Genomic DNA, 144,179 nt, shown 5'->3' with positions numbered 1-144,179 from the left:
CCACTCCTCTCCACTCCTCTCCACTCCTCTCCTATCCACTTCCCTCCACTCCTCTCCTATCCACTTCCCCCCACTCCTCTCCTATCCACTTCCCCCCACTCCTCTCCTATCCACTTCCCTCCACTCCTCTCCTATCCACTTCCCCCCACTCCTCTCCACTCCTCTCCACTCCTCTCCTCTCCACTCCTCTCCTATCCACTTCCCTCCACTCCTCTCCACTCCTCTACACTCCTCTCCTATCCACTTCCCCCCACTCCTCTCCACTCCTCTCCACTCCTCTCCTCTCCACTCCTCTCCTATCCACTTCCCTCCACTCCTCTCCTCTCCTCTCCACTCCTCTCCTATCCACTTCCCTCCACTCCTCTCCATTCCTCTCCACTCCTCTCCTATCCACTTCCCCCCACTCCTCTCCACTCCACTCCTCTCCACTCCTCTCCTCTCCTCTCCACTCCTCTCCTATCCACTTCCCTCCACTCCTCTCCACTCCTCTCCTCTCCACTCCTCTCCTATCCACTTCCCTCCACTCCTCTCCACTCCTCTCCACTCCTCTCCTATCCACTTCCCTCCACTCCTCTCCAATTCCCCCCACTCCTCTCCACTCCTCTCCACTCCTCTCCTATCCACTTCCCTCCACTCCTCTCCACTCCTCTCCTATCCACTTCCCTCCACTCCTCTCCACTTCCCCCACTCCTCTCCACTCCTCTCCACTCCTCTCCTATCCACTTCCCTCCACTCCTCTCCACTTCCCCCCACTCCTCTCCACTCCTCTCCTATCCACTTCCCTCCACTCCTCTCCACTTCCCCCCACTCCTCTCCACTCCTCTCCACTCCTCTCCTATCCACTTCCCTCCACTCCTCTCCACTCCTCTCCACTCCTCTCCTATCCACTTCCCCCCACTCCTCTCCACTCCTCTCCACTCCTCTCCTCTCCACTTCCCTCCACTCCTCTCCACTCCTCTCCACTCCTCTCCTATCCACTTCCCTCCACTCCTCTCCACTTCCCCCCACTTCCCTCCACTCCTCTCCACTCCTCTCCACTCCTCTCCTATCCACTTCCCCCCACTCCTCTCCACTCCACTCCTCTCCACTCCTCTCCTCTCCTCTCCACTCCTCTCCTATCCACTTCCCTCCACTCCTCTCCACTCCTCTCCACTCCTCTCCTATCCACTTCCCTCCACTCCTCTCCAATTCCCCCCACTCCTCTCCACTCCTCTCCACTCCTCTCCACTCCTCTCCTATCCACTTCCCTCCACTCCTCTCCACTCCTCTCCTATCCACTTCCCTCCACTCCTCTCCACTTCCCCCACTCCTCTCCACTCCTCTCCACTCCTCTCCTATCCACTTCCCTCCACTCCTCTCCACTTCCCCCCACTCCTCTCCACTCCTCTCCTATCCACTTCCCTCCACTCCTCTCCACTTCCCCCCACTCCTCTCCACTCCACTCCTCTCCACTCCTCTCCTATCCACTTCCCTCCACTCCTCTCCACTCCTCTACACTCCTCTCCTATCCACTTCCCCCCACTCCTCTCCACTCCTCTCCACTCCTCTCCTCTCCACTCCTCTCCTATCCACTTCCCTCCACTCCTCTCCTCTCCTCTCCACTCCTCTCCTATCCACTTCCCTCCACTCCTCTCCATTCCTCTCCACTCCTCTCCTATCCACTTCCCCCCACTCCTCTCCACTCCACTCCTCTCCACTCCTCTCCTCTCCTCTCCACTCCTCTCCTATCCACTTCCCTCCACTCCTCTCCTATCCACTTCCCCCCACTCCTCTCCACTCCTCTCCACTCCTCTCCTCTCCACTCCTCTCCTATCCACTTCCCTCCACTCCTCTCCACTCCTCTACACTCCTCTCCTATCCACTCCTCTCCACTCCTCTCCACTCCTCTCCTATCCACTTCCCTCCACTCCTCTCCTATCCACTTCCCCCCACTCCTCTCCTATCCACTTCCCCCCACTCCTCTCCTATCCACTTCCCTCCACTCCTCTCCTATCCACTTCCCCCCACTCCTCTCCACTCCTCTCCACTCCTCTCCACTCCTCTCCTCTCCACTCCTCTCCTATCCACTTCCCTCCACTCCTCTCCACTCCTCTACACTCCTCTCCTATCCACTTCCCCCCACTCCTCTCCACTCCTCTCCACTCCTCTCCTCTCCACTCCTCTCCTATCCACTTCCCTCCACTCCTCTCCTCTCCTCTCCACTCCTCTCCTATCCACTTCCCTCCACTCCTCTCCATTCCTCTCCACTCCTCTCCTATCCACTTCCCCCCACTCCTCTCCACTCCACTCCTCTCCACTCCTCTCCTCTCCTCTCCACTCCTCTCCTATCCACTTCCCTCCACTCCTCTCCACTCCTCTCCTCTCCACTCCTCTCCTATCCACTTCCCTCCACTCCTCTCCACTCCTCTCCACTCCTCTCCTATCCACTTCCCTCCACTCCTCTCCAATTCCCCCCACTCCTCTCCACTCCTCTCCACTCCTCTCCTATCCACTTCCCTCCACTCCTCTCCACTCCTCTCCTATCCACTTCCCTCCACTCCTCTCCACTTCCCCCACTCCTCTCCACTCCTCTCCACTCCTCTCCTATCCACTTCCCTCCACTCCTCTCCACTTCCCCCCACTCCTCTCCACTCCTCTCCTATCCACTTCCCTCCACTCCTCTCCACTTCCCCCCACTCCTCTCCACTCCTCTCCACTCCTCTCCTATCCACTTCCCTCCACTCCTCTCCACTCCTCTCCACTCCTCTCCTATCCACTTCCCCCCACTCCTCTCCACTCCTCTCCACTCCTCTCCTCTCCACTTCCCTCCACTCCTCTCCACTCCTCTCCACTCCTCTCCTATCCACTTCCCTCCACTCCTCTCCACTTCCCCCCACTTCCCTCCACTCCTCTCCACTCCTCTCCACTCCTCTCCTATCCACTTCCCCCCACTCCTCTCCACTCCACTCCTCTCCACTCCTCTCCTCTCCTCTCCACTCCTCTCCTATCCACTTCCCTCCACTCCTCTCCACTCCTCTCCACTCCTCTCCTATCCACTTCCCTCCACTCCTCTCCAATTCCCCCCACTCCTCTCCACTCCTCTCCACTCCTCTCCACTCCTCTCCTATCCACTTCCCTCCACTCCTCTCCACTCCTCTCCTATCCACTTCCCTCCACTCCTCTCCACTTCCCCCACTCCTCTCCACTCCTCTCCACTCCTCTCCTATCCACTTCCCTCCACTCCTCTCCACTTCCCCCCACTCCTCTCCACTCCTCTCCTATCCACTTCCCTCCACTCCTCTCCACTTCCCCCCACTCCTCTCCACTCCACTCCTCTCCACTCCTCTCCTATCCACTTCCCTCCACTCCTCTCCACTCCTCTCCACTCCTCTCCTATCCACTTCCCCCCACTCCTCTCCACTCCTCTCCTCTCCACTTCCCTCCACTCCTCTCCACTCCTCTCCACTCCTCTCCTATCCACTTCCCTCCACTCCTCTCCACTTCCCCCCACTCCTCTCCACTCCTCTCCACTCCTCTCCTATCCACTTCCCTCCACTCTTCTCCACTTCCCCCCACTCCTCTCCACTCCTCTCCACTCCTCTCCTATCCACTTCCCTCCACTCCTATCCACTTCCCTCCACTCCTCGCCTATCCACTTCCCTCCACTCCTCTCTACTCTGACCACATCTGCTACACTATAACCTGACCTGAAGTAATACATAACAGCCTTTAATACAGCTCAAAGCTACTTTTTGAACGAAGGGAAGTTGTGTGCAGGTGTATTCATGGGTTATTACTGAGTTTGGTGGTGTACTTTAGCTCACCTGAGTACCTGCCTTCAAGCCAGTAGCAGGAGAGCTCAGGTCACTGAGTTGAAACAAAAAGGATCTTACAATCTAAATTGAATAAACAATGTAGCTTCCAATACCCATAGGCCCTGTAGTTCTGTGTTGTGATGGAGACAGAAGGAAGAGAAAAGTACTACTCTTTTAGGGAAGATGTGTTGCTGAAACAAGAGAGTGAAATAAAGAAGTACTACTCTTTTAGGGAAGATGTGTTGCTGAAACAAGAGAGTGAGGAGAATTGGAAAATATATTTGCTTTCTTTCAGAGGTTGTTTGTGTGAACGTCTGGGGGATTCAATGAAAGTGAATGGACACTACTGTGTTGTAAGGATTCGTAGGTATTTCTCTCCTGCTAGCCAGATATATCAATACAGACTGAAGGGATGAGATGGAGAGAAGGGGGTAAGGAAAGGAGGAGTGTGGTGCTGTTGGTGATCAACATAGCTGAGCCGTCTCTCTCTCTCTCTCTTCTCTCTCTCTCTCTCTCTTTCTTTCTTTTTTTTCTCTCTCTCGCTCTTTCTCTCTGTGATAATATGAAGACAAATGAAGAATTGGGAGGAGAATAAGAGAAAGTAATATCAGTTTGGACAGAAAAGAGCACCACGATTGATACCTCACTCCCCTCAACTCCACGAAAAAACAAAGCTCTGGTAAAATCTAAAAGGAAAGGAGCGAGGGGGAGAGGGGGGAGAGGGGAGAGAGGGGAGAGAGGGGGGAGAGAGGGGAGAGAGGGGGGAGAGGAGAGAGAGGGGAGAGGGGGGAGAGGGGAGAGGGGAGAGAGGGGGGAGAGAGAGGAGAGAGGGGGGAGAGGGGAGAGAGGGGAGAGAGGGTGGAGAGGGGAGAGAGGGGGGAGAGGGTGGAGAGGGGAGAGAGGGGGGAGAGGGAGAGGGGGGAGAGGGGAGAGAGGGTGGAGAGGGGGGAGAGGGGAGAGAGGGGAGAGAGAGGAGAGAGGGGGGAGAGAGGGGAGAGAGGGTGGAGAGGGGGGAGAGAGGGGGGGAGAGAGAGGGTGGGAGAGGGGGGAGAGGGGAGAGAGAGGGGAGAGAGGGGAGAGAGAGGGGAGAGGGGGGGTGGAGAGGGGGGAGAGGGTGGAGAGGGGGGAGAGGGGGGAGAGGGGAGAGAGGGGAGAGAGGGGGGAGAGGGTGGAGAGGAGAGAGGGGGGAGAGGGGAGAGAGGGGGGAGAGAGGGGAGAGAGGGTGGAGAGGGGGGAGAGTGGGGGGAGAGGGGGGAGAGGGTGGAGAGTGGACATCCTTTGTTAAACCCTGGGCAACTCTCTGACTGCTCAGCTCACACAAACAACCTCCTTCATCAATAACGACTCTCTGACTGCTCAGCTCACACAAACAACCTCCTTCATCAATAACGACTCTCTGACTGCTCAGCTCACACAAACAACCTCCTTCATCAATAACGACTCTCTGACTCCTCAGCTCACACAAACAACCTCCTACATCAATAACAATTTGATTTGTTACCTCTATAAGACATTGAATAGAATTACCTAGCATGCTGCGCCCACTGTGCAATCTCTTCTAGTTCCTGTTGTAAGAGCCATGCAGGTTCTAGTGATGAATTATACTGCTAAACATATAGGTGCTTTGCGGTTCCATGTAGATCCCGTTTGAGAGCCATGTTTATAAAGAGAGTCATCGATTGAACCCTTTTTGGTTCAATATAGTACCATCTCTTCTAGCAGTGTCATGTGTCCTAATGTGTTGGTCCTTATGTCTTAGAGCAGGGGTGGGCAGCTCCAGTCCTCCAGGCCCTGATTGGTCACACACTTTTTCTCCATCCCTAGCAAACACAGCTGATTAATCACCTGGCATTCTAAACTGAAGATCATGATCAGGTGATTATTAGAGTCAGGTGTGTTAGCTGGGGCTGGAGAGAAAACTGTGACACCAATCAGGCCCTGGAGGACTGGAGCTGCCCACCCCTGTCTTAGAGCAGGGGCATCTAGCTACCTCACAGTGTTCCATGTATCTAACTACCAGTGTTAACGTTGATACAGTATAACTGACTACGAGTAAGATAATATGCGGCTGTCAACAATTACAATGTAACTACCAAGTGAATGTACTTAATCTACTGTGTCTAGACCACGTTTCCCAAACTCGGTCCTGGGGACCCCAAGGGGTGCATGTTTTGGTTTATGCCCTAGTACTACTCAGCTAATTCAAATAGGGAAAACACCAAAACGTGCACCCGTTAGGGTCCCCAGGACCCAGTTTGGGAAACGCTGGTCTAGGCTAATCGTATTCATCATATTAAGTATCACTCAGAATTCAACTGACCTGTTTCTATTGCTTCAATGGTTTTCCCTGTTTGATTTGATATGCTTCAATGTCCTGTCTGGTTTATTTGATATGCTTCAATGTCCTGTCTGGTTTATTTAATATGCTTCAATATCCTGTCTGGTTTATTTGATATGCTTCAATGTCCTGTCTGGTTTATTTGATATGCTTCAATATCCTGTCTGGTTTATTTGATATGCTTCAATGTCCTGTCTGGTTTATTTGATATGCTTCAATGTCCTGTCTGGTTTATTTGATATGCTTCAATATCCTGTCTGGTTTATTTGATATGCTTCAATGTCCTGTCTGGTTTATTTGATATGCTTCAATATCCTGTCTGGTTTATTTGATATGCTTCAATATCCTGTCTGGTTTATTTGATATGCTTCAATATCCTGTCTGGTTTATTTGATATGCTTCAATGTCCTGTCTGGTTTATTTGATATGCTTCAATGTCCTGTCTGGTTTATTTGATGTGCTTCAATGTCCTGTCTGGTTTATTTGATGTGCTTCAATGTCCTGTCTGGTTTATTTGATATGCTTCAATGTCCTGTCTGGTTTATTTGATGTGCTTCAATGTCCTGTCTGGTTTATTTGATGTGCTTCAATGCATCAAAGTGGTTCTAATCAAAATGCAGCTTCTTCTTTACAAATAATTATTTGTTGGGAAAATCAAGAGGAAAATGTTTGTCTCTTGGGGTAAATCGCAAAGAAATTCAACAAGTTTTTAATTCTGCCGTTGTTGACTTGTGCCTCCTCTACTCCACGCGGCTGGGGAGAGAGAAGGAGAGAGAGAGAGAGAGAGAGAGAAGGAGAGAGAGAGAGAAGGGGAGAGAGAGAGAGAGAGAGAGCGGTACAGAGGGAGGGAGAGAGAGGGTGAGAGGGAGGGAGGGAGGGAGGGAGGGAGGGAGGGAGGGAGGGAGGGAGAGAGAGAGAGAGAGAGAGAGAGAGAGAGAGAGAGAGAGAGAGAGAGAGAGAGAGAGAGAGAGAGAGAGAGAGAGAGAGAGAGAGAGAGAGAGAGAGAGAGAGAGAGAGAGAGAGAGAGAGAGAGAGAGAGAGAGAGAGAGAGAGAGAGAGAGAGAGAGAGAGAGAGAGAGAGAGAGAGAGAGAGAGAGAGAGAGAGAGAGAGAGAGAGAGAGAGAGTGGGAGAGGGGGAGAGAGTGAGTTTTGGTTAATATTTTCTCATTATGTCTGTCATCCTCCACTGGAGAGCATCTCTCCTCTGGAATATCCAATTTGACTTCCTCTCCAATGTGCCAAAATGAAGAGTTTATGAAGAAAAATAACCTCTCTGCTGGATCCACCCTCTCTTCTTGACTCATGGTTGTGATATGACTTGGGGCCGTGATCTGTCAAACTATTGAAGTACATCCATAGACATAGATCCATGGATACAGTCTCCAAATGATGTTAATTGTAGCGATGGGGGATTAGGGGGTTTGTAGATGTTCTTACCTAACTTTCTCACTGTTTGATGTTATTGGGTCATCTTTGCCATTTTTTTCACATTTTTTGACTTATGTCACAATTTTTATTGACCTCTGTCACTGCGTTTTTAAATTTGATTGTATTTTATAAGACATTATTGGCTTTCTTCCCGTACACATGTACCATGTTGAAGATTTATAAATCCATTATGTTTTACGTTGATATTTCTTTGGCCGTTTTGCCATTTTCCAATTGTGTATTACACCTTGCCATACATCTTGGGTTTGTTCATTGTTTTGTTTTGTTTTATCTAATATATTCGATGCACTAAGCATTTGCACCTGCTATTTCAGAGAGAGTAAAAAACACATAAAAGCTAATAAAATGAATACAGTCAGTAGCCAGCAGGTATGAATGCATTGATTATATTGTAAAGCCATGAGGCAGGTGTGGATGCTTAGTGAATCAGCCACTAAGTACAATCTACAGTTCCCTTTCCAACATCCAGGCAGTTTGTTAATCACTGTCATTTACACAGCAGTGTCCCCCTGGCTCTCTGTGCTGCTTTCTGTTGGTCAATGAAGCTGGGAAACACAATGCTGCTTGTCAATGTATCTGTAGGATGTCGGTCCCCTCAGTGGATCAATATGTCATATCCTCTTCATCCCCATGGGCCCATGCAGTGGTTTGTTGTTTTAAAGGTGAAATCTGGGATTTGTACAGCAATTATTTTTTTTCAATTTTCAATTAATAATTTATAGCCATTGATTCCTAAAGAATATAAGTTATGAATGCCTCATGAGCTTAGTAGAACTGTCTTACACCGTCAGTGTAATTGTAAACAAACACTGTGTAGCTTCAGAATGTGGTTAAACTATCATTTTGATCTCCTGGATGGTCAGTTCTTGCATCCATAGCTCCGAGTGGTTACATTTATTCAGACACATCTTTCAGCTGTATACCATCAAAGTGGCGGGGCTGGAGCATCTGCTTGGTTGTTGTTTGAATGACGGACTACAGCTTTAAGGTACAGTGCTATTCTTTCCCATGGAATGCTACAGTATGCCGGCTCCCTGAGTGAGGGCTGGAGGCGCCGTGAGTGTTTGAAAGGAGACTCATGATAGTCTGCTCTGTGTGGAATGTCTCTCTCCAGGAATGCATTTCGGGGCATTTTACAAGCCTTTTCTCTCTGAGATGTTCTCTGTCTTGTAAATAGCAGCAGCAGAGCATTTCACAGTTTCCCCTTTGGGCTTGGCTGGACAGCAGTGAAAAACACTGCTTGATACTTCTCTCAGTCAGAGTTTCTGATGGTTTCCCAACCAGCTCTCTGGACCTGAGACTCAGTTACTTTAAGGTGCATTTTGGGAGGAAATTGCCTGCGTCCCAAATGGCATCCTATTCCCTATATAGTGCACCACTTTTGACCAGAGCCCTATCAAAAGTAGTTCACTATATAGGGAATATGGGTGACATTTTGGAGGCAGACCTTGTCTCCCTCCCTCCAAGCAACCAACCAACCAGCTCTCTGGTTATGGGGCTCAGAACTAAACCAGTCCTCCAGTTCCAAATCTACATTTGCTATTGCAGTGCTGTTCTATCGGCTAGTTCTCCTATTCTCGCCAGTGCTTGTCATATTATCAACCTGTCTGCATGGAGACATGACAGTTGCATGAGTGTACTGTATGTGTTTGTGAATTTCAATGAGAAAAGAGTACAAAAGGATACTAACTCACTTGCCAGACTCTGAAAATGCTTTAATTTCTCTGGCCTGCTTGACCAGCCTCTGAATATGCTTTAATTTCTCTGGCCTGCTTGACCAGCCTCTGAATATGCTTTAATTTCTCTGGCCTGCTTGACCAGCCTCTGAATATGCTTTAATTTCTCTGGCCTGCTTGACCAGCCTCTGTCGTGATGCATAATGTGCATGAGCTTTCACTGTGTTAGGAACCGTCTGTTCAGAGTTGAAAGTGTAATCATGTATGCAGTATATGTGTAGTTACTCGTTCCCCATCCCTATGAAAGGATCTGAAGTAGACACTGTTTCAGGGTGTAAATGGTTGGATGGCTTTTAGTTGGTTAAGGAGTTACAATTGCTTGTTCAATTCATTACATTTTGGGTTCTACCTTTATAAAGTGTGATGTGAAATTCCAGGCAGTGGAAGAAGCTACAGTACCACTTCTAGAGGCAGTTACAGTACCACTTCTAGAGGCAGTTACAGTACCACTTCTAGAGGCAGTTACAGTACCACTTCTAGAGGCAGTTACAGTACCACTTCTAGAGGCAGTTACAGTACCACTTCTAGAGGCAGTTACAGTACCACTTCTAGAGGCAGTTACACTACCACTTCTAGAGGCAGTTACACTACCACTTCTAGAGGCAGTTACAGTACCACTTCTAGAGGCAGTTACACTACCACTTCTAGAGGCAGTTACACTACCACTTCTAGAGGCAGTTACAGTACCACTTCTAGAGGCAGTTACACTACCACTTCTAGAGGCAGTTACACTACCACTTCTAGAGGCAGTTACACTACCACTTCTAGGGGCAGTTACACTACCACTTCTAGAGACAGTTACAGTACCACTTCTAGAGGCAGTTACAGTACCACTTCTAGAGGCAGTTACAGTACCACTTCTAGAGGCAGTTACAGTACCACTTCTAGAGGCAGTTACAGTACCACTTCTAGAGGCAGTTACAGTACCACTTCTAGAGGCAGTTACAGTACCACTTCTAGAGGCAGTTACAGTACCACTTCTAGAGGCAGTTACACTACCACTTCTAGAGGCAGTTACAGTACCACTTCTAGAGGCAGTTACACTACCACTTCTAGAGACAGTTACACTACCACTTCTAGAGGCAGTTACAGTACCACTTCTAGAGGCAGTTACACTACCACTTCTAGGGGCAGTTACAGTACCACTTCTAGAGGCAGTTACAGTACCACTTCTAGAGGCAGTTACACTACCACTTCTAGAGACAGTTACACTACCACTTCTAGAGGCAGTTACAGTACCACTTCTAGAGGCAGTTACTGTACCACTTCTAGAGGCAGTTACTGTACCACTTCTAGAGGCAGTTACTGTACCACTTCTAGAGGCAGTTACAGTACCACTTCTAGAGGCAGTTACAGTATCACTTCTTCTAAACGGACCAACCGGTTTTCATGAAATATTGACAGAAGGTTCAGGAAGTCAACTTCATTCCTTTCAGTAAGGTTTCATGCTGATGCTTCTCAGAGCAGGCTTCTTCATCAGAGCATTTGCCATCAGTTTGTTGATTAAATGATTGTTTCTCTCTTCCTATTTCTCCATTGAGAACGTCATTGATCACACAGTGAACACCTTCTGTTGTTGATCCTCCTTCAGGAGAATCTCTGTTTGACTCCTGACTTTGACCCTCTTTGATTAAAACAGCGTCTGCATTCCAAATGGCATCCTATTCCTTTTATAGTGCACTACTGTTGGCCACAGGGCTCTGGTCAAAACTAGTGCACTACTGTTGGCCATAGGGCTCAGGTCAAAACTAGTGCACTATTGTTGGCCATAGGGCTCAGGTCAAAACTAGTGGACTACTGTTGGCCATAGGGCTCAGGTCAAAACTAGTGCACTACTGTTGGCCATAGGGCTCAGGTCAAACCTAGTGGACTACTGTTGGCCATAGGGCTCAGGTCAAAACTAGTGCACTACTGTTGGCCATAGGGATCAGGTCAAAACTAGTGCACTACTGTTGGCCATAGGGCTCAGGTCAAAACTAGTGCACTATTGTTGGCCATAGGGCTCAGGTCAAAACTAGTGCACTACTGTTGGCCATAGGGCTCAGGTCAAAACTAGTGCACTACTGTTGGCCATAGGGCTCAGGTCAAAACTAGTGCACTACTGTTGGCCATAGGGCTCAGGTCAAAACTAGTGCACTACTGTTGGCCATAGGGCTCAGGTCAAAACTAGTGCACTACTGTTGGCCATAGGGCTCAGGTCAAAACTAGTGCACTACTGTTGGCCATAGGGCTCAGGTCAAAACTAGTGTTCTACTGTTGGCCATAGGGCTCAGGTCAAAACTAGTGCACTACTGTTGGCCACAGGGCTCTGGTCAAAACTAGTGTTCTACTGTTGGCCATAGGGCTCAGGTCAAAACTAGTGCACTACTGTTGGCCACAGGGCTCTGGTCAAAACTAGTGTTCTACTGTTGGCCATAGGGCTCAGGTCAAAACTAGTGTACTACTGTTGGCCACAGGGCTCTGGTCAAAACTAGTGCACTACTGTTGGCCATAGGGCTCAGGTCAAAACTAGTGCACTATTGTTGGCCATAGGGCTCAGGTCAAAACTAGTGCACTACTGTTGGCCATAGGGCTCAGGTCAAAACTAGTGCACTACTGTTGGCCATAGGGCTCAGGTCAAAACTAGTGCACTACTGTTGGCCATAGGGCTCAGGTCAAAACTAGTGCACTACTGTTGGTCATAGGGCTCTGGTCAAAACTAGTGCACTACTGTTGGCCACAGGGCTCTGGTCAAAACTAGTGCACTACTGTTGGCCATAGGGCTCTGGTCAAAACTAGTGCACTACTGTTGGCCACAGGGCTCTGGTCAAAACTAGTGCACTACTGTTGGCCATAGGGCTCTGGTCAAAACTAGTGTTCTACTGTTGGCCATAGGGCTCTGGTCAAAACTAGTGCACTACTGTTGGCCATAGGGCTGTGGTCAAAACTAGTGTTCTACTGTTGGCCATAGGGCTGTGGTCAAAACTAGTGTTCTACTGTTGGCCATAGGGCTGTGGTCAAAACTAGTGCACTACTGTTGGCCATAGGGCTGTGGTCAAAACTTGTGTTCTACTGTTGGCCATAGGGCTGTGGTCAAAACTAGTGCACTACTGTTGGCCATAGGTCTCTGATCAAAACTAGTGTTCTACTGTTGGCCATAGGGCTGTGGTCAAAACTAGTGCACTACTGTTGGCCATAGGGCTGTGGTCAAAACTAGTGTTCTACTGTTGGCCATAGGGCTGTGGTCAAAACTAGTGCACTACTGTTGGCCATAGGGCTCTGGTCAAAACTAGTGTTCTACTTCTGGGAATACGGTGCCATCTGGGATGCAGACAGCATCTTTGCTCTGTTTTTAATTCTTCAGAGACTCTCGCTTGCAGTCAGGCAGGCAGCTCTCTTGCTGTCAGGAAGAGCCATGTCACCCCATGACACCACACACTTCCAACACACACAAACACACACACATCCAACACACACACACTTCCAACACACACACACACATCCAACACAGCCGCCGTTGGCTCGGTGTGATGATGCCTGTTTTGACAGCATGCCAGAAGACAAAGGCTGCATCTCAAATGGCAACCAATTCACTATATAGTGCACTACTTTTGACCAGGATTCATAGGGCTCTCGTCAGAAGTAGTGCACTATGTAGGAGAATAGGGTGCATTTGGGATACAGGGAGTGTATTATTATTTAATGACCTGGGATTTCTTTCTGAGCAACATATTTCTACATAAGCTGCAACTACTGTAGTAGTGGATACGCCTCACATGAACAGTTACAGTAACTACTGTAGTAGTGATACACCTCACAGGAACAGTTACAGTAACTACTGTAGTACTGATACACCTCACATGAACAGTTACAGTAACTACTGTAGTACTGATACACCTCACAGGAACAGTTACAGTAACTACTGTAGTAGTGATACACCTCACATGAACAGTTACAGTAACTACTGTAGTACTGATACACCTCACAGGAACAGTTACAGTAACTACTGTAGTACTGATACACCTCACATGAACAGTTACAGTAACTACTGTAGTAGTGATACACCTCACATGAACAGTTACAGTAACTACTGTAGTAGTGGAGACACCTCACATGAACAGTTAAGGTACTCAGATCTCCTGACATCAGTTGCCATGATGAAATAGGCCATCGGGCTTCCTGGAAACCACATAGAGAGGAGTTGAAGGCCGTCCACAGTGTTGAGACTTTTGTGTTGCTGTGATGTTGACAGGGACAGTCCAGTATTGAGAGAGAGAAGCAGCACTGTTGGTACCAGATGTACACTATTCAGGCTGCGTAGAGCGGACATGAGATGACTTATTCCTCACCTCATCATAAACCACTCATCACAAACTCTTTATGTATAAACACGTTGGGATTCATCTACCTCTGGTCCTGTTCTCCAAAACCCTGGTCCCAGATCTGTCCATCTCGTTGTATAGCCAACTGGCGTGGTGCTATGTTTGGCATGACAATGACCATAACAGTTGGCAAGGCAACATAAACTGATCTGGAACCAGGCTACCTGTTGCCCTCCTATGGCTGGGAGTCCAGTCCAGTCTGCTGTCTTTGGCTGGGAGTCCAGTCCAGTCTGTTGTCTTAGGCTGGGAGTCCAGTCCAGTCTGTTGTCTTAGGCTGGGAGTCCAGTCCAGTCTGTTGTCTTTGGCTGGGAGTCCAGTCAAGTCTGTTGTCTTAGGCTGGGAGTCCAGTCCAGTCTGCTGTCTTAGGCTGGGAGTCCAGTCAAGTCTGTTGTCTTAGGCTGGGAGTCCAGTCCAGGCTGTTGTCTTAGGCTGGGAGTCCAGTCCAGTCTGTTGTCTTAGGCTGGGAGTCCAGTCCAGTCTGTTGTCTTAGGCTGGGAGTCCAGTCCAGTCTGTTGTCTTAGACTTGGAGTCCAGTCCAGTCTGTTGTCTTAGGCTGGGAGTCCAGTCCAGTCTGGTCATTGTCTTGTGTTTCTTTCTAGGGTACAGAGGTCAGAAAGGAGAGAGGGGTCAGCTAGGTCTGGGGATACCAGGACCTCCAGGTCTGGCAGGACCACCAGGTAACAGCTAGACACCACACACACACACACACACACACATACACACACACACAGACTGTGGTGAAATTATGCTAAGCCCTATAGCCATTGAAGCACAAGAAGGAAAATGTAATGTAAACTTGGAGCAACCATTACATCATTGTGTTTCGTATGAAGTTATTTCATATTTACACTTGAAACTGATGCTTTATGAAAGGGGGGAAATACCAGTATACCATCAATGTACGGCTGTAGTTGTAGAATCCTACACTTACGTTGGGTAAAACTTTATATCTTGAACCCTCCGTTATAAACTTGTTGTCCTCAGGGCACCATCGAAAATGACACCCTGGTCTCAATGGGCTCCCCTGATTAAATACAAGTCAAACATTCATTCAAATTAAAAGATGACATCAGTGTCATGACTGTTTATAAACTCTGTTATGTCATGTTTATGACAGTGTTATGTCATGGTTATGACAGTTATGTCATGGTTATGACAGTGTCATGTAGCCATTATGAAGGAGGGTTCAAGTAAAGTGTAACCACCAACTCTAACATGGACAACAGTTCATCCTGAGGTCGTTTGATGTTTTCAGTTTAAAAACACTAGTAATTAGTAAGCCAACAGAACTAATGAGCAGAGCTACTCATAATGACTCTCTCTTACGCTGAGGTACCAAGCTGACACGAAACAATTAGTATATCATCACTGATAGGGCGGATATAAAAGAAACATACACTTAAATCTCTTATTTCCATTTGATCAACTCTCTCACTTTTCAGCATGAACTCAGAGAGATTCTTCTCTGCCGGGAGCGAAGCAGGAAAATCTTTCATTCTGATCTTTTTGTGCAGAACATTAACTTTTTATTCTGATCTGTATTGAGGGGGGGTTGTGTGTAAAGTATGCATGAGAGTGGGTGTTTTCATCTCCTTTTTAAGAGTTGCAGTTTGGCACATGAAAGCAGTTTTGTTAGCTGACTAGATAATACTGTTCCCAGTAATACTGCTCCTCTGATAACATCCTGTTTTCCTTCATGGTTTATTTGATTGATTAAACAATCACCCAATGGTTGCGTCCCAATCATCTCTACTTCCTCCTGAAGTTCACTACTCCCCACAAATGTGAAAGTGTTTTTGTCTGCAGGTGAACCTGGAAGCAGTATCCAGGGGCCATCAGGCCCTTCAGGTCCCCAGGGACCTCATGGTAAATGTGATCCCAGTGACTGTCCCCATCCATCCTCTCACTCCAGACGGAACGGCTAGGACCCCCCCTCAACTGATAGGGGACCCTTCAATGAATAAGGGCCCTCTCAATGGCTAGGGCCAAGGGGCCCCCTCCACCCATCCAGCCTCCATCTCTCTATAGCAGTCAACCATAGGCACAGGAGCCGGGCGTGTGGAGCCTGATCACTCAGTCAGCCCATATCAGACAGACAGTATCGTCCTTGTGGTCAGTTTTACATTGAAAACACACATCCTCTGTTTCTCCTTTACATGGGAAAGACTCAACCAGAAATAGATACAACATGTATCTCAACACAATAGTGTAGGATGAAATTGCAAATAGATGCTGATCTTGGGTCAGTTTTGCATTTTCCCCACTAATTGTTAAGGTCAGGATTGGGGGAGGGGAAGCTGATCCTAGATCTGTACCTTTCGGTTTTCTTATGACCATAGAAGCATTGAAATGCAATTATTTGTTGCTTTACGTTGATGGTTATTCTGTTCATTAGAAATGTGTTACAGTCCATTATTATTGTCATTGTTGCTATGATGATCATATGAAGTACTGTTTCATTTATTTCTTGTTTTCACACAACTCCCCTGCTGTGACCTGATGCATTCCATATTCATTCACATGAAGTCTTTCGAGGCCGTAAATTCATTTGTTTCTTTAAATAATACTGTAGGGAGAAAGCATTTTCTCATATGATTTAATAATGCTTGTTTATGGGGATAGCTATGCACACGTTTGGTCTCATTTGATGTTTTCGTTGTGTGTGTGTGAGCTGGTAAACAGGCAGAAATGTGTGTGTTTGTGTATGACTAATCAATATTCTTTGTGTGAACTGTTTATGCAAAGTGAAGGAGGATCATATAACACGAAATATAGTTCTGAATATATATTTCATATATTAATATATATTTCCTCAATGAATGGGATATTTGTGAAACGTGTCAGAAGGAAGCTAGCTACATGATTTGATCCATTTACATAACATAATGAATATCTTGTAGTGTAATTCATTACTAGAGCTTTGTTTATGAATTTTATGTTTTGAGAATGCTAAATATTCTGTGTTTCAAACACTACCAGTCAGATATATTGCATGATACTGTTGTAATTGTAAAGGGATGGTCTTGTATCAAAACAGAATACTGGGTTCCTCTCTCGTCACCCTACACTCTAGGTACTTTATGTGAGGCGTTACTCAGTGAGATCTCTCCACATACTATACACCTCAACATGTAGTGTTCATAACAGACTAATTGAGTAGCCTGCTAGATTGGGTTCTGAGTTCTGATATTATTCAACAGGTAACATTGCCTGACTGTTGCCATATCTCAAGACAACCAGCACAACGTGATGAAGGGTTAAACACTAGCTTAATGCCAACTGAATGTAGTTTGTGACGGCTTGGTCAAGTTGACATTTCTTCCATGTACAGTTTGTGTGTAAGTGTGTATATTATGCTAATGTCGTATCACCTCACGTTCACGTGAAGTTAGCCGCGAAGACTTCAATGTAGATTTCTTGCAGTCATACATGAAGTAGGAAGTAGGACAGTTTCCCTTTATCCTTGGTCTCGTCTCCAAAGAGGGCAAACAAATACATGTCAAATACTACAGTGATTGATTGAAGTTGCCCAGTACAATGAAACCAATAGAATATGGTAGGATCGGAGATGTTGTTACATCGCTGCTCTTTTGGCAACATGGTCTCATTAGAAAATGTCAAAACAATAGTGCCATTTAACCACATAGGTATATGTCACTTCTGTGGACGTATTACTGATATGTCACTAAATTAGACGTCACTTATAATGACATATTAGCTACTTATATGTCACTATAACGTCTGCTTATGTGGTCAGATTCATTATGTGAGTCATCTTTTATTGTTTACATGGAGAGTATACAGCTGATTCCTCCATCAGAACTGTGTACATCAGTCTACATGGAGAGTATACAGCTGATTCCTCCATCAGAACTGTGTGTACATCAGTCTACATGGAGAGTATACAGCTGATTCCTCCATCAGAACTGTGTACATCAGTCTACATGGAGAGTATACAGCTGATTCCTCTATCAGAACTGTGTACATCAGTCTACATGGAGAGTATACAGCTGATTCCTCCATCAGAACTGTGTACATCAGTCTACATGGAGAGTATACAGCTGATTCCTCCATCAGAACTGTGTACATCAGTCTACATGGAGAGTATACAGCTGATTCCTCCATCAGAACTGTGTACATCAGTCTACATGGAGAGTATACAGCTGATTCCTCCATCAGAACTGTGTACATCAGTCTACATGGAGAGTATACAGCTGATTCCTCCATCAGAACTGTGTACATCAGTCTACATGGAGAGTATACAGCTGATTCCTCCATCAGAACTGTGTACATCAGTCTACATGGAGAGTATACAGCTGATTCCTCCATCAGAACTGTGTACATCAGTCTACATGGAGAGTATACAGCTGATTCCTCTATCAGAACTGTGTGTACATCAGTCTACATGGAGAGTATACAGCTGATTCCTCTATCAGAACTGTGTGTACATCAGTCTACATGGAGAGTATACAGCTGATTCCTCCATCAGAACTGTGTACATCAGTCTACATGGAGAGTATACAGCTGATTCCTCCATCAGAACTGTGTACATCAGTCTACATGGAGAGTATACAGCTGATTCCTCCATCAGAACTGTGTGTACATCAGTCTACATGGAGAGTATACAGCTGATTCCTCTATCAGAACTGTGTGTACATCAGTCTACATGGAGAGTATACAGCTGATTCCTCTATCAGAACTGTGTACATCAGTCTACATGGAGAGTATACAGCTGATTCCTCCATCAGAACTGTGTACATCAGTCTACATGGAGAGTATACAGCTGATTCCTCCATCAGAACTGTGTACATCAGTCTACATGGAGAGTATACAGCTGATTCCTCCATCAGAACTGTGTACATCAGTCTACATGGAGAGTATACAGCTGATTCCTCTATCAGAACTGTGTACATCAGTCTACATGGAGAGTATACAGCTGATTCCTCCATCAGAACTGTGTACATCAGTCTACATGGAGAGTATACAGCTGATTCCTCTATCAGAACTGTGTACATCAGTCTACATGGAGAGTATACAGCTGATTCCTCCATCAGAACTGTGTACATCAGTCTACATGGAGAGTATACAGCTGATTCCTCTATCAGAACTGTGTACATCAGTCTACATGGAGAGTATACAGCTGATTCCTCCATCAGAACTGTGTACATCAGTCTACATGGAGAGTATACAGCTGATTCCTCCATCAGAACTGTGTACATCAGTCTACATGGAGAGTATACAGCTGATTCCTCTATCAGAACTGTGTACATCAGTCTACATGGAGAGTATACAGCTGATTCCTCCATCAGAACTGTGTACATCAGTCTACATGGAGAGTATACAGCTGATTCCTCCATCAGAACTGTGTGTACATCAGTCTACATGGAGAGTATACAGCAGATTCCTCCATCAGAACTGTGTACATCAGTCTACATGGAGAGTATACAGCTGATTCCTCCATCAGAACTGTGTACATCAGTCTACATGGAGAGTATACAGCTGATTCCTCCATCAGAACTGTGTACATCAGTCTACATGGAGAGTATACAGCTGATTCCTCTATCAGAACTGTGTACATCAGTCTACATGGAGAGTATACAGCTGATTCCTCCATCAGAACTGTGTACATCAGTCTACATGGGTGCTATGTCTATATTTAGATTTTGAAGCCATAAGATGTGATCTTTCTTATCTAATAACAACACTGCAATATTTTACTTCTGAGTTTTCTTTCTTTGTTTACTTGGTGGGTCTTTACTTGAACTCTTATTTTCTGAAAGTGTTTTTATGTTTTATTTTGACAATATCTGTACATTACGGCTCAGATACATATTTCTCCCTCAACTGTTTGACCATGTAGCATTGTTTGTCACTGTATACATATATATTATGTTGGTGTGTTTTAAGACTGGAGTTATTTAGTTATTTATTTGTTGTGTTTCTGATTGGAAAGTAATAAGCTAAGAATCAAGGACATTAATTAAATATCTCTGTACTTCTCCAATGTTATCAGAGTGCTCTCTCTGTCACTCAGGCCTCAATTCAAACAAACATGCCCTTAGGTGTTTCATTTTGACCCAATGACCTAAAACCCGGTAAAAACACCCGGTAGACTGTCGTCATAGAGATCGATAAGTGTGTTTCCAGACATATTCAGTAGTTAAACAAAGGTACTATACAATAACTATATTATTGTCGTCTCCTTAAACCGACCCTAGGTAGTACTGGATACATTGTGGGAGGCAAACCGTCTGCCTTGGGAGACTAATACTAATGTAGGTTTGATTAGATCTGGACCCTCAAAGGCAATTATTTAAGTTGGAGAAAGTACATGGGTGGAGCTGACACTTTGTGATGTTTAAATTGTCTCTTTTGCCTTCTTTTATCGGTCTAAGGCACTGCTTCACAGTGCTTGATGCGTCACTACAGACCCGGGTTTGATCCCAGACTGTGTCACAGCCGGCCGTGACCGGAAGACCCCTGGCTTCCGGGTTAAGCGAGCCGTGTGTCAAGAAGCAGTGCAGCTTGGCAGGGTTGTGTTTCGGAGGACGCGTGGCTCTAGACCTTCACCTCTCCCGAGTCCATACCGGAGTTGCAGTGAAGTGATGGGACAAGCCTGTAACTACCAATTGGATATGACGAAATTGGGGTTAAAAAGAGGTCAAAAATGTAAAACAATGTCACACTCCTGCGATCCCATTTCTTTGAGTTGGAGATTTTCTCTTAGTATTTCAGAGCATCAAATTGATTGAGGGTCTTTGAAGATAGCTTGGTGACAGTGGAGGCTGCTGAGGGGAAAACGGCTCTTAATAATGTCTGGAATGGAACAAATGGAATGGCATCAAACACATGGAAACCATGGAAACCATGTGTTTGATGTATTTGACACCATTCCGCTCCAGCCATTACTATGAGACCGTCCTCCCCAATTAAGTTGCCACTGACCTCCTGTGCTTGGTGATATGTATGGCTCAGGTCATTATATGTCAATGAGGTAACTGCATATTCAACCCTTTGACTTTTACAGAAGACATTAGCTAATTGGTTAACAACATTGAGGCATTTCTTTATTTCCATGTCACACTGGTACTGCTTGCGCGTTTTGTTGGCATCTCAACGGGAACATTTTACGTGGCTAAATGATACTGCCGGAAGTAAGACACAAAGGATGCGTTTACTCAGGAAGTACAATTCTGATTCTTTTGCCCAATTATTGGCAAAATATCTTATTGGTCAAAATACCAATATTACAGCAAAATATCAGAATTGTCTGCCTGTGTAAACACAGCCATAGGCAGAATGACACAGAATATGGTGAGCTGTGTCTCGTGTCCTTACTTCATTTGTAAGTGGACAGGGCCCTCTAGTGTTCATTAGAAGATTGTTTGCTATACTGATTAACATTTTATTTCAAATAATGAATCCTCTGATGTGTATTAACTTGTGCTAATTTCCACATTCCAACACCCGTCCTTAGATGAATGATGATGGCTTGATGTGGTTAGTCTGTTAGCCTTGAAACCAAGCTGAGTCATGAATGGTGTTTGACTGCAGTAGGCCTTTACTTCATAGTCATGAATGGTGTTTGACTGCAGTAGGCCTTTACTTCATAGTCATGAATGGTGTTTGACTGCAGTAGGCCTTTACTTCATAGTCATGAATGGTGTTTGACTGCAGTGGGCCTTTACTTCATAGTCATGAATGGTTTTTGACTGCAGTAGGCCTTTAAGTCATAGTCATGAATGGTGTTTGACTGCAGTAGGCCTTTAAGTCATAGTCATTAATGGTGTTTGACTGCATTAGGCCTTTACTTCATAGTCATGAATGGTGTTTGACTGCAGTAGGCCTTTAAGTCATAGTCATGAATGGTGTTTGACTGCAGTAGGCCTTTACTTCATAGTCATGAATGGTGTTTGACTGCAGTAGGCCTTTACTTCATAGTCATAATTGGTGTTTGACTGCAGTGGGCCTTTAAGTCATAGTCATGAATGGTTTTTTCCTCTTGTTATGTTGAGTTGCAGAAGCATGTTGTAACAGATGTTGTCATTTGAAAAAGACATCAGCTTCAATGTTTATCCATTGAAGTAGATTGGTCAAGACAGTCATGAATGTTGTTTTTGCTCTTGTAACATCAAGATGACTGCCTTCGTATTGAAGCTGAAGTATCAGTACATTGTTGTACACTTTAAAAGCAGCTTCCAGTCTCAATACAAGTCCATTTATACTCTGAACGGTTACCATGAGTTGTAGGTTCACCTGATTGTCTGCTTCACTATGGGTTCACTTGATTTATTCTCAGTTTTCTCTGCTATTTGTCCATGGTATTCCCTGAACAATCTGTCCATACTGTAACGACCCTGGGTTTATGAGCGCGGACATCGACTCTGCAGCACAGCACAGCACGGGCTAGAAGGTCGAGGGTTCGAGACCTGCTCCCTGCCTTGTTTCATTACATTGGTGTCACACATCCCACTTCTGACACCAATGTAATGAAACAGGCAGGGAGCAGGTCTCGAACCCTCGACCTTCTAGCCCGAAGTCCAGCGCGCTATCGACTGTGCTGCAGAGTCGATATCCGTGCTTCTAAACCCAGGGTCGTTACTACCATAGTAGTAAGGCAAGGGGCCCTAGTTACCATGGCTGCTGCTGTGTAGCAGGGCTTATGAAAGGGATAGAAACAGAACAGCTCTACTAGCACTACCTACCTGGGTTGGTGTCAACTCCATGACAATGCTCTCATTTCAGGAAGTAAACTGAGATGGATTTCATTGACAATACATTTTATTTGTTTACTTCCTGAACTGGGTGAATTTAAATGGGATTAGCCCCAACCCTGCTACCTAACCTTGTTGTCGTCGGGAAAACACCTCTACTGTGTCCATATTAGGACAGCCTCGGTCTCGTCAGGTGTGTCTGTCCTAATATGGACACCGTACAAACACTTCAAAAGCTTCATACAGAGAAGTTTGTTCAACTCAACAACCGATTCGTTCTCACTGTTCTATTATGGCCATGGTTTTCTACACTTGTCAGTCGCCCCTCTGTGGAGAAGAAGACCTCTCTGTGTATTTAGTATTTTCTTTTAACAGCGTGTTTTTATCTCATTATCTTGGTCATTTATGTACTTTGTTATTTGTGTTTGAGAGTGATAATTGTTATTTTAATTGGATGGTCTACCTCATCTGAGGCATACGGCTATACTGTACACACACTAGTTTAGTCAGCGTGATGTTACACTCTAGCCTTACCACTATCCTACTACACTGCTACTTTAAAGCTAACGGTTTAGATTTACCTCAAGACTAAAATGCTAAACGTAATGGATAGAAAATGGTGTTAACTATAAGGCCTGTTGAGTTGGTGCCAAGCTTGTCATCTTTTGTTGATCATTTATGAAAGCCTATACTGTTTGACCATATAATGGAGGTTGTACAGCAAGATGAATATGTATGAAGGGTAATGTTTTTCCAACAAATCTTTTGACTTTACAGCATTCTATGAAAACACTGTTGATTTTACACTCTGATTACCGATACCTGCCTTAAATCTGTACAACAATCATTTCTTACATTTCATGTGTTTTATTTGCTTTGTAATGACCTACTCAGATTACACATTGGTGTGTCACTATCGAAATGTGAATACAATACGATATCTTGCTGATGTGAAGTTTCTAAATGAGAATATCTGCTTTCTTGGTGCTCCTTATGCATTATCGATAAAGAGACGGACAAAAGTATAATTGGTGATTTGGATGATATTGTCATCACATATTTCTAGAAAGGTAGAATTGACTGAATGTTTCTATGCGTGGTCAATTCCTTAATTAACTGTCACATGTTTGGATTATATGAAACTGTGTTTTGAATACCAGATTGTCTATTATTTATGTCAATAAACTGTTTCAAGAGCTTTTTAAGATATCTTTTTTTATATTCACTTCATCGAGGTTATGTTTTCTGAGAAGATATTGCTTATTCTGAGTATTCCCGCAGTACATTTGAGTACAATGTTTAAAAAGTTGGAAATATATTTTAAAACTGAACACTGCATTGCTTTATTTGGAGTGAAAAAGTCACCGGAAAAAAAACATGAGAATTTATTTGAAATTTCTAGATCCTCCTCATAGATGTGTGATGTCACCCTCAAATAGTATCATCATCATCATCATATAATAAAATAGAAACAACTGACTTACTTTTCTCCATCTCTCCAAACCCTGAGAGTATTTCACATAGAAATAGAATCGCATTGGAATTGCCGTTCTAGTGACATCATTTCTATGGGTGGTGACATGGTACTCAACAGTGAACAGAATACTGTGAAGGGAATATTCCATTTATTTTCAAAATAATCATCTCTCAGAATCCTCCTCACACTGTACAATGAGAACAAACCTCACATTCAATCATTAGGATAGTTATTTTTTTGTAGGAAATATAATTAACCACAATTGAAAACAATTTACAGAGATGTACAGCGCATATGGAAGGTCCGTCAGTCAGTGTGGCTTGGTGTCAGTCCTATCTTCTATCTCTTTATTTAGATTTCTGGGAGGAAAGCAGGGGGGCTGGAAATACCCCAGGTACTTTCTGTACAAACTGATATCCCTGTTTTTCACCAGGTCTTATCTTTGGTATATGATACTTCAATATAGAACATGATGCAGTACATTACAAATAGAAAAAAATACACTTTGGGCTAAAGGCAATCCTGGTATTGCTTTATGGTTTTACTTTATTGGGGAGGATTTAGCGTGATTTGATGTGGATGGAGCCGCTGCTGAAATCAACATGTTGGTTACAGTATACAGCTGTTTCAGTGAGAGGAGAGGAGGAAAGGGAACATACAAAATACAGCCAGGTGGTTAATAAGGACAGGTGAATGTCTGGTGGTTATTAAGGACAGGTGCTTGTCTGGTGGTTATTAAGGACAGGAGCTTGTCTGGTGGTTATTAAGGACAGGTGGTTTGTCTGGTGGTTATTAAGGACAGGTGCTTGTCTGGTGGTTATTAAGGACAGGTGAATTGTCTGGTGGTTATTAAGGACAGGAGATTGTCTGGTGGTTATTAAGGACAGGTGGTTTGTCTGGTGGTTATTAAGGACAGGTGCTTGTTTGGTGGTTATTAAGGACAGGTGAATTGTCTGGTGGTTATTAAGGACAGGTTATTGTCTGGTGGTTATTAAGGACAGGTCATTTGTCTGGTGGTTATTAAGGACAGGTATTTGTCTGGTGGTTAATAAGGACAGGAGAATGTCTGGTGGTTATTAAGGACAGGTGCTTGTCTGGTGGTTATTAAGGACAGGAGCTTGTCTGGTGGTTATTAAGGACAGGTGGTTTGTCTGGTGGTTATTAAGGACAGGTGCTTGTTTGGTGGTTATTAAGGACAGGTGAATTGTCTGGTGGTTATTAAGGACAGGTTATTGTCTGGTGGTTATTAAGGACAGGTGTTGTCTGGTGGTTATTAAGGACAGGTTATTGTCTGGTGGTTATTAAGGACAGGTTATTGTCTGATGGTTATTAAGGACAGGTGATTGTCTGGTGGTTATTAAGGACAGGTTATTGTCTGGTGGTTATTAAGGACAGGTGATTGTCTGGTGGTTATTAAGGACAGGAGATTGTCTGGTGGTTATTAAGGACAGGTGATTGTCTGGTGGTTATTAAGGACAGGTTATTGTCTGGTGGTTATTAAGGACAGGTGATTGTCTGGTGGTTATTAAGGACAGGTGATTGTCTGGTGGTTATTAAGGACATCTAGGTTTACAGGGACGGTGGAATAAAAACAAATATAGTCTTCAAAACATGAATATCTTAAAATAGAGCCCCATCTCTGAAAACAACAAAAGAAAAAGAGAATCCATCATGTAAAAAACTGTTACACGTCCAAACAGGTTCAGGATTATTATTGTTTTGCAACAAAATACTTAGTTTTGTTTCGCATTTGTGGAAGTGGAAGACTCCTTCATATCCGATAGAGATCTGGCTAGCACAGAACACTCTCACAAAACACTGCAGATACGTTAGAATGGACCACTTTACAGCAACAGCCTTCAGAGTAGAGAGGCTGTGAGGATGTTGTGTGCTCCCAGGGTTGGGATGGGGGAGCTGTCCATCTGCCATCTTAGTCTCTGTCTCTGTCTCTACCCCTTTCTGGGTGTTGGGCAGTGGAAGCTGGTGAAGGGGGGATGGGTCATAGTGATGGCTCTAATGGAATAAATGGAACAGAATCCAAGGTGTTTGAAACTTTTCCATTCATTCCATTACAGCCATTAGATCCAGTCCTCAGATTTAAAGTGACACCAGCCTCCACTGGGTGGTGGCTCTAGTTTCTAGTTCCCTCCGGGCCCTTGATGCTGGTGTCAATGTCCCCCGGTCTGAGGTTGCAGGACGATGGGTCGCAGTAGCCGTTGGGACCAGCATTACCAGGAGGCCCAGGTACACCAGCCTGGCCAGGAACACCTGGAGGTCCTCTCTCGCCGTCACGTCCCTCCTGGCCGTAACCAGGCTTTCCGGGCTCACCTGTGGAGTTAGAGTTAGAGAAGAGTTAGCTAAACCATCTTACACAAAAGTAGAACATCCAGAACCTCAAAGACTCAAGACTAGAACCTCAAAGACTCAAGACTAGAACATTCTAGAGACACTACGTCCCAAAGGCGAGATCAATAAGGCTTCTGTTTGTGGCAAACATGTTACCAGAGTAACAATTACAGTCGAATGACTTGAATGAACATTCCAAAATGTTACGGTGAAACATCAAACAGCTACTTTTTAAAAGGATTACTGCGACTTTTTAGCTACAATATTCTAACTGAAATTACTTAGCTATTCCTACTAAATATTGTATAAAGTCTACATGGCCACTTGATTATTTTTAGAAATCAGTTTAGACCTAAAACAGACACTTATGTTCTCAGACCTTTTGCTAATGATAACGAACGGTTGCGGCCAAACACAAAACCAAATGGAATACAGTATGTTAGCAAACTCCTTCCTTGTTCAACTGTCCTTGTTCAACCAAGACTAGACAATCTACAACCTCCAAGACCAAGACTAAAATATCTACAACCAAGACTAGAATATCTAAAACCAAGACCAAGACTAGAAAATCTACAACCTCCAAGACCAAGATTTGAATATCTACAACCAAGACCAAGACTAGAATATCTACAACCAAGACCAAGACTACAATATCTACAACCAAGACCAAGACTAGAATATCTACAACCAAGACCAAGAATATCTACAACCAAGACCAATACTAGAATATCTACAACCAAGACCAGAAAATCTACAACCTCCAAGACCAAGACTAGAATATCTACAACCAAGACCAAGACTAGAATATCTACAACCAAGACCAAGACTAGAATATCTACAACCAAGACCAAGACTAGGATTAGAACATAAAGAAAAAGTAAGCTACTGATGGTTCGCTTCTCCATGGCGATCAAGGTCGATGTCACTCACCTGGTAGACCGGGAGGTCCTGGCTGGCCCTTGGCCCCTCGCACCGTGGGACCTCGGTCTCCTCTGTCGCCCAATTCACCTGCGCCACACAGCATGTTAATTACAAGGGTTATTCTAAAACGACTTTGGGTACATGAGCTGAATTTTGCTTTCACATTTTCAAATAACAGTAACATTACAAATCCTCTCCCCACCTTTGGGTCCTTTGAGTCCTAGGAGTCCTGGAGGTCCTTTGAGTCCAGGCAGTCCTCTTGCGCCAGCCTGCCCAGGGAAGCCACTGTCCCCTGGGGGTCCGGCAGGACCAGGAGGCCCTGGCTTACCAGGCAGGCCCGCTGCTCCAGACTCCGGCCTCCTTAGACTGGCAGCCAACTGGGCTAGCTGCTCTGTTGGAGCAAGAGGAAAGGGAATGATGAGCAAACAATTCATCAATCAAATGTATTAAAGGCCCAGTGCAGTCCAAAATGTGATTTTCCTTTGTTTTATATATATTTCCACACTTTAATGTTGGAATAATACTGTGAAATTGTGAAAATTTGAATAATTCCCTTTTAGTAGAGGGGCTGTTTGAAAAGACCGCCTAAGATTTCTGCCTCTTTTGGTGGGATGGAGTTTTGGCCTGCCTGGTGACATTACCAGGTGGTAAATCAGTTAATACACCAATAAGAGAGAGAGTTCCAAACCTCTTTGCCATAACAGCTAGTTTTCAGTTTTACCCTCCCCACTTAGACCACTCCCAGACAGTGTTAGCAAAATTATTGCTTGAGAAATGTCTCTTTGCTAAATAGCTATTTTTGTTTATTTTTGACCATTTCAATTTTAAAAAATCACAATAAGGTACTCAATTGTTTTCCCAGAAATGATTTGATATTGAGATGAAAATGGAACTTTAATGAAGGCCTTTTTATAAATGTTATAAAAATTGTAGTCCTCCTTATTCTTACACATTCAAGTCTGCCTCAGTAAATTGAGCAGAGTGAAAATACTTATTGGAAAACATTAAACTCCACGGGATTGGTGTCCCTAAACCGTGACAGTTGTTGCTCAATATGTGATAATGTGACTAGAAAACATTGTATACAACAGCCAACTTTCCGGGACAAAGACATGTCTTATACGGGCAGAAAGCTTAAATTATTGTTAACTAACTGCAGTGTCCAATTTACAGTAGCTATTACACACAAAACATACCATGCTATTGTTTGAGGATAGTGCACAACAACACACTTTTATCACGGCAAGTGGTTTGATACATTCACCTCTGAAGGTAAATAATGTACATAGTAATCTTGCTCTGATTTGTCATACTGAGGGTCCCAGAGATAAAATGTAGTGTCATTTTTTAAATATTTAAATGTAGGAACTGGGTTCTATAGTTTGACCCCACTGCTGTCTCTGGCTCCACACCCACCCCGCTTGGCCATCTAGATCCATCATGATCTAGATCCACCATGTTCTCTATAGTTATGTACTTGAAAATGTATAAATTGACCAATTTGGCACATTTGGGCAAACTCCTGGCAGACTTGATGCAAAATATTGTGTAGTGAGGTAATTGTTCTCTGGATCAGACTGAAACTTTGCACACACACTGCTGCCATCTTGTGGACAGAATCTAAATTACACCTAGGATCCTACCTTAATGTATGGGCTTTTTCTTGCATTTCAAAGATGATGGAACACAAAAATAAATAGAAAATGCATGTTTTTTTTATTATATTATCTTTTACCAGATCTAATGTTTTATATTCTCCTACATTAATTTCACATTTCCACACACTTCAAAGTGTTACCTTTCAAATGTTATCAAGAATATGCATATCCTTGCTTCAGGTCCTGAGCTACAGGCAGTTAGATTTGGGTCATTTGAGGCGAACATTTAAAAAAAGGGTACGATCCTTAAGAAACTGAAAAATATATATGTGTATTTATGGTGCCAAGAGTTCAACATAAAAGTCCTAAGGCTTTTGGCTTGGTATTTTACACTCCAAATTCCAGTCTTTGCTTTTCTGCTTTTAGCAAAAGTGCAGGTCCTTTGGAGGTGAAATACATTTTTCAACACATTTGGGTATAAAAAAGTAATGAGTTTAGGAGGAGAGTAGTGGTAGTGGGAGGAGGGGGTGGGATACTGTAAGAGGGCCCAGGGAGAGAGACAAAAAAAACAGGCTGCCACTTCAGCCTTTCTGGGGTTCAGGAGTCTGTTATCCATCAAACTAACAAAGGTTGAAGCGTATTTATGATGGGTTTTTTCTGCTTCACTCTCTTCAAACTGCCAAGCCAGATAGGCTATATCCCCCAAACTCAACTCTGGACCTCGAAGCCAGTTCTACTGCATTTCTTCATTGTTCCCCTCTAATCCGGGATTGATTTAGACCTGGGACACTGGCTGTGTGCAATTCATTATTAGGTAGGAAAGAAAAGCAGCAGGCTCCGGACCTCATAGGGCCAGACTTGACTACCCCTGGTCTATAGTATAAACAATGAGGTTGGGGATATTACAGAGTGTTTATACTTAAAGGTAGAGTGGGATACATTGATTTTAAAGACACTGAAGGAATGACAGTGTGCAATATTCTTACCTTGCATAACTCTCATGCAGACTTGTCTGATGTGTTGATCGCTTGGTTCTTTACCCTGAAGGATAACACAACAAAAGGTTTCTGATGAGACAACAGCTTTAATAAACATAGATTTAGCTTCTGAAATGCATTATGTAAGCCCTAGTTGTGTTATGCTGGACACACTGGAAAACTGTTGTCCATGGCCTAAGGTCCAGGAGGGAAAGGCCCAGCAGTAAGTTAGTACATTTGTTAGTAAGTATGTAGGTTAGTAACTAAGTATGTAGGTAGGTATGTATGTAAATAAGTTAGTAAGTATGTAGGTTAGTAACTAAGTATGTAAGTAGGTATGAAAGTATGTAAGTAAGTAGATATGTATGTAAATAAGTAAGTAAGTAAGTAAGTACTATGTAAGTGAGTTTGTAGGTATATAAGTAAGCACGTAAGTTAATTAGTAAGTAAGTATGTAAGTAAGTATGTAAGTAAGTAAGTTCAGGTGTATAGTCTTCAAAGTTTTGGGTGGAGGTGGTTTGGGGGTACCTACCGCCGGTCCCTGTGACCCCCTGATTCCTGGTGCGCCCCTGTTGCCCTGCATGCCACGGGGTCCAGAAGTACCAGCTGGGCCCTCGATGCCAGGCTGCCCTCTGCTACCCTCTGGCCCTCTGTTACCAGGCTCTCCTGGGTTTCCAACCTGGAGACAGAGATGGGAGAGACAACTGGATCAGAACAACATTACATGGGTGGTACTGAGCATGCTCAATGAAGACTTCTGAGTTCCGGGGGTGCTGGTGAGCAAGCCATGGAATAAACTAATATCTGCTTTTATCAGGAACAAGAAAAACCCGGAAGATCGTATTGCAGAGATCTCATCTCGTTTTGGATGACAGAAACCCCTGATGTTACAGGCCTGAAATGGATGACCTTGGAGATCTCGTCCTGTGGCCCGACCTCCTTAAGCTGTCTTACTCTGCTCAAAACCTGCATTAGCTGAGACTGTTTCCAAATACACTTCAGGCTTCATTCATTAGCTGAGCCTGTTTCCAAATACACTTCAGGCTTCATTCATTAGCTGAGCCTGTTTCCAAATACACTTCAGGCTTCATTCATTAGCTGAGCCTGTTTCCAAATACACTTCAGGCTTCATTCATTAGCTGAGCCTGTTTCCAAATACACTTCAGGCTTCATTCATTAGCTGAGCCTGTTTCCAAATACACTTCAGGCTTCATTCATTAGCTGAGCCTGTTTCCAAATACACTTCAGGCTTCATTCATTAGCTGAGCCTGTTTCCAAATACACTTCAGGCTTCATTCATTAGCTGAGCCTGTTTCCAAATACACTTCAGGCTTCATTCATTAGCTGAGCCTGTTTCCAAATACACTTCAGGCTTCATTCATTAGCTGAGCCTGTTTCCAAATACACTTCAGGCTTCATTCATTAGCTGAGCCTGTTTCCAAATACACTTCAGGCTTCATTCATTAGCTGAGCCTGTTTCCAAATACACTTCAGGCTTCATTCATTAGCTGAGCCTGTTTCCAAATACAGTTCAGGCTTCATTCATTAGCTGAGCCTGTTTCCAAATACACTTCAGGCTCCATTCATTAGCTGAGCCTGTTTCCAAATACACTTCAGGCTCCATTCATTAGCTGAGCCTGTTTCCAAATACAGTTCAGGCTTCATTCATTAGCTGAGCCTGTTTCCAAATATACTTCAGGCTTCATTCATTAGCTGAGCCTGTTTCCAAATACACTTCAGGCTCCATTCATTAGCTGAGCCTGTTTCCAAATACACTTCAGGCTCCATTCATTAGCTGAGCCTGTTTCCAAATACACTTCAGGCTCCATTCATTAGCTGAGCCTGTTTCCAAATACACTTCAGGCTCCATTCATTAGCTGAGCCTGTTTCCAAATACACTTCAGGCTCTGATTTATCTCTACAGAAACTGCACATGGAGCTCGAACGAAATGGAATTCAAATAATTGAAACAACATCAGTCAATTAGTTCATTTTTTTTAAATGTTAAAAAAAAAACTAAATGTTGGTTAACCACTTAGCACTACTACTAACACTCTATGGGTGCAGATAAACTGTCTCAACGTTATATTCCTGGTTTGAGACATGGAACTGCTTCTAGAAGAGTACAGAACTCACCACTCCTTTGGGTCCAGCTTCCCCTTGGTCACCCTATTATACAAATGAGAGAAACACAGAGGATTAGTACAGGTGGAGTTAAAACATGTTGTTTAAAAGGCTCCAATGTGAGGTTGGGTTGGATGCAATGAATCCTTGCTTGAGTGATAACTTACAACATCTCCTTTGTCTCCAGAGGTTCCCTCAGAACCTTGTCCCCCCTACAAACACACACACACACACACACACACACACACACACACACACACACACACACACACACACACACACACACACACACACACACACACACACACACACACACACACACACACACACACACACACACAAACAAACACAACAAACCAATATAAATTATTTGGGGGTAAAATCACTCTTTTGGATATAACAAATGCCAAGGGTAAGTTAGAAACACACACACACACACACACATATACATTCATGCTACACACACATCTCAACAGCTGCTACCAGATTCTTATTGTGATTGCTAAATAATGCACAATTTAACCACTTGCCCACCAAAACCTGTGTAAATATTGGACTATAAATTGTTATTCTACTATGTTGGACTATAAATCTACTGAACCATTTATTTTATGATGGTATTCTTATCTTTTATTATTTCTTATTGTTGTTGCGTTGTCCAGAAGGAACCTGCCAGTAAACATTTGTTCGGACAGTGTCTACCATGTGTTTCCTGCACATATGACTAATAAAACGTGAAACTGGAAAGGGCCCATCCACACTCTGCTGCTGGAGTATCACATTGACCTTCAGATGCAGCCAGATATTGTTGTGAGAGATAAACAGACATTTTAAAAGATGGATTTCTTACCTGCTCCCCTTTAGGTCCTCCCTCACCAGCTTCTCCCTGAAGTTGAGGAGAAACCAGTTCACTATTGAAAATCTTTAAACTACAGTACAGTTAAACAATTATACTACTATGTAAAGTTATACAGTACATATATACAGTTAGACAACAACACTAGTTATACTACTATGTAAAGTTATACAGTACATATATACAGTTAGACAACAACACTAGTTATACTACTATGTAAAGTTATACAGTACATATATACAGTTAGACAACAACACTAGTTATACTACTATGTAAAGTTATACAGTACATATATACAGTTAGACAACAACACTAGTTATACTACTATGTAAAGTTATACAGTACATATATACAGTTAGACAACAACACTAGTTATACTACTATGTAAAGTTATACAGTACATATATACAGTTAGACAACAACACTAGTTATACTACTATGTAAAGTTATACAGTAGATTTATACAGTTAGACAACAACACTAGTTATACTACTATGTAAAGTTATACAGTAGATTTATACAGTTAGACAACAACACTAGTTATACTACTATGTAAAGTTATACAGTACATATATACAGTTAGACAACAACACTAGTTATACTACTATGTAAAGTTATACAGTAGATTTATACAGTTAGACAACAACACTAGTTATACTACTATGTAAAGTTATACAGTAGATTTATACAGTTAGACAACAACACTAGTTATACTACTATGTAAAGTTATACAGTACATTTATACAGTTAGACAACAACACTAGTTATACTACTATGTAAAGTTATACAGTAGATTTATACAGTTAGACAACCACTAGTTATACTACTATGTAAAGTTATACAGTAGATTTATACAGTTAGACAACAACACTAGTTATACTACTATGTAAAGTTATACAGTAGATTTATACAGTCAGACAACAACACTAGTTATACTACTATGTAAAGTTATACAGTAGATTTATACAGTTAGACAACAACACTAGTTATACTACTATGTAAAGTTATACAGTAGATTTATACAGTTAGACAACAACACTAGTTATACTACTATGTAAAGTTATACAGTAGATTTATACAGTTAGACAACAACACTAGTTATACTACTATGTAAAGTTATACAGTACATATATACAGTTAGACAACAACACTAGTTATACTACTATGTAAAGTTATACAGTAGATTTATACAGTTAGACAACAACACTAGTTATACTACTATGTAAAGTTATACAGTAGATTTATACAGTTAGACAACAACACTAGTTATACTACTATGTAAAGTTATACAGTAGATTTATACAGTTAGACAACAACACTAGTTATACTACTATGTAAAGTTATACAGTAGATTTATACAGTTAGACAACAACACTAGTTATACTACTATGGAAAGCAACAGCAAGACTAGTCTTATAAATGCATGATTGAACTTGTAACACTAGAGGGGGTCAAAAGGATGTATTTCACAAAGTGTGTGTCCTTGTCAGGTGAATATGGTAAGAATTTGACTTTCTATTAGCTAGCAATTGAGGCTAAATTGCTGTCTTCATGATTGTACAGAACAGTGGAAAGTCCAATCAAAACTGGTGGTTTCATGAAAATGGAAAATTGTCATAAGAAGCCTGTGGAACCTGAAATGACTAAACACAAGCCACAGTGCTCTTCAGTTGAGCTTCTTCTCTATCTTTTCATCAAATATCAGGCCTCCAGAACGTAAACGGTCCAGGGAGCCTTAATCCAATGAGTAGTAGTTTAGTTGTATAATATCAGTAGTTTAGTTGTATAATATCAGTAGTTTAGTTGTATAATATCAGCAGTATGTTTAGTTGTATAATATCAGTAGTTTAGTTGTATAATATCAGTAGTTTAGTTGTATAATATCAGTAGTTTAGTTGTATAATATCAGTAGTTTAGTTGTATAATATCAGTAGTATGTTTAGTTGTATAATATCAGTAGTTTAGTTGTATAATATCAGTAGTTTAGTTGTATAATATCAGTAGTTTAGTTGTATAATATCAGTAGTTTAGTTGTATAATATCAGTAGTATGTTTAGTTGTATAATATCAGTAGTTTAGTTGTATAATATCAGCAGTATGTTTAGTTGTATAATATCAGTAGTTTGTTTAGTTGTATAATATCAGTAGTTTAGTTGTATAATATCAGTAGTTTAGTTGTATAATATCAGTAGTTTAGTTGTATAATATCAGTAGTTTAGTTGTATAATATCAGTGTTTGTTTCCCCATCGGACAGCAGGTCTCTACAGAGGGGATAAATACCAGTCAGAATAGAACATCCTCTTATCTTACCCTCTCTCCCTTCACTCCGGGGAGGCCTGGGGGTCCGGGAACACCAGGAAGACCAAGATCTCCTTTAGGTCCCTACAAAACAAAGGTAGAGCGACAACAATGAGGTCAGAGGTCAACACCACACTACTGTATGTCCTTAGAGCGAGGTGCTTGCGGTGCCAGGATGGTGGGTTAGATTCCTGGGACAGTCCATATGTAACATGTATGTACGCATGACTGTAGGAATACAAGCCTCTCCTGAATGGAATACTGTATGTAAATACCTAAACCTACAGAACACGACAGCAGAAAGTAGTGGAAACCTCAGATAAGACAGCAGAGTATGGAGAAACTAACCACAAGCTCTTCAGTCATTAGGGCAACATACACTGGTGAATTAACTGTTCATGAGACGGCTATATCAAAACGTGCACAAAAGAAAGAGAATTTCTAAAAACCTGGCTGCAATGTTTATTTTGCATGTTTATGTGTGTGTGTCTCTTTGTTCTCTGTGCTGGGCACAACTTTGATTGCTGACCGTGTGTGTGAGGAATTCCAAAGGAGCAGAAGGCTCTTTCAGCCAGCTGGCCCTGGCCCTCATTCTCTCCTTACTGTGAAAATAGCCTCTGTGTGAGATCCTGAGATCCCGTTCAGAACTATTCTCTAGGGAATTTCTGTGTAACCACAGCCAGGTCCCCACTCTCTGTGACCACAGCCAGGTCCCCACTCTCTGTAACCACAGCCAGGTCCCCTCTCTCTGTGACCACAGCCAGGTCCCCACTCTCTGTAACCACAGCCAGGTCCCCTCTCTCTGTAACCACAGCCAGGTCCCCTCTCTCTGTGACCACAGCCAGGTCCACACTCTCTGTAACCACAGCCAGGTCCAAACTCTCTGTAACCACAGCCAGGTCAACACTCTCTGTAACCACAGCCAGGTCCCCACTCTCTGTGACCACAGCCAGGTCCCCACTCTCTGTGACCACAGCCAGGTCCCCACTCTCTGTAACCACAGCCAGGTCCCCACTCTGTAACCACAGCTAGGTCAACACTCTCTGTGACCACAGCCAGGTCCATACTCTCTGTAACCACAGCCAGGTCCGCCCTCTCTGTAATCACAGCCAGGTCCCCTCTCTCTGTAACCACAGCCAGGTCCCCACTCTCTGTAACCACAGCCAGGTCCCCACTCTGTAACCACAGCCAGGTCCACACTCTCTGGTAACCACAGCCAGGTCCACACTCTCTGTAATCACAGCCAGGTCCACACTCTCTGTAACCACAGCCAGGTCCACACTCTCTGTAAGCACAGCCAGGTCCACACTCTCTGTAACCACAGCCAGGTCCCCACTCTCTGTAACCACAGCCAGGTCCCCACTCTGTAACCACAGCTAGGTCAACACTCTCTGTGACCACAGCCAGGTCCATACTCTCTGTAACCACAGCCAGGTCCCCCCTCTCTGTAATCACAGCCAGGTCCCCTCTCTCTGTAACCACAGCCAGGTCCCCACTCTCTGTAACCACAGCCAGGTCCCCACTCTGTAACCACAGCCAGGTCCACACTCTCTGTAACCACAGCCAGGTCCACACTCTCTGTAACCACAGCCAGGTCCCCACTCTCTGTGACCACAGCCAGGTCCCCACTCTCTGTAACCACAGCCAGGTCCCCACTCTGTAACCACAGCTAGGTCAACACTCTCTGTGACCACAGCCAGGTCCATACTCTCTGTAACCACAGCCAGGTCCGCCCTCTCTGTAATCACAGCCAGGTCCCCTCTCTCTGTAACCACAGCCAGGTCCCCACTCTCTGTAACCACAGCCAGGTCCCCACTCTGTAACCACAGCCAGGTCCACACTCTCTGTGACCACAGCCAGGTCCCCACTCTCTGTAACCACAGCCAGGTCCCCTCTCTCTGTAACTACAGCCAGGTCCCCTCTCTCTGTGACCACAGCCAGGTCCACACTCTCTGTAACCACAGCCAGGTCCAAACTCTCTGTAACCACAGCCAGGTCAACACTCTCTGTAACCACAGCCAGGTCCCCACTCTCTGTGACCACAGCCAGGTCCCCACTCTCTGTGACCACAGCCAGGTCCCCACTCTCTGTAACCACAGCCAGGTCCCCACTCTGTAACCACAGCTAGGTCAACACTCTCTGTGACCACAGCCAGGTCCATACTCTCTGTAACCACAGCCAGGTCCGCCCTCTCTGTAATCACAGCCAGGTCCCCTCTCTCTGTAACCACAGCCAGGTCCCCACTCTCTGTAACCACAGCCAGGTCCCCACTCTGTAACCACAGCCAGGTCCACACTCTCTGGTAACCACAGCCAGGTCCACACTCTCTGTAATCACAGCCAGGTCCACACTCTCTGTAACCACAGCCAGGTCCACACTCTCTGTAAGCACAGCCAGGTCCACACTCTCTGTAACCACAGCCAGGTCCCCACTCTCTGTAACCACAGCCAGGTCCCCACTCTGTAACCACAGCTAGGTCAACACTCTCTGTGACCACAGCCAGGTCCATACTCTCTGTAACCACAGCCAGGTCCCCCCTCTCTGTAATCACAGCCAGGTCCCCTCTCTCTGTAACCACAGCCAGGTCCCCACTCTCTGTAACCACAGCCAGGTCCCCACTCTGTAACCACAGCCAGGTCCACACTCTCTGTAACCACAGCCAGGTCCACACACTCTGTAACCACAGCCAGGTCCACACTCTCTGTAATCACAGCCAGGTCCCCTCTCTCTGTAACCACAGCCAGGTCCCCACTCTCTGTAACCACAGCCAGGTCCCCACTCTGTAACCACAGCCAGGTCCACACTCTCTGTAACCACAGCCAGGTCCACACACTCTGTAACCACAGCCAGGTCCACACTCTCTGTAACCACAGCCAGGTCCACACTCTCTGTAACCACAGCCAGGTCCACACTCTCTGTAAGCACAGCCAGGTCCACACTCTCTGTAACCACAGCCAGGTCCACACTCTCTGTAACCACAGCCAGGTCCACACTCTCTGTAACCACAGCCAGGTCCACACTCTCTGTAACCACAGCCAGGTCCCCACTCTCTGTAACCACAGCCAGGTCCACACTCTCTGTGACCACAGCCAGGTCCCCCCTCTCTGTAACCACAGCCAGGTCCCTGCTCTCTCTCTCTCTCTCTCTCTCTCTCTCTCTCTCTCTCTCCCCCCCCTCTCTCTCTCTCTCTCTCTCTCTCTCTCTCCCCCCCCCTCTCTCTCTCTCTCTCTCTCTCTCTCTCTCTCTCCCTCTCTCTCTCACCCCCCTCTCTCTCTCATTCTCTCTCTCTCTCTCTCTCTCTCTCTGTGAAGCATCTTGGTGTTCCAGCCTAACTCTGTCATCATTGAGTCGTTGTTACAAAGTATGTTTCCTTTCATTAATCCTTATATTATACCTGACACGAAGACACACAGCATCACACAGCAACCAGACAACAACAACAACTCACCCTGGCCCCTGGTTTGCCCGGTGGACCGGCTGGTCCTTGTACTCCGCTGTCTCCCTAGAGAGGTGTCAAAGGGAATTACAAGAGAGAAGAAGAGGTTTGTTTTATTACACATTAATGCACGATAAAGGACATTAAAACTGTTCGCATTGACATCACCGACATCATTGTAACCCAATTACTACCAGTTGTAATCTGGTTGTGATGGCGTCATAAAAACAGCTTTGCCTGCTGGGAAATATAATAAATGACAGGATACTCACCGGTCCACCAATTGGTCCAATGGGTCCTAGACCTCCTACTTTGCCTTGCTCTCCCTACACAGAGACATCACAGTGAACAGGTTGTTACTGGATGGACAACTTGAAATGCATTTTAAATCAACTTGAATTTGATTTGGACTTACTGTTTTACCAGCAGATCCTATTGTTCCAAGAAGACCTGCCTCTCCAGAGCTACCCTGAAGTAGAGCAACAGAAACAGAGTTTAGTGTCATAATCTCTCGTGGACAGATACACGTACCATAGGATGGTATCGTAGTGTCTGTCAACAGACTGGGATGTCACAACTAACAAGGAACTTTGTCCAATGTGCAGATTTTTCCATCACTGATTTTGGACATTTGGCCTGTAGACTTGCCCGAAACTTACAGAGAGCAGGGGGTGGAGCTACCACCCTGATTCCATCCCCATTGTAGAATCTTTTCAAACACATTTCCTCCCACAACTTAGTTATGTGTGTCTGAGATGAAGTATATCAGGTCAGGTCAGTGTCAGGACAGTCAGGTCAGGTCAGTGTCAGGACAGTCAGGTCAATGTCAGAACAGTCAGGTCAGTGTCAGGACAGTCAGGTCAGTGTCAGGACAGTCAGGTCAGTGTCAGGACAGTCAGTTCAGTGTCAGAACAGTCAGGTCAGTGTCAGGACAGTCAGGTCAGTGTCAGGACAGTCAGGTCTGTGTCAGGACAGTCAGGTCAGTGTCAGGACAGTCAGGTCAGTGTCAGGACAGTCAGGTCAGTGTCAGGACAGTCAGGTCAGTGTCAGGACAGTCAGGTCAATGTCAGAACAGTCAGATCAGTGTCAGGACAGTCACGTCAGTGTCAGTGTCAGGACAGTCAGGTCAATGTCAGAACAGTCAGGTCAGTGTCAGGACAGTCAGGTCAGTGTCAGGAAAGTCAGGTCAGTGTCAGGACAGTCAGGTCAATGTCAGAACAGTCAGGTCAGTGTCAGGACAGTCACGTCAGTGTCAGTGTCAGGACAGTCAGGTCAGTGTCAGGACAGTCAGGTCAGGTCAGTGTCAGGACAGTCAGGTCTGTGTCAGAACAGTCAGGTCAGTGTCAGGACAGTGAGGTCAATGTCAGAACAGTCAGGTCAGTGTCAGGACAGTCAGGTCAGTGTCAGGACAGTCAGGTCAGTGTCAGTGTCAGGACAGTCAGGTCAGTGTCAGAACAGTCAGGTCAGTGTCAGGACAGTCAGGTCAGGTCAGGTCAGTGTCAAGACAGTCAGGTCAGTGTCAGGACAGTCAGGTCAGGGTCAGAACAGTCAGGTCAGGTCAGGTCAGTGTCAGTGTCAGGACAGTCAGGTCAGGTCAGTGTCAGAACAGTCAGGTCAGGTCAGTGTCAGGACAGTCAGGTCAGTGTCAGAAAAGTCAGGTCAGGTCAGTGTCAGGACAGTCAGGTCAGGTCAGGTCAGTGTCAGGACAGTCAGGTCAGTGTCAGTGTCAGGACAGTCAGTGTCAGTGTCAGGACAGTCAGGTCAATGTCAGGACAGTCAGGTCAGTGTCAGGACAGTCAGGTCTGTGTCAGGACAGTCAGGTCAGGTCAGTGTCAGGACAGTCAGGTCAGGTCAGGTCAGTGTCAGGACAGTCAGGTCAGTGTCAGTGTCAGGACAGTCAGTGTCAGTGTCAGGACAGTCAGGTCAATGTCAGGACAGTCAGGTCAGTGTCAGGACAGTGTCAGGACAGTCAGGTCTGTGTCAAGACAGTCAGGTCAGTGTCAGGACAGTCAGGTCAGTGTCAGGACAGTCAGGTCAGGTCAGTGTCAGGACAGTCAGGTCAGGTCAGTGTCAGGACAGTCAGGTCAGTGTCAGGACAGTCAGGTCAGTGTCAATGTCAAGACAGTCAGGTCAGGTCAGTGTCAAGACAGTCAGGTCAGTGTCAGGACAGTCAGGTCTGGTCATTGTCAGAACAGTCATGTCAGGTCAGTGTCAGTGTCAGGACAGTCAGGTCAGGTCAGTGTCAGAACAGTCAGGTCAGTGTCAGGACAGTCAGGTCAGTGTCAGGACAGTCAGGTCAGTGTCAGGACAGTCAGGTCAGTGTCAGGACAGTCAGGTCAGTGTCAGGACCTTCAGGTCAGTGTCAGAACAGTCAGGTCAGTGTCAGGACAGTCAGGTCAGTGTCAGGACAGTCAGGTCAGGTCAGTGTCCGAACAGGCAGGTCAGGTCAGTGTCAGGACAGTCAGGTCAGGTCAGTGTCAAGACAGTCAGGTCAGGTCAGTGTCAGGTCAGGTCAGTGTCAGGACAGTCAGGTCAGTGTCAGGACAGTCAGGTCAGGTCAGGTCAGTGTCAGGACAGTGTCAGGACAGTCAGGTCAGTGTCAGGACAGTCAGGTCAGTGTCAGAACAGTCAGGTCAGTGTCAGGACAGTCAGGTCAGTGTCAGGACAGTCAGGTCAGTGTCAGGACAGTCAGGTCAGTGTCAGAACAGTTACAGTGAGGGGGAAAAGTATTTGATCCCCTGCTGATTTTGTACATTTCCCCACTGACAAAGAAATGATCAGTCTATAATTGTAATGGTAGGTTTATTTGAACAGTGAGAGACAGAATAACAACAACAAAATCCAGAAAAACACATGTCAAAAATGTTATAAATTGATTTGCATTTTAATGAGGGAAATAAGTATTTTCCCCTCACTGTAGGTCAGTACCCATGCTCTTATCCAGCTGCAGCTCCTCAGTGACATAGATTAGCTCTATTTGTCAAAAGGGTTGAGTTTATGGCACAGAGTAATTAATGCCCATTGGCTGTAGATGAATTGATGTAAGTGGTGCATTGTGGGTGAATTAGGAATTAGAATACTATTTTAATAGGATCTCTATGATGCCTACCTTCTCTCCACCAGTTCCTTTAGAGCCAGGAGAACCAGGTAATCCCTAGAGAGGAAACACAACATTGTCAATCAAAATCAATCTACAGTAACAATAATTATCATGTAAATACCTAGAATACATCTGACCAAACCACTCATCCATGTATTATCCATTTCAAAGATGTTGTTGAAAACAGGAAAATCTCAAATGTTTGTAAAGCAAAAGAACCAACACAATGGTGGTTGTCAATCAGAAACAATTATCTCCTGTTATTATTATTATGTTATTTCACATCAGGATTAGAATCTGGGAGGCTGAGGAGGATTACACAGGCGCAACCAATCAGAACACCTGTTAGTGTGAGGTCAAAGGTCATACTTACAGGAAGTCCCTGAAGCCCCACCTCCCCTGGGGACCCAGCCTTGCCAATGGTGCCCTGTGGAGAAAGAGAGTTATGTGAGTTAAGATGCATTTTTGACATCACAGTTATAATCCTAACTTGATTTGACAACTCCTGCTGATTCCTCCGTTCAAACAGTATGAATCCCATTTTATAGTAGACTTTTCAGAATGCTGTGATCTCCATTGCCAAGCCAATAGAAATCGCTGCAGAAAAGAATCACTGTAGACCTATGAGAGGGCACAGCAAAACTAGAACGATGCATCTAAACATCTTACAGTAGATCCTGTCCATACCTTTCCACCTGGCAATCCAGGAATACCTTCACGGCCATCCACTCCTGACAAACCCTAGACATGAAAAAAGAACCACGACAATTATTCCATGACAAGTGTTAATATTCCAAGAAGGTTCTATGGTTCTATGAATGGTTCTGTGGCTTAAATGATTCTAAGAGTCTATGAATACACAACAGACTGGATATGCTTACATTTTGCACCGCCAAGACTGATTGTTAATGCTGTGATACAATAGTCACAGTAATACTTACACCCTTTCCCTTGGGCCCAGGAAGACCTGTGATTCCTCTTCCACCTTGAGATCCCTAGATTACAACACAATAGGATAAGGAACCAATCAGGGCATCAGCATTACACCATCACCACCACCCCAGACAGTGACTAAAGACAAGAATCAATTTGTCCATGTGAAACCATGGTAGGTGTATTTTTTACTCTGAAACCCACCTCATCACCTTTAGGACCAAACTCGCCCATCACGCCCCTCTGACCTTGGTCACCCTAACAAGAGACAGCATCAACATATTGTAAGACAAAACCTTTTTACAGATGTTTAATCAGGTCCTTCATTGAGAACACAACACATGTGAACAGTGCTGTATTCCTGAAACACTCACCTTTCCAGAGGTCTAACATTAGTGAAATCATAATGAACAGGAGAAGGGGATTATGGGAGAATACTTACAGTGGCTCCTTCAACACCCTGGGGACCTGGATCTCCATCATGTCCTCGTGCTCCCTGTCACAACACCAGGGGTAAATTAGCATTAAGATGACAGAGAGGATGAAATACAGTTAACTTCAAAGAGTGACTCTTACCAGTCCACCTTTGGGCCCCATCATTCCAGTGGAGCCTCTGATTCCCTGAGGACCCTGGAATCACACAACAGCAGAAAGACAAACTGTCACTAACTGTCACCATAGACAGTCTGTTCTATTATCACTACAGACAGTCTGTTATATGATCACTACAGACAGTCTGTTATATTATCACTACAGACAGTCTGTTATATTATCACTACAGACAGTCTGTTATATTATCACTACAGACAGTCTGTTATATTATCACAACAGACAGTCTGTTATATTATCACAACAGACAGTCTGTTATATTATCACTACAGACAGTCTGTTATAGTATCACTACAGACAGTCTGTTATATTATCACAACAGACAGTCTGTTCTATTATCACAACAGACAGTCTGTTATATGATCACTACAGACAGTCTGTTATATTATCACTACAGACAGTCTGTTATATTATCACAACAGACAGTCTGTTATATTATCACTACAGACAGTCTGTTATATTACCACTACAGACAGTCTGTTATATTATCACCACCAGTCTATTATCACTACAGACAGTCTGTTCTATTATCACTACAGACAGTCTGTTCTATTATCACTACAGACAGTCTGTTCTATTATCACTACAGACAGTCTGTTCTATTACCACTACAGACAGTCTGTTCTATTATCACTACAGACAGTCTGTTCTATTATCACTACAGACAGTCTGTTCTATTATCACTACAGACAGTCTGTTCTATTACCACTACAGACAGTCTGTTCTATTATCACTACAGACAGTCTGTTCTATTATCACTACAGACAGTCTGTTCTATTATCACTACAGACAGTCTGTTCTATTACCACTACAGACAGTCTGTTCTATGATCACTACAGACAGTCTGTTCTATTATCACTACAGACAGTCTGTTCTATTACCACTACAGACAGTCTGTTCTATGATCACTACAGACAGTCTGTTCTATTATCACTACAGACAGTCTGTTATATTATCACTACAGACAGTCTGTTCTATGATCACTACAGACAGTCTGTTCTATTATCACAACAGACAGTCTTTTATATTACCACCACAGACAGTCTGTTATAGTATCACTATAGACAGTCTGTTCTATTATCACTACAGACAGTCTGTTATAGTATCACTACAGACAGTCTGTTATATGATCACTACAGACAGTCTGTTATATGATCACTACAGACAGTCTTTTATATTATCACTACAGACAGTCTGTTATATGATCACTACAGACAGTCTGTTATATGATCACTACAGTCTGTTATATTATCACTACAGACAGTCTGTTATATTATCACCACAGACAGTCTGTTATAGTATCACTACAGACAGTCTGTTCTATTATCACTACAGACAGTCTGTTCTATTATCACTACAGACAGTCTGTTATATTATCACTACAGACAGTCTGTTATAGTATCACTACAGACAGTCTGTTATATTATCACTACAGACAGTCTGTTATATTATCACCACAGACAGTCTGTTATAGTATCACTACAGACAGTCTGTTATATTATCTGTTAAAGGTTAATGAGAGTATCAAACCGTCGGGCCCTGGGATCCGAGGTCCCCTGTGGTTCCCTGGTCACCCTCTTCACCCTAGAGGGAGAGAGATAACATGCAGACATCAGTAAGATGAACAGCTGCGTATGACAGAGACATTAAAACATAAGTAGGTACATTTATAGGAGGATAGAAAGATGGATTTCAAATGTAAGCTGTTTAAAAACAACTTTAATGGCCGCAAAACAACTCCCATGGACTTTAAATCAATGTTCCTACAGCCTCGTTGACTCAGATACATGACACACGTTTCAATGAAATGGACTCTACCGCTGAACACATTGCCAAAGGTGTGAGTGCTGTCAGCTGTCAGAGACTACACGCTTTGACTTGTGAGTGAAAAGCATGCATGTTCTACACCAGACACCCTTCAATAGAGCCACTAAGCAAGGCTGAATTCTATACATGGAGAAAGTCATTTACAGTCCATGGATACATGGAGTCTTGAATCCAGACAGACAGACAGACAGTGAATGGAGTTATAGGCCACTAGGTGATGAAGTGACTTGGGTATAGAACTGAACATATTTCCTTATATATGGATGTATGGAACCATTACAGGGCTGAGTGTGGATGTGTTAGCATGGCATTCCATATCAACCATAACCCCTGCATCACTAACATGGTCTGCGTCCCAAATCACACCCTAATCCCTATAAAGTGGTCTACTTTTGACCAGGGCCCATAGGGCTGTGTTCATGTGTAGAGCACTATGTAGGGAATGAGGTTTCATTGGGGACGCAGACATGGAAATAGTTTACTTTCAGGCAACATATCACTCACAGCCTTTCTAAATTAAATGAGGCAAAAATATGAAAAGGTGTGAGGTTTATGTTGTGCAGAGATCCTATAGCAGGTAGAGATCCTATAGCAGATAGAGATCCTATAGCAGGCAGAGATCCTATAGCAGGCAGAGATCCTATAGCAGGTAGAGATCCTATAGCAGGTAGAGATCCTATAGCAGGTAGAGATCCTATAGCAGGTAGAGATCCTATAGCAGGCAGAGATCCTATAGCAGGTAGAGATCCTATAGCAGGCAGAGATCCTATAGCAGGTAGAGATCCTATAGCAGGTAGAGATCCTATAGCAGGTAGAGATCCTATAGCAGGCAGAGATCCTATAGCAGGCAGAGATCCTATAGCAGGCAGAGATCCTATAGCAGGCAGAGATCCTATAGCAGGTAGAGATAATATAGCATGTAGAGATCCTATAGCAGGTAGAGATCCTATAGCAGGTAGAGATCCTATAGCAGGCAGAGATCCTATAGCAGGTAGAGATCCTATAGCAGGTAGAGATCCTATAGCAGGTAGAGATCCTATAGCAGGCAGAGATCCTATAGCAGGCAGAGATCCTATAGCAGGTAGAGATAATATAGCATGTAGAGATCCTATAGCAGGTAGAGATCCTATAGCAGGTAGAGATAATATAGCATGTAGAGATCCTATAGCAGGTAGAGATACTATAGAAAGTAGAGATACTATAGCAGGTAGAGATCCTATAGCAGGCAGAGATCCTATAGCAGGTAGAGATCCTATAGCAGGTAGAGATCCTGACTGCATGGATCACAGGCCCTGACCGCATAGATCTCAGGCCCTGACCACATGGATCTCAGGCCCTGACCACATAGATCTCAGGCCCTGACCGCATGGATCTCAGGCCCTGACCGCATGGATCTCAGGCCCTGACCACATGGATCTCAGGCCCTGACCACTTGGATCTCAGGCCGACTGCATGGATCTCAGGCCCTGACTGCATGGATCTCAGGCCCTGACTGCATGGATCACAGGCCCTGACCACATGGATCTCAGGCCCTGACCGCATGGATCTCAGGCCCTGACCACATGGATCACAGGCTGGACGCATACTGACAGCTAAGAAGTAGCAGTGAGAGTATTTCTTGTAATGTCTAATCTGAATATCTTGGTCAGTCAAGATGTAAAGCTGATCTTATGACGCATCACATGAAGCAATGAGACCCGAGGAGCTACAAAGCTCCAAGCTTATTTTATCTCATGGAAACATCTGGTCTGGTTTTCCAAGAAACAGACTAAACCTAGTTCTGGACCAAGTCATTTTAATGCCCTGTAGGTTTTTGTTCAGTTCTCTGAATGTGTCTAAAATGTAAGCCCTTACCTTGTGCCCTTGTTTCCCAGGCTCTCCTCCTTCCCCTTTTACTCCTTTGTGACCCTAGAAAACAGAGGAACATGAAGTTTAAACACCCTCCCCAATCTCTATCACATATCACTGTTAGACTATCATATAACTAACTGTGAAGACAATAGAATAGATTTAAACCAATGACTTCTGTGAGGCTGTAGGTTGAAGCAGCTATGGTTACCATTAGCACAATATAGGATAACTTATGAGACCAAGCTATCAATACATCACTGGCTATGTTCCAATGCCCTTCCTAGCACACCACTGAGAACGTTTATCCATTACATAACTTCATATGATACACTAGTGAGGGCATGCACTCTCCTTGGCCCCTGACCCTTGACCCTTGACTCACCTTCATGCCAGGGAGGCCGGGATGACCAGGTGTCCCAGGTGGACAGGCACCAGGGCACTAGACAGCAGCAGGATAAATCAACAGGGTCAGATTATCACTCATACGTGTAATGCCAGGCACTGAGTTGTGTGAACTTGAACGAACAAAGTCTTACCAGCTCTGCACTCAAATCCTGCATCCCTGCTGCACCCTGAAAAACACATCATTTTGAGAATTGTTAATCAGTTGATTAGGAAGAGTAGATGACTGTTCAAAGTGACACACAAACAGCTCACGACATTCTCTGGATGTGCTTGTCAACGTAACATCAACTAGGGACGTAACACAGTGACAGTGATCCACAGATGTACTACTCACTCTAGGCCCTACTGATCCACAGATGTACTACTCACTCTAGGCCCTACTGATCCACAGATGTACTACTCACTCTAGGCCCTACTGATCCACAGATGTACTACTCACTCTAGGCCCTACTGATCCACAGATGTACTACTCACTCTAGGCCCTACTGATCCACAGATGTACTACTCACTCTAGGCCCTAATGATCCACAGATGTACTACTCACTCTAGGCCCTAATGATCCACAGATGTACTACTCACTCTAGGCCCTACTGATCCACAGATGTACTACTCACTCTAGGCCCTGCTGATCCACAGATGTACTACTCACTCTAGGCCCTACTGATCCACAGATGTACTACTCACTCTAGGCCCTACTGATCCACAGATGTACTACTCACTCTAGGCCCTAATGATCCACAGATGTATTACTCACTCTAGGCCCTAATGATCCACAGATGTACTACTCACTCTAGGCCCTGCTGATCCACAGATGTACTACTCACTCTAGGCCCTACTGATCCACAGATGTACTACTCACTCTAGGCCCTGCTGATCCACAGATGTACCACTCACTCTAGGCCCTAATGATCCACAGATGTACTACTCATTCTAGGCCCTGCTGATCCACAGATGTACCACTCACTCTAGGCCCTGCTGATCCACAGATGTACTACTCACTCTAGGCCCTGCTGATCCACAGATGTACTACTCACTCTAGGCCCTGCTGATCCACAGATGTACTACTCACTCTAGGCCCTACTGATCCACAGATGTACTACTCACTCTAGGCCCTGCTGATCCACAGATGTACCACTCACTCTAGGCCCTGCTGATCCACAGATGTACTACTCACTCTAGGCCCTGCTGATCCACAGATGTACTACTCACTCTAGGCCCTGCTGATCCACAGATGTACTACTCACTCTAGGCCCTACTGATCCACAGATGTACCACTCACTCTAGGCCCTGCTGATCCACAGATGTACCACTCACTCTAGGCCCTGCTGATCCACAGATGTACTACTCATTCTAGGCCCTGCTGATCCACAGATGTACCACTCACTCTAGGCCCTGCTGATCCACAGATGTACTACTCACTCTAGGCCCTGCTGATCCACAGATGTACTACTCATTCTAGGCCCTGCTGATCCACAGATGTACTACTCACTCTAGGCCCTACTGATCCACAGATGTACTACTCACTCTAGGCCCTGCTGATCCACAGATGTACCACTCACTCTAGGCCCTGCTGATCCACAGATGTACTACTCACTCTAGGCCCTGCTGATCCACAGATGTACCACTCACTCTAGGCCCTGCTGATCCACAGATGTACTACTCACTCTAGGCCCTGCTGATCCACAGATGTACTACTCACTCTAGGCCCTGCTGATCCACAGATGTACTACTCACTCTAGGCCCTACTGATCCACAGATGTACCACTCACTCTAGGCCCTGCTGATCCACAGATGTACCACTCACTCTAGGCCCTGCTGATCCACAGATGTACTACTCATTCTAGGCCCTGCTGATCCACAGATGTACCACTCACTCTAGGCCCTGCTGATCCACAGATGTACTACTCACTCTAGGCCCTGCTGATCCACAGATGTACTACTCATTCTAGGCCCTGCTGATCCACAGATGTACTACTCACTCTAGGCCCTACTGATCCACAGATGTACTACTCACTCTAGGCCCTGCTGATCCACAGATGTACCACTCACTCTAGGCCCTGCTGATCCACAGATGTACTACTCACTCTAGGCCCTGCTGATCCACAGATGTACTACTCACTCTAGGCCCTGCTGATCCACAGATGTACTACTCACTCTAGGCCCTACTGATCCACAGATGTACTACTCACTCTAGGCCCTGCTGATCCACAGATGTACCACTCACTCTAGGCCCTGCTGATCCACAGATGTACTACTCATTCTAGGCCCTGCTGATCCACAGATGTACTACTCACTCTAGGCCCTACTGATCCACAGATGTACTACTCACTCTAGGCCCTAATGATCCACAGATGTACCACTCACTCTAGGCCCTGCTGATCCACAGATGTACTACTCACTCTAGGCCCTGCTGATCCACAGATGTACTACTCACTCTAGGCCCTGCTGATCCACAGATGTACCACTCACTCTAGGCCCTACTGATCCACAGATGTACTACTCACTCTAGGCCCTGCTGATCCACAGATGTACTACTCACTCTAGGCCCTACTGATCCACAGATGTACTACTCACTCTAGGCCCTGCTGATCCACAGATGTACTACTCACTCTAGGCCCTGCTGATCCACAGATGTACCACTCACTCTAGGCCCTGCTGATCCACAGATGTACTACTCATTCTAGGCCCTGCTGATCCACAGATGTACCACTCACTCTAGGCCCTGCTGATCCACAGATGTACTACTGATTCTAGGCCCTAATGATCCACAGATGTACTACTCATTCTAGGCCCTGCTGATCCACAGATGTACCACTCACTCTAGGCCCTACTGATCCACAGATGTACTACTCACTCTAGGCCCTGCTGATCCACAGATGTACTACTCACTCTAGGCCCTACTGATCCACAGATGTACTACTCACTCTAGGCCCTGCTGATCCACAGATGTACTACTCACTCTAGGCCCTGCTGATCCACAGATGTACCACTCACTCTAGGCCCTGCTGATCCACAGATGTACCACTCACTCTAGGCCCTGCTGATCCACAGATGTACTACTGATTCTAGGCCCTGCTGATCCACAGATGTACTACTGATTCTAGGCCCTGCTGATCCACAGATGTACTACTCACTCTCGGCCCTACTGATCCACAGATGTACTACTCACTCTCAGCCCTGCTGATCCACAGATGTACTACTCACTCTCAGCCCTACTGATCCACAGATGTACTACTCACTCTCGGCCCTACTGATCCACCAGGTCCTGTTGGTCCTCTCACTCCCATAGCACCCTGTGGTAACGGACATAGAAAGCAGATCAAACAAACATGGTCCATTTTCATTCACCTTTTGATTGACGTTCCTGACAGAGGAGGTACTGTACATCACAGGAAGTTGGTGGCACCTTAATTGGGGAGGACGGGCTGGAGCGGTATTAGTGGAACGGTATCAAATACATCAAACACATGGTTTCCATGGTTTCCAGGCGTTTGATGCCATTCCATTCGCTCCGTTCCAGCCGTTATTATGAGGCATCCTCCCCTCAGCAGCCTCTTATGCTGTACATCCAATCAGCCATATTTGGCCGTAAGACTCCAGCTCCAAAACGATCTACATGCAGTGGACTGAAGTGGACTGAAATAGGAGCTGGTACTCAGGATTTTAGGGTCCAGTACTGTTTATTTTCACCTGTCGGAAATCAAGCAGGAGAAAAGCACCGGTCTGTTCCGGCCCAATTCAAGCTCTGTCCACATAGGGAATCACTATGTGAGGATCTATATGTCCTGAGGATCGTTAGGTCATGAGGAGTGTGAGGTGATGAGGAGTGTGAGGTGATGAGGAGTGTGAGGTGATGAGGATCGTTAGGTCATGAGGATCGTTAGATGATGAGGCTCGTTAGGTGATGAGGAGTGTGAGGTGATGAGGACCGTTAGGTGATGAGGATTGTTAGGTGATGAGGATTGTTAGGTCATGAAGAGTGTGAGGTGACGAGGATCGTTTAGGTATTTGTATTTATTAAGGATCCCCATTAGCTGCTGATCGTTAGGTGATGAGGATCGTTAGGTCATGAGGATCGTTAGTTCATGGGGATCGTTAAGTCAAGGGGATTGTTAGGTGATGAGGATCATTATGTCATGAGGATCGTTAGGTGATGAGGATCATTATGTCATGAGGATCGTTAGGTGATGATGATCGTTTAGGTATTTGTATTTATTAAGGATCCCCATTAGCTGCTGATCGTTAGGTGATGAGGATCGTTAGGTCATGAGGATTATTAAGGCATTAAGGCAAGGGGATTGTTAGGTGATGAGGATCGTTGTTAGGTGATGAGGATCATTAGGTTCTGGGTCTGTAACTGATACTCACAGGGGGTCCACCTTTGCCCAAATCACCTGGAAGTCCTCCTGGCCCCGGGGGTCCCTGTTCAGAGAAACACGTATTAATTCACTGAAAATTATGACTTGTACTAATTTATCATATACTTTTTGTTGTTGTTGCATTTTTCATAGTTTTGAAAGTTTTTCAACAATATGTCTTCCGAATGCATCAAAGGTATCTTACCATGACTAATGTGAACGTTATCCGACATTTTACTAGATACTGTACTATAAAGATGTAATACATGTGTCATGTGTGAATGTGTAATTAATAATAGTGTAAAATACTAACAGGGGGTCCATCGTCTCCAACGCCCTATGGAGGAAAACAGAAGCACCAGACGAGTCAATGACATAAGATACTACAGCATCTTTATAGGCTCTATGAAGGCTCTATGAAGGATTTATTAATAAGCCTTAGAAGCTATGTTTCAAGTGATGTGAGAAAGCTGAATGCTCTATAGCTGGGTCATCAGTCATCAGTATGGACTGATTCCACTAACGAATGAGTGGTTCATAGAGAATCATGTAACTCACAGCTAGTCCACGAGGCCCTGGTTTCCCGGGTTCACCCTGAAACAAAGTAAAATAGCATGTCACTTTGAAAACACAGTGAACATGAGACAACAGTAAAGAGAATATCTAATATATACTGTGAGTTAATCATCCCCCATCCAGCACCCAAAGCAAACTATGCATGTAGAAGACATACAAGTATTTTCTCCATGAAGACATGTTTTTAGCTTGTCATGTAAACACAAACAGAATTCAGTATCCTTTCCTATTTCCACCAGGACCACAGACACATACTAAAGATCTAAGATGCTTTGGATAAAAGCCTCTGTTGCATGTATTCACACGACTTGTATTCTTATACTGTCATAGTCTAGCAACTGTTCCAAATCATTAGACATTGTCAAACACACACCAAACACACACCAAACATACACTAAACATACATCAAACACACACTAAAACACACACCAAACACACACTAAACACACAACAAACACACACCAAACACACACCAAACACACACTAAAACACACACTAAAACACACACCAAACACACACTAAACACACACCAAACATACACTAAACACACACCAAACACACACTAAAACACACACCAAACACACACTAAACACACACTAAAACACACACCAAACACACACTAAACACACACCAAACATACACTAAACACACAACAAACACACACTAAAACACACACCAAACACACACCAAACACTCACTAAAACACACACCAAACACACACTAAAACACACACCAAACACACACTAAACACACACTAAACACACACTAAACACACACTAAAACACACACTAAAACACACACCAAACACACACCAAACACACACTAAAACACACACCAAACACACACTAAAACACACACCAAACACACACTAAAACACACACCAAACACACACTAAAACACACACCAACTAAATTCTGCAGGTGTTTGGTTCCTGTGCTGTAATATTCTCAACAATTTATTTTCCTTCTTAGACAAATGAAGCCATCTGAGTAAAATCATTACCTAGAGACTCAACAAACTATGTGGAAAACATCAAAGTATTTCTCCATAAAGACATGCTTTCATCTCATCAGAAACACAGACCAACAGGATCCTACTCCGTATCCTTTTGACACTTCCACCGAATATTCTGGACAATTTCCTTTCTTAGACAAATGAAGCCGTCTGAGTAATTACTTAACTAGAGACTTCACAGACTGAATTAACATTCTTTCAGTTTAATCCTGTGACTGAGAACCTGAGCCATGCAGGGTGCACTTGGCCCAGCAAATGTTCCCCCAAGGCTTGGGTCCTGTTCATTATGCGCCAAAATGAAGGGAAAAAATTGGGAGGGACTTAGTGAACTCGTCCAATAAGAAACTCTCATTTTGTTCTCCGTTGCAAAACGTTTTAAAAATGTTTTCCTTGCTTTTCCTAATGAACACGACTATGATGCTTGGGCCTGGTTCCCCACGGAGATTACCCAGAACTCTGGCAGGGAGGGATCAGGGATCAGGGATCAGGGATTAAAGCTCATTTGTCATGAGGAATTGCTTTACGCGTTGTAACTGTAATTCCTGCTGTCTTGTCTGCCAACACAGTGGGCGAATGGACGGTCAGCAGCTTGGCTCAGTCACCCGGCTGAGAGTTACCCTGGTCCCAGATCTGATTGTACTGTCTGGTGTGACAATGACCAAAGGAATTGACAAGACAACACCAACACACCTGGGACCAGACTGTCTGAGAGTCTATGAAGCAGAAACACCTGGGACCAGACTGTCTGAGAGTCTATGAAGCAGAAACAGTAAAGGGCTCATTAGTGATTAGTTACTCACTTTCTGTCCAAGGGGACCATCGGGACCTTCGTCTCCAGTAGGACCAGTCAAACCCTGCAGAGACAGGAAGAGAGGAGAGAGAGACCAGGCTTCACTAATCCATCACAACAAAGACAGAAATGTTGTCCAATGTCAGTAGGAGATCAGCTGTACGCTAGAAAACCATAAAAGTTAGTTACCTTTTCATAAGCGATCATAACAAAATACCTTTCTCTAAGAAATGTTTTTGCAACTTTACCAACTTTAAGGTGTGCTTTAAGTCTTCCTAATCTCATCAGAATTCCAGCTGTATACGTACATGATGTCACAAAAAAGTTGCGTATGTCACACAGCTAGTGGAGTGGGAGGAGCTCAGAAGTAGTCGTGTGTACGTGGGCAGGGCTAAACGATGCCCCACCTACAATGAATGAATCTGTAAATACTATGCATTAGCAGAAATGTGTATCCAGGACTTTTCAGCACAGCTTGACAGAATGGCAAAGCTCTGAAATACATGCTCTTTTCCATTCTCTGACTGAGGTTGGAATTTTCAAAATAGTTTCAACAAACGCTTCCTTGGATTATATTGATTTAAGAGAGATCATGTTTAGTTTGAATAGATGATGGCATCTAGTCTGGAATAGGAATTATCTCCACAGACACCATGGTCAGGACACTACCGAGCATCTGAGACAAACTGAGACATCTCTCTGAGACAGTTACTGGGAGAGTGGTTAACCCTAACCCACATTCCTCTGGTCCAACTCAAACAAGCCCCATTGACAGGTACCATTCCACAGCAGCCTGAGGATCCAACTGGGACTGGAGACACCCACAGTAAAAACACTGCTGGGTACTGTTTCACTAAGGCTTTATGGGCGCGAGAAAAAATATTGCCAAAATAATAAAAAACACTTCACAGCAATCATTTTCTGGACAAAAACAACAATATCCATGTACACTGAGTATAAAAACATGAAGAACACCTGCTCTTTCTATTTCATAGACTGACCAGCTGAATCCAGGTGAAAGATACAATCCTTTATTGATGTCACTTGTTAAATCCACTTCAATCAGTGTAGATGAAGGAGAGGAGACAGGTTAAAGAAGGATTTTTAAGCCTTGAGACAATTGAAACATGGATTGTGTATGTATGTCATTCAGAGGGTGAACGGGCAAGACGACATATTGAAGTGCCTTTGAACAGGGTCTGGTAGTAGGTGCCAGGCGCACCGGTTTGTGTCAAGAACTGCAACACTGCTGGCTTTGTCACTCTCAACAGTTTCCTGTGTGTATCAAGAATGGTCCACCACCTAAAGGACATCTAGCCAACTTGAAACAACTGTGGGAAGCATTGGAGTCAACCCTGTGGAACACTTTGGACATCTTGTAGAGTCCTTTGCCCTGACAAGTTGAGGCGGTACTGGCAAAAGGGGGGAACTCCATATTAGGAAGGTGTTCCTAATGTTTGATATCTCATCCGTATGCCTTTGTTCACCCTCTATAAACCTACTACAGTCACTTTGTTCACCCTCTATAAACCTACTACAGTCACTTTGTGAACCTACAGCAGAAGTGTGACTGAAATGCAAACTGCGTACAAAGTGATACATGGATCATGTACACTTAATAGTATGCTTTAGGATATCAGTACAAACTAATATCCTACGAGTGTTTTCCTAACCCTCTTTTCTCCCTCCAATTTGGATGGAAGCTACAGTTAATTAAGTGCAGGCCTTCTCTCTGCCTGAACAAAGAGACTGTTGTGTTACAAAGGAAACTGTCAGATTCTTAGCCTTTTCTTTGCTCCCGAGTGGCGCAGCGGTCTGAGGCACTGCATCTCAGTGCTAGAGGCATCTCTACAGACACCCTGGTTCAGCGGTCTGAGGCACTGCATCTCAGTGCTAGAGGCATCTCTACAGACACCCTGGTTCAGCGGTCTGAGGCACTGCATCTCAGTGCTAGAGGCATCTCTACAGACACCCTGGTTCAGCGGTCTGAGGCACTGCATCTCAGTGCTAGAGGCATCTCTACAGACACCCTGGTTCAGCGGTCTGAGGCACTGCATCTCAGTGCTAGAGGCATCACTACAGACACCCTGGTTTGAATCCAGGCTGTATCACCACCGGCCGTGATTGGGAGTCCCATAGGGCCACGCACAATTGGCCCAGCGTCGTCCAGGTTTGGCTGGTGTAGGCCGTCATTGTACGTAATAATTTATTCTTAACTGACTTGCCTAGTTAAATAAAGGTTACTAGAAAGGTTAATATATATATATTTGGCCTGCTTGAAAATTCTTCAAATTTTTCTCTGATTGGCTTCTCTCTTGGGTAAAGATTGATTGGCTCCTCTCTTGGGTAAAGATTGATTGGCTCTTCTCTTAGGTAAAGATTGATTGGCTCTTCTCTTGGGTAAAGATTGATTGGCTCTTCTCTTGGGTAAAGATTGATTGGCTCTTCTCTTGGGTAAAGATTGATTGGCTCTTCTCTTGGGTAAAGATTGATTGGCTCTTCTCTTGGGAAAAGATTGATTGGCTCTTCTCTTGGGTAAAGATTGATTGGCTCTTCTCTTGGGTAAAGATTGATTGGCTCTTCTCTTGGGTAAAGAAGGGGTCATTACCACCACCTCAACACGTTGATGAAGCAAGAACATAATTTTAAGGGTAGAAGGTACACATATTGAGAAGTTCCAACCCCTAGCTACTGTACTGCTGCTATAACCTGAGTATGACAGTTATCATGACTAGTTCACTATTACTATCATCAAAGATGACAAAAAAGGCGCCAATGTCAACAAACAGGAAATTGAAGGCAAAAAGGATGAATGATTTGAAACAGGATACTCACATCAGCCCCGGGCACACCTGGCAACCCGGCTGAGCCTAGTTTACCTGCATCTCCATCAGGACCCTAACGACACAACCACAATAGAAAGCAGAACAACAACAACATACTGACAGTCAAATACATCAGAATTACTAGATGATAATAACATAGTATTGTGTTAACAATAGAAAATAAAAATAAAAGTTTATAATTACAGCAGGGCCATCCTCTCCGTCGTCTCCCCTCCCACCCTGAAATAGAAAAAGGCCTACATGTGAAATGCATAGATTAAAAATATATATATATCTATATATGTTCACAAATGTATACATATGTGTTTATCCATAATTGGTCTAATTCCAACTCTTCAGCTTGCAGCTGGTTATGGTTGTAAAAAGGGTTGTGCTCGTCCACCATTCAAATCACATAATCGCATAATTATGAACATGAGTTGTGATAATGTATAATTATGAACATGAGTTGTGATAATGTATAATTATGAACATGAGTTGTGATAATGTATAATTATGAACATGAGTTGTGATAATGTTCTTTATCGTTTGGAAGATAATCCAAGTTAATAGAGGAGAGAACTTACAGCGACGCCATCAATTCCTGGGACACCTGCGGGTCCTGGAGGGCCGACGGGGCCCGAGGCCCTCTGGACAAAGAGACGGTCAAACAATGCAATCAGCTATGGATATTATTGCTATACATAATGAACTGTATGGGACATACTGTATGTCTGAAAATGAAGGAGAAGCAGAAGTCTCCGTTAGGTTTAGCCAATAATAATTCATTCAAAGAATAACAGGTGCATAACTGCCATAGCAAAGCAAACATAAGACACCAACACAACTGAAGCAAATACCCTTTGTTCTGAGAAATGTGTTCCATCCATGTGATAGTAGCTACCCACTGGGCAGACATCAATTCAACATCTATTACATTTAGGTTCCAACGTCATTTCATTGAAATGATGTGGAAACAGCGTTGATTCAACTAGTGTGTACCCAGTGAGTACATGATGTAAATAAATACTGTATGCTCAGTCACAGTCACCCAGCTACAAAAATGAAATGATCATCCTTTGATTTGTTTCAGTATTTCTTATAGAACAAATTAACTTGCATGACTAGACCAACTAGAATCTGGACATTCTGCTAGTTGATTCCACAACAATAAATCCATGAGAATAACATAATGTAGATACACTCACCTGAAGTACTATTTCATCAACCTGAAAACAGAGGTACACTGAGAAGGACTTACTTGTGTGGAGCAAATAAGGACAATCTGCACCAAAAGTACCCAAAAAAGTTGCCCGTGAGCCATGGTCTCTCCTGCTCTTCCCTCTCCCGGACAGCAAGAACGGGTACAAATGTTTTCCTTTTTCTTGGATGAGTTGGGTTGACGGACCCCGACAAAAAAAGTCGCCCAACTGAATCCGTTTCTACCAACTGAACCGCCAGAGGTACCATAGGCATCAAAGCCTTATGCATATTCATGACCTGCATAGTTATAGGAAGTGATTGGCAGAATTCACGGACTGCGCCCGAACAGACTGGGAGGGTTTATTATGGGTGCAGAGGGCAAATGGAAAATTGAAAATAATTGCGGGCGATTTAAATGGCTTGTGATTTATTGGCTTCGGATTTATTGTTCATCTTTCATGTTGTTTATTTACAATGGTTGAAGTCTGTTTTGTCAATGGTTCTTACCGACGTCCTGGCTGGTAGGTCATTGCCCCACATCACAATCAATGTGCATCGATTGGAGTTCAAACTGAAAAATAAATACAATAATAATAATCACTCGGACATAAGTCACATTCACAACCTATATATATATTATAATTGGCAAAATAGTGATAGTTAAATCATTAGGTATCGTCACCAATCCTCAATCGGCTAAATCATCGTGTAGGCCTAGTCCTCACATCACATTACATCACACCACATTACATGCTTGATTCTCAACTAATCATACTAATTTGACCCTAGCAGTAAGATTGTAATGTTATTAATATCTCTTTACTGTGACCACGAATAGAGTGAACCTGCCTGATGATAAATATATATTTTTTAAAAACATCCCAAACCACTTGGACAAGTATTATCAAAGGGCATTTAAGCGCGATATTACGCGGACTTTTACTCTGTGATTTAGCTTTGGGACTATATTACAAACATCTCCCTATAATATTGCGCTGCCATCATAGAAACTTTGACTGATCTTCCCTAGACACAGCCAGGTCATCTTCTGGACTAGAACCTCTGTGTTACAATTCCCACTTATTTGTAGAAATTGACATGGCGGAGCGCCACGCATTCCACATAGGCCGCATTCAGCTAAAAGTCACTCTCGGTGTAGGTCATTTACAGTAAAACTCTGCAATGTAGGCTAGAGTGTATGCCGAAAAACTAGGTTTGAATATTTGGATTGGCCCTGCCGATACTTAACAAGTGCAGTCACTTTGTGCCTTAAAGTCCCAAACCTCTTGTACTTGCCATAGGACTAGCCTTATGAAATGAGGCTAAGCACAAGTTTACAAAACAATCAACTTACTGGCACTGCTAAAACGGGGTTATCCTTCAGCTTTCCAATCAACGTGTATCCATCCAGGTTGACTATACCTCTCTGGGGTGTGTTTTGAGAGTCCACCATAACGCAATCCACGAACAGAGTTACAGAATGCTTGTTGACGTTCAGTAAGATATTGTCCCTTTGAGAGTTGAAGAGGAACGGTAGGAAAGGGAAAACGGCCGTCTCTCGTGTTTTATTCAATGTTGTGAAGGTGAATTCAAGAGACAGCGATTCTGCGTTCAGTCTAACGGCAAGCTGCTCTTCGCCGTTCAATCTCGCGTTTGCCAAATATTCCTGTTCTTGGTTACCGTACTGCCGTTCATTCGTTAAACTGTCACAAACGCAAATTCAACCGGTAGTCCAAGAGGATACGCTGATCTGAAACATGGGAGAGAAATAGTCACCTAATCTTGTACATATTAGCCTTTGATAAGATGGCAAACATCGCCATGCATAGTAAGCCTATATGTTAAGGCCTAGTTGTCTCTTCATCTACATGCTTTTTTACAAAAAAAAGCGCATCTAATTGTAGTTCAATTATACACAAGTGATGCTATGGCTAAAACAATGTATAATTCTCCTAAAGTGAGCAGTGGCCCTTCATGTGGCCTATTAGCGCGGGAGGTAGCCCAGCGGTTAAGAGCTTTGGGCCAGTAACTGAAAGGTCGCTGGTTCGAGCCAACTGGGTGAAACATGTGTCGATGTGCCCTTGAGCAAGGCACTTAACCCTAATTGCTCTTGTTAGTTGCTCTAGATAAGATACTGCAATGTGCTGTGATTTACCCAGATTCAGCACCATGGACAGGGACAGTACCAAACATGACCAGTAGATGGCGGTGTTCACCAATACTGCAGCTCTTTGGCCAAATATTGCAGAACCGTTAACCAACAGTATATATTTAATTTGACTATCGTTTCTGGTGTTATCCCTAAGATCTGGAAAGTGGCACATGTCCTCCCCCTACCAAAAGGAGGAGATCCTTCTGACTTAGATAACTACCATCCAATCTCCAAATGATCTTGCTTTTCCAAACTTTTAGAATCCCTGACCAACTGACAGATAAGAACTTCTCGTTCTATTCTTAATGTGAATTGAGTTTCAGACCTGGTCATACAGTAGCACCGTTTCAGCTGCTATGCTCCTTTTAGATAAAGCGTTAAGTTGCTTGGATCATAAAAATCATTGTGCTGCCTTATTTATAGAGCTTTCCAAGGACTTTGACACTGTTGACCATCACACTCTCAGTCAAAGGTTGACTGAAATAGGCCTGAATCAGGCTTCTTGCAAGTGGTTTGAGAATGATCTGTCAGACAGGGTACAGTGTGTGATTTGTGATGGTGTCAAGTCTAGGTTCCTGGATATTAGGAAAGGTGTACCACAGGGGTCGGTACTGAGATCTGTTCTCTTCACTATTTCTATACATAATATTGGTCTATTTGTTCAAACTTGTAATATTCATCTGTATGCAGATGATCCTGTTATGTCTGCCATTGTCCCAACTGTTGACCAGGTGTTGTTAGAGCTGCAATCTGACTTTGGTGCCTTACAGAATGCCCTGTTTTTAAAAAAAAGTTGGACTTAATGTGGGCAACACTAAATATATGTTTTTCTCTAATTCTCACACTTTTTTCTCCAATGGACTATATATTTATTAATTGAATTGTTCTCCCATTGATCAGGTTCCTGCCTATGAATATCTGGGCTTTTGGATTGACAAGGATTTATCATTTAAAAAACATACTGTGGCTGGTAGCCTAGTGGTTAGAGGCAGGTAGCCTAGTGGTTAGAGGCAGGTAGCCTAGTGGTTAGAGGCAGGTAGCCTAGTGGTTAGAGACAGGTAGCCTAGTGGTTAGCGGCAGGTAGCCTAGTGGTTAGAGGCAGGTAGCCTAGTGGTTAGAGGCAGGTAGCCTAGTGGTTAGAGGCAGGTAGCCTAGTGGTTAGAGGCAGGTAGCCTAGTGGTTAGTGGCAGGTAGCCTAGTGGTTAGAGGCAGGTAGCCTAGTGGTTAGAGGCAGATAGCCTAGTGGTTAGAGGCAGGTAGCCTAGTGGTTAGAGGCAGGTAGCCTAGTGGTTAGAGACAGGTAGCCTAGTGGTTAGAGACAGGTAGCCTAGTGGTTAGAGGCAGGTAGCCTAGTGTTTAGAGGCAGGTAGCCTAGTGGTTAGAGGCAGGTAGCCTAGTGGTTAGAGGCAGGTAGCCTAGTGGTTAGAGCGTTGGACTAGTAACTGAAAGGTTGCAAGTTTGAATCCCCGATCTGACAAGGTAAAAATCTGTCGTTCTGCCCCTGAACAAGGCAGTTAACCCACTGTACCTAGGCTGTCTTTTAAAATGAGAATTTGTTCTTAACTGACTTGCCTAGTTAAATTAAAATAAACTTGTTAAAAAGCTCAGATTTAAAGTGGGCTTATTTAAAAAAAATAGATCTTGCCTCTCCCTAAACAGCAGGAAACAGATTGTACAGTCAACTTTCCTGACAGTTCTTAACTATGGTGACACAATACCCAGAATACAACAAGCAGCCACTAACTAAATCAAATCAAATCAAATCAAATGTATTTATATAGCCCTTCGTACATCAGCTGATATCTTAAAGTGCTGTACAGAAACCCAGCCTAAAACCCCAAACAGCAAGCAATGCAGGTGTAGAAGCACGAACTACTTTTAACCCTTAGGATGCTGTCTACCATAGAGCCCTTCACTTTATCACAGGTGACAGTTTTAATACTCACAACTGCATCCTGTATCAAAAGGTTGGCTGGTTCTCATTGAAGGCCCGTAGATCAATTCATTACTCCCTGTTTGTTTACCAAGCTTGTTTACAATGAGATGTTCTGGGGCCGCTCGGGATTGGTTGTTGTTTTGTTTGACATTGGATTGGTTGTTGTATTGCTGTGATCAGGGCACCCTTGGGATTCAGACCATGGTCTCAATGGGTTTTCCCTGAATAAATAAAGAATCATCTAATATAATAATCCATTACATCTACAGCGCTAGCCACCACTGGACCAGTGTTATTTACCTTGTGTTAATTCTGAAGTTGAATGCTGGCCCTATTTTGTAGGCAACATGCTGAGAGGTTGATCCAGGTCCCTTTTGAACGGTTCCTCTTCTGGCTCAGCAATGTGAAACTGGGACATGATATACAAACCTGTTGGTAGGTTACAGTACATCAGGGATACTTGTTGACGCGGATAGTTTTAATTCGTACACCCCTGCAAAGAGGAAGAGACAGACTGACTTGTCTTGGCTGAAGTAGGATAGGTGTGTGTGCGTGTGTGTGCGTGTGTGTGTGTGTGTGTGCGTGCGTGTGTGTGTGCGTACGCACATCCAAGTGCCACCTTCTTCCTAGCCTGCACCAGTGCTGATTGCCTTGTAGCCTGACCTTCACCCTGAAAGAAGCTGCCACTGCAGTGATTACAGTACGTGGACAGACAGACATCCAATCACCCAGTGTTTGGAAAGCTGCTGCACTGCTGTACGTAGCCCTGCTGTGAGCACTGAATAAATATTATCTCTGAGTGTCGGTTGTTTCCTCTTAAGCCTAACACCCTGGCTCGAGACTTGACATCTTGGCTCACTGATGCAGTCATACCTAGCTGCACCTTTGTATCAATCAGTTTCTTACCATCATGAAATGTTGAAATTAGATTACCATCATGATCATCATTATCGTCATCCTCAGCATCCCTCATTCCTGACCTCACATCTTTAGTAACATCTCCTAAGGCAGCAGTGTAAAGCCATACATTTCTATAAGAACTGTTCACATCATCATACATTGGGAATTCACATCGCTTATACATTAAGCTTTTGCCAGAGTTTAAGAAGATAATTAAATGTACTACCCTACTGTTTGTATGTCTTCTACAGAGTATTAAACAATACTTACTCTGTGAGTGAAGGCCTGTGCTGAGGCATTGTGGGATCACATGGCATAACAAGTAGAGGAGGACCTCCCTAAAATACAAATGTCATGTCATCACAAATGTTAGGAACCCAGATTTTAGGAACCCAGATGTTAGGTACGCATATTTTAGGAACACAGATGTTAGGAACGCAGATGTTAGGGACACAGGTGTTAGGAACGCAGATGTTAGGGACACAGATGTTAGGAACGCAGATGTTAGGAACGCTGATGTTAGGAACACAGATGTTAGGAACACAGATGTTAGGAACACAGCTGTTGGAACACACATGTTAGGAACCCAGATGTTAGGAGCACAGATGTTAGGAACGCAGATGTTAGGAACCCAGATGTTAGGAACACAGATGTTAGGAACACAGATATTAGGAACACTGATGTTAGGAACGCTGATGTTAGGAACCCAGATGTTAGGAATGCAGATATTAGGAACACATATGTTGGAACCCAGATGTTAGGAACACAAATGTTAGGAACACAGATATTAGGAACACAGATGTTAGGAACGCTGATGTTAGGAACGCTGATGTTAGGAACACAGATGTTAGGAACACAGATATTAGGAACACAGATGTTAGGAACACAGATGTTGGGAACACAGATGTTAGGAACACAGATATTAGGAATACAGATGTTAGGAATACAGATGTTAGGAACCCAGATTTTAGGAACCCAGATGTTAGGAATGCAGAGGTTAGGAACACAGATGTTAGGAACGCTGGTGTTAGGAACACAGATGTTAGGATCCCAGATGTTAGGAACACAGATATTAGGAACACAGATGTTAGGAACACTGATTTTAGGAACACAGATGTTAGGAACCCAGATGTTAGGAACCCAGATGTTAGGAACCCAGATGTTAGGAACGCTGATGTTAGGAACACTGATGTTGGAACACAGATGTTTGGAACACAGATGTTGGAACACAGATGTTAGGAACACAGATATTAGGAACACAGATGTTAGGAACACTGATTTTAGGAACACAGATGTTAGGAACACAGATGTTAGGAACACAGATGTTAGGAACACAGATGTTGGAACACAGATGTTGGAACACAGATGTTAGGAACCCAGATGTTGGAACACAGATGTTAGGAACACAGATTTTAGGAACGCTGATATTAGGAACACAGATGTTGGAACACAGATGTTAGGAACACTGATTTTAGGAACCCAGATGTCAGGAACACTGATGTTAGGAACACAGATGCTAGGAACACAGATGTTAGGTTAGGAACACAGATGTTAGGAATACAGATGTTAGGAACACAGATGTTAGGTTAGGAATACAGATGTTAGGTTAGGAACACAGATGTTAAGTTAGGAACACATATGTTTGGTTAGGAACACAAATGTTAGGAATACAGATGTTAGGTTAGGAAAACAGATGTTAGGAACACAGATGTTAGGTTAGGAACACGGATGTTAGGTTAGGAACACTGATGTTAGGAACACAGATGTTAGGTTAGGAACACAGATGTTAGGTTAGGAACACAGATGTTAGGAACACAGATGTTAGGTTAGGAACACAGATGTTAGGTTAGGAACACAAATGTTAGGAATACAGATGTTAGCAGATGAATAAGCCCTCTTTGTACCAAAAACAGAATCCTATATATAGAATCCTATATCATCAACAGCAGAGCTCTGCAACCCTCTTCCTGGTGAGCTACCGTCCTGCACGTTTTAACTTCCAACCCTAATCTAGTGCACCTGGTTTGAATCATTAGCTGGTTGATAAAATGAATCAGGTTAGTTACAACAGGAGCTGGTGCAAAAGCCTACAGTAGGGGAGCTCTCCAGGAACAAGGTCGGAGACCCAAGATCTACAGATTTGCAGTTCAGTTCAAAATGTATAGCTTAGTCTGTGAACTTTAATACATGAATGACTGTGTAATAGCAGCATGATAATGCAAAGCAATACCTCCATACATCAATCAATAAATGAATGTATACCTTTTGAATCCACCCATTCAGTAGGCCTTTAGCAGGTTTTCTGTGGTTGGTAAAGTCAGTCCACAGGTCCCAGCTGTGTGAGGAACAAGAACAACCTACAAAATAACACCTCTGGTAAGACTAGCAAACTGAGGAGGTTTTCTTTGAGGCGTGACTTAGACTGTTCTCCGGGGGTGGGGAGTGGGTCCGGTGGTTAAACACTGTACTAGGGTTAGTTTCCCATTTCAAATCAAATTGTATTCGTCATATACACAGTTTACAGCGGGTATAAAGGTGCTCCTTCCACAGTGCAGTACAATATCAATATAATAATCTAAAGGCAAGAAGTAGTAAGAAGGTATTATGCATAGTAATCAAACAGTTATGTACACAATCAGATATACAGTCTAAATGATGAATGTACTATGTCAAGTATGACTGTTTTTATAATTATAAAGTGGATAGTGTCTTGGTCACACAGGTGAATAAATAGTGTGTAAATAGAACAACAGCTTTGACTGTGTGTGTAAATGTCCTGCTTTATGTAAATGTCCTGGAGGGCAGCAAGCTCACCCCCAGTGATGTATTGGGCAGTCCACACCACCCTCTTTAGAGCCTTGCAGTTTCCATACCAGGTGGGGATGCAGACAAGATGCTGTCAACGGTGCATCTATAGAAGTTCCTGAGGGGCCATGCCAAATATGATGTACATGTTTATCTCCTAGGGGTTATAACACAAGTGTCCCGTGCTCCATCCCTGATGAGAAAGAACCTGTGTGTCTTAATGTTTCCACGTTTGGTGTTATGGTATGACGGACAAGCCCCACCCACACCACCCTCACCCCTATCTGGTGACCTATTTGAACAGTCAGTGTTCCCAATATTTCTGTCCTCTTCATTCTCTGTGATCTGTTCCCATACAAGCCTGACTGAAAGATTTCCACACAGTTCACACCATAGCTTCACACTTAGGACACCAACAAAACTGTTGTTTGGTGAAGGTAATGTGAAGAAAGACTCTTCAACAAGCACTCAGTTTTGAAGGTCAGGAAGAGCTAATAAGGGTTAACAATGTTATATGTTTCTATAGCCCATGGTTGTGTCCCATATGGCACCCTATTCTCTTTATAGTGCCCATAGGGTGTCCCATAGGGTATCCCATAGGGTATCCATAGGGTTTCCATAGGGTATCCCATAGGGTTTCCATAGGGTATCCATAGAGTATCCATAGGGTATCCATAGGGTTTCCATAGGGTATCCATAGAGTATCCATAGGGTATCCATAGGGTATCCCATAGGGTTTCCATAGGGTATCCATAGGGTATCCCTTAGGGTTTCCATAGGGTATCCATAGAGTATCCATAGGGTATCCATAGGGTATCCATAGGGTATTTTACCTCTTGGGGATGTTATTCGAAAACATAATGTTAACTTTCACTGCTATGCGGATGACACACAGCTGTACATTTCAATGAAACATGGTGAAGCCCCAAAATTGCCCTTGCTAGAAGCATGTGTTTCAGACATAAGGAAGTGGATGGCTGCAAACTTTCTACTTTTAAACTCGGACAAAACAGAGATGCTTGTTCCAGGTCCCAAGAAACAAAGAGATCTTCTGTTGAATCTGACAATTAATCTTAATAGTTGTACAGTCGTCTCAAATAAAACTGTGAAGGACCTCGGCATTACTCTGGACCCTGATCTCTCTTTTGAAGAACACATCAAGACCATTTCAAGGACAGCTTTTTTCCATCTACGTAACATTGCACAAATCAGAAACTTTCTGTCCAAAAATTATGCAGAAAAATTAATCCATGCTTTTGTCACTTCTAGGTTAGACTACTGCAATGCTCTACTTTCCGGCTACCCGGATAAAGCACTAAATAAACTTCAGTTGGTTCTAAATACGGCTGCTAGAATCCTGACTAGAACGAAAAAATTTGATCATATTACTCCAGTGCTAGCCTCCCTAGACTGCCTTCCTGTTAAGGCAAGGGCTGATTTCAAGGTTTTACTGCTAACCTACAAAGCATTACATGGGCTTGCTCCTACCTATCTCTCTGATTTGGTCCTGCCGTACATACCTACACGTACGCTACGGTCACAAGACGCAGGCCTCCTAATTGTCCCTAGAATTTCTAAGCAAACAGCTGGAGGCAGGGCTTTCTCCTATAGAGCTCCATTGTTATGGAACGGTCTGCCTACCCATGTCAGAGACGCAAACTCGGTCTCAACCTTTAAGTCTTTACTGAAGACTCATCTCTTCAGTGGGTCATATGATTGAGTGTAGTCTGGCCCAGGAGTGGGAAGGTGAACGGAAAGGCTCTGGAGCAACGAACCGCCCTTGCTGTCTCTGCCTGGCCGGTTCCCCTCTTTCCACTGGGATTCTCTGCCTCTAACCCTATTACAGGGGCTGAGTCACTGGCTTACTGGGGCTCTCTCATGCCGTCCCTGGAAGGGGTGTGTCACCTGAGTGGGTTGATTCACTGATGTGGCCATCCTGTCTGGGTTGGCGCCCCCCCCTTGGGTTGTGCCATGGCGGAGATCTTTGTGGGCTATACTCGGCCCTGTCTCAGGATGGTAAGTTGGTGGTTGAAGATATCCCTCTACTGGTGTGGGGGCTGTGCTTTGGCAAAGTGGGTGGGGTTATATCCTTCCTGTTTGGCCCTGTCCGGGGGTGTCCTCGGATGGGTCCTCAGTGTCTCCTGACCCCTCCTGTCTCAGCCTCCAGTATTTATGCTGCAGTAGTTTATGTGTCGGGGGGCTAGGGTCAGTTTGTTATATCTGGAGTACTTCTCCTGTCCTATTCGGTGTCCTGTGTGAATCTAAGTGTGCGTTCTCTAATTCTCTCCTTCTCTCTTTCTTTCTCTCTCTCGGAGGACCTGAGCCCTAGGACCATGCCCCAGGATTACCTGACATGATGACTCCTTGCTGTCCCCAGTCCACCTGGCCGTGCTGCTGCTCCAGTTTCAACTGTTCTGCCTTCTTATTATTCGAACATGCTGGTCATTTATGAACATTTGAACATCTTGGCCATGTTCTGTTATAATCTCCACCCGGCACAGCCAGAAGAGGACTGGCCACCCCACATATGCTCTCTCTAATTCTCTCTTTTTTTCTCTCTCTCGGAGGACCTGAGCCCTAGGACCATGCCCCAGGACTACCTGACATGATGACTCCTTGCTGTCCCCAGTCCATCTGACCGTGCTGCTGCTCCAGTTTCAACTGTTCTGCCTTATTATTATACGACCATGCTGGTCATTTATGAACATTTGAACATCTTGGCCATGTTCTGTTATAATCTCCACCCGGCACAGCCAGAAGAGGACTGGCCACCCCACATAGCCTGGTTCCTCTCTAGGTTTCTTCCTAGGTTTTGGCCTTTCTAGGGAGTTTTTCCTAGCCACCGTGCTTCTACACCCGCATTGCTTGCTGTTTGGGGTTTTAGGCTGGGTTTCTGTACAGCACTTTGAGATATCAGCTGATGTACGAAGGGCTATATAAATAAATTTTATTTGATTTGATCCATAGGGTGGCCCATAGAGCATCCCATAGGGTATCCATAGGTTATCCAATAGAGCATCCCATAGGGTATCCATAGGTTATCCCATAGAGCATCCCATAGGGTATCCATAGGTTATCCCATAGAGCATCCCATAGGATATCCATAGGTTATCCCATAGAGCATCCCATAGGGTATCCATTGGTTATCCCATAGAGCATCCCATAGGGTATCCATTGGTTATCCCATAGAGCATCCCATAGGGTATCCATAGGTTATCCCATAGAGCATCCCATAGGATATCCATAGGTTATCCCATAGAGCATCCCATAGGATATCCATAGGTTATCCCATTGGGCTCTGGTCAAAATAAATGCACAATAGGGTGCCATCTGGGACACACTCCATGTGTTTATCAAATGCATTACCGTGTACATACAAGTCAGAGATCAAATTAAAGCAGGAAGTAAATAGATTATTGGCTCCCAATATGATATTTTAATTTGTAGCCTATAGCCTGCCACCTGCATTAATGTGTAATACATAGCCTACATCAGGGGTAGACATCCCTGTACCTGGTGTGCCACAGGTACTGCAGGATTCTATCCCAACTAGGCAGCACACTGAGCAACTTAGTTAAAAATGTATCAGTTCAGTGATTGCCTAAATTCAACACACTTGGTCTTCCAGGTCGGTTAAATCAAAAACATTAAGTTTCTGTGGCCCTCCAGGACCAGGGTTACCTACCCCTGGTTTACACTATACCATTACAGATATCTTTGGGAGTTGCATCATTCCCTTTTCACAGTATCCAATAGGTGCCAGAGATCACATGTCAACAGAAAGTTAACAGAGTAGTCTAAAGACTACTGCACATCTGCAAAGAGGCCAGGGCTTTTATGGCACAGGTGGTCTCCACCCTACAGGGTCACTGGTTCAAACCCTGTTCTGCCAGTTCCCCCTCAACCACTATAATAGATAGTAGTTACAAAAGATGATTTCACATTTACCCTGGCATGCCTCATCTCCAACCATATCCAGATGGGATATGGACCAAGCAACCCATCTAAACTCAATCACTGAGGAATCTGGATCTGTCATATCAGTTGTAACAATTACCACTCATAGAGAATGATAGAGGACTCTTCTTTGTATCTGTCCCATTATGGAGTCTGTGAGCGAGCCATTGAGGCCATCTCCATTTTGAAGTAGTCCATTTTCTATGAGTTGAAAAACAAACTGAAAGTGTGCATACTACCACCTGGAGTGTGTTTGAACAGCTATAAAGGCAAGGTTGGGGACTTACTGCCACCTGCAGGTATGGCATATTTGCTCACAGGTATAATTCATTGGCTGATCCCTCCTGCTGACCTGGATGGCATTGTGTGATCCCTCCTCGACACATAGGAATTCCCACCCAGTAAACGACTTAAATGTTGAAAGTCCTCACTGACCCTGCCCATGCTAAAACAGGCTTATGGGCACTAGAGTCCTCTATCATTCTCTATGGTACCTGAAAGAGAGCGACTCTCCATTTGGGCTAATCTTTAACCTGCTAGCACCTCCCCAGGTAAGAGGGGAATAAGGCAACCTCAGAGTTGCACACAAGGATACTTTATTGACACACACACACACACACGGATGAAATGTACATGGAAAGGTAGTGGAATGGTAGTAGTTCTGTCCTGGACAGAAAACAGGGGTAATGAATACATTGTACATACTGTATGATAGCACGAGAGCAATGATAATTGTAATAAAGGTCTGTATAAATGGATATGCTACCAACGATATACACAGAGGCAGAATGCAATAGGCAATAGTAAAAACTATAAAGAACAACAAGCAATAATTATATACATGTTACACACTCACTCTGTGCAAGCACACCATCCCACATGTCCAAAGAGATATGAGGGAGTCCAGCTGTTGTTGTGCAGGTCAGAGATGAGCTTGCTGGTCTCTCTGTGTCTGCTTGAAGGAGACTGAGAGAGAGGCAGGATCTGGGGATCTGGAACCAAAGATGTGATTGGCTGACCCCACTGTGTGATAAGGCCCCTGGCAACCATGAGCCCTAGCAACCAATCGGTTTGGCTATGGCTAGAGGTGTGAAGGGCAAGTTCATGATTTGACCTCGGTTATTTGAGTTCTCAGTTGTCTTGAAAGCACCAAAAGAGTCACCGGCAAGGACGTCAGAGGACCACTTGACAGGATCTGCGCAGCAACTGCGCAGTTTTTATGTTCGACAACGTGCGTGGTCGCTTCCACTGTTTTCCAGCGGATCGTCGCTAGCCTTGTCAGGCTGCGGAGGCTGTGTGCAAAATCAAGGGACTGGATTGACTACCCATGTCGTTGTCCCGTTTGGTTTTGAAGTCGGCTTAATGCTGTTTTGTTATAGTATTTCGTCTGTTAACTATCAGGAGAAGTGATCTGTCGACACAGAATCTGGTGAGTACTGAGTAGATCAACGCGCCAACGAGCTAGCTAGCTACTAGATAACAGCAACGTCAGATCCGATGTGTGAAAATAAAGCCATTGGCTGCTGCTTTAGTACTTGAAAGATTAGCTAGTTAACTTTAAACTCGTAGCTAGCTATCGTGCTGGCTAGCTAAGTAAGGACGGCTAGCTAGTTACTGCAAAACTAGCAATGTAACGTTAGCTAACAGTAGTTAGCTAACGTTATGTGGTGAGACTGGCAGCTGATTTAACTAACGTTAACTACTGTTAACTACTGTAGCCAACACATTATCTATATAACTACTGTGCGTTGTTGACTCAACTATTTGTATGTTTCTTCTGAAGAAACCCCAGCTAGTTAGTTAGTTGACAAAATTCCCAGTTAACTAGTTATCTTGCTATGACGTTTTGATGGTAGAAGCTGGCTAGGTAAGTAACTACACTTGCGAGACAGATGTTGTGTGGTGATTCATTCTGTCCTTGTTTGCAGTAGGGGATGGTCACAGAATATTTCAACATCTGAGAGTGATCCTGGGAAACTTTTGAGGAAATAGTAGGCCTATGTAAGTTGCTCAATCAACAGGACCTATATAGACGAAGTGTTTCTGCATGTGTTACATAGCTAACTAACTACTGAACCAGAACCCTTAATTAGTATGTTCCTAGACCCTGGGATATAAATGTTACTCTCCCCTGAACTGTCATACGGACAGTCAAGGTAACTAGTTAACGTTAGCTAACTAGCTATACCATGTTGTTGTATGTCTTCTCAGATATGACTTGGGCTATTTCTTCTCAGTAAGTTGTCAAAATGTTATTTCTGTTCAGTTGCGTAACTAGCTAGCTTGCAAGCTACCTACACAATGTTGAAGTATCCTCATAGACTCACTGTCAAGAGTGTGACTAGGTTGGAAAAATAGGCAGGCAGACTACAGGTATGATTGTTAAAGACACTCAGAGCATTCACAGACACAGGTAGCAAAGTTGTTTTGCTTGGCAAAGATCAATAAACTGAAACTGTCATGAATGGAGCTTACTGTTTCTCCACAATCATTTAACTTCCAGGAGTAGCACTGGCTTCAAAAGACCAGGAGTAGCACTGGCTTCAAAAGACCAGGAGTAGCACTGGCTTCAAAAGACCAGGGAGTGGAGTGTGAATTCCATAGATTATTATAAGGTACATTATTAATCAGACAGCACACATAGCTGCACTCAGGAAGGAAACGGGTTGGCACCACACTACACAGTTGATTAGAAAAGCACATGCATACTAGCTAAGTATACTGTACTATACTGTAACCTAAATGTGTTGTAGTCTGCATCATGCTGAGTTATGAGGGAAGAACAATAAGGGTGACTCCGGTTTATCTTAAGTAGGCTACATTCCCCTGTTTCCTCATCAGTACAATCTGTAATGTTGTCTTCGATCTAGACTGTATTGTTTTGCATCATTCTGTCAGTTCAGTTGTAAATTGTGATTGTGTTGCTAAATCTCAGTCATTTGACTATTTGTTTGTTCAGTTAGTAAATGGGTAGCTGGCCATGCAAACAGTAGCCTAAACCAGCATGCACACACTGCTATGCAAAGCAAATACCCTGCTGGTAGACATAACTCAGTGGATCTAGGCTTTGTAACTGTACTTAGAGCAGCTCACCACCACAATGTTTTCAAACTATTACCAACTTAAAGGAACCCGTTTGATCACTCAAACGGAAACGTTGCACTCAGTTGAGAAATATGACACTTGTTCTAATTAAAGTTGGCTTGGCACCACTATCTCTGGCCCTGTTTCAGATAGCCATGCCATCTCTGTTTGAATGCACTTTGCTTTGTGAAGCGTGCAGATGCAGGTACTGGTGTTGTCCCATATAAGAGAAATGTGCAACAGGTTTTAACATGCCCTGCTCCCAGCACATCCACTTTATGACATGGCTATGGAAACTATGGAAACCCAGAGACAGTGTTCTCATGCAACACAGTGTTCTCATTTGCAGCCTGTCTATGGATGATGCTACTGTTAGTTAGACAGGGATATTCTTGTCTATCCTATAATTTATATGCCTGTATTAATAAGTAAAGCATTGCCTAGAGGAGGAGTGCTGATCTAGGATCAGGTCCTCCCTGTCCATTCATTATAATCTAAAATGCGTAACTGTTCCCAGATCAGCACTCCTACTCTGAGGAGAAGCTTTATGAATACGGTGTTGAAATGATTAAAGTAAATTCCCTGCGTTTTCACTCAATAATTTACAGCATTCCTTGCTGTAAGATGGAGAGCTTGTTATGTATGGTGGCTTGCCTTGGTTGTTTATGAATACATAAGAGTCTCTGGTTATCTGCCTGAGAAAACCATGCCAGGCTTGTTGTTTGTCTCCCTCCTTCATCTCTGAGTGAAAGAGTGGGGGCAGGGGGATAGAGAGAGAGGAAAACGAGAGAAGGGAAGAGAGAAACTGACAGAGGGCCAGAGAGAGCGGTCGAGGCGGAGAGGGAGAGTCAGAGATCAGAGAGACAGAACATGACAGACTTGGTGGGAGAAAGAGAGTGTTAGGGAGAGATCTAAACAGTCTGTATTCAAGGCTTCCTCTGCATTAGATATCATAACAACCCTGCTAGCTGTACCCTCTCTGCCCTACTTGGCCTCTTTCCTGTGTGTTTTCTAAACAACCCAGCCCAGGTCTCTTTAGTTCAGTCACATCTAAGCCATCTATCTCCTTCAAATCTGCAGCCGGCCATATTGTCTTCCCCCTCCAACTCATCTGCTTTCATTGCCAGGAACATGGCACCATTAGCCCTACAAGACTGTTAGTTATTCATTCCTCACATGAGTCATTTACAGGGCTTCTGGGTGATTTTGCTATGCCAATTTCTCTCAGCTCCATTGAGCCGAATCTGCCCTCTGGGTCTTCGTCCCACCTGTGTGTTTCAGACTAGGTTAAATTCTTCTCTGTCCCTAAGACTTGGCTTGACTAAGTTGAGAGCAATTTTTTTTAAATTTAAGACCTGTAGGAGAACTACCTGTAAGGAGGCCTGTAGGAGACCTACCTGTAAGGAGGCCTGTAGGAGACCTACCTGTAAGGAGGCCTGTAGGAGACCTACCTGTAAGGAGACCTGTAGGAGACCGGCCTGTAGGAGACCGGCCTGTAGGAGACCGGCCTGTAGGAGACCGGCCTGTAGGAGACCGGCCTGTAGGAGGCCTGCCTGTAGGAGGCCTGCCTGTAGGAGGCCTGCCTGTAGGAGGCCTGCCTGTAGGAGGCCTGCCTGTAGGAGGCCTGCCTGTAGGAGGCCTGCCTGTAGGAGGCCTGCCTGTAGGAGGCCTGCCTGTAGGAGGCCTGCCTGTAGGAGGCCTGCCTGTAGGAGGCCTGCCTGTAGGAGGCCTGCCTGTAGGAGGCCTGCCTGTAGACACGTACTTGGTGTATTTCTAGTATTGTCCAGTAGTTGATATAGTATTTCAGGACTATTTTAGCGTGTGATTCATAGCTGTTCCTTCCCTCCCCCATCCCTCTCCCTCTCTCTCTCCCCACCTTCTCTCTCTGTTTGGCTGAGCTGCCAGCCAATTAGGAAAGACATGTTATTTACATCTGAAGCAGAGAACCCAGCAGGCAGCAGCCCTCATGGGTCTGTTTGGATTGGGTGTTCGGTGCTTGTTATTGGAAACAGCTGAGCCAAGTACGACTGTTTGTTTGCTGTTGACTAGGGGGGTGTGTGTGTGTGTGTGTGTGTGTGTGTGTGTGCCTGCGTGATTTGTACTTTCGCTGTGTGTGTGTGTGTGTGTGTGTAGGTGAGTGCCTGACCGCCTGAGGGTGTGTGTGAGATGAGAACACATGCTCCACTGTAGTTCTCTACTAGTGTGAGGAGAGAAAGACCTCGAGGTTGTTCCTGTATTTGTGTCCAGTGTGATGATAACTCCTCTTCACATCAGTTCAGGTAACTCACATGGATGCTCTCCTCCTTCCACAGGGGTCATAATGTCCCAGGTGATGTAAGCCTTCTGTCTGCCTCTGAAGCCAAACATGAGTGAGGTGCAGGCCACGGTGGAGTTCTCTGTTGAGCTCCACAAGTTCTACAATGTGGACCTGTTCCAAAGAGGGTGAGTGACTGTGTCTCTTCTTCACTGCTCTGCAGACTGACTGTCAGCCCACTGTGGTGCTTCTTCTAGGCTGCCCTGTTTATCAAACACACCAAGGCTTTCTGGGGAAATTCCACGGGCCTCGATTTTCAAGTTTCTGAATAAGTTTACATTTAGTGTTATACTGTTGTTATTGCTTGAAGTTACAGAGACTGAAAATGTCATCCTCACTTAGCCCTCAGTCCCTATTTTGTAAATGAAAGGAAGCGTGATTGTGAAGATTTTGATGTCAATATAGATGTCACACGCCCTGTTCTAATGGATATGATTAAGATATGGTGGCAATGCCAGGTAGCTTGTGGCGGGACACTTTTCCTCAGCCGAACGATAATGATGTTACCAGGAGGATTATTGAAATCTGTTTCAAGGCAAAGCGTTTGAATTGAGACACGTTGGTCAGTGATAATAATAAGCCCATGTCCTCCAAGTAGACTGCTCTCTCTGCATCTGAACAAACTGATAGTGACATTCTTCCATCTCATAATTGTGTTAAAATGATGTCCATCTCTTCAGACACGCTATTGATCATTTATTCAAATGGCCGTTTCTATTGATTTGTGTGTGTAAAAGTCCTCCACCTTCTAATGCAGTCTGAGTAGAAAGCCCCCGCCTGGGGTCGTTGAGTTGACCTCCACCTTCTAATGCAGTCTGAGTAGAAAGCCCCCGCCTGGGGTCGTTGAGTTGACCTCCACCTTCTAATGCAGTCTGAGTAGAAAGCCCCCGCCTGGGGTCGTTGAGTTGACCTCCACCTTCTAATGCAGTCTGAGTAGAAAGCCCCCGCCTGGGGTCGTTGAGTTGACCAGCAAGTAAACACTGTCTCACCTCAAGAGGCCTGACTGACTTTATTTAAAGGGACACTATTTGTAGACATTTTGAGCAGAGGGACTCTGTCATATCTATGTTAAGCGAGACTACCGCACGCTTCCAGGCTACCACTGTCGCTATAGGCTATTAGTCCCGTTTGTAGATGCACTCGTTTGACTGCCAGTTCTTATTTTCATCCACCATCGATGCCCTGCTTCATGCTACGATGGTTCCTGTACATGGTGTCAGAAACCTGTCACCCAAGTCATCAGGTCTGAGTAGTGAAACACATATCCATTATGTCTGATCTCTTGATTATGGTCTGGGTTGTGTTCAATAAGACGCACAGAGATAAACAAAATGAAAATGAGTGTTTCTTATTGGATAAGTTCAGGTAGTCCCTCCTTGTTTCAATCTGTTTCCTTCCATTTAATACCTAATGAACACAACCCTGATGGTGGAGCAGGATGTGATAATGGCCTTGGAACCCCATGGTAACTGGCATAAATGTAGTGCAGAGACCAAAAGTAGCAGTCTTCCTCAGCCAAGTAGAAAAACTGTATTTTTCCAGGTCCAAGGGTTTGTGTATATTAACACAGGACCTGACGACCATTGTCTTGACAAGGACAGGTCACATGACTTGCCATTGTTGTGGTGCTTCATTCAGTGTTAGAATGCAGAGTTCCCTTCTCTTCCCTTATTGCTTCACAGTGGCTGTGTAGCTGTGCTGTGATAGCTAGGTGTTGGTTTGTGTTAACAGTGGCTGTGTAGCTGTGCTGTGATAGCTAGGTGTTGGTTTGTGTTAACAGTGGCTGTGTAGCTGTGCTGTGATAGCTAGGTGTTGGTTTGTGTTAACAGTGGCTGTGTAGCTGTGCTGTGATAGCTAGGTGTTGGTTTGTGTTAACAGTGGCTGTGGGTCAAACCTTTACAATGAGAGCCTTGGCCTTTCCAGCTTTCACAAAACTATTTGGGGTTTATGGATGGACATTTTAAGCTGCAATGATAAACATGAATTTATTGGTGATTTGGGCTCTTCTCCACACATCATTCTACAATGAACTCATTAGAAAGCCTATCTAGCCTCTCCTCTTGTACACATTGACACCTTTGTAATGTTTACAACCTTAAGGCCATATGTGCTTCCTGCAGCAAGACAAGACCACTGAGAGACTGACATGCCTTCAGATCTTTATCTCCACACTGTACACTGATGTTAATCACGCAGATTGTCCTACTGTAACGTTGACTCTTCACGGTCCCTGAGGCCTGGAAGCTGACATTCCAGTGTAGCGTGACACTCGGCTACACTAAGTGAACAATGTGTCTGTAGCCATCAGAACGCAGTCTGGCTGAGTGTCTGGTTGTAGTGGACTCAGCTGTGGAGCAGAGCAGGAAGCCGGCTGCGGCCTAGATATCCCCCCAACAGAGTTCCCATGACGTCGGCTTCAGAGAGGATGGAAAGCTCTCTTTGCTTCCTGCTTCACAGTGGCCTCTACCCACCGTTGTATTGCAGGGATATTTCTTCCATTGTAATCATTGGGCAGGCAGCCTAAACTGTTCGCCTAACTCCAAACTGTTTGTATTTTATCAATTTTGGTGATGGAAAAACAATGAAATCGTAAACTTAAATGACTAAAACCAGATATATAATATGTAGAAAAAATACTGGACCTATATACATTGAGTGGACAAAACATTCTGAATACCTACTGTTTCCATGACACAGACTGAACAGGTGAAAGATATGATCCCTTGTTGATGTCACTAAATCCACTTCAGTCAGTGTAGATGGAGGGGAGGAGACGGATTTAAAGAAGGATTTTCAAGCCTTGAGACATGCATTGTGTATGTGTGTTATTCAGAGGATGAATGAGCAAGACAACATATTGAAGTGCCTTTTGAACAGGTTATGGTAGTAGGTGCCAGGAGCACCAGTTTGTGTCAGGAACTGCAACGCTGCTGGGTTTTCATGTTCAACAGTTTTCCTGTGTGTATCAAGAATGATCCACCACCCAAAGGACATCCAGCCAACTTGAGACAACTGTGGGATGCATTGGAGTCAACATGGGCCAGCCTCCCTGTGGAACGCTTTTACTTTCTAAAACTAATTGAGCCTGTAATGAGGGCAAAAGGGGGTGCAACTAAATATTAGGAAGGTGTTCCTAATGTTCTGTACACTCAGTGTATATTTGAAATAATATCATCTTTAAGAACTAACCATCGCCAAAATAAAGCTTCACATTCAGGGAGAATAAAATATTCCAAAACAATGAATTTAGCCGTATTAATTTAGTTATTATGTTTGAGAAAAAGAACACAGCCTTAGCCATGGCAAAATGTGTAGAATAGAAGGAAACTATAGCATTAAAACTGCGTCATTTTCTCTCGGCTCCATGGCAGAATATGTAGAATCGCAGAAAATTTGCTTTAAAACGGCAAAATGTTGTATCTACAGAGCCAAGATGGGGGGCCTTTAAAATGTTCTCTAAGATGTAGCCACGCTGAGACGTGCTCATTGCCACGCCCTCTGCCACACCCCCTGCCACGCCCTCTGCCACACCCCCTGCCACGCCCAGCACCTAAGCCCCTTTTTGAGCCAGAAAAAAAACTGTACAGTTTCCATAGCAACGTTCCCTCTCATTTTCAGGTCTGCTGAGTGCAAACTTGAAAGTTGTGAAAATTCTGTGCAACTTCCAGGGTGTGTTTACTGTGAACACTGAGGCTGTACCTGCTTTAAGTTACAGTTTCAGACAATGGTCAGGTAGGCAACTGTGGCTATTTGATCATAATTTAGAGTGGCCTACCATCAAAAACAATGGAGAAAATGCCTCCCATAACATTCTAACATGGAAATAGCTGTTCTATCATTCAACCTACAGTAGCAGCCAATGTGTGGTGTTTAATGTAGGTCTACGTTCCTTGAGACTTTTGACTTGACATTAACATGTTAATCCACTTGTCCTTCAGACAAGGAGGTGACTGAAAATGTTGTTGAATGCAAGAAACCACTTTACAAAATAAAATGCATTATTATACCCACACCATTATTACAGAGAATCAGACACATTATGCTACCACATGCCTATTGGCTACTTAGATTATTCAAGCCGGTCTTCTAATACAACACTTCCCCTTTTAAGACAAAAAAAGTGCTCTTTACCAGACTCACTTTTCAAAGATGTCTAGACATGTAGGAAGCAAGCACTCTCCTATTGTTGACTACTAATGATCTATAACTGGACTAATAACTCACTAACTAGTAATCACTCCCCTACTGCCGACTACTAATGATCTATAACTGGACTAATAACTCACTAACAAAGGATATGAACAGAATGTGCACACGTGGCTGCATGCAGCTCTTGCTTTGATCTCAAAACAAGCACATCCTGGTGCAGAGTACACTGAGTCCTGCCTGCCAATACAATGAATTCCGATGCGTTCTGCCTACAACAAAACCTCTTGCAGTTAGTTATGCATACTAACAAGTCTTGCATAGTTCGTTTTGTTTCGATATGTTACATTGAAAGTGGCTAATATTGCATTGATTCGATCACAATTCCCACAGTAGAGCGAAGCGTTGATAGTTTTAATTAAAGGGGGAAACTCTAAAATTGAATGAAATTCAATCTCCTGCTTCTCTGCGAAGGCTGATGTTTCTTCTGTTTGGCAGTCCCAGTGAGCTACGCACGAGCGCAGCTTAGAGGGAACATTGATCTGTAGTGATCTCAACAGCACCTCATATGCAGAGTCCTGTGTCTGCTACGTAGGTGTGATATAAGACTAGTCCACATCCAGTGTATTTTGGTCTGTGTCCGGCTGTCTGCCTTCCTTCCATTGGAAACATATGGCGAGTCAGGAAACAAACATGGGATGTGGTTCAGACGGACACAACAGTGGAATAGGCTGTTCCTTTCTGGTGCTGCATCACAATGTAACAACACCACACACACACTAAGCTTTGAGTCAACCTAGCATTCAGGTTATACCAGCCACGGCTCTGAATCAGCCTAGTGGTCAGGTTATACCAGCCACGGCTTCGAGTCAGCCTAGTGGTCAGGTTATACCAGCCACGGCTCTGAATCAGCCTAGTAGTCAGGTTATACCAGCCACGGCTCTGAATCAGCCTAGTAGTCAGGTTATACCAGCCACGGCTTCAAGTCAGCCTAGTGGTCAGGTTATAGCAGCCACGGCTTCAAGTCAGCCTAGTGGTCAGTTTATACCAGCCACGGCTTCAAGTCAGCCTAGTAGTCAGGTTATACCAGCCACGGCTCTGAATCAGCCTAGTAGTCAGGTTATACCAGCCACGGCTTTGAATCAGCCTAGTGGTCAGGTTATACCAGCCACGGCTTTGAATCAGCCTAGTGGTCAGGTTATACCAGCCACGGCTTCAAGTCAGCCTAGTAGTCAGGTTATACCAGCCACGGCTCTGAATCAGCCTAGTGGTCAGGTTATACCAGCCACGGCTCTGAATCAGCCTAGTAGTCAGGTTATACCAGCCACGGCTCTGAAACAGCCTAGTAGTCAGGTTATACCAGCCACGGCTCTGAATCAGCCTAGTAGTCAGGTTATACCAGCCACGGCTTTGAATCAGCCTAGTGGTCAGGTTATACCAGCCACGGCTTCAAGTCAGCCTAGTAGTCAGGTTATACCAGCCACGGCTTCAAGTCAGCCTAGTAGTCAGGTTATACCAGCCACAGCTCTGAATCAGCCTAGTAGTCAGGTTATACCAGCCACGGCTCTGAAACAGCCTAGTGGTCAGGTTATACCAGCCACGGCTCTGAAACAGCCTAGTGGTCAGGTTATACCAGCCACGGCTCTGAATCAGCCTAGTGGTCAGGTTATACCAGCCACGGCTCTGAATCAGCCTAGTAGTCAGGTTATACCAGCCACGGCTTCAAGTCAGCCTAGTAGTCAGGTTATACCAGCCACGGCTCTGAAACAGCCTAGTGGTCAGGTTATACCAGCCACGGCTCTGAAACAGCCTAGTGGTCAGGTTATACCAGCCACGGCTCTGAAACAGCCTAGTAGTCAGGTTATACCAGCCACGGCTCTGAAACAGCCTAGTAGTCAGGTTATACCAGCCACGGCTCTGAAACAGCCTAGTGGTCAGGTTATACCAGCCACGGCTCTGAAACAGCCTAGTAGTCAGGTTATACCAGCCACGGCTCTGAAACAGCCTAGTAGTCAGGTTATACCAGCCACAGCTCTGAAACGGCCTAGTAGTCAGGTTATACCAGCCACGGCTCTGAATCAGCCTAGTAGTCAGGTTATACCAGCCACGGCTCTGAATCAGCCTAGTGGTCAGGTTATACCAGCCACGGCTCTGAATCAGCCTAGCGGTCCAGTTATACCAGCCAAACATCTCTTACACATCTCGGAAATGTACATTGAAAAGGAGACAGCATGTTGTAATCCTGTCCTGAGCAGAGCACTGACCAGCAGACAGTCTCAGAGTAGGACTGCTGTTCTAGGATCAGGTCCACCCAGGCTGTCGTGTAATCTTATTCATTATGATCGTAAAGAGAGAACTGATCCCAGATCAGTACATGTTTGTGAGAAAATGGGCCCTGGTCTTTCTTTACTCATCAATACTTTAAATGTGAGTTTAACACACGAGTGAGTGTTAAAGAAAGTGCTCATTATTCATTCATGAAAAGTTAAAGCTCGTTTTACTTGCCTTTAGTAAACCTACACCGACTGTTCTCTTCTTACGAGGCTGTCTGTCCCCTGTCTCCGCTCTGAACTACAGGCCTATAGGTGACCCCAACAGAGCCAGACTCTTTCTATACTCTGTCTTCACAACGTATTCATACCTCCTGACCTATTCCACATGTTGTTACAGCCTGGATTCAACATGGATGAAATACATTTGTTTCTCATCCATCTACACACACAACCTCGTGACAAAATGGATGAAATGCATGTGTTTCTCACCCATCTACACACACAACCTCATGACAAAATGGATGAAATACATGTTTCTCATCCATCTACACACACAACCTCATGACAAAATGGATGAAATACATGCTTCTCACCCATCTACACACACAACCTCATGACAAAATGGATGAAATACATGTGTTTCTCACCCATCTACACACACAACCTCATGACAAAATGGATGAAATACATATGTTTCTCACCCATCTACACATACAACCTCATGACAAAATGGATGAAATGCGTGTTTCTCACCCATCTACACACACAACCTCATGACAAAATGGATGAAATACATTTGTTTCTCATCCATCTACACACACAACCTCATGACAAAATGGATGAAATGCGTGTTTCTCACCCATCTACACACACAACCTCATGACAAAATGGATGAAATACATTTGTTTCTCATCCATCTACACACACAACCTCATGACAAAATGGATGAAATACATGTTTCTCACCCATCTACACACACAACCTCATGACAAAATGGATGAAATACATGTGTTTATACATCATGATCAAAAGGATATTCAATGTCTTCTTTTTTATTTGTACCCATCTACCAATAGGTGCCCTTCTTTGCAAGGCATTGGAAAACCTCCCTGGTCTTTGTGGTTGAATCTGTGTTTGAAATTCACTGCTTGACTGAGGGATCTTACAGATAATTGTATGTGTGGGGTACAGAGATGAGGTAGTCACTCAACTCATGTTAAACACTGTTGCACACAGAGTCCATGCAACTTATTATGTGACTTGTTAAGCACATTTTTCCTCCTGAACTTCTTTCGGTTTGTCCTAACAAAGGGGTTGAATACTTATTGATTTAAGACATTTCAGCTTTTCATTTTTTATGAATCTGTCAAAAAAATCTAAAAACATGTTCCACTTTGTAATTATGGTTTGTAGGCCAGTGACAAACTACATTTAATCATTTTAAATTCAGGCTGTAACACACCAGAATGTGGAAAAGGTCAAGGGGTGTGAATACCTTCTGAAGGCTCTGTAGGCTAGAGATTTTTAATAGGCCAATTGTTCTAATTTCAGTTGGGTTAAAGCTACAGTATGTCCCATCAAATGAGTTCTGTGCTTAGAATTGCTACATTCTGTAGCGACCTTGGACTAGAACATGCAGTGTCTACCTTCGTCATCAAGATGTTGGAGTGACAGCTGTAAGAGCCTGGGTTCCAGTCCTGGAAGAACACTATGTCCTCCCTGTTGTTTTCATTACTAACGGTTTGTCTCCCAGGTTCTACCAGATCCGTGCCAGTATGAAAGTGCCATCACGAGTCCCTCACAAAGTAGAGGCCAGTCTACTCCACCCACCAGGTCAGTTAACACACACACACATTTGCTTTCTCTCTCTCTCTCTATAATGCTTTAGTTGTGTGTGTTCAACCATAAAGAAATCGCCTTCTTTTGTATTATTAATAATTATTATTTGCGTGTCTGTTTTCGGGAAACTTGTCTTGCATCTCAACAAATCACAGCACAGTAGGGATTAGTTGTTGTTATTATTATTATTATTATTAATTTATTCAATTGACTTCTACTGGTGGGAATAGCTGATTTCTGGGCTCTGGGGTTTTTGTAAAGATTGAGTCAGTATCTGCGGCCTGATGGTAGGAGCTGTACTCCTGGTTGAGTGGGTGTGTCAGGTCAGTGGCAATTCTCACTCCTGCCCTCGCTACTGTCTCCAAGAACAGCGCTTCTATGTTCTTCAGAATAACTTGCAGCTGTTTTTAATAGTGATGGATAACTGTTAGTACCAGGCTTGGAAACACAATGTGGTTGTTTTTAATAGAGATGGATAACTGTTAGTACCAGGCTTGGAAACACAATGTGGTTGTTTTAATAGAGATGGATAACTGTTAGTACTAGGCTTGGAAACACAATGTGGTTGTTTTAATAGAGATGGATAACTGTTAGTACCAGGCTTGGAAACACAATGTGGTTGTTTTTAATAGAGATGGATAACTGTTAGTACCAGGCTTGGAAACACAATGTGGTTGTTTTTAATAGAGATGGATAACTGTTAGTACCAGGCTTGGAAACACAATGTGGTTGTTTTAATAGAGATGGATAACTGTTAGTACCAGGCTTGGAAACACAATGTGGTTGTTTTTAATAGAGATGGATAACTGTTAGTACCAGGCTTGGAAACACAATGTGGTTGTTTTAATAGAGATGGATAACTGTTAGTACTAGGCTTGGAAACACAATGTGGTTGTTTTTAATAGAGATGGATAACTGTTAGTACCAGGCTTGGAAACACAATGTGGTTGTTTTAATAGAGATGGATAACTGTTAGTACCAGGCTTGGAAACACAATGTGGTTGTTTTTAATAGAGATGGATAACTGTTAGTACCAGGCTTGGAAACACAATGTGGTTGTTTTTAATAGAGATGGATAACTGTTAGTACCAGGCTTGGAAACACAATGTGGTTGTTTTTAATAGAGATGGATAACTGTTAGTACCAGGCTTGGAAACACAATGTGGTTGTTTTTAATAGAGATGGATAACTGTTAGTACCAGGCTTGGAAACACAATGTGGTTGTTTTAATAGAGATGGATAACTGTTAGTACCAGGCTTGGAAACACAATGTGGTTGTTTTTAATAGAGATGGATAACTGTTAGTACCAGGCTTGGAAACACAATGTGGTTGTTTTTAATAGAGATGGATAACTGTTAGTACTAGGCTTGGAAACACAATGTGGTTGTTTTAATAGAGATGGATAACTGTTAGTACTAGGCTTGGAAACACAATGTGGTTGTTTTAATAGAGATGGATAACTGTTAGTACCAGGCTTGGAAACACAATGTGGTTGTTTTTAATAGAGATGGATAACTGTTAGTACCAGGCTTGGAAACACAATGTGGTTGTTTTAATAGAGATGGATAACTGTTAGTACCAGGCTTGGAAACACAATGTGGTTGTTTTTAATAGAGATGGATAACTGTTAGTACCAGGCTTGGAAACACAATGTGGTTGTTTTTAATAGAGATGGATAACTGTTAGTACCAGGCTTGGAAACACAATGTGGTTGTTTTTAATAGAGATGGATAACTGTTAGTACCAGGCTTGGAAACACAATGTGGTTGTTTTAATAGAGATGGATAACTGTTAGTACTAGGCTTGGAAACACAATGTGGTTGTTTTAATAGAGATGGATAACTGTTAGTACCAGGCTTGGAAACACAATGTGGTTGTTTTTAATAGAGATGGATAACTGTTAGTACCAGGCTTGGAAACACAATGTGGTTGTTTTAATAGAGATGGATAACTGTTAGTACCAGGCTTGGAAACACAATGTGGTTGTTTTAATAGAGATGGATAACTGTTAGTACCAGGCTTGGAAACACAATGTGGTTGTTTTTAATAGAGATGGATAACTGTTAGTACCAGGCTTGGAAACACAATGTGGTTGTTTTTAATAGAGATGGATAACTGTTAGTACTAGGCTTGGAAACACAATGTGGTTGTTTTAATAGAGATGGATAACTGTTAGTACTAGGCTTGGAAACACAATGTGGTTGTTTTAATAGAGATGGATAACTGTTAGTACCAGGCTTGGAAACACAATGTGGTTGTTTTTAATAGAGATGGATAACTGTTAGTACCAGGCTTGGAAACACAATGTGGTTGTTTTAATAGAGATGGATAACTGTTAGTACCAGGCTTGGAAACACAATGTGGTTGTTTTTAATAGAGATGGATAACTGTTAGTACCAGGCTTGGAAACACAATGTGGTTGTTTTTAATAGAGATGGATAACTGTTAGTACCAGGCTTGGAAACACAATGTGGTTGTTTTTAATAGAGATGGATAACTGTTAGTACCAGGCTTGGAAACACAATGTGGTTGTTTTAATAGAGATGGATAACTGTTAGTACTAGGCTTGGAAACACAATGTGGTTGTTTTAATAGAGATGGATAACTGTTAGTACCAGGCTTGGAAACACAATGTGGTTGTTTTTAATAGAGATGGATAACTGTTAGTACCAGGCTTGGAAACACAATGTGGTTGTTTTAATAGAGATGGATAACTGTTAGTACCAGGCTTGGAAACACAATGTGGTTGTTTTAATAGAGATGGATAACTGTTAGTACCAGGCTTGGAAACACAATGTGGTTGTTTTTAATAGAGATGGATAACTGTTAGTACTAGGCTTGGAAACACAATGTGGTTGTTTTAATAGAGATGGATAACTGTTAGTACTAGGCTTGGAAACACAATGTGGTTGTTTTAATAGAGATGGATAACTGTTAGTACCAGGCTTGGAAACACAATGTGGTTGTTTTAATAGAGATGGATAACTGTTAGTACCAGGCTTGGAAACACAATGTGGTTGTTTTAATAGAGATGGATAACTGTTAGTACTAGGCTTGGAAACACAATGTGGTTGTTTTAATAGAGATGGATAACTGTTAGTACCAGGCTTGGAAACACAATGTGGTTGTTTTTAATAGAGATGGATAACTGTTAGTACCAGGCTTGGAAACACAATGTGGTTGTTTTAATAGAGATGGATAACTGTTAGTACCAGGCTTGGAAACACAATGTGGTTGTTTTAATAGAGATGGATAACTGTTAGTACCAGGCTTGGAAACACAATGTGGTTGTTTTTAATAGAGATGGATAACTGTTAGTACTAGGCTTGGAAACACAATGTGGTTGTTTTAATAGAGATGGATAACTGTTAGTACTAGGCTTGGAAACACAATGTGGTTGTTTTAATAGAGATGGATAACTGTTAGTACTAGGCTTGGAAACACAATGTGGTTGTTTTAATAGAGATGGATAACTGTTAGTACCAGGCTTGGAAACACAATGTGGTTGTTTTTAATAGAGATGGATAACTGTTAGTACCAGGCTTGGAAACACAATGTGGTTGTTTTAATAGAGATGGATAACTGTTAGTACCAGGCTTGGAAACACAATGTGGTTGTTTTAATAGAGATGGATAACTGTTAGTACCAGGCTTGGAAACACAATGTGGTTGTTTTAATAGAGATGGATAACTGTTAGTACCAGGCTTGGAAACACAATGTGGTTGTTTTAATAGAGATGGATAACTGTTAGTACCAGGCTTGGAAACACAATGTGGTTGTTTTTTATTGACCTGATATTTCTTTAATCTCCTTATGAAATATAGTCCTTGTTGTATATCTGTTGTGTTTGAGTCCAGGAGATTTGAGTCTATTATAGTTCCAAGATATTTGTGCTCAACTGATTCTATTTGAAGTCGATGTGGATGGGCCCGGTATCATCTTTTATATTTCTGAGGTTTGTCATTTACTTTGTTTTCCCCCTTTTAACAATGTGTTTTCCTTATTTCTGTCCTGTAGTCATCCTGGACACCTCTATTAAACCAACACCTTGCTGTATCATCTGCATACTTTACTGTTGCACCTTCTGGTGTTATTTGGGTGCAAACGTTAGTGTAGAGGGTGAACCGAACCAGCAAAAGGACACTGCTCTGGGGTACCCTTATATTGGCGGTTAGTGGGTTCTGATGTATTCACACTGAACCTCACTCTTCTGACCCGACTGGTGAGAGAACACCTGATACAGTTGATGAGACGTGTGTTGATGCCCATGGTCGCAAGTTTGTTCACCAGAATATCAGGATGTAATGTGTCGAGATCATGTAGATTTGATGAAGGAGGAAGGCCGGTGCATCTTCAGCTCCACGGCCTGGTTTATATGCCAGCTGGAACGGGTCCAGTAGGCTCTCTGTGTGCAGGAGAAGGTGTCCCAGGACAATGGGGTCCAAACATTAGATCATCACAGAGGTCAAGCAGATGGGATGACCGTCATTCAGGGATTTGGATGATTCACTTTGTGAATGGGCACGATAGTTTCACTTTTCCAGATTTGGGTGCTTCTGCTGCTGTCCAATGACATTTGAAAAAGTATTCTGTACATGTTACACAGCCACTTACACTCCCTGATAACATCCCACTTAGACAATCACAGCCTTTTGCTTTCTGAGGATGGAGTTTGGAGAAGACCTGAAAGGCAACCTTTTCAGAGACGACTCTGGGACGCTGGGATGATTCTGGGACTGCCATCCCATGTATTGTTCTTTTCAAGTATGTTTTCCATTTTGAGTTTGTAATCCAAGTAGTTCTTCAACTCTGTTTAATGTTTCTTTGAATGGATTTCATCAGAGTTGTATCCACCCCTGGACTTTTCCCACATTTTGTTACATCCTTATTCTAAAATGGATGACATTTTTGCACATAAAAAAAATCTCATTTACATAGGTATTCAGACCCTTTACTCATAATGGGTTCTGAGTTCTAAACTTGAAATATTGTTAATCATGAGGAAATGAGGAGTGCCACAGTCTGGTTTCTACACCAGAAGTGAATGGGTATCCGTAGGAGGAATGTATATGTTTGGGTCAATTAAGGGTGGATATGAGCCAGAGGCTTGGAATGTACTGAGTAAAGGAAAAGACCATCACATGTTTGCAGTCACTGATAAGGGTGGAGAGATGTGGATTAGTGGGGAATGGGGGCTGAGGTCAGGTCACATTAAGGGAGAAGGAACAGTACCTTTGGCAGCGATTACAGCCTCAAGTCTTCTTGGTTATGATGCTATAAGCTCGGCACACCTGTGTTTGGGGAGTTTCTCCCATTCTTCTCTGAAGATTCTCTCAAGCTCTGTCAGGTTGGATGGGGAGCGTTGCTGCACAGCTATTTTCAGGTCTCCAGAGATGTTTGATCAGTGGCTGGGCCACTCAACGACATTCAGAGACTAGTCCCGAAGCCACTCCTGCGTTGTCTTGGCTGTGTGCTTAGGGTCGTTGTCCTGTTGGAAGGTGAACCTTCGCCCCAGTCTGAAGTCCTGAGTGTTCTGGAACATGTTTTCATCAATGATCTCTGTACTTTGCTCCGTTCATCTTTCCTTCGATCCTGACTAGTCTTTCAGTCCCTGCTGCTGAAAAATATCCCCACAGCATGATGCTGCCACCACCATGCTTCACTGTAGGGATGGTGCCAGGTTTCCTCCAGACTTGACGCTTGGCATTCAACTCTGGAGCTCTGGAGTTACCATCGTGTTCTTGGTCTCTTCCCTGACCAAAGCCCTTCTCCCCCGATTGCTGCAGACATTGTTTGATACCCTTTCACAGATCTGTGCCTCGACACAATCCTGTCTCGGAGCTCTACGGACAATTCCTTCGACCTCATGGCTTGGTTTTTCCTCTGACATGCACTGTCAACTGTGGGACCATTTATATAGACAGCTGTGTGGCTTTCAAAATCATGTCCAATCAATTTAATTTATAACAGGTGGACTACAATCAAGTTATAGAAACATCCTCAAGGATGATCAATGGAAACAGGATGCACCTGAGCTCATTTTTGAGTCCCATAGCAAATGGTCTGAATAGTTATGTAAGTCAGGTATTTCTTCTTTTTTTGTGGGGGGGGGGGGGGATTTCTAGAAACCTGTTTTCGCTTTGTTATTATGGGGTATTATGTGTAGATTGATGATTTTTTAAAATCAATTTTAGAATAAGGCTGAAACATAACATGTAAAAAATGTCAAGGGTGTCTGAGTAGTTTCAGAACACACTGTATGTAGTCAGTAATGGTCCCATTCAGTTCCTCAGTGTTTTTGTTTGTGTCACATAATACCCCCCAAATGATACAGTCAAAGCAGCCTTTTAACATGTCCATATTAATTTCAGACCAATCCTTCACCTACGTTATCCAAGGTTTTCCAGATGTAATGTTCTGTTTGTAACGATGTGAGAGCAAGATGGAATTATGATCTGAGTCCAAGTTGTGCTGTGTGCTTTCTAACCATTCGTTATGCTTCATTAACAGAGATGTTTTCTGATTGCGTGTGTAGCATGTTCCATATTGTTCATCATTTGGGAGGGTTTTGTTTAAGTTCTTGGTTCTCCTTCAACATCTTTTACTATGAAAGGAATGATTAGGCCAGACGTTAACCTTTCTAGCGCATGGGTTCCGCTAGCGGAACACCTCAACAACATTCTGCTGAGAAGGCAGCGCACGAAATTCAAAAATATATTTTTAGAAATATGTAACTTTCACACATTAACAAGTCCAATACAGCAAATGAAAGATAAACATCTTGTTAATCTACCCATCGTGTCTGATTTCAAAAATGCTTTACAGCTAAAGCACAACATATGATTATGTTAGATCACCGCCAAGTCGAAAAAACACAGCCATTTTTCCAGCCAAAGATAGGAGTCACAAAAAGCAGAAATATAGATAAAATTAATCACTAACCTTTTGATGATCTTCATCAGATGACACTCATAGGACATCATGTTTTTTTTTGTTTTTTTTATTTCACCTTTATTTAACCAGGTAGGCTAGTTGAGAACACCTTTATTTAACCAGGTAGGCTAGTTGAGAACAAGTTCTCATTTGCAACTGCGACCTGGCCAAGATAAAGCATAGCAGTGTGAGCAGACAACAAAGAGTTACACATGGAGTAAACAATTAACAAGTCAATAACACAGTAGAAAACAAAGGGGGGGTCTATATACAATGTGTGCAAAAGGCATGAGGAGGTAGGCAAATAATTACAATTTTGCAGATTAACACTGGAGTGATAAAAGATCAGATGGTCATGTACAGGTAGAGATATTGGTGTGCAGAAAAGTAAATAAATAAAAACAGTATGGGGATGAGGTAGGTGAAAAGGGTGGGCTATTTACCAATAGACTATGTACAGCTGCAGCGATCGGTTAGCTGCTCAGATAGCTGATGTTTGAAGTTGGTGAGGGAGATAAAAGTCTCCAACTTCAGCGATTTTTGCAATTCGTTCCAGTCACAGGCAGCAGAGTACTGGAACGAAAGGCGGCCAAATGAGGTGTTGGCTTTAGGGATGATCAGTGAGATACACCTGCTGGAGCGCGTGCTACGGATGGGTGTTGCCATCGTGACCAGTGAGCTGAGATAAGGCGGAGCTTTACCTAGCATAGACTTGTAGATGACCTGGAGCCAGTGGGTCTGGCGACGAATATGTAGCGAGGGCCAGCCGACTAGAGCATACAAGTCGCAGTGGTGGGTGGTATAAGGTGCTTTAGTGACAAAACGGATGGCACTGTGATAGACTGCATCCAGTTTGCTGAGTAGAGTGTTGGGAGCCATTTTGTAGATGACATCGCCGAAGTCGAGGATCGGTAGGATAGTCAGTTTTACTAGGGTAAGCTTGGCGGCTTGAGTGAAGGAGGCTTTGTTGCGGAATAGAAAGCCGACTCTTGATTTGATTTTCGATTGGAGATGTTTGATATGAGTCTGGAAGGAGAGTTTGCAGTCTAGCCAGACACCTAGGTACTTATAGACGTCCACATATTCTAGGTCGGAACCATCCAGGGTGGTGATGCTAGTCGGGCATGCAGGTGCAGGCAGCGACCGGTTGAAAAGCATGCATTTGGTTTTACTAGCGTTTAAGAGCAGTTGGAGGCCACGGAAGGAGTGTTGTATGGCATTGAAGCTTGTTTGGAGGTTAGATAGCACAGTGTCCAAATGTATTACACAATACATGTAAGTTTTGTTCGATAATGTGCATATTTATATCCAAAAATCTCAGTTTACATTGGCGCCTTACGTGCAGTAATGTTTTGATTCCAAAACATCCGGTGATTTTGCAGAAATACTAATAATAAACATTGATAAAAGATACTAGTGTCATTCACAGAATTAAAGATAGACTTCTCCTTAATGCAACCGCTGTGTCGGATTTCAAAAAAACTTTACGGAAAAAGCATAATCTGAGAACGGCGCTCAGAACCCAAAACAGCCAGAGGAATATCCGCCATTTTGGAATCAACAAAGTTAGAAACAACACCATAAATATTCACTTACCTTTGATCTTCATCAGAAGGCAGTCCCAGGAATCCCAGTTCGACAATAAATTACTGATTTGTTCCATTGTTTATGTCCAAATAGCCACTTGTTGTTAGCGTGTTCAGCCCAGTATTCAATCTTCATAAGGTGCGAGCATTTCATCCAGACAAAAACTTGAAAAGTTCCATTACAGTCCTTTAGAAACATGTCAAATGATGTATGGAATCAATCGTTAGGATGTTTTTAACATAAAACATCAATAATGTTCCAACCAGAGAATTCCTTTGTCTTTAGAAAGGCACTGGAGCGAGAGGTAACTCTGTCGGGAGCTCGCGTCATGAGACCGAGGCACTATGCCAGACCACTGACTCAAACAGGTCTCATGAGCCCCTCCTTTATAGTAGAATCCTCATTCAAGTTTAAAAAGACGGTTGACATCTAGTGGAAGCTCTAGGAAGTGCAACCTCATCCATATCTCAATGTGTACTCGGTAGGCCAAGCTTTGAAAAACTACAAACCTCAGATGTCCCACTTCCTGGTTGGATTTTTCTCAGGTTTTCGCCTGCCATATGAGTTCTGTTATACTTACACATCATTCAAACAGTTTTAGAAACTTCAGAGTATTAGTATTGGATAGAAAACAATAATATGCATATATAAGCATCTGGGACAGAGTAGGAGGCAGTTCACTCTGGACACGCTATTCATCCAAAAGTGAAAATACTGCCCCCTATCCCAAAAACTGGATCCTTGATACTATTTTCTAGTGTAGGTGACCACCTATAAAAGCTAGCTTGTACGGTTGATTCATTTGTCAGAGAGGTTATTTCAAAGGGCAGCAAGCTGAGAGATGATAAATATGATATGAAGCTCTCCTCTAAATCGTCTGGTCTGATTTTGTGCATTCCAGAATGGTGAAGCTTCCTCTTTTAATGTGAAAGGTGGCGTTCATCTAGAGTTCCAATGTGTGAGTTGAATATCCATTTCAACTGGCAGTGATACTCTTGGTTGAAAGACATTGAGGGAAGCCCTTCAGATGAATGTGGATTTGGTCTGCACCTCCATTGGGTTTTGTTGTTGGTTTGGAGTTGGCATAGTGACAGGACTGGTTGATCTCACAAAACCAGCCTGGTTCCCAGCTCTTTTCTGAGTCCTGGCAGCCTGGAACAGTCACAGCTCATCCCTGTCCTGGTCTGCACTGAGAGGAATGCCTTTGCTCCCTCCACTCCAGCCTCACAATACGTTGCGTTCTGTCCCCCAACAACCAATCCTCCTGTCACAGTGAGGATTAAGAGGGGACAAAGGAGGATGAGATTGCAGGATGCTCCAGTGTTTTCTGCTCTGAGCCTGATAGGAGTCAGTGAGAGGCTGAGAGCTTTAGCTGAGTGGGATTGGTTCTTCCTCCTCACCTCAACCCTGGGGTTTCTAAGTGGCCTATTAATAGGAGGCCTTGTCTCTGGTCTCTTGCTAGCCAGGTCTCTCTGGCATTGGTAGTACAACCCAATTGACTAGAGTTGGTGTTATACTTTAAGTGGTGAAAAAGGCTAATTCCCCAAAATGGGGTTGTTTCATTTTCAGCAGAAAGCTGTTCCATGAGCTTGTATTGTATTTTCCACCAGCAGTATGGTGTTTTCCTGCCTGGGTTGGTGGATTCCTGTTCCTCTCTGGTCTTTCCCTCCACGGCTGATCTCATAGTTGCAGGTTCTATAGTGCTGTTAGTTCCTCCACGGCTGATCTCATAGTTGCAGGTTCTATAGTGCTGTTAGTCCCTCCACGGCTGATCACATAGTTGCAGGTTCTATAGTGCTGTTAGTTCCTCCACGGCTGATCTCATAGTTGCAGGTTCTATAGTGCTGTTAGTTCCTCTACGGCTGATCTCATAGTTGCAGGTTCTATAGTGCTCTTAGTTCCTCCACGGCTGATCTCATAGTTGTAGGTTCTATAGTGCTGTTAGTACCTCCATGGCTGATCACATAGTTGCAGGTTCTATAGTGCTGTTAGTACCTCCACGGCTGATCTCATAGTTGCAGGTTCTATAGTGCTGTTAGTTCCTCCACGGCTGATCACATAGTTGCAGGTTCTATAGTGCTGTTAGTTCCTCCACGGCTGATCACATAGTTGCAGGTTCTATAGTGCCGTTAATCACCTAGAAAGGATAGGAAATGGTTAGTCATCCTTGTAAGCCATCAGCCATGTGTAAAAACAACCAACAGACTGACTGCGTCTGTTTGCTGTGTCTATGCTGCCAGGACATGCCTCAGACTGCTGCCAGGTCACAGCTGACATCCTGGATGTCTGCTAGAGGGAACATGTACTGTAAGCTGTTCATAGGAAGTTAACTGGCCAACTTCTCACCGGTACCTAGTAGTGCTGGGAATTTCCAGGGACCTCACGATACGATATTATCACCATACTTTGATGCCGATGTGATATGTATCACAATTCTCACAATTCTATATGTATTGCTATTCGATACTGTGATTTTATTAGGATTCCATGTTCCAAACATATTGCTCACCATATGTCTGCTGCAGAGGGACAGAGAGCCAATGGAAAACAAGTTTTGATCCGTCATGGAAATAAAAGTACAAGTAAATAAAAACAAATTGGCTACTTATTTAAAAAGAAGATGGAGAAAAGGTTTTGGTACAGCTAAGCAGCGCAAAAATGTATATTGCGATAGTCATAATTATGCGATATATCGTCAAATATTATCCTGATATGTTACTGTTTGGCTTTTTCCCCCTCCTCTCAGTACCTACCCCCTCCTCTCAGTACCTACCCCCTCCTCCTCTCAGTACCTAACCCCCCCTCCTCCTCTCAGTACCTAACCCCCCTCCTCCTCTCAGTACCTAACCCCCCCTCCTCCTCTCAGTACCTAACCCCCCCTCCTCCTCTCAGTACCTAACCCCCCCCTCCTCCTCTCAGTACCTAACCCCCCCTCCTCCTCTCAGTACCCCCCCCCCCTCCTCCTCTCAGTACCCCCCCCCCCCTCCTCTCAGTACCCCCCCCCGCTCCTCTCATCAGTACCCCCCCCCTCCTCCTCCTCTCAGTACCCCCCCCTCCTCCTCTCAGTACCCACCCCCCTCTCCTCCCTCTCAGTACCTCCTAACCCCCCCTCCTCCTCTCGTACCTAACCCCCCCTCCTCCTCTCAGTACCTAACCCCCCCCTCCTCCTCTCAGTACCTACCCCCCCTCCTCCTCTCAGTACCTACCCCCCCCCTCCTCCTCTCAGTACCTACCCCCCTCCTCCTCTCAGTACCTACCCCCCTCCTCCTCTCAGTACCTACCCCCCTCCTCCTCTCAAGTACCTACCCCCCCTCCTCCTCTCAGTACCTACCCCCCCTCCTCCTCTCAGTACCTACCCCCCCCTCCTCCTCTCAGTACCTACCCCCCCTCCTCCTCTTCAGTACCTACCCCCCCTCCTCCTCTCGTACCTACCCCCCCTCCTCCTCTCAGTACCTACCCCCCCTCCTCCTCTCAGTACCTACCCCCCCTCCTCCTCTCAGTACCTAACCCCCCCTCCTCCTCTCAGTACCTACTCCTCTCAGTACCTACTCCTCTCAGTACCTACCCCCCCTCCTCCTCTCAGTACCTACCCCCCCTCCTCCTCTCAGTACCTACCCCCCCTCCTCCTCTCAGTACCTACCCCCCCTCCTCCTCTCAGTACCTAACCCCCCCCTTCCTCCTCCTCCAGTACCTAACCCCCCCTCCTCCTCTCAGTACCAACCCCCTCCTCCTCTCAGTACCAACCCCCCCTCCTCCTCTCAGTACCTAACCCCCCTCCTCCTCTCCAGTACCTCTACCCCCCTCCTCCTCTCAGTACCTACCCCCCTCCTCCTCTCAGTACCTACCCCCCCCCTCCTCTCAGTACCTACCCCCCCCCCTCCTCCTCTCAGTACCTACCCCCCCCCTCCTCCTCTCCAGTACCTACTCCTCTCAGTACCTACTCCTCTCAGTACCTACTCCTCTCAGTACCTACCCCCCCCCTCCTCCTCTCAGTACCTACCCCCCCTCCTCCTCTCAGTACCTACCCCCCTCCTCCTCTCAGTACCTAACCCCCCCCTCCTCCTCTCAGTACCTAACCCCCCTCCTCCTCTCCAGTACCAACCCCCCTCCTCCTCTCAGTACCAACCCCCCCCTCCTCCTCTCAGTACCTACCCCCCCCTCCTCCTCTCAGTACCTACCCCCCTCCTCCTCTCAGTACCCTACCCCCCTCCTCCTCTCAGTACCTACCCCCCCCCTCCTCTCAGTACCTACCCCCCCTCCTCCTCTCAGTACCTACCCCCCCCCCCCTCCTCCTCTCAGTACCTACTCCTCTCAGTACCTACTCCTCTCAGTACCTACTCCTCTCAGTACCTACCCCCCCTACTCCTCTCAGTACCTACTCCCCCTCCTCCTCTCAGTACCTACCCCCCCCTCCTCCTCTCAGTACCTACTCCTCTCAGTACCTACCCCCCTCCTCCTCTCAGTACCTACCCCCCTCCTCCTCTCAGTACCTACCCCCCTCCTCCTCTCAGTACCTACCCCCCCCCCTCCTCCTCTCAGTACCTAACCCCCCCTCCTCCTCTCAGTACCTACCCCCCTTCCTCCTCTCAGTACCTACCCCCCTCCCTCCTCTCAGTACCTACCCCCCCCCCCACCTCCTCTCAGTACCTACCCCCCTCCCTCCTCTCAGTACCTACCCCCCTCCTCCTCTCAGTACCTTACCCCCCTCCTCCTCTCAGTACCTACCCCCCTTCCTCCTCTCAGTACCCTCCCCCCCCTTACTCCTCTCAGTACCCTAATCCGCCCTCCCTCTCTCAGTACCTACTCCTCTCAGTACCTACTCCTCTCAGTACCTACCCCCCCTCCTCCTCTCAAGTACCTACCCCCTCCTCATCTCAGTACCCCCCTACTCCTCTGCAAGTACCTACCCCCCTCCTCCTCATACTAGACACTACTCCTCTCAGTACCTACCCCCCCCTCCTCCTCTCAGTACCTAACCCCCCCTCCTCCTCTCAGTACCTAACCCCCCCTCCTCCTCTCAGTACCTACCCCCCCTTCCTCCTCTCAGTACCTACCCCCCCCCTCCTCCTCTCAGTACCTACCCCCCTCCTCCTCTCAGTACCTACCCCCCCTCCTCCTCTCAGTACCTAACCCCCCCCCCCTCCTCTCAGTACCTAACCCCCCCCTCCTCCTCTCAGTACCTAACCCCCCCCTCCTCCTCTCAGTACCTACCCCCCCCCCTCCTCCTCTCAGTACCTACTCTCTCAGTACCTACTCCTCTCAGTACCTACTCCTCTCAGTACCTACTCCTCTCAGTACCTACCCCCCCTCCTCCTCTCATACCTACCCCCCCTCCTCCTCCTCTCAGTACCTACCCCCCCCTCCTCCTCCTCTCAGTACCTACCTACCCCCTCCTCCTCCTCTCAGTACCTAACCTCCCCCTCCTCTCCAGTTCCTAGCCTCCGGTTAATCTCAGTTATGTTGTTGATACAGTCATTGTGTATTACTGTGTTGATGTAAGTTTTCTACATTCAAACAAATGTCTTCTCATTACAGGTTCTGATCTGGCCTTCCCTGCAGCTGTGGTCGATGACGTCATCTGCAGCAAGACCTTCCAGATCCTCTATAAGACGAGGAGGTGGTTGTCAATGATGTGCTGGTGTTCAAAATCATGATGCTGCTGGATGAGAAGAAGGTAATGCAGCTAGACTGTAGGCTAAGACGAGGAAGCTAGACTGTAGGCTAAGCTGAGGAGGCTAGACTGTAGGCTAAGCTGAGGAGGCTAGACTGTAGGCTAAGCTGAGGAGGCTAGACTGTAGGCTAAGCTGAGGAGGCTAGGAGAGACTGTAGGCTAAGCTGAGGAGGCTAGACTGTAGGCTAAGCTGAGGAGGCTAGACTGTAGGCTAAGCTGAGGAGGCTAGACTGTAGGCTAAGCTGAGGAGGCTAGACTGTAGGCTAAGCTGAGGAGGCTAGACTGTAGGCTAAGCTGAGGAGGCTAGACTGTAGGCTAAGCTGAGGAGGCTAGACTGTAGGCTAAGCTGAGGAGGCTAGACTGTAGGCTAAGCTGAGGAGGCTAGACTGTAGGCTAAGCTGAGGAGGCTAGACTGTAGGCTAAGCTGAGGAGGCTAGACTGTAGGCTAAGCTGAGGAGGCTAGACTGTAGGCTAAGCCGAGGAGGCTAGACTGTAGGCTAAGCCGAGGAGGCTAGACTGTAGGCTAAGCCGAGGAGGCTAGACTGTAGGCTAAGCCGAGGAGGCTAGACTGTAGGCTAAGCCGAGGAGGCTAGACTGTAGGCTAAGCCGAGGAGGCTAGACTGTAGGCTAAGCCGAGGAGGCTAGACTGTAGCTAAGCCGAGGAGCTACTAGGCTAGCGAGGAGGCTAGACTGTAGGCTAAGCCGAGGAGGCTAGACTGTAGGCTAAGCCGAGGAGGCTAGACTGTAGGCTAAGCCGAGGAGGCTAGACTGTAGGCTAAGCCGAGGAGGCTAGACTGTAGGCTAAGCCGAGGAGGCTAGACTGTAGGCTAAGCCGAGGAGGCTAGACTGTAGGCTACCGAGGAGGCTAGACTGTAGGCTAAGCGAGGAGGCTAGACTGTAGGCTAAGCCGAGGAGGCTAGACTGTAGGCTAAGCCGAGGAGGCTAGACTGTAGGCTAAGCCGAGGAGGCTAGACTGTAGGCTAAGCCGAGGAGGCTAGACTGTAGGCTAAGCCGAGGAGGCTAGACTGTAGGCTAAGCCGAGGAGGCTAGACTGTAGGCTAAGCCGAGGAGGCTAGACTGTAGGCTAAGCCGAGGAGGCTAGACTGTAGGCTAAGACCATGACCAAGTTGTCGTTGTGCTGGTTAGAATCAGTTCTGCTATAGAGGACAATAGGCTGACTTTCACTGAGGCTCTGGCTAGCCTGTGTTCAAATGTCCACAGTAGCATACTACTTACAATGCCCAATACATTGCTTCATACTGAGTGAGCTTGAGCTGCGCTGCAGTGATCCATATGATTGGCCAATTAGATGCAGGCTATTTAGCCTAGATTTATTTAGCTTTAATGTAGACAATTTAGCCTAATATCTCACATGGATATTGTTCACAATAGTTATAAAATATATACCTGTTATGATGGTATGGATATAGGAAGAGAGACGTGGTATGATGGTATGGATATAGGAAGAGAGACGTGGTATGATGGTATGGATATAGGAAGAGAGACGTGGTATGATGGTATGGATATAGGAAGAGAGACGTGGTATGATGGTATGGATATAGGAAGAGAGACGTGGTATGATGGTATGGATATAGGAAGAGAGACGTGGTATGATGGTATGGATATAGGAAGAGAGACGTGGTATGATGGTATGGATATAGGAAGAGAGACGTGGTATGATGGTATGGATATAGGAAGAGAGACGTGGTATGATGGTATGGATATAGGAAGAGAGACGTGGTATGATGGTATGGATATAGGAAGAGAGACGTGGTATGATGGTATGGATATAGGAAGAGAGATGTGGTATGATGGTATGGATATAGGAGGAGAGACGTGGTATGGATATAGGAGGAGAGACATGGTATGGATATAGGAGGAGAGACATGGTATGGATATAGGAGGAGAGACGTGGTATGGATATAGGAGGAGAGATGTGGTATGATGGTATGGATATAGGAGGAGAGACGCGGTATGATGGTATGGATATAGGAGGAGAGACGCGATATGATGGTATGGATATAGGAGGAGAGACGCGATATGATGGTTTGGATATAGGAGGAGAGACGCGATATGATGGTATGGATATAGGAAGAGAGACACGGTATGATGGTATGGATATAGGAGGAGAGACGTGATATGATGGTATGGATATAGGAGGAGAGACGTGGTATGATGGTATGGATATAGGAAGAGAGACACGGTATGATGGTATGGATATAGGAGGAGAGACGTGATATGATGGTATGGATATAGGAGGAGAGACGTGGTATGATGGTATGGATATAGGAGGAGAGACGTGGTATGATGGTATGGATATAGGAGGAGAGATGTGGTATGATGGTATGGATATAGGAAGAGAGACGTGGTATGGATATAGGAAGAGAGACACAGTATGGTTTTTCCACTCTGAAGGGTTTCCTCTGATTTCTATCCATTCATACTAATGTACTACTAAGAATGCATGCCCAGTACTGCACATTGCTTCATACTACGTAGTACGTACTACTAAGAATGCATGCCCAGTACTGCACATTGCTTCATACTACGTAGTACGTACTAGAGTTCGACCGATTAATCGGAATGGCCAATTAATTGGGGCCGATTTTCAAGTTTTCATAACAATTGGAAATCGGTATTTTTGGGCGCCGATTTTTATTTTATTTTTACACCTTTATTTAATCTTTATTTAACTAGGCCAGTCAGTTAAGAACACATTCTTATTTTCAATGATGGCTTAGGAACGGTGGGTTAACTGCCTCGTTCAGGGGCAGAAAGACAGATTTTCACCTTGTCAGCTCGGGGGATCCAATCTTGGAACCTTACAATTAACTTGTCCAACGCAATAACGACCTGCCTCTCTTTCGTTGCACTCCACAAGGAGATGCAGTAAGCCGAGGTAAGTTTCTAGCTAGCATTAAAAAAAACTATCAATCATAATCACAAGTTAACTACACATGGTTGATGATAGTACTAGATATTATCTAGCGTGTCCTGTGTTGCATATAATCTGACTGAGCATACAAGTATCTAAGTATCTGACTGAGCGGTGGTAGGCAGAAGCAGGCGTGTAAACATTCATTCAAACAGCACTTTCCTGCGTTTTGCCAGCAGCTCTTCGTTGTGCGTCACACATTGCGCTGTTTATGACTTCAAACCTATGAACTCCCGAGATGAGGCTGGTGTAACCGATGTGAAATGGCTGGCTAGTTAGCGCAAACTTCACTCGCTCTGAGCCTTGGGGTGGTTGTTTCCCTTGCTCTGCATGGGAAACGCTGCTTCAATGTGGTGGCTGTTGTCGTTGTGTGGCTGGTTCGAGCCCAGGGAGGAGCGAAGAGAGGGATGGAAGCTATACTGTTACACTGGCAATACTAAAGTGCCTATAAGAACATCCAATAGTCAAAGGTTAATGAAATACAAAGAGGGAAATGGTATAGAGGGAAATAGTCCTAAAATAACTACAACCTAAAACTTCTTACCTGGGAATATTGAAGACTCATGTTAAAAGGAACCACCAGCTTTCATATGTTCTCATGTTCTGAGCAAGGAACTGAAACGTTAGCTTTCTTACATGGCACATATTGCACTTTTACGTTCTTCTCCAACACTTTGTTTTTGCATTATTTAAACCAAATTGAACATGTTTCATTATCTACTTGAGGCTAAATTGATTTTATTGATGTATTATATTAAGTTAAAATAAGTGTTCATTCAGTATTGTTGTAATTGTCATTATTACAAATACATATATATTTTTTTAATCGGCCGATTAATCGGTACCAGCTTCTTTTTTTTGGGTCCTCCAATAATCGGTATCGGCGTTGAAAAATCATAATCGGTCGACCTCTAGTACGTACTACTAAGAATGCATGCCCAGTACTGCACATTGCTTCATACTAAGTAGTACGCTAATGAATGGTGCTCTTGGGTTGTTGTCATGGTGGAAATCAGTTCCTCTGTCGATGGGGAAATATGCTCACTATCACTATCACTCACTCCATTTCTTTTCCCCCTCTGAAATGATTGTTTCCCCTGTCTGTTTCTATCCCTCTTCAGGTAGAAGAATCCCTCAATGACATGGACTTCCAGCTCTCTCTGGAGTTATACTTCACAGATGGAGACTTCTCGTACGTTTCATCATGGCCGAACACTGTGCTTCTTATGCTGTTACCAAACCTGTGTTCAAACACCATTTGAAGTCTTAGATACTGTACTTTTAGTGTTTTCTTTAGCCTGCCCAGAAAGCCAGATGGATGGGGGTTGCAGGTTTGCAACTAAAACACCAGACAAGCTCATTCAACCCCAGATAAAGTTTTTTAAATTCTTCATGTAGTATTTTAACCCAGATCTGGCTATTTTTAGATGCAGATTGTGTTTTTGAATCTCTGCTATGATGTCCTTAATAAACCCGTCTGCCGGCACTTTTTAGACACGTCTGATGGGGTCTGTTTATACCAAGGGCGTGTGCAGCAGTGCATTTCAAGTTTAGATGGAAACATTGCACACAGTTTTTTATATTCTTCATGCATCTATATGAATACATTTTTCTATTGTATGATTTGAGTTTCTCCAGCAGATACGTTCTTTCCCACTAGGCCCGAGGAGCTCAGCTCCCTGCAGAACATCAGCAGTCGTTCGCTCCGCTTGCACTTTAGCCTGAACCGAGGCATCCACCAACACATCAATATCATGTTCGACTACTTCCACCTGTCTGTCGTCTCTATGGCCGTCCACGCATCCCTGGTTGCCCTGCACCAACCCCTCATCAGGTAACACACCCCCCCCCCCACTGTATAGGGAATAGGGTGTGACTTCGGACTGACTTGATATATCATCACGTTCATAAATAAGCATAAGTCTCTCTGGATAACAGCGTCTGCTAAATGACTAAGATGTAAATCTACACTATATTTATCCAGCCTCCAGTTCAGACTTGGTCTTCAGAGCAGTATAACTGAAAGGTGTTGACCAGTAAGGCGTGATTCCTGAATGGCTGTTGTCTGTTGTAGTTTTCCCCGGCTAGTGAAGAGTACATGGCTGAATCGCACCGCCCCCCAGCAGAGTAAAGACTCTGTCATCCCAGCCCTGGAGAATGTGGTGTTTGGAACCAGCTATGTCAAACAGCTGTCTGCTGATGTAAGTATAGATTAGGCCTCAGGGCCGACTTGCTCTAAAAAAAAATGTTTCTCGTCTGAGTTGTCTGTTCTAAAACATGTATTTTTCCATATATTGACACACACTATAAAATCAACTATATGTACTGAGCTTGTCTGATGCTTTAAGGGCACTGTGATTGAATAATTAAGATGCACAAATGACTCAAGACGGAGCCAGAGATCAACATAACCAAAAGAAAAATACCTTTTCCCGACCCTCCTCCTCCCGCTCCTGCTATGACGTTTCCACTGGATCAGACCATGACATTTTTTCCCTTTTATCGATGGGAGAAAGATGGAAAGATTTTTCAAATACATTGAGGAACTATTGTCTTTCTCAATGGATGTAAAAAATATACTTTGTTCACCTGCTGTTTGAGGTAAAGAAATACACACTTTGAGAAGCTCCACAGCTCATTAGTGGTGATGAATTAAGACAATCACAGATACTATCAAACTTCCCCAAATAAGCACATTTCTACATTTGCACACAGGCCAGGTAGCCTAGGTCTACTTCTATGGATAATCAGGTGCACGTCCTTAAACAATATTAACAGGAGCGCTCCAAACATAATACAATGAATAAATGGACCAAACTCTTAAATGGAATGAAATAAACCAAAACGTGTCTCACGAGTGTAGCATAGGTTGTGAGCTCTGCAAACAACGTGTTCACTCTGACATGGAGAATGGAAATTACAAACCAATTAGTCCTCAACCTCCAGATAAATCAGTCATCTCTCACTAATGGCTTTTAGTAGCTCCTCTTCTTCCCTGACTGTAGGTCAAATAATAATATGTTGAATCCATTAACAGAAATGACCGGAACAAAACATAGATAGATGAGAATGAAAGGTACTACTGGTGTTGTGTCATGGTGAATTGATAGAATTTAACAATCGAAGGGCAAACATTCACGCAGTTAATATGAAACAATGAATTGGCCGGAGAAGACGCATTCTGAAGAGAGATGAGTCTTGTGCATCTAAGCCACACTTACCTTCTTAACGCCAACATTTTAAATGATACCCAAAGCATTATCTTCACACATACTGTATTGTAGGCCTAAGGAATACTCTTATACTCTCTAGACATTTATGGAAAACCAATGCTATTTCACTTATTTTCTCCATTCTATCAAATTTGCTTGAGGTACCAAAGCAAACACCCTCTCGGCTGATGCCTGTCTTAGTGATGGACTGTGCCATCCCTGCTGCCTCCGCAATGGATTAGTCCACTGAGACAGGCAGGAATCAGACACCCTCTCAACTGAAGCCTGTCTTAGTGATGGACTGTGCCATCCCCGCTGCCTCCGCAATGGATTAGTCCACTGAGACAGGCAGGAATCAGACAGCTGTCTCGTGTGCCATGACAATATATCTAGATCTACAGAAATCCACCAACAGCATATCAACCAAATAACCGACCCGTCTAGTACACCTTCATCCAGAAATCCTGTTGGAGGATTCACAGATTTCATACTTATTCCCCTCATAATTCCGGGAATCTTCCAACCGTGATGTCCGAAAATTATCTGTATTTTGTGACCCTTATTCTGCTAGTAATGACTTCTATAGGAACGAGTGTTCTGCTGCTAGTAATGACTTCTATAGGAACGAGTGTTCTGCTCCTAGTAATGACTTTTGTAGGAACGAGTGTTCTGCTGACAGGGACAAGCTGCTAGTAATTACTTCTATAAGAATGAGTTCTGCTGACGGGGACAAATCAAATCAAATTTATTTATATAGCCCTTCGTACATCAGCTGATATCTCAAAGTGCTGTACAGAAACCCAGCCTAAAACCCCAAACAGCAAGCAATGCAGGTGTAGAAGCACGGTGGCTAGGAAAAACTCCCTAGAAAGGCCAATACCTAGGAAGAAACCTAGAGAGGAACCAGGCTATGTGGGGTGGACAGTCCTCTTCTGGCTGTGCCGGGTGGAGATTACAACAGAACATGGCCAAGATGTTCAAATGTTCATAAATGACCAGCATGGTCGAATAATAATAAGGCAGAACAGTTGAAACTGGAACAGCAGCATGGCCAGGTGGACTGGGGACAGCAAGGAGTCATCATGTCAGGTAGTCCTGGGGCATGGTCCTAGGGCTCAGGTCCTCCGAGAGAGAGAAAGAACGCACACTTAGATTCACACAGGACACCGAATAGGACAGAAGTACTCCAGATATAACAAACTGACCCCAGCCCCCCGACACATAAACTACTGCAGCATAAATACTGGAGGCTGAGACAGGAGGGGTCAGGAGACACTGTGGCCCCATCCGAGGACACCCCCGGACAGGGCCAAACAGGAAGGATATAACCCCACCCACTTTGCCAAAGCACAGCCCCCACACCACTAGAGGGATATCTTCAACCACCAACTTACCATCCTGAGACAAGGCTGAGTATAGCCCACAAAGATCTCCGCCACGGCACAACCCAAGGGGGGGGCGCCAACCCAGACAGGATGACCACAACAGTGAATCAACCCACTCAGGTGACGCACCCCCTCCAGGGACGGCATGAGAGAGCCCCAGCAAGCCAGTGACTCAGCCCCTGTAATAGGGTTAGAGGCAGAGAATCCCAGTGGAAAGATGGGAACCGGCCAGCAGAACACTCGTTCCTATAGAAGTCATTACTAGCAGCAGAACACTCGTTCCTATAGAAGTCATTCCTAGCAGCAGAACACTCGTGCTAGTAATGACTTCTATAAGAATGAGTGTTCTGCTGACAGGGACACGCTGCTAGTAATGACTTCTATAGGAATGAGTGTTCTGCTGCTAGTAATGACTTCTATAAGAATGAGTGTTCTGCTGCTAGTAATGACTTCTATAAGAATGAGTGTTCTGCTGACAGGGACAGGCTGTACTTCATAAAGACTGTAAGGTACAGGGCAGAAGGAAAACAAGTTGTGGTAGGAGAGGTTATTGACCAATGAGATGGGGAAGAATAAGCTCTACTAGAAGCCATTAGGGAGAGATGTTGGATTTAGCTGGAAGTCTAAGAGTAACTGGTTTGTAATAACACCGACATGGAGAAAGGGAGCTAATAGCTAGGCCCCTCCCACACACACACACACACACACACACACACAGATTGGGTTGATGCCTGAATGCAACATGCTCACTGAAGTGGAATGCTAGAGACAATGCTCAGTCCCCTTGTCACTCTAAGATACATGCAGCCAGACCTAATGGGGCAGCTCAGAACACACACACACACACACACACACACACACACACACACACAAACAAACCACAGCTCAGAAAGCAGTGAAATCCATCGACCTCTTCTCCTAGTTTTATAACAGCCATCCTCCTTAGTAATGGCTATCCAGTCAGTGGTACCATACAGGTTATTTCACATCATATTAATTGCAGGCAGTAAATGGAAGGGATAAGGGTTATATGATTCATATTAATTGCAGGCAGTAAATGGAAGGGATAAGGTTCTATGATTCATATTAATTGCAGGCAGTAAATGGAAGGGATAAGGTTCTATGATTCATATCATCGAGCTGCATATTTTATATGTTACATTTTGCCAGATGACAGGCCTGATGAGATGCTGGTCTATGACTGATGTATTTGGGGAAGCCAGCTAATTCTTCCCATAACAGACGGAAAATGTGATCAGATAAGAAATATCTTGGCCCATTAGAAATATCTTGGCGTGTAAGAAAGATCTTGGCCCATTAGAAAGATCTTGGCCCATTAGAAAGATATTGGCCCGTTAGAAAGACCTTGGCCTGTTAGAAAGATTTTGGCCCGTTAGAAAGATATTGGCCCGTTAGAAAGATATTGGCCCGTTAGAAAGATATTGGCCCGTTAGAAAGATATTGGCCCGTTAGAAAGATATTGGCCCGTTAGAAAGATATTGGCCCGTTAGAAAGACCTTGGCCCGTTAGAAAGACCTTGGCCTGTTAGAAAGATCTTGGCCCGTTAGAAAGATCTTGGCCCGTTAGAAAGATCTTGGCCCGTTAGAAAGATCTTGGCCCGTTAGAAAGATCTTGGCCCGTTAGAAAGATCTTGGCCCGTTAGAAAGATATTGGCCTGTTAGAAAGATCTTGGCCTGTTAGAAAGATAGTATCAATAGAATAAAAGGGGAACAATCGATTTGAATTTAAGGAAGCAGCCATTATTTAGTAAACCATAAAGGAGTGCAATGAGGAATCCATTCTCTTCACTGTGACCTTGTCTTGACTGTGTATGTGTCACAGCATCTGTGACTTGTTATAGCCTGTTATGACCTGTTATTTATGGCCTATTATTAACACCCTGTGTGTCTCCCTCCCTTCAGGGCAGAACATTCCTGGTGTCAGACCAATGTCTGCAGCATGCATTCAGTCTTCACCACAGTCTCTGTGCCAGCCTACTGCTGGCCTACCAGGGCCTGTTTGGTTACTTCACCTCCGTCAGCAAGGACCTGCCCTCCTCACACCGCATGGAGCTAGGTAGACCTACACTACACCATGGTAACACTAGAAACAGTCAGTCACACACCCATCACATTGCCAGGTGGCTGCATGGAGAAAAACAGTGTCAACTGAAATGGAAAGAATCTCCAGGATGTTGATGCTCCACAGATGTAATGGATCTGTAGCGCTGACAGACTGGGTCATTCCCCCATAGTCCATTTATTACCTCAGTTTTGGTGTTGACATTACAACACTGGACCTGCAGCTTGATTTGACTGCAGGGTTTGAGTTGAAGAATTAGATTTAGAGAGCCCTGATACCCAGTGAGAGATTTACAGGACATTCAGCTATGTATTACACCCCAACATGATCCAGAAACACACACCTCTAGCCTGCTGCCAGACTTTACTGTTAGAACACTCTTGTTTAATGCTGTGCTCTTCTCTCTCTCGCTTTTTCCAATGTCTGTATCTAGAATGAGTGATGTATTGTACATGTGTCTTCATCAACTGGCTGTGTTGTTTATCATAGTATTTGCATGTCATCATTTGCTCCCTGCCTCCTACAAAAATAATTCCTTTCAGCCGTTCTAGGAGGAAGTTGATGGTAGTAGTTGACTTGCTCACCCTTGGAGTCACAACATCAACTCTCCTCCCTACAACTAGCTGTGGTCTGGTGCTTCACAGACTGTTAGTCAGTCACAACATCAACTCTCCTCCCTACAACTAGCTGTGGTCTGGTGCTTCACAGACTGTTAATCACAGTCACAACATCAACTCTCCTCCCTACAACTAGCTGTGGTCTGGTGCTTCACAGACTGTTAGTCACAGTCACAACATCAACTCTCCTCCCTACAACTAGCTGTGGTCTGGTGCCTCACAGACTGTTAATCACAGTCACAACATCAACTCTCCTCCCTACAACTAGCTGTGGTCTGGTGCTTCACAGACTGTTAGTCACAGTCACAACATCAACTCTCCTCCCTACAACTAGCTGTGGTCTGGTGCTTCACAGACTGTTAGTCACAACATCAACTCTCCTCCCTACAACTAGCTGTGGTCTGGTGCTTCACAGACTGTTAGTCACAACATCAACTCTCCTCCCTACAACTAGCTGTGGTCTGGTGCTTCACAGACTGTTAATCACAGTCACAACATCAACTCTCCTCCCTACAACTAGCTGTGGTCTGGTTCTTCACAGACTGTTAGTCACAGTCACAACATCAACTCTCCTCCCTACAACTAGTTGTGGTCTGGTGCTTCACAGACTGTTAATCACAGTCACAACATCAACTCTCCTCCCTACAACTAGCTGTGGTCTGGTTCTTCACAGACTGTTAGTCACAGTCACAACATCAACTCTCCTCCCTACAACTAGTTGTGGTCTGGTGCTTCACAGACTGTTAGTCACAGTCACAACAAATGTTTCATCCTGAACATGATCAAGTACTTATTAATCCATTCTAACCTTAGAGGGCATAGTAACAACAACAGCAAGGTTAAACATGCCCTTATATATGTGCCAATCACTCCTACTAGCCAAGCCCAGCATGCAAGTCCTTTATGAGAGAGTACTCAGAAGACCCTTCCCTCCAGACCAAAGGCACGTCTTTATAGGTATGTCCCCCCTACCTGAACCCTACCCTCCGTCCCTTCCCTCTACACTCAGTTCAACCTGCTTCTTCATATCTTTTCTTTTCCTGTTTTGGTTTCTATGCTTTCTCCTCTTGGTTCCTTTTCCCCCACACACCTGGTAATCTTTCTGTGTGCTTCAATGCCTCAGTCTTTCAGTCACTATAACTCCTAGAGGTCAGTGCCTGTCATAGTCCTCTGTCTGTCATTTATTCACACACTTCCTTCTCCCCACAGGTGGGCCGCCTTCTTCTTGTCCTTTTCTGTCACAGTCATATCTCTGGGGGCCAGGTCTCTCTCTCTCGCTCGCTCTCTCTCTCGCTCTCTCTCTCTGGCTCTCTTCTATCTTCTTGTCCTTTTCTGTCACAGTCATATCTCTGGGGGCCAGGTCTCTCTCTCTGTGGCTCTCCTCTTCTTCTAGTCCTTTTCTGTCACAGTCATATCTCTGGGGGCCAGGTCTCTCTCTCTCGCTCGCTCTCTCTCTCTCTCTCTCTCTCTCTCTCTCTCTCTCTCTCTCTGGCTCTCTTCTATCTTCTTGTCCTTTTCTGTCACAGTCATATCTCTGGGGGCCAGGTCTCTCTCTCTCTGGCTCTCTTCTAGTCCTTTTCTGTCACAGTCATATCTCTGGGGGCCAGGTCTCTCTCTCTCTCTCTGGCTCTCTTCTTCTTCTAGTCCTTTTCTGTCACAGTCATATCTCTGGGGGCCAGGTCTCTCTCTCTCTCTCTCTGGCTCTCTTCTATCTTCTAGTCCTTTTCTGTCACAGTCATATCTCTGGGGGCCAGGTCTCTCTTTCTCTGGCTCTCTTCTATCTTCTAGTCCTTTTCTGTCACAGTCATATCTCTGGGGGCCAGGTCTCTCTATCTCTCTATCTGGCTCTCTTCTATCTTCTAGTCCTTTTCTGTCACAGTCATATCTCTGGGGGCCAGGTCTCTCTCTCTCTCTCTCTCTCTCTCTCTCTGGCTCTCCTTGTCCTTTTCTGTCACAGTCATATCTCTGGGGGCCAGGTCTCTCTCTCTCTCTCTCTCTCTGGCTCTCTTCTTGTCTTCTCTTCATCCATCTGATTGGCTCTTTCTTATGTCTAATGATACCGTTGATTTTCCAGCCTGTCTGTCAGACTTGACAGATCTGAATATGATTGTGGAATTGACAACAAAAAAGGACCTCTTTTAATGCTCTTTGTTTTATTCTCCAGAGGAACTAGACGTTGAGAACCGTCTCACTGAGCTCTGTGATCAAGTCAAGGTACGATATTAGTTTCTGCCATCAGCTCACTGTCTGAGCCCTTTTCATAGTCAAGTCGATAGGTCTACTTAGTGGACTAATCACTTCCAGCACTATGGCAGGTCTCCCTGACCCAGATTAAAGTCCTGGACTTAAACTCCTGGACAAAGTTCTTCATTGAGTGTGATTGGATTTGAAATCAAATAGAGATGTGCTGACCTCAAGGAAACATGGAAGAATTGGAACAGGGCCTGTGTTTGTGTTTTAGCTTGTCTTTGTGGCGCCCCCTGGTGTCTATACTGAGCTAATCCATGTCCCCCTCTCTCCAACAGCAGAGAGCGGAGAGCCCGGACGAGCTGGCAGAGCTGGTCAATATGAACCTGGCCCAGCTGTGTTCCCTCCTCATGGCCCTGTGGGGTCAGTTCCTGGAGGTGGTCTCACTGCAGGAGAATGTTGCTGCCCTGCTGGCTGTGGAGCATCACACACTCAGAGTGAGTAGATTAGCAGCACCTAGCACCTCACTAACCCTGCTGACCATGGTGCACCTCACTAACCCTGCTGACCGTGGAGCACCTCACTAACCCTGCTGGCCGTGGAGCACCTCTAACCCTGCTGACCGTGGAGCACCTCACTAACCCTGCTGACCGTGGAGCACCTCACTAACCCTGCTGACTGTGGAGCACCTCACTAAGCCTGCTGACCGTAATGCACCTCACTAACCCTGCTGACTGTGGAGCACCTCACTAACCCTGCTGACTGTGGAGCACCTCACTAACCCTGCTGACCGTGGAGCGCCTCACTAACCCTGCTGACCGTGGAGCGCCTCACTAACCCTGCTGACCGTGGAGCGCCTCACTAACCCTGCTGACTGTGGAGCGCCTCACTAACCCTGCTGACTGTGGAGCGCCTCACTAACCCTGCTGACTGTGGAGCGCCTCACTAACCCTGCTGACTGTGGAGCGCCTCACTAACCCTGCTGACTGTGGAGCGCCTCACTAACCCTGCTGACTGTGGAGCACCTCACTAACCCTGCTGACTGTGGAGCACCTCACTAACCCTGCTGACTGTGGAGCACCTCACTAACCCTGCTGACTGTGGAGCACCTCACTAACCCTGCTGACTGTGGAGCACCTCACTAACCCTGCTGACTGTGGAGCACCTCACTAACCCTGCTGACTGTGGAGCACCTCACTAACCCTGCTGACTGTGGAGCACCTCACTAACCCTGCTGACTGTGGAGCACCTCACTAACCCTGCTGACTGTGGAGCACCTCACTAACCCTGCTGACTGTGGAGCACCTCACTAACCCTGCTGACTGTGGAGCACCTCACTAACCCTGCTGACTGTGGAGCACCTCACTAACCCTGCTGACTGTGGAGCACCTCACTAACCCTGCTGACTGTGGAGCACCTCACTAACCCTGCTGACTGTGGAGCACCTCACTAACCCTGCTGACTGTGGAGCACCTCACTAACCCTGCTGACTGTGGAGCACCTCACTAACCCTGCTGACTGTGGAGCACCTCACTAACCCTGCTGACTGTGGAGCACCTCACTAACCCTGCTGACTGTGGAGCACCTCACTAACCCTGCTGACTGTGGAGCACCTCACTAACCCTGCTGACTGTGGAGCACCTCACTAACCCTGCTGACTGTGGAGCACCTCACTAACCCTGCTGACTGTGGAGCACCTCACTAACCCTGCTGACTGTGGAGCACCTCACTAACCCTGCTGACTGTGGAGCACCTCACTAACCCTGCTGACTGTGGAGCACCTCACTAACCCTGCTGACTGTGGAGCACCTCACTAACCCTGCTGACTGTGGAGCACCTCACTAACCCTGCTGACTGTGGAGCACCTCACTAACCCTGCTGACTGTGGAGCACCTCACTAACCCTGCTGACTGTGGAGCACCTCACTAACCCTGCTGACTGTGGAGCACCTCACTAACCCTGCTGACCGTGGAGCACCTCACTAACCCTGCTGACCGTGGAGCACCTCACTAACCCTGCTGACCGTGGAGCACCTCACTAACCCTGCTGACCGTGGAGCACCTCACTAACCCTGCTGACCGTGGAGCACCTCACTAACCCTGCTGACCGTGGAGCACCTCACTAACCCTGCTGACCGTAATGCACCTCACTAACCCTGCTGACCGTGGAGCACCTCACTAACCCTGCTGACCGTAATGCACCTCACTAACCCTGCTGACCGTGGAGCACCTCACTAACCCTGCTGACCGTGGAGCACCTCACTAACCCTGCTGACCGTAATGCACCTCACTAACCCTGCTGACCGTGGAGCACCTCACTCTGTTCATGTGTTCTCATTCTGGTCTCTTGCTCTCCTTATTTCAGGTGCGGAGATTTGCAGAGGCCTTCTTTTGTCTGGAACACCCGAGACAAACGGCACTGGCCTATCAGGAACTACAGTAAGACAAATTACTAACGTGTGTGTGTCCTGTGTGTGTGTCCTGTGTGTGTGTCCTGTGTGTGTGTCCTGTGTGTGTGTCCTTTGTGTGTGTCCTGTCTGTCTCTGTTTGTGTGTTTTTATAATTAATTAACCACCAATTCACAATAACAGAAAATGAAGATTTGTACTGTTTTTTATTTTTCCCTCCTCACATCTTCTCTCCCCTCCTCACGTCTTCTCTCCCCTCCTCACGTCTTCTCTCCCCTCCTCACGTCTTCTCTCCCCTCCTCACGTCTTCTCCCGCTCTCTCTCCCTCCTCACGTCAGTGCTCACAGCCACCAGCAGATGACCACAGCCATCAAGAGTTCCTCCTACTTCCTGTCTCTACCACCACTTCCTGTTGCATGTGCCGACCTGGACGGGGACGTCAGTTCCCTGCCAATCATCTTCGAGGACAGATACCTGGACTCTATCACGGAAGGTCAGCGACGCAATAGAAATAGAATGAAATAGATTCTGTTTCTATATTTCTATGAGTAACATGGCAGACCGTTAGAGAGACAGCTATTTAAAGCAGGAATGTGATCACTTCAATTTAGAAAAGTCAGGAAAGTAAATATTGTTTTCGGGCTAGGTTATAATATATGTATAGAGGGTTATGTCATATAAGCAGGAATTTGTGATTAATCAGGGAAAATCACATTCACGCTTGCACTTTAAAATATAATTCCTACAATCACAGTAACTTGTTCATTTAAGTGCCTTGAACATTTGAAGTGAGACTGGAAAGTGGCAACATGGAAGTGTTTCTTTGTCTTTCTCTATGAATATATTTGGTCTGTCTCTATATTTTCTGTCTGTTGATTCAGTTTACTATGGCAACACCATTTCACCTAATGTAATTCTGGGTATATGTAAATCTACTTGGTGGATAAAGGTCATTGAGATTTTCTCCGTACTCTGGTCTCCCTGCTTCAGATCGGGACGGGCCGTGGCTGGGCATACATAACCCCCGGAGTGGCTCCACTTCCTCCGGTAACTCTAAGGCCTCATCCTCTTCCACTGCAGCTGCCGCAGCATCCTTCCCCAGCCCCATCCTGGAGCCTCGGCCCCCAACCATGATGGACACTACCTGGCCCGATGACTGCCCAGACCTGCCCAAGTCCAAAGGTGTGTTGTTGTTATTCATAGGAATAGTTACTATCATGATTACTACGCTAGACGTTCAGATGATAGTTACTACGCTAGACGTTCAGATGATAGTTACTACGCTAGACGTTCAGGTGATAGTTACCACGCCAGACGTTCAGATGATAGTTACCACGCTAGACGTTCAGATGGTAGTTACTACAGTACGCTAGACGTTCAGGTGATAGTTACTACAGTACGCTAGACGTTCAGGTGATAGTTACTACAGTACGCTAGACGTTCAGGTGATAGTTACTACAGTACGCTAGACGTTCAGGTGATAGTTACTACAGTACGCTAGACGTTCAGGTGATAGTTACTACAGTACGCTAGACGTTCAGGTGATAGTTACTACAGTACGCTAGACGTTCAGGTGATAGTTACTACAGTACGCTAGACGTTCAGGTGATAGTTACTACAGTACGCTAGACGTTCAGGTGATAGTTACCACGCTAGACGTTCAGGTGATAGTTACTACAGTATGCCAGACGTTCAGATGATAGTTACTACGCTAGACGTTCAGATGATAGTTACTACAGTACGCTAGACGTTCAGGTGATAGTTACTACAGTACGCCAGACGTTCAGATGATAGTTACTACGCTAGACGTTCAGGTGATAGTTACTACAGTACGCTAGACGTTCAGATGATAGTTACTACGCTAGACGTTCAGATGATAGTTACTACAGTACGCTAGACGTTCAGGTGATAGTTACTACAGTACGCTAGACGTTCAGATGATAGTTACTACAGTACGCTAGACGTTCAGATGATAGTTACTACAGTACGCTAGACGTGCAGGTGATAGTTACTACAGTACGCTAGACGTTCAGGTGATAGTTACTACAGTACGCTAGACGTTCAGGTGATAGTTACTACGCTAGACGTTCAGATGATAGTTACTACAGTACGCCAGACGTTCAGATGATAGTTACTATGCTAGAAGTTCAGGTGATAGTTACTACAGTACGCTAGACGTTCAGGTGATAGTTACTACAGTACGCTAGACGTTCAGATGATAGTTACTACGCTAGACGTTCAGATGATAGTTACTACAGTACGCCAGACGTTCAGATGATAGTTACTACGCTAGAAGTTCAGGTGATAGTTACTACGCTAGACGTTCAGATGATAGTTACTACGCTAGACGTTCAGGTGATAGTTACTACAGTACGCTAGACGTTCAGATGATAGTTACTACAGTACGCTAGATGTTCAGATGATAGTTACTACAGTACGCTAGATGTTCAGGTGATAGTTACTACAGTACGCTAGACGTTCAGATGATAGTTACTAGAGTACGCCAGACGTTCAGATGATAGTTACTACAGTACGCCAGACGTTCAGATGATAGTTATTGTGTGTTCTGCCCCCAGTGAGTACTGTCTCAGTCTATATGTCTTGGTAAATGTGGCACTGACAAATCCTTGACAATGCTTCCTTGAATAGAGTGGTTACCATGATGTTTTATCAGTTCATCTGAAGCACGTTGGGTTTGTGATAAAACTCCTTAAATATAAAACACATGCTTTTTCTTTGTATTAAAAGGCAAGTCGGTGAAACTGAAGAAGAACGCCAAGACGGAGAGGGAGAACGCCAAGAAGCTCATCAGACAGGGATCCAAGGACTCTGTGGTTCTGGTGGCTTATAAGAACCTGGGGAAGGCCGCTAACTCGGCTAACCCTTCACAGCTAACACATGGAGAAACTGACCATGACAGAGAGACCCAGGGACAGGGAGAGGCTGGCCTGAAGCAGAGGGAGGAGAGGGAGCAGGGGGAGAGGAATGCCTTGCTGGGGGTGACTGGGGGAGACTCCAACACTGACCTAAGGACTAGGATCTCCAAATATTTTCCTGAGCCTGGTGCTACCACCGCCGCTGGACAGGCAAATGCTGTTCTTAATTTTGACTCTCTCCTTGAGGATGACGTCCTAGTAGCTAGTGGCGTGGCTAGTCAGAAAGGTTACTTCACAGCCTTAGTGAGCTTGGACACACAGAACAAGCCGGCCCAGGCTGGTCCTGGAGCTGTAGCCGGATTAGCCACCACAGATAATAACCAAGTAATTAACAAAAATGCTGCCGTTGACCACTGCAGCCAGCAGCTGCCCGATCACTACACGCCTGGTTCTACCGCCACTGGACTCAGGCACATTGAGGTCCAACCCTGTGACAAGGACCCGTACCAAGGAGACACAGTGACCGTTCTCCTGCCCTGTCGGACGGATGGGGATGGGACCTCCAAAAGAGAGATCCCAGAAATCACCCAGACAGACCTGTGTATGTCCGACTCTAAACACCTTGCTATGAGAGACTGGAGTTCTGAGGTGTCTGACAGGCCTCGGGGTAGAGGGGTAATGACTGAGGTTAGTCAGAGGCCAGGCCTGGTGCTTCTACAGCAGGTGAAAGGTGATTGTATCAGGCTGCCACCAGACGGAGGTGCTGCTGTCCCCAGTGCCTCCTCCCGCCTCTCCGACTCTGGTATCGAGAGCGAGCCCAGTTCCTTCGCTATCCAGCTGGCTACCCAGGGTGGGGCCGTAGGGCTGGCTGGGGCCCCTGAGACTGAGTTGGGCCCCCAGCAGGCCGAACGGCCCCTACTCAGCCCTGCTCCCCGGCCCGTCCAGCCCACCTCTGTCCATAAGGGCAGCATGTGGACTAGAGAGGGCCTCAACCCGGAGAGCACAGTCAGCGGCGTCCAGTCTTCCCTCACCTCCATCAACTCGCTGCCCTCGGATGACGAGGGGGAGGGGGGTACGTCTGTGTCCAGGGGCTCCAGCAGTGTAGGAGGAGAGGAGGCCGAGGGGCCACCCGGCCCAGGGGGAATGAGGAAGTCCAGTGTTCTGGTACAGGAGCAACAGAGCCTGGTGTTCTCTGGAGAACCACCACCATCTGTCCCAACACGCTGCTCCGTACCCAGCCAAACGCACCCCGACGCTGGGTTGGGCCTCAACACCACTGCTAGTGGGGGTTCTGCATCTCAATATCTGCCTCCTAGGACTTTTTCCTCAACCTCTGAGTCAACACTTAACACTGATCCCAGGTTGTTAACAGGTTCCTCTGAGGGGGCCGTAGGGGGTCCAGGTGCCCCCCGTAGTGAGCCCCAGACAGCCTCCTACCCCTCCTCTAACTCCACCGCCAGCAGCAGTGACCTGGTCAAGAAGGGACTGGTAGAAAACTACTTTGGCTCGCGCTCCAGCACAGACGTCTCAGAGATCAGCCCTGTAGAGACATCAGCTATCACCCTGGGGATACTGTCTGGAGCGGGGCCGGGGCCGCCTGTAGAGGAAGACGAGGAAGAGGACAACGAGATGATAGAGAACGGCTTCTACGAGGAAGGAGACGGCTTGGCGTTCGTGAACGGTGTTGTTGACGAGGAGGAGGAGGATGAAGGAGATGGAGGGGCAGTAGGAAGGAGTCTGATGTTTGAACAGTTGGGACTGGACCATGTTCAGGAGCCCAGGGGTCTTCCTCCAGGCTATGGTGCCCCTGTCCGCTCCCCCCTGGCTCCCAGCTCAGTGGGCTCTTCCCAGGGGAGAATTCTAGTCCCTACCCCTTCCACCTCCCTCACCTCCAACAGCCTGCGCTGGTATGACAGCGCCCCCACACCACAGATGAAAGCGTGAGTCCACAGTCTAGTCACCTCATGTCCTACAGTCCACAGTCTAGTCACCTCATGTCCTACGGTCCACAGTCTAGTCACCTCATGTCCTACGGTCCACAGTCTAGTCACCTCATGTCCTACGGTCCACAGTCTAGTCACCTCATGTCCTACGGTCCACAGTCTAGTCACCTCATGTCCTACGGTCCACAGTCTAGTCACCTCATGTCCTACGGTCCACAGTCTAGTCACCTCATGTCCTACGGTCCACAGTCTAGTCACCTCATGTCCTACGGTCCACAGTCTAGTCACCTCATGTCCTACGGTCCACAGTCTAGTCACCTCATGTCCTACGGTCCACAGTCTAGTCACCTCATGTCCTACGGTCCACAGTCTAGTCACCTCCATGTCCTACGGTCCACAGTCTAGTCACCTCATGTCCTACGGTCCACAGTCTAGTCACCTCATGTCCTACGGTCCACAGTCTAGTCACCTCATGTCCTACGGTCCACAGTCTAGTCACCTCATGTCCTACGGTCCACAGTCTAGTCACCTCATGTCCTACGGTCCACAGTCTAGTCACCTCATGTCCTACGGTCCACAGTCTGGTCACCTCATGTCCTACGGTCCACAGTCTGGTCACCTCATGTCCTACGGTCCACAGTCTGGTCACCTCATGTCCTACGGTCCACAGTCTGGTCACCTCATGTCCTACGGTCCACAGTCTAGTCACCTCATGTCCTACGGTCCACAGTCTAGTCACCTCATGTCCTACGGTCCACAGTCTAGTCACCTCATGTCCTACGGTCCACAGTCTAGTCACCTCATGTCCTACGGTCCACAGTCTAGTCACCTCATGTCCTACGGTCCACAGTCTAGTCACCTCATGTCCTACGGTCCACAGTTCCATAATTTCATTTCTGCTTCTTTGATGGTTCTGTCTTAAGCCTTAGCTAGGGAAATGTTGCTCCGTTAACTTTACTGTATTAGGTTGATTTGACAGGGACGATGCACCATTTGCACATTAATGTGGTTCTTTGTGGCTCAGTCTGTAGATAATGGCACTTGCAACGCCAAGGGTCGTAGGTTTGATTCCTGTTGGGACCACCCATATGTAGAATGTATGCATGCATGACTGTAAGTCCATTTGGATTCAAGCATTTGCTATATGGCATATACACTGAGTGTACAAAACATTAGGAACATCCACCTAATGTTGCATTGCACCCCCCCCTTTTGTCTTCAGTTCTTCACACAAGCCGGTGCACCTGGAACCAACTACCATACCCTGTTCAGAGGCACTTCAATCTTTTGTCTTGCCCATTCACCCTCTGAATGACACACAATCCATGTCTCAATTGTCTTAAGGCTTAAAAATCCTTCTTTAACCTGTTTCTTCCCCTTCATCTATACTGATTGAAGTGGATTTAACAAGTGACATCAATAAGGGATCATAGCTTTCACCTGGATTCACCTGGTCAGTCTATGTCATGGAAAGAGCAGGTGTCCTTAATGTTTTGTACACTCAGTGTATATGCTCAGTGTACAGTAGTAGTATTATTATGATTATCATAATAGCTTATATTATTAATCAACATTACTGGCCAGGCAAATAATACAAATGTCTTCCTTATCCTCGTGGTGTAGTTTTGTTGCGGCCAAAGAGGAGTTGAAGCAGCTGAGACTACCAGGGTTCCTGTACAGTGAGGTGGGAGACCTGGCCTCCAGTGTCCCCTACTTTAGCCTGGAGGAGGATGACAACTGTGACGAGGGCATCCACCTCATCGTCTGTGTCCACGGCCTCGATGGTAACTACACTTTATCCATTTAGTCAGATAATCAACCCATCTTGTTATCTGCTTCAGTTCTTTTTGGCACAGGACATGTTGTGGTCTGATATATTGAAAACCAATCTGGGTTTAAATACTATTGAAATAATTTAAAATCCTTTACCTGGGCTTGATCAAGCTTGACTTGGCAATGGAACCAATAGGAAAGCCCCAGTAGTGGTGTTCCAGACAGGTTAATGCATCGCTCATAGTATTTGAAAGATTTCAAACGGTATTTGAACCCAGGTCTAATGTGAAATATCTTGGGTGTTCCTTCATTCTGTGTCTTCCAGGTAACAGTGCTGACCTGCGTCTGGTGAAGACCTACCTGGAGCTGGGCCTACCTGGAGCTAGGATAGACTTCCTCATGTCCGAACGCAACCAGGTAACTAACCATAGTGTACCACACCTGAACCAACCGACACTACCTCATTATGGTACACCTGAACCAACCCACACTACCTCATTATGGTACACCTGAACCAACTGACACTACCTCATTATGGTACACCTGAACCAACTGACACTACCTCATTATGGTACACCTGAACCAACTGACACTACCTCGTTATGGTACACCTGAACCAACTGACACTACCTCATTATGGTACACCTGAACCAACTGACACTACCTCGTTATGGTACACCTGAACCAACTGACACTACCTCATTATGGTACACCTGAACCAACGGACACTACCTCATTATGGTACACCTGAACCAACTGACACTACCTCATTATGGTACACCTGAACCAACTGACACTACCTCATTATGGTACACCTGAACCAACTGACACTACCTCGTTATGGTACACCTGAACCAACTGACACTACCTCGTTATGGTACACCTGAACCAACTGACACTACCTCATCTGTCTCTTTACTTCACATTATTATGGGACGTTATGTATTTCAAGTACATTCGTACTTGATTGACAATCAACAATGGATGGTTAATAGGAATTTCTTCTAGTTTCGTCTCATGGGAGAGCAGTATTGTCACGGGAGAGCAGTTTCGTCTGTATCCTCTTATGCAAGTGCAGTAAACAATGCCTTGTCCTTGTCAGTCTGTAGAACTTTAGGTCTGACTTTTTGTTCTTTTCCCCACAGAATGACACGTTTGCTGACTTTGAGCAGATGACAGACCGGCTGTTGGATGAAATAGTTCAGTACATTCAGATCTACAACCTCACAGTCTCTAAGATCAGGTACATATGGATTCTTCAGGTCTACAATCTCACTGTCTCTAAGATCAGGTACATATGGGTTCTTCAGGTCTACAATCTCACCGTCTCTAAGATCAGGTACATATGGGTTCTTCAGGTCTACAATCTCACCGTCTCTAAGATCAGGTACATATGGGTTCTTCAGGTCTACAATCTCACCGTCTCTAAGATCAGGTACATATGGGTTCTTCAGGTCTACAATCTCACCGTCTCTAAGATCAGGTACATATGGGTTCTTCAGGTCTACAACCTCATCGTCTCTAAGATCAGGTACATATGGGTTCTTCAGGTCTACAACCTCACCATCTCGAAGATCAGGTACATATGGGTTATTCAGGTCTACAACCTCACCGTCTCTAAGATCAGGTACATATGGGTTATTCAGGTCTACAACCTCACCGTCTCTAAGATCAGGTACATATGGGTTCTTCAGGTCTACAACCTCACGGTCTCTAAGATCAGGTACATATGGGTTCTTCAGGTCTACAACCTCATCGTCTCTAAGATCAGGTACATATGGGTTCTTCAGGTCTACAACCTCACCATCTCGAAGATCAGGTACATATGGGTTCTTCAGGTCTACAACCTCACGGTCTCTGCTTCTTTAATTGTCCCCCTACTATGGGTGCTATAGTCTGAAGTGTGTCCCTCTCCTCTTCTTCATCTGTGCTGATGGAAAGAAGTAATAATGGGATGGGTAGAAGCAACATAGTGGATCTCTAGGACCCATGAATTGGCTTTCCCACTGTCCAGTGAGTCACCCCTTTCCCACTGTCCAGTGAGTCACCCCTTTCCCACTGTCCAGTGAGTCACCCCTTTCCCACTGTCCAGTCCAGTCAGTGAGTCACCCCTTTCCCACTGTCCAGTCAGTCACCCCTTTCCCACTGTCCAGTCAGTCACCCCTTTCCCACTGTCTAGTCAGTCACCCCTTTCCCACTGTCCAGTCAGTCACCCCTTTCCCACTGTCTAGTGAGTCACCCCTTTCCCACTGTCGTCAGTCACCCCTTTCCCACTGTCTAGTGAGTCACCCCTTTCCCACTGTCCAGTCAGTCACCCCTTTCCCACTGTCTAGTCAGTCACCCCTTTCCCACTGTCTAGTCAGTCACCCCTTTCCCACTGTCTAGTCAGTCACCCCTTTCCCACTGTCTAGTGAGTCACCCCTTTCCCACTGTCTAGTGAGTCACCCCTTTCCCACTGTCTAGTGAGTCACCCCTTTCCCACTGTCTAGTGAGTCACCCCTTTCCCACTGTCTAGTGAGTCACCCCTTTCCCACTGTCTAGTGAGTCACCCCTTTCCCACTGTCTAGTGAGTCACCCCTTTCCCACTGTCTAGTGAGTCACCCCTTTCCCACTGTCTAGTGAGTCACCCCTTTCCCACTGTCTAGTGAGTCACCCCTTTCCCACTGTCTAGTGAGTCACCCCTTTCCCACTGTCTAGTGAGTCACCCCTTTCCCACTGTCTAGTGAGTCACCCCTTTCCCACTGTCTAGTGAGTCACCCCTTTCCCACTGTCTAGTGAGTCACCCCTTTCCCACTGTCTAGTGAGTCACCCCTTTCCCACTGTCGTCAGTCACCCCTTTCCCACTGTCGTCAGTCACCCCTTTCCCACTGTCTAGTGAGTCACCCCTTTCCCACTGTCTAGTGAGTCACCCCTTTCCCACTGTCCAGTGAGTCACCCCTTTCCCACTGTCCAGTGAGTCACCCCTTTCCCACTGTCCAGTGAGTCACCCCTTTCCCACTGTCCAGTCCAGTCAGTGAGTCACCCCTTTCCCACTGTCCAGTCCAGTCAGTGAGTCACCCCTTTCCCACTGTCTAGTCAGTCACCCCTTTCCCACTGTCCAGTCAGTCACCCCTTTCCCACTGTCTAGTGAGTCACCCCTTTCCCACTGTCGTCAGTCACCCCTTTCCCACTGTCTAGTGAGTCACCCCTTTCCCACTGTCTAGTGAGTCACCCCTTTCCCACTGTCTAGTCAGTCACCCCTTTCCCACTGTCTAGTGAGTCACCCCTTTCCCACTGTCTAGTGAGTCACCCCTTTCCCACTGTCTAGTGAGTCACCCCTTTCCCACTGTCTAGTGAGTCACCCCTTTCCCACTGTCTAGTGAGTCACCCCTTTCCCACTGTCTAGTGAGTCACCCCTTTCCCACTGTCTAGTGAGTCACCCCTTTCCCACTGTCTAGTGAGTCACCCCTTTCCCACTGTCTAGTGAGTCACCCCTTTCCCACTGTCTAGTGAGTCACCCCTTTCCCACTGTCTAGTGAGTCACCCCTTTCCCACTGTCTAGTGAGTCACCCCTTTCCCACTGTCCAGTGAGTCACCCCTTTCCCACTGTCCAGTGAGTCACCCCTTTCCCACTGTCCAGTGAGTCACCCCTTTCCCACTGTCCAGTCCAGTCAGTGAGTCACCCCTTTCCCACTGTCCAGTCCAGTCAGTGAGTCACCCCTTTCCCACTGTCCAGTCAGTCACCCCTTTCCCACTGTCTAGTCAGTCACCCCTTTCCCACTGTCCAGTCAGTCACCCCTTTCCCACTGTCTAGTGAGTCACCCCTTTCCCACTGTCGTCAGTCACCCCTTTCCCACTGTCTAGTGAGTCACCCCTTTCCCACTGTCCAGTCAGTCACCCCTTTCCCACTGTCTAGTCAGTCACCCCTTTCCCACTGTCTAGTGAGTCACCCCTTTCCCACTGTCTAGTGAGTCACCCCTTTCCCACTGTCTAGTCAGTCACCCCTTTCCCACTGTCTAGTCAGTCACCCCTTTCCCACTGTCTAGTGAGTCACCCCTTTCCCACTGTCTAGTGAGTCACCCCTTTCCCACTGTCTAGTGAGTCACCCCTTTCCCACTGTCTAGTGAGTCACCCCTTTCCCACTGTCTAGTGAGTCACCCCTTTCCCACTGTCTAGTGAGTCACCCCTTTCCCACTGTCTAGTGAGTCACCCCTTTCCCACTGTCTAGTGAGTCACCCCTTTCCCACTGTCTAGTGAGTCACCCCTTTCCCACTGTCTAGTGAGTCACCCCTTTCCCACTGTCTAGTGAGTCACCCCTTTCCCACTGTCTAGTGAGTCACCCCTTTCCCACTGTCTAGTGAGTCACCCCTTTCCCACTGTCTAGTGAGTCACCCCTTTCCCACTGTCTAGTGAGTCACCCCTTTCCCACTGTCTAGTGAGTCACCCCTTTCCCACTGTCCAGTCAGTCAGTCACCCCTTTTCCATCAGTACAGAAGGAGGAAAGGAGACAAGGAGTTGAATCAGCTTATGAGATGCCCCCTGGTGTATAACAGTGCTCTCCACATCCAGCCATATTTAATTGTCCCCCACCATGAAATCGGGGAGGGGATCTGTCTCGGTCCTTTAATATGTTAGTACCTCATGATATCTCAGAAACCACTGGCCCAATTCTGAGGAAACTTGGGTGAATGATGCATCTTGCCAAAGAGATCCGTCATGGGGCGGCAGGGTAGCCTTGTGGTTAGAGTGTTGGACTAGTAACTGGAAAGTTGCAAGTTCAAACCCCCGAGCTGACAAGGTACAAATCTGTCGTTCTGCCCCTGAACAGGCAGTTAACCCACTGTTCCTAGGCCATCATTGAAAATAAGAATTTGTTCTTAACTGACTTGCCTAGTTAAATAAACGTACAATTTAAATGGACAAAATTACACTGATTGGCCCAAACTATCGGGTGGCTGCGTCATTCGTGGGGGACGACATGTTTACTGTTAGCTCCTGCGTGATCTCTGACCTGTATCTATATTCTCTGTTTCTCAGCTTTGTAGGCCACTCCCTGGGGAACCTGATAGTTCGTTCAGTACTTACCAGACCCAGATTTAAATGTTACCTGAGCAGACTTCACACCTTCCTCTCTCTGTCTGGACCTCACCTGGGTACCCTGTACAACAGCTCTGCTCTGGTCAACACAGGTATGTCTCTCTACACGATACCCTCTACAGCAGGGATCATCGCCTAGATTCAGCCGCGGAGCGATTTGTTTATTTTCTGGAGCGGATGGTTGGGGAGGCCGGAACAATTATAAATAATATTCAAATTGACCGCAAGAAGCCCGCGTCTGTCTGTCTGTCTTTGCTTATTTGTATAAGATCATGTGTGTTTGATGCGTGGGAATACTTGAACACATTTCTTAAATTCACCTAATTTGGAGCTGATTTCCTTGTGTTTTTAGCGTCTTATATGTCCAGCGATGAAAATTCTGCACACAATTTGTATTTATTTATTTTTGCTCAGAAAACTTGGGAGGTGGAGAAATGAAACCATCCATGGGACAAAATCGGACCACTGGTCACCAGTTGGGATTTAGAAGAATCTGACAAATATCCTACCTCATTAGATTTGTTTAGTTCATGTTCGCAGTGTGTTTGCGAGATGCCGTACAAAAGGCAGTTTTAAAACCGTCCCGTGACTCCTGCAGCGTCTACAGACATCCACCAAACAAGCAAAAACCGACTCTATGAGAATGAGTGTGACAACTGATAGCCCATCTATAAGTGACTATGTCAGTCAATCAGGTGGCTAGCTGCCTGCAGAGACTTCTATTGCAGAACATATGAAGGGCTCTGGCTAGTAGTACTTAGCTTCTTACATCTTTCTAACTGGCTAACATTTAAACAGATCCTACCTCAGCAGGAGAAAGAAAATAGGCTACTAAGTTGTAATAACTGTGGTTTACAGACAGTGATGTGGCGCTCAGTGGTGAGGCTGAGGCAGGCTACAATGCATGCAGAAAGAAGCAGAGGAGACATTTGGACAATACTTTAAAACCTCTTCGGGCTAGGGGGCAGTATTTTCACGTTCGGATAAAAAGCGTGCCCAGAGTAAACTGCCTGCTACTCAGGCCCACAAGCTAAGATATGCATATTATTAGTAGATTTGGATAGGACACACTCTGAAGTTTCTAAAACTGTTTGAATGATGTCTGTGAGTATAACAGAACTCATATGGCAGGTGAAAACCTGAGAAAAATCCAACCAGGAAGTGGGAAATCTGAGGTTTGTAGTTTTTCAACTCATTCCCTATCGAAAACACAGTGTAAATGGGGTCATATTGCACTTCCTAAGGCTTCCACTAGATGTCAACAGTCTTTAGAACGTTGTTTCAGGCTTCAAAGGGGAGTGAATAAGACCAGTCAGAGTAGGTGGCTCAGTTGAAAGCTATGAGTTGTTTAGCGCGCGCTGCTGTGAGCACGAGCTCTGTTCCCTTTCCTTTCTAAAGACAAAGGAATTGTCCGGTTGAAACATTATTGAAGATTTATGATAAAAACATCCTAAAGATTGATTATATACATCGTTTGCCATGTTTCCACGAACTGTAATGGAACTTTTTGGACTTTTCGTCTGGACTTAGTTCCCGCGCCTTGTGCATTTGGATTAGTGAACTAAACACGCAAACAAAAAGGAGGTATTTGGACATAAAGATGAACATTATTGAACAAAACAAACATTTATTGTGGAACTGGGATTCCTGGGAGTGCATTCCGATGAAGATCATCAAAGGTAAGTGAATATTTATAACGCTATTTCAGACTTGTGGACTCTACAACATGGCGGATATCTGTATGGCTTGTTTTGGTGGCTGAGCGCTCTACTCAGATTATTGCATGGTGTGCTTTCGATGGAAAGCTTTTTTGAAATCTGACACAGCAGTTGCATTAAGGAGAAGTTTATCTTTAAAAACACAGGATACAACATTCAATTTAAAAAGCTCCTAGCTTACAATTTTTATTTTATTTGTATGTATACTATTCCAGGAAAGTTTACTGTGAAAATGTTGAATGTATACTTCCCTTTAACTACGACACTGTGCTACGCTCAGTCAAGGAAACAAGTCATTGTCTTCCTCTCCCTGGTTGATTTAGTCAGTCTTTAACCCCTGTGTTCCTCCTCCTTCCTTCCTCCCAGGCCTGTGGTTCATGCAGAAGTGGAAGAAGTCTGGCTCGCTGCTCCAGCTGACCTGCAGAGACCACTCTGATCCCAGACAGACCTTCCTCTACAAGCTTAGCAAGAAATCTGGTGAGTTGAGCAGAGTAAAGATAATTTGTTGTTGATGTTTTTTACAGTGCAATTTGTTACATTGTTAACGCCTGGTATCAATCAGTTCTTCTGGGCATTTAAATGAAGCTTGCTGTCTATTGTTACATGAATAACAGGTGTGCTGTGTCAATGTATTGTGGCAGGTCTTCATCACTTCAGGAACGTGGTGTTAGTGGGCTCTCTGCAGGATCGTTACGTCCCATATCACTCAGCCAGGATAGAGATGTGTAAGACAGCCCTGAAGGACAAACAAACAGGTGGGCCCTACATATTTATAAGAGCAGGCCCCAAACGTGTGTCCTACAGGACATTTGTTCACAGTGTAGACAAGCTACTGGACCAATAGCCCGGTTCCTCTCGCTGCTGCTTGCTGTTGGGGCTTTGCTAGGCCGGGTTACAGTTAAGCACTTTGTGACAACTGTTGATGTTGAAATGGCTTCATGAATACATTTGATTGATTGTTGTCATGTATGGCTCAGTTGATTAGAGCATGGCCCTTGCAACATTAGGTTTGTGGGTTTGATTCCCGGGCCACCCAGATGTAAAATGTATGCACACGCTTCTAAATGGAGTTTATTCTTCTTCTCTCTGTCACTCCCTTTTTTCTCTTCAAACCCTTTCTGCCCCCCCCCCCCCCCTTCTCACTTCCGCTACCCCTCTCTCACTACCCCTCTCTCACTACCCCTCTCTCACTCCCCCTCTCCCAGGTTCAGTATATGTAGAGATGATAGAGAACCTGTTGCTGCCGGTGCTCCAGAACAGAGACTGTAACCTGGTGCGTTACGATGTCATCCATGCTCTGCCCAACACCGCCAACTCCCTGATTGGCCGAGCAGCACACATCGCCGTCCTCGACTCGGAAATCTTTCTGGAGAAGTTCTTCCTGGTCGCAGGCCTGAAGTTCTTTCAGTAGGAGAGGAGGGGTCTATGAATCCAACTAATGGCTGGAAGGGGGGGATGGGATGGGGGCTTTACCAATCTAACCAATGGCTGGAGCGGAGGGACGTTTTTTCAGTAGGAAGTAGGAGTGGCCACCCAATCAAATCAATGACTGGAGGAGGGAGAATGGGGTCCTCCCAATCAATAACCTGGTCCCATATCTGTTTTGACCGTTTTGGTCAACTCCTATAGTCATTGACATGCCCAAAAAAATGTATGCATTGTATCCTGTGGAGGTCAACGGGTGGAAGGAGTTTACACATTTAAGACCATGTCAGTGATGCTGAAGTGAGATCTCTGCCCATCTCCATCCAATGACCATAGAAGTTGGCAAGACTGCACAAACTGATCTGGGACCAGGCTAGCAAATAAAACCTGTGGCTGGAGGGAGAGGGGAAGAGAGGAGAACGTGGAGCATACATAGAATATAATTACTAGACCATCAATCTAGTGATGCTATTTCTATCATGTGTAGCTTATATTACCTCACTGCATCCAAACCCCAATTCTCAATATTGTATCTGGTTGAGGCGTACGGTTTTATAGATGCATCTGCTTCCATATGGAAGATCAGAATTCTAATATCAGTGTTTATTTTTAGTTTTTAAAGTTTTTTTTATCGGTTTGTTAGCGAATGTTCCTCATTTTTATTGTTCTACTTCTATTATTCAAAGGATGATTTCAAGTTGATTTTATGAATGTACTTGTGGTGGGGGGATGGTTTTCCTTCTCATATTGTAATCTTTTCAGTGTTATTTATCTATGAAATGGTTATATTTTCACATGGGTTTGTTCAAACCATTCATTCATTTATTAAGACGTTTGCAATACCGATCTGGAAATGTAGCTGCTAAAAATGGTGAGCTGACTCATCTTCTCATATTGTCGTCACCTTTTATTTAAAAGGTGCATTTTCTTCAACAACAACAAATTAGTCGTAAAGTCAAACTATTATACTCTTGCATTAATTTGCACCACAACTGTATAAAAAAAACAGATTTTCTACTGAGGATGGTCATTTTTACTAAGTACATATTTTACTATCAGAATTTTAATTTGTGTTATTTTTTCATTTTACAAAGGTAAAGGCTTCCAGTCTAGTCGAACTAACTTAACGGAATCAATTTGATTGTAACTTGGACAATGCAGCCTGGGACTTATAAGGCTTTGCGGTTTTCTATAGCTCTGGACCAGGGCGTTCGGTGCAGGTTGTTGGCGCTGAGCCTTCCTGAACAGGGGAAGAGACAACTCGTTGCGCAATGGACCAGAGCTAGGTTTTATACTGTATGCTGTTACTTTGCCATTACAGCATCGTGCACAACACTAAACCCAACCTGGTGTTGGGAACATTATACGAGCCTTGCTTGATTAAAGCATGAGAACATTTTATTACAAGAGGTTTTAAATAAACTCGTTCAACTGTTATAGCCAGAAGGGTCGTGTTCATTAGGGCTCACCGTAGCAAAACGTTTTCTAACAGAAAGCAAAGAAAGCCTTGCTTATTGGACAAGTTCATGTAGGGAAGAACCCTGTTTGATTCTGTTTTCTTCCGCCTGGTGCCAAATGAATACGACCCAGATGTAAAGGTGGGGTGTAGCTAAGGGTCAGTACTTATGAATAGCACATATCTTGGTTCATGGAGAGTATTTATGTTTTGCTGTCATAGATGGGTGGGTGTATTATTTATGCTTTTTAACATGCGTATTGTTTTTAGATATAAAATCTACTTCTCATTTCTTTGTGAAAATGGTTTGTATCATTGCACTCTTTACCATTAAATAAATGTATTATAAATATTTGTTGGTCTTATTTTGCTCATTTATGCAATTTGGTTGAAAGTTAAGAACTCAAATGTTTGACTAGATGGTAGTGTATGTGGATTCCACTGCAAGATAATCACCTTTCCCTGCCAGAGAAAAAAACTATTGGCAATAGTATGGTTTTCAATCTATTTCATCTCCAGAAAAGGTTATCTAGGCTTGAAGACGAGGAGACTGGATGAAAAGGTTATCTAGACTTGAAGAGGACTAGCCTGGATGCCAACTCCTTATGGAACTGTCATGCCAACTACAAGATGGCTGACAATGAAATGGCAATGGAGTAGGCTAAAAACAAATTAGGCCATTTTATTCCGCCATCAAATAAAGTGTCTCTGGTTGTAATGTTTGATGGATTTGGGATGAATGTTCCTCATTATTTGAGGTTGTGTAAAAACAAATGACAGTCAACCATCCTAGGAATGTGTGAATGGACATTTATTAGTAGGCTATGCCATTTATTCAGTGTCTACAAGCCTAGTTTACCCCTCGCTCCCTTGCCCCTGTTTGGAGTAAATTATAAACGCCTGTTGCAACCAGCTGATTTTAGGAATGTTGTCGCCCATGGTAACACAATGGAGTCCCGATTGACCTCCCTCTCTACACACACACACTCACTACACAAACGCCTCCCCTTTTACCCCAGTCTCTCCTCTCTCGACGCCCCCTTTCAGAGAGCAGAGGGGCATTGTGGGATGACGTAATGTGTTCCTAAATGAGACAGTCCTTCAAAGGGACTAAACTAGGTTGAGCTGACTGCAAGAAAGAGGAGTGGGGGTGTAGGGGTCAGAGGGCGGTAGATGAGGGGTGACGGGGTGGTGAGGTTTGGGGGGGGGGGGGGGGGGGGTTATTAGGCTCATCTCCCCCTAAAATGACAGGAAGTAGACAATGGATGGCCATCTTTTCTTGACTTGAAGAAAAGGTCAACATGGCCAGGGAAACAAAATACAACAACACCAGGTGTGAATCTGTCAACAGTATTGTCCAGAGATCACAGTCCTGGGGGCAGTTTATCCATCCATGGCCTTACAAACCCTCTTTTACACATCCTGTCCACCAGCAGACTGCAAAGTTGTTAAACATCTCACACAGTCTAATTAAGGCTTGATAAGAGGACTGGGGCTGATTTCTTTCTCACAGACAGGTGTTATGTAGTATATATATGTGTCAGATGATTGTCAGGAAAGTAGCAACCGCTTAAACATGTAATCTAACTCTGGAGAATATCCCTTGAAATGACCTATTAGTTCATGACTAGCCTTAATCTGTGTCCTCGAAACCCTCCTATACCATTAAAGCATCTGTTAGAAAATCTCATCACAACCATTAGCTAAAGGAGATAACAATAGAAATCAACAGGTTGATATGGAGACAGCAGTATGGTCTCGGACTGTGAAGCTAATTAGCTGTAATCTCATATGAACTAATGCTAATCTGGGTAATCTGCCTCTTATTGGGGTAAACCCTGCCAGACTGGCTCAAACATTCATTATTGTTGCATTCCCTGGATTATTTCCCCAGACACTTAATGAGGCTTGAAACTGAATGCACCATGGCTAACTCATAGGACATGGTGGAGATACAACGTTGTGTTTTTAGTTTAGGGAAGGTTAGACTTCATTTTTCAACATCAAATTAGAAAATACATGATCATATAATTTCAATTATGGAGGCAAATTTTAGACTTGTTTTAAATTTCAATTTGATTAATTGGATTCGAAGAATGATTTCTAATTTTCATTAAATATGTCAAAAAAATATTTTCTTTCACGCGTTGATGGGCTATATTAGCATATTATAGTGGTGAGTAATGAAATTAGCATGCTGTCAATCATGTTGAATCATCCAGGTTACCATGCAATAAAACGTGGCCAATAAATTATAGCGAGTGTACTTTGGTATATCCTGGTTTCACACTCAACTTACCTATTGAACCAAACACAAATGTAATTGTAATATGCATAGTCACTTCACCCCTACCTACATGTACAAATGACCTCAACTAACCTGTACCTCCCTGTATATAGCCTCGTTATTGTTATTTTATTACTTTATATTATTTTTTACTTTAGTTTATTTGGTAAATATTTTCTTAACTCTTCTTGAACTGCACTGTTGGTTAAGGGCTTGTAAGTAAGCATTTCACGGTAAGGTCTACACTTGTTGTATTCGGTGCATGTGACAAATAAAGTTGGATTTGATTCTAATACTGAATATCAAACCTAGTTGATTAACATGGACGTTATGTCAGTATGGGAAAGTACATTGTTACAAGTATATAGGCCGTCATTGTAAATATGAATTCGTTCTATTAATCGCAAAATATAGACAACATAGTTCTCAGTTAGAAGACGAAATGTCATACTAAACTATGCTAAAACACCCCTTCGACTCATTGCAGTTGGTCTAGTCCAGGCTGCAGCGTCTGGCTCAGCGGAGGAGCATCTTGAAAGTTTTTCAACATCACGCCAATGTTGTTACTTTTTCACTGTCCTCCAGAACTCTCAAACTACGTTCCGTTATTTTAGGGATAATTTGTCTCATTTCTATGTCTGGATAACCTCAACAACATCGTTTTGTTTAAGATATTCAGGTGTTTGCTGGTTCCATCTATCGGTAAGTGTTACTTTTCAACTATTTAGGGCGGAGATTGGCATAACATGCAAGCAAGCATGTTGCTCTTCTATTCCGCGTTAATGTTTTTGTTTATGTGTGTTCATGATGCGTTTAACGTCTCCATTATTCATTTTATACAGTATTGCATTAGTTCGGCTACTATTTTAGTTTTGTAGGCTACTTAGTATGCTCTAACGTTGCCTAATAAATACATTTTTATGAATCGAATACATTTTGATAAGCATACACCTGCTCCGATGTGATATCATTATGATCATTCTCTAATTGAATTACATCACACTTTTAACTAGGTTGGATGTACATTTGCATTCAGCAAGGAAAGTATGGATCTGATTATTTTGTAAGCAGGTGCGCTCATAGCCTCTATTGCTCCGAGGCTACTTGGAGATGCTTTATGAAGTGTTTCTCTAATCTCCCAGGTTCCTTCAATGACACCTTCCTCTCAAACCGTTGTCTGTGTTCTGAAGAAGTGTTGTACACTATATTACAGAGGGCTGTTAGTGTTCAAGCTCTCTGTTTTGCTTTCTGCATGATTAGTTCTAAAAAACAAAGATCATTGTTACCCCAAGCGTCCACAGAAAATATCCACGTTTCCACGTCCTCAGCCTTCCATACATATTTCTCCCTAACTCTGTCCCTCACTCTGAAACTCTCTCTCTCTGACCCTCACTCTGAAACTCTCTCTCTCTGTCTGTCTCTCTCTGTCCCTCACTCTGAAACTCTCTCTCTCTGTCTGTCTCTCTCTGTCCCTCACTCTGAAACGCTCTCTCTCTCAGTCTGTCTCTCTCTGTCCCTCACTCTGAAACTCTCTCTCTCTCAGTCTGTCTCTCTCTGACCCTCACTCTCTGCTCCTTGTGTAATAATTGAATGTTACTCTCATATTCCTTGGAAACCCACAGATTTTAGTGTTGGATCACTCTCAATGTTTCTATCAAAGGTTTCTAGTCCCTGCACCATGAAATGGATGCCTTGCTCATCTGAGATTGGAATGCTGGATGGTTATGAGGTGATTAGTTTCAGTCTGGTGGTTTTGTGTTTGTGTGTGTGTGTGTGTGTGTGTGTGTGTGTGTGCTTCCCCAGTCCCCTCATCGAGATTCTACCGGTACACTGAAGTGTTCACTTCACTGTTCAAAGTGTTCAACAGAGCAGTCCGTTGGCAGCTCTTTGCACCTTAAAGGGCTTGAACACTACAGTGCAGTAGTCTAAAGTGCACCTCAAATGGCACCCTATTCCCTATACAGTGCACTAATTTTGGCCAGAGCCCTATGGGCCTTGGTCTAATGTAGTGCATTAAGTAGGGAATAGGGTGCCATTTGAGATGCAAATGGCATGTAGAGTGCAGCGGTCTGGCGGTGCAGTATTGTTTTTGCACATTAAGAGCGTGCTAAGAACAAGGGGTTATAATAGTCTTGAAGGGGATTTAAGGCCCTGCAGATGTCTGGGCTGACTGCTCTCATGTGATGCCAGGTCTGAGGAAAACATGGCTTCAAATACTATTTTAAATCGTTCAAATACTTTAGCTGTGCTTGATTGAACCTGTTGCAATGGAACTGATAGAATAGTGGTAAAGGGGAAGTGCGAACCCCGCCCACCTGGCATCCCATACAGGGTAAAGCAAAAAAACGACATTATTTATACCATTTCAAATAGTAGTTGAAACTAGGTCTGGATGCCAATTCTGAGGTCACTCTGGTTAGACTAAGGGAATGTCGGAGGGGAGGACGAGTGAGATCATTCTGGTTAGACTAAGGGGATGTCGGAGGGGAGGACGAGTGAGGTCACTCTGGTTAGACTAAGGGGATGTCGGAGGGGAGGACGAGTGAGGTCACTCTGGTTAGACTAAGGGGATGTCGGAGGGGAGGACGAGTGAGGTCACTCTGGTTAGACTAAGGGGATGTCGGAGGGGAGGACGAGTGAGGTCACTCTGGTTAGACTAAGGGGATGTCGGAGGGGAGGACGAGTGAGATCACTGGTTCACACGTCAGCCTGCCCTGTCTGCAGACTGTTGTGAATGTTAGATGAGGCTCATACTTAAACCTGTCTGCTGACTTGTTTGTGAATGTTAGATGAGGCTCATACTTAAACTGGCTCTGACTGTAACTGTTCTGATTGATACTTGATGGGGATATTAAGCGATAAGACTAGGTGGTGGGCACAGTGCCTTCAGGAAGTATTCACACCCCTTTACTTTTTACATATTTGTTGTGTTACAGCATGAATATTCAAATGAGATTTTGTGTCACTGATTTACACACAATATCCCATAATGTCAAAGTGAAATTGTATTTGTATAAAACTTTAGAAATGAATCCAAAATGAGAAGCTGAAATGTCTTGAGTCAATAAGTATTCTACCCTTTTGTTCTGGTAAACCTAAATAAGTTCAGGAGTAAGAATGTGCTTAACAAATCTCATACATTGTTCAATTATAGTGGTTAAAATGATCTTGGTAACCCTCACATACAATTATCTGTAAGGTCCCTGAATCGAGTAGTGAATTTCAAGCACAGATTCAACCACAAAGACCAGGGAGGTTTTCCAATGCTTCGCAAAGAAGGGCACCTCTTTAGTAGATGTATAAAAAGCAGACATTGAATATCCCTTTGAGTATGGTGACGTTATTCATTACACTTTGAATGGTGTATCAATACACCCAGTCACTACAAAGATGCAGGTGTCCTTCCTAACTCAGTTGCGGGAGAGGAAGGAAACTGCTCAGGGATTTCACCATGAGGCCAATGGTGACTTTAATACAGTTACAGTTTTAATGGTTGTGATATGAGAACTGAAGATGGATCAACAACATTGTAGTTACTCCACAATACAATTCTAATACTAATTTAAATGTGCTCAACATCAGTCAACAAGGCACTAAAGTAAAACTGCAAAGAAATGAACTTAGAAATCTCTTCGAGACTTGTGCCAAGCTTATAGAGACATACCCCAAAAGACTCGGCTGTAATTGCCCCCAAAGTTGCTACTACAAAGTATTGACTTAAATGAGAGATTTCTGTATTTCATTTTTATTATAGGGTAGTGTGTGTAGATGGGTGAGGGGAAAACATTAGATTTAATCCATTTTGAATTCAGGCTGTAACACAACAAAATGTGGAATAAGACCAGGGGTATGAATACTTTCTGTGTGTTGTCAAGCCTATCAAACACACAATATGTTGTATCTACTTTTAAAGTCTTCTTGACACCAGTCAGTTCCAATCTTACTGCTCCGCATTTTAAAGGGGAAATCTGGGATTCCACCACCATGTTTTTGGTACAGCTGTGGGAGGGGGCTGGAGAAATGGAACCACTCAACAATGCATGGACAGAGCTATGAATGCAAGGACTCAGGTGCAAGGAATCACCACATTCCATTCGTTGCATCCTTCATCTACTCATCTATTCAAAACCATTGAGCCAAAGTTCCCTTTGTCAACAGAAACTGTGATGAAGGATTGAACCGTCTAGTCTAAGGAATTAACTCACGTCTGTCTTATGCACAACTCACATTCCTGGACACCTTGTAAAACCAACGCTGTAATCAACGCCAGTCAGGCTTTTCTTTTCAACTCACCTCTGCCACACTGTTTTGCAGCGTGAGTAAGATGGTCATCTACTGTCTCTGAAGGTGTGCTCTGGTGTCTGTCATTGGCTTTTCAGACCTTTTGTTACTGGGTCATTCCATATGAATTCACTCACTTTTTGACTACACTCCTTTTTAGATTTGAAAAAATCCTTCCAAACAGGTTTACCCGTGGTAGAAGCGGTCAGAAAGTGCCGGAAACATTCAGGAGATAGAGGTGCTCAAACGTGACCCATTTTGCATACTCAGCCCTACCATGAGACATCCAAAACTACAATGAAAAGGATAAACGGTTGAGTTTGATATCATTTGAAGGCTTACAAACAGGGAGGGTTGTCAAACTATTTGATTATTTATTTTAAAAAATGTGGTTAAGATCATCTCCGATGAATAAGAGGCAGATCGTTTTTAGATCCTCTCAGATGTCTCGTTTTCACGTATGTTGTAGCTTAGAGCCTATCTGACATTGTCTTAGGTGTTTGTTGTGCCCGTCACCGGTTGAGACACAGCATTCTCTCGGATGCTTGGAGGCTCCACACAATTGAATGGTTTTCACAGCAATGTTTTGGCCTGTGGACATCACCTTCCTCAGGGGTTTACAGAGAGATGAAAACTGGCCTTTGAAAAGGTTAGGCAGTACATGATTATTCAAAACAACTAGAAGCAAAATGACAACAACAAAAAATCACAAGGGATGTTCACACAGTAGTGGGGGGCTTCCTGAACACAGGTTCCTGTATAGTCTAGGACCGTAGAGAGGTTTGCCTGGGCCCTGGGGATAGTATGACTTCACAGTCAAATGTCTCAGAACAAGGCTGGCTTTTCAGGTTTGGCTTTGCTGCGTGTTGTGTGCTGTTCATCTGAGTGGCAGGTGTGAGACTTTGTTTGAACATGCAGTACAGAGTACCTCTCAGGAGTTCTCTTACACACACACACACACACACACACACCATCAGATTGGACTTTAATTCTTGGAGGTGAGTAAGAGCAATAGCGTTTATAAAGGACTGTTTTTATTATTCCTCCTCCTTGGAGGACGTAAACACACCTAGTAAAGTACCTCGTGTTTTCTTTTAAATACTTCAGGTACATTATACTGGCAGAATGGAACCAATACTACTAGAAGTCTGATCCAAATCTCATGTCCCCATGGGCGTGTCAGTTAGTGGGAATAATAACCGAGTGAATATCATAACAGGTGTGATGCACATATAACACATGTTTAATCATGTCATGACGGGTGTGGGTTTGACATCAAGACACGTTTCTAAATGTAGGAGGTGGGTAACGTGTTTCATCATGTTTGAACAGAACAGACCACAGCAGAGGCTTGCCCTTTTAGGATCACAGAGGAAGTTGTTGTTTTTTGGATTGTTAGTTTAGTAGCCACTAGCCACTTGTTTTCTGTGAACAGCTTTAAAATGTTTTCAGGTTTCATTTGTCTTTCCTCGAGCATCTTGGCAACAGAACATTATCACTGGGAAGGCCGTGTTTTGGGGCTGCCCCTCTGCCCCCGACCGACCCAAATCCCTGACTGGTACAATCCACTGCTGATTAACAAAGAGCCTGATCTCGCCAAATCAATGAATCAGATTAATGATGTGAGTCCGGCTCTGGGCCAGACCTGGGGAGGAAAGGGCTTGTGTGGTTTCACATGGGAATTTTCACTCCTTTCGTATTTGTGTGTGCTTATCAAAAGGGATTGACATGAATGAATGGGAGGCAGATTGAGGGGCTGTAGATATGGTTTAGTATAGGCTATAGAAGAACAGTGGGACTGGGATTTAATAGTATGACGTAGGCCTAGGCATCCAACCAGCTGCTGTGGCCGGCTGCTTTAACTACACGACCGGCTGCTGTGGCCGGCTGCTTTAACTACACGACCGGCTGCTGTGGCCGGCTGCTGTGGCCGGCTGCTTTAACTACACGACCGGCTGCTTTAACTACACGACCGGCTGCTGTGGCCGGCTGCTTTAACTACACGACCGGCTCCAGGCACCAAGACTCTTTTGAGGCCCGTTCCAGTTGATAGCTCCATCAGGCAGGGACCAGAGAGCCAGGGACCAGAGAGCCAGGGACCAGAGAGGCAGGGACCAGAGAGGCAGGGACCAGAGAGGCAGGGACCAGAGAGGCAGGGACCAGAGAGGCAGGGACCAGAGAGGCAGGGACCAGAGAGGCAGGGACCAGAGAGGCAGGGACCAGAGAGGCAGGGACCAGAGAGGCAGGGACCAGAGAGGCAGGGACCAGAGAGGCAGGGACCAGAGAGGCAGGGACCAGAGAGGCAGGGACCAGAGAGGCAGGGACCAGAGAGGCAGGGACCAGAGAGGCAGGGACCAGAGAGGCAGGGACCAGAGAGGCAGGGACCAGAGAGGCAGGGACCAGAGAGGCAGGGACCAGAGAGGCAGGGACCAGAGAGCCAGGGACCAGAGAGCCAGGGACCAGAGAGCCAGGGACCAGCCGTGTGGACTTGACCAGATAATGGTAATGGAGGAGGAATGCACCAGTCTCACCATGCTGTTTATTCTCGTCCGGATAGCGGATTGGCCTTTTCTTTTCAGACTGATTGAGTGAATACCTTTTTGAGTCAATCCCAAAAAATATCAACAACAAAGTAGATGGAAATACAAGTGGCCTTTGTGGTTAGACTGCTGTCTGAAAGGATCAAACACTTTATATATGTATATTTATATAACCTTTATTTAACTAGGCAAGTCAGTTAAGAACAAATTATTATTTACAATGACGGCCTTACCCGGCCTTACCCGGACGACGCTGGGCCAATTGTGGATCGCACTACAGCCTGGAATCGAACCAGGGTCTGTAGAGACCACTGCGTCACTCAGGAGCCCAAAATGTAATCCTGTTGAAAAAGCGCTACTCTGTGTCCAATGTTTAATGCTTTGTGTGTTTATAACCATGCTATGCACTGTTATAACCATGATATTCTCTGTTATTGCTATGTTATGCCTGGTGTTACATCTACAACGTCTTTAAAGCTTTTATGACTCAAAAATGTCTCTCTGTCTCTTGTCTTTTTAGACAAAAGAAAATGAATGACACATTCCCCCTAACCAGAAAGAAGAAGTGAAGGAGTGGGGAGATCATTGGAGAGAAGAGAGAGAGAGACTGAAGAGGGTCTAAACTGAAGGAGTGGGGAGATTGTTGGAGAGAAGAGAGAGAGAGACTGAAGAGGGTCTAAGCTGAAGGAGTGGGGAGATCATTGGGGAGAAGAGGGAGAGAGAGAGACTGAAGAGGGTCTAAACTGAAGGAGTGGGGAGATCATTGGAGAGAAGAGAGAGAGAGAGAGACTGAAGAGGGTCTAAACTGAAGGAGTGGGGAGATCGTTGGAGAGAAGAGAGAGAGAGACTGAAGAGGGTCTAAACTGAAGGAGTGACCGGAGAGGATACTTATTGCAGACACCATGTCTGTCTCCACCACCAAACAGGAGAGAACCCTGTGTGTTCTGCTCCCTAATAAAGAACAGCTGGACATCACTGTGGGGGTGAGCACGTCCCATTATGACTCCTCCTGTTGATTCTGTAGGTATTCCATGAGTCAGCCAGGGGGGTTTCTATGGACGGCTTTTCAATGGAAGGTTTTAGTCCTGGGCCAGTAATGTATCAAGAGTATTTCTAGTCCCGTATTATAAAATGTATGGAGTTGTACATGAGATCCATGTCTGGGAGGTCACTTCACTTTTTTTTCACTTACCCTGTTTATAGCAGTCAGCCTGTTAGTCACCCTGTTTATAGCAGTCAGCCTGTTAGTCACCCTGTTTATAGCAGTCAGCCTGTTAGTCACCCTGTTTATAGCAGTCAGCCTGTTAGTCACCCTGTTTATAGCAGTCAGCCTGTTATAGTCACCCTGTTTATAGCAGTCAGCCTGTTACAGTCACCCTGTTTATAGCAGTCAGCCTGTTAGTCACCCTGTTTATAGCGGTCTGTTACAGTCACCCTGTTTATAGCAGTCAGTCTGTTAGTCACCCTGTTTATAGCAGTCAGCCTGTTACAGTCACCCTGTTTATAGCAGTCAGCCTGTTAGTCACCCTGTTTATAGCAGTCAGCCTGTTAGTCACCCTGTTTATAGCGGTCTGTTACAGTCACCCTGTTTATAGCAGTCAGTCTGTTAGTCACCCTGTTTATAGCAGTCAGTCTGTTAGTCACCCTGTTTATAGCAGTCAGACAGTTACAGTCACCCTGTTTATAGCAGTCAGCCAGTTAGTCACCCTGTTTATAGCAGTCAGCCTGTTAGTCACCCTGTTTATAGCAGTCAGCCTGTTAGTCACCCTGTTTATAGCAGTCAGCCTGGTAGTCACCCTGTTTATAGCAGTCAGTCTGTTAGTCACCCTGTTTATAGCAGTCAGCCTGTTAGTCACCCTGTTTATAGCAGTCAGCCTGTTAGTCACCCTGTTTATAGCAGTCAGGCAGTTACAGCACCCTGTTTATAGCAGTCAGCCTGTTAGTCACCCTGTTTATAGCGGTCAGCCTGTTACAGTCACCCTGTTTATAGCAGTCAGCCTGTTAGTCACCCTGTTTATAGCAGTCAGTCTGTTACAGTCACCCTGTTTATAGCAGTCAGCCTGTTACAGTCACCCTGTTTATAGCAGTCAGCCTGTTACAGTCACCCTGTTTATAGCAGTCAGCCTCTTAGTCACCCTGTTTATAGCAGTCAGTCTGTTACAGTCACCCTGTTTATAGCAGTCAGCCTGTTACAGTCACCCTGTTTATAGCAGTCAGCCTCTTAGTCACCCTGTTTATAGCAGTCAGTCTGTTACAGTCACCCTGTTTATAGCAGTCAGCCTGTTAGTCACCCTGTTTATAGCAGTCAGCCTGTTACAGTCACCCTGTTTATAGCAGTCAGCCTGTTACAGTCACCCTGTTTATAGCAGTCAGCCTGTTAGTCACCCTGTTTATAGCAGTCAGCCTGTTAGTCACCCTGTTTATAGCAGTCAGCCTGTTAGTCACCCTGTTTATAGCAGTCAGCCTGTTAGTCACCCTGTTTATAGCAGTCAGCCTGTTACAGTCACCCTGTTTATAGCAGTCAGCCTGTTACAGTCACCCTGTTTATAGCAGTCAGCCTGTTAGTCACCCTGTTTATAGCAGTCAGCCTGTTAGTCACCCTGTTTATAGCAGTCAGCCTGTTACAGTCACCCTGTTTATAGCAGTCAGCCTGTTAGTCACCCTGTTTATAGCAGTCAGCCTGTTAGTCACCCTGTTTATAGCAGTCAGCCTGTTACAGTCACCCTGTTTATAGCAGTCAGCCTGTTAGTCACCCTGTTTATAGCAGTCAGCCTGTTAGTCACCCTGTTTATAGCAGTCAGCCTGTTACAGTCACCCTGTTTATAGCAGTCAGCCTGTTACAGTCACCCTGTTTATAGCAGTCAGCCTGTTAGTCACCCTGTTTATAGCAGACAGCCTGTTAGGTACCCTGTTTATAGCAGTCAGCCTGTTAGTCACCCTGTTTATAGCAGTCAGCCTGTTAGTCACCCTGTTTATAGCAGTCAGCCTGTTAGTCACCCTGTTTATTACAGTCTTCTCTCTCCTCTCGCTCTCTCAGGTCAAGTCCACAGGGCAGGATGTGTTCAATCAGGTGTCTGAGCTCCTTGGAATAAAAGAGCTGCACTTCTTTGGCCTGACAGTGGTGAAGGGTAAGTTGTAGCTTCTACACAGGCCAAAACCAGCCCTAACCCAGGAGACCTATTCATAAAGTGTCTTATAGTAGGAGTGATGTTCTGAGATCAGTTTACATTATACATCATAGTAAGTTAGATTATATGGACAGGGGGGTGGGAACCTGATCCTAGATCAGCACTCCTCCTGAGACGCTTTATGAATGTGGACCCAGGCCTCTGAGACCTACCCTGCCCAACCACACACCCCTTACCCTGCCCAACCACCCACCCCTTACCCTGCCCAACCACCCACCCCTTACCCTGCCCAACCACCCACCCCTTACTCTGCCCAACCACCCACATTCATAATCCAGTATGTACATACACACACACTGTAGTACACACACACACTGTAGTACACACACACACACACACACACACACACACACACACACACACTGTAGTACACACACACACACACTGTAGTACACACACACACACTGTAGTACACACACACACACACACACTGTAGTACACACACACACACACACACTGTAGTACACACACACACACACACACACACTGTAGTACACACTCACACACTGTAGTACACACACACACACACACACACTGTAGTACACACACACACTGTAGTACACACACACACTGTAGTACACACACACACACACACACACACACACACACCACACACACTGTAGTACACACACACACTGTAGTACACACACACACACACACACTGTAGTACACACACACACACACACACACACACACACACACACACTGTAGTACACACACACACACACACACTGTAGTACACACACACACACACACACACACACACTGTAGTACACACACACACACACACACACTGTAGTACACACACACACACACACACACTGTAGTACACACACACACACACACACACTGTAGCACACACACACACACACACACACTGTAGTACACACACACACACACACTGTAGTACACAACACACACACACACACACACACACACACACACACACACACACACACACACACACTGTAGTACACACACACACACACACACTGTAGTACACACACACACACACACACACACTGTAGTACACACACACACACACACACACACACACACACACTGTAGTACACACACACACACACACACACACACACACACTGTAGTACACACACACACACACACACACACTGTAGTACACACACACACACACACACACACACACACACACACACTGTGGTACACACACACACACACACACACACTGTAGTACACACACACACACACACACACACACACTGTAGTACACACACACACACACACACACTGTAGTACACACACACACACACACACACACTGTAGTACACACACACACACACACACACACACTGTAGTACACACACACACACACACACTGTAGTACACACACACACACACACACACACTGTAGTACACACACACACACACACACACACACACACACTGTGGTACACACACACACACACACACACACTGTAGTACACACACACACACACACACACACACTGTAGTACACACACACACACACACACACTGTAGTACACACACACACACACACACACACTGTAGTACACACACACACACACACACACTGTAGTACACACACACACACACACACTGTAGTACACACACACACACACACACACTGTAGTACATACATACACACACACACACTGTAGTACACACGCGCACACTGTAGTACATACGCACACACACACTGTAGTACACGCACACACACTAGTACACACACACACTGTAGTACACACACACTGTAGTACACACACACACACGCACACTGTAGTATACACACACTATACTGTAGTACACCCATACACACACTACACTGTAGTACACCCATACACACATACACTGTAGTACACACAGACACACTGTAGTACAGACACACACACTATAGTACACACACTGTAGTACACCCATACACACTGTAGTACACACAGACACATTGTAGTACACCCATACACACACACACACACACTGTAGTACACACACTGTAGTACACCCATACACACACTACACTGTAGTACACATACATGTACACATACACGCACACTGTAGTAAATATACATGCACACTGTAGTACACCCATACATACACTACATTGTAGTACATATACACGCACACTATAGTACACCCATACACACACACACACACTGTAGTACACACACACACACTACACTGTAGTACACACACACACACTACACTGTAGTACACCCATACACACACTACACTGTAGTACACGCACACACACTAGTACACACACACACTGTAGTACACACACACTGTAGTACACACACACACACGCACACTGTAGTATACACACACTATACTGTAGTACACCCATACACACACTACACTGTAGTACACCCATACACACATACACTGTAGTACACACAGACACACTGTAGTACAGACACACACACTATAGTACACACACTGTAGTACACCCATACACACACTACACTGTAGTACACACAGACACATTGTAGTACACCCATACACACACACACACACACACACACACACTGTAGTACACACACTGTAGTACACCCATACACACACTACACTGTAGTACACATACACGTACACATACACGCACACTGTAGTAAATATACATGCACACTGTAGTACACCCATACATACACTACATTGTAGTACATATACACGCACACTATAGTACACCCATACACACACACACACACTGTAGTACACACACACACACTACACTGTAGTACACACACACACACTACACTGTAGTACACCCATACACACACACACTGTAGTATACACACACTGTAGTACACACACACACACACACATACACTACACTGTGGTACACACACACATTACACACTACACTGTAGTACACACACACATTACACACACACTGTAGTACACACCACAGACAACACAGTCACATACACCCCAGTCCTTGAGTCCTTCTACTAGCAGTCTGTTAACATAATAGAACTGAACAACTGGGTTAGTTGCCAGAAACGGGGTAACAGCAGAATGAGATCAGAAGGGAATGTTGTTGTGTGTTTCTGCATTGCTGAGACTGAGATGTCTAATCTTCTTTGACCTTTGGACAAGTTCAATTCAAATGTTTTGTCAGTCTCTTTCTTTCTCACTCTCCTTCCTGTTTTCTGTCTTTCTCTCTTTGTTCTGCCATGTTGAAATGTCTTGGTAATCTTGTGTGGCTCACCTCTTGGTAATCTTGTGTGGCTCACCTCTTGGTAATCTTGTGTGGCTCACCTCTTGGTAATCTTGTGTGGCTCA

At 44.9% G+C, this 144,179-nt stretch overlaps 4 protein-coding genes across 6 annotated transcripts in view; 3 read left to right on the top strand and 1 right to left on the bottom strand.

The window, feature by feature from the left end:
• Window positions 1-4,492, top strand: part of LOC109876727 (collagen alpha-1(XIX) chain) — a 247,488-nt gene extending 242,996 nt beyond the window's left edge. Inside the window, exon 53 of the mRNA XM_031813088.1 lies at window positions 4,363-4,492. Within this exon, the coding sequence (XP_031668948.1) occupies window positions 4,363-4,370 (8 nt within the window). The 3' untranslated portion in view covers window positions 4,371-4,492. The remainder of the gene's footprint in view (window positions 1-4,362) is intronic.
• A 19,503-nt stretch (window positions 4,493-23,995) lies between these two features.
• Window positions 23,996-65,302, bottom strand: col9a1b (collagen, type IX, alpha 1b). 2 transcript variants are annotated; one of them, XM_031813189.1, is made up of 35 exons: window positions 65,168-65,302; window positions 63,176-63,243; window positions 62,306-62,498; window positions 57,976-58,488; window positions 57,302-57,364; window positions 56,919-56,954; window positions 56,725-56,787; window positions 53,900-53,953; window positions 52,068-52,103; window positions 51,823-51,846; window positions 51,520-51,573; window positions 50,391-50,444; window positions 47,283-47,318; window positions 47,129-47,185; window positions 46,750-46,803; window positions 44,599-44,652; window positions 43,036-43,089; window positions 42,902-42,955; window positions 42,664-42,717; window positions 42,468-42,521; window positions 42,214-42,267; window positions 41,900-41,953; window positions 41,536-41,580; window positions 38,842-38,895; window positions 38,699-38,752; window positions 38,439-38,492; window positions 35,003-35,074; window positions 32,686-32,721; window positions 32,003-32,047; window positions 31,848-31,880; window positions 30,244-30,390; window positions 29,721-29,775; window positions 27,339-27,527; window positions 27,146-27,223; window positions 23,996-26,197 (listed from the first exon to the last, which is right to left on the bottom strand). In XM_031813189.1, exons 4-35 carry the CDS (start codon window positions 58,036-58,038, stop codon window positions 26,001-26,003), a joined length of 2,031 nt encoding a protein of 676 aa, XP_031669049.1. In that variant the 5' UTR covers window positions 58,039-58,488; window positions 62,306-62,498; window positions 63,176-63,243; window positions 65,168-65,302; the 3' UTR covers window positions 23,996-26,000. The 2 variants fall into 2 exon arrangements, with proteins under 2 accessions (XP_031669049.1, XP_031669050.1); XM_031813190.1 differs by lacking the exons at window positions 62,306-62,498; window positions 63,176-63,243; window positions 65,168-65,302 and adding an exon at window positions 59,272-61,020.
• A 5,431-nt stretch (window positions 65,303-70,733) lies between these two features.
• LOC109876239 (protein FAM135A) lies at window positions 70,734-128,959 on the top strand. The gene is given in 23 exon segments (XM_031813067.1): window positions 70,734-71,096; window positions 75,064-75,193; window positions 83,238-83,317; window positions 97,380-97,451; window positions 97,454-97,518; window positions 101,572-101,642; window positions 102,111-102,284; window positions 102,525-102,651; window positions 106,970-107,123; window positions 108,626-108,703; window positions 109,911-109,960; window positions 110,272-110,430; window positions 112,298-112,371; window positions 112,679-112,833; window positions 113,331-113,522; window positions 115,089-117,156; window positions 118,783-118,943; window positions 119,258-119,349; window positions 120,078-120,175; window positions 123,949-124,100; window positions 126,093-126,203; window positions 126,368-126,481; window positions 126,932-128,959. Coding segments are annotated over 22 exon segments (4,530 nt in total). The 5' UTR covers window positions 70,734-71,096; window positions 75,064-75,116; the 3' UTR covers window positions 127,138-128,959.
• A 2,402-nt stretch (window positions 128,960-131,361) lies between these two features.
• The window catches only part of LOC109878987 (FERM domain-containing protein 6), a 29,815-nt gene continuing 16,997 nt past the window's right edge, over window positions 131,362-144,179 (top strand). Inside the window, exons 1-3 of one of the 2 annotated variants that reach the window (XM_031813134.1) lie at window positions 131,362-131,596; window positions 138,236-138,698; window positions 140,753-140,843. In XM_031813134.1, the coding sequence (XP_031668994.1) occupies window positions 138,618-138,698; window positions 140,753-140,843 (172 nt within the window). In that variant the 5' untranslated portion in view covers window positions 131,362-131,596; window positions 138,236-138,617. The remainder of the gene's footprint in view (window positions 131,597-138,235; window positions 138,699-140,752; window positions 140,844-144,179) is intronic. The other variant, XM_031813135.1, reaches the window with a different exon arrangement.

Source organism: Oncorhynchus kisutch, unplaced genomic scaffold (genome assembly GCF_002021735.2).
Source record: "Oncorhynchus kisutch isolate 150728-3 unplaced genomic scaffold, Okis_V2 Okis04b-Okis11a_hom, whole genome shotgun sequence".
NCBI lineage: Eukaryota > Metazoa > Chordata > Actinopteri > Salmoniformes > Salmonidae > Oncorhynchus > Oncorhynchus kisutch.
The sequence above is the reverse complement of the archived record's forward strand: the minus strand, read 5'-3'. Positions and strand labels throughout refer to the sequence as shown.

Bases quoted from the DNA above. Each gene is read 5' to 3' on its own strand.
- col9a1b (XM_031813189.1), bottom strand. From the start codon at position 58,038: ATGGCTCACGGGCAACTTTTTTGGGTACTTTTGGTGCAGATTGTCCTT. The intron at 51,847-52,067 runs GTGAGTTACATG...TTTCCTCCATAG, and splicing joins CAGGGCCTCGTGGACTAGCT to GGCGTTGGAGACGATGGACC. The intron at 44,653-46,749 runs GTAAGGGCTTAC...CTCTCCCTCTAG, and splicing joins CTGGGAAACAAGGGCACAAG to GGTGAAGAGGGTGACCAGGG.